We start from the raw sequence: 144,179 nt of genomic DNA, 5'->3' as shown, positions 1-144,179 counted from the left end.
TAGATAAACAAAGTAAACTAGCATGCTATGCTACGTGCAATGGACTGCCTTAGCTCTGTTCCGAATGATGAAGGATGTATGCATGCTCAAGCCACCTCGTCGGTAAATTCCATTGCGATGCCTCGCCTCACCCTTGTTTGCAATTGATCTCAGAAACTTGCACAAAGCTCCAGAAGGCTGAAACTCCACCTTGGGAAGGCCGCCGACCAGTTATTAGCATGGGAGACCACCTGCCGACCACCCTTTGTAGTGGAGACCAAAGAGGGTGGTCGGCCTGCCAGAAAATCTAGTCGGCCGACCAGTTTCCACCTCTGGTTTCTGGTTTTTCTGTAACAAAGGCAAGAGAGAGAAAAGGCAATGTATTTTCAACAAATGTGTGCATGACCACTCTCCCTGTCTTTGCACAAGCTCAAGGGAGTGTAGTCCTCGATCTTCATGCCACCAATCACGCATCTCGATGCATGATGGCCTAGAAGTCGAATTGCACGACTCAATGGGACGTGAATGCACATATAAGAAACTAAAGCCAACGACTCTATCATGAATAGTCAAGAGTGTCGGCGGTTGAGAATCGAGGCACGTTTCGTCACTTGTAGTACGAAACATCCCTTGTTTCCCGTGTTCGGACTAAACCCTACTCCAAACACAAAGCAATAAGATGGCATACACAATGCGACTAATATGTAACCTAGCATACACAATGCTATGGGCTAAAATGGCATACACAATGCACGTGACATAACATGGCATACACAATGCACTTACGAAGACTATCATGCGCACATGAACTAAATGGCATATACAAATGCAAGATGGACTTACACCAATATGAGTGGACCTCAGCCACACTCACATCAGTGGCCATATGATGAAAATGAGACAACCAAAATACATGCAAGCATGCACGAATGCAATGGACCGATCCTAAGGCACAACATGCAACTCTAACTAAGCATGGCAAAGGATGAAATATGGCATACAAGCATACATTTTCCAGCTTTGAAACATAATGTACAATGGTCCCGAATCATGCAAATATGTTACCCAATGCATGCTAGGTGGCCCGAATACCGAAACTAGTGAAGTGCGTTACACTATAGGTACACAAAGCAATGCACGAATGGCAAAACCAACCCCAAATAGACCCTAGGTAGGTCTGAAACAGTGGGAAAATGGCCCAAAATGATGGTTCAAAGTGCATGGAAATGAAACTCATTCAATGGTCCGAAAACAAGGCATTCATGCACAACTCTCAAGCACACTTAAAGAGAAGAAAATATGAGGATATGGCATTCACATAGGCTCTGAAATATGATGCAAAATGACCCCAAAGCATGAAAACAGCTCAATATATGCATGCAATAGACCTTAAATCTCAAAGCTAGGCAAGTGTATTGAACTACAAGCATGCAAAACAAGCATCATTCGACCATGAGACCCAAAAACAGAGCTAGGGCAGTCCAAAATACGCATAAAATCAGTTTAAGGCAAGGCCAAAAAGTGCTAAAATCAAGGGTCAACAAAGCATGCAAAATAAGCTAGTGAACCATGATTTGCATTACAACTATATGAAGCACATGAGAGCTCACCAAACAAGCCAAAAACAGAAGTATGCCATGCCAAATAATGCCCAAAAACCCACTGAAATTCAATCAATGCATGCAAGAATGATGTGTCCCTTTGAAAGGCCAATAAGAGGGTTGTTCTACACATGCAAGATAGACATACAAAATGGAAAAATCACCTCTAGACAGAGGTTATGATGGCCCTAAAACTCACTGAAAAGGGCTTGAAATTAGTCTAGGAAGCATGCAAGTGAAGGCCCCTTTGAAAGGCCTTTAAGAAGATTAATCTACACATGTATAATAGACATCTAATATGGCAAAACCACCTCTGGAAAGAGGTCATGCAGGTCACAAAACTCATCAAAAATGGCCTGGAGCATGGCTTTGAAACATGAAAATAGGGGCTCCTTTGGAAGGCCAAGAAAACTAGTAAAGAGAACAAAGGGTGAGAGGGTCACCCCTCTTTGATTTTGAGGCTCAAAGACACATGTTAGCCACTGAAAATCCACTGGATTTTAGTGGCTAAAAGGCCAAACCAAGGCCGACACAAATGCTCTAAAGCATAGCTCAAAACATGAGGAAATGAAGCATGCAAGGGGGTAGATGACCCCCAAAAGAAAAATGGTCTTAAACAAACATGTTTAGAAGATCAAAACAAAATGTTTTTCAGTTTATGAAAAAGCCTAAATATGCTTGCAAATAGAGCTAAACTATGAAGCAAAACAATGTCAAAAAGAGGGAAATGAAGTGTTCCCCTTGTAGCCAAAGGAACCAGCAACTTCTGGACCAAGATAGCAAGTCTTCAACCTCTGAAAATGAGCTCCAAGGTGCTTGGATGGATGATGGAGAGGTTAGGCTAAGAGGTGTAGTGCAATGGTGCAAGAACAAGGGACCTTTGGAGCTAAAATGGAGAGAAATAGGGAGGGAAGTGTATGTATGCCTTGAAGCAAAATTCTGAACCAAGGCCAAAGAGGGGAGGCCCTTCCTTTATAGAGGAGAAGGTCTAAAGCTTCTCACAGAAGCTTAAAAGCTAGGCCAAACATCCTCCATACACGTGTATGGAGGATGCACCAAATGCCTCCCAACTGACACAGCTGAAACACACTCAGAGAGAGGAAAAAGCAGATGGCTGGCCGACCAGTTCAGGTGGTCGGTCGAGCATGCCCCCTGGTCGGCCGACTAGGTTCAAAAGGGTCAAGCTCAAAAGGTGGTCGGCCAGCCCATATTGGTGGTCTCCCAGGTGAATACAACTCAGTGGTGGTATGGGAGACTAGAAATGTGGCTCAAAAGTGAGGGAGACCACCTACCTGTCAAGAAAACCGACTGACTGGGGAAAGGTGGTCTCCAAGAAGAAAAGGTGGTCTCCCACCCTACTACTACCTTCCTAACAATGAAACTAGGGTCCATGCCAAAAATGAACCCACACCGATGCCAAACGAAGGTTCGGGGGCCAAAACGCGTAGCCAGGGGCCCCGAAAATTGACTATTAAGCATCGAAAGTGGTGTGCGACCACAAAGGTGGTCTCCCGGGCCACAGTGTCCCTCTAAGGAGAGGAAACAAGGTGTGTGCCAAAAACTGGAGCAAACAGAGGTAGTTAAGCGGTCCCGAATCGAGGCACACGGCCGACGGCTCCGAAAATCGAAAACTGGTCTCCAAATAGGAAAAATGGTCTACGACCACGAAACGTAGCCTACGGCCACTGAGAGATGGTCTAAGAGACCTCTCCCTCCCTCCAAGAAGAGAAAATAGAGAAAACAGGACTTGGTTCGCAAACCGAGGCAAGGCACGAAAAGGTTCTGAAGCCCGGAGGCAAGGCTCTCAGTTGAGACTTTGCAACCTCAGAACGAGCACAATATGCAACATCACCGAGCGCTCAGTTGGTGACGTCTGAGTCTTAAGGTCGGTCAAAAATGGGGTGCCTACAGTTGCCCCTCTTTGACAGAACTCGAAAGTCATAAGTGACGGGAGTGAATGTCAAAGCCCAGAGACGACCCATTTTTTACAAGGCCGAAGACTTAGACAAACAGGCAAGATAAAAGAGATGCGCCCGCAGGTGGGGGGCAAAAATGCAAAATGATATGCACCAAGTCGAACGTAACTCATGATCATGCAAAGCAGCAAACTGTAATGAAGCAAATATTCACAATAGATGTAACAGTTTTAAGTAAGAATGCAAAGCAACAACTATATTTCATGCAGTAAGAATGTAAGAGAATCACAATTCTCGATACGTCTCACACGGAGAAGATACAATACCTGCGCGGTTCGTTTGGTCGCACCAGCTTCAAATGAACCGTACATACAATATCGTGCCTGCAAAGGAGAGAAACATAACAAGCACAACATAATGACTATTGTGACACACAAATTTTTTTTATAAACAAAAAATATAAATAAAAAAATTTAAAAGCAATCATTAAATTGTGACACACAAATTTTTTGGGCCCATATAATGACTATTGTGTATGAAGTCTTCCAAAAATTTATAATTTAAGATGACTATATCCTAATTTACTAGACTAGACCTATTTTCATATCTACTTTGACATGTATGAAAGTAACAATAATATTCACAAGACCAAAGAGAGATGAGAGATAGATGGAATTACATGAAATGTATTTGGAAAATGTTTCAGAAATTCCACACAGAACATACTATAAGAATAAAAATAATGTGATAATGGCATATTCATAAATTACTATTAAAATTATGACTATTATGTCTTTAAATAAAGAAGTTGCAATCTCTCCTATTATTTTATATATTTTTCAATTTGTATATCACTACTTGAAGCGTTTTTCAATTTAAATTCTTTAATAATAAGGCTTATTTTGGCAACTAGGAAAAAATACAGCTTATTGTCTTATTTGAATCAAATCATCTCTTAATTTTTTTGGCACATTAAAAAAAAAAAAAAAAAATTTCTCAAAATAGACCAAAATAAGAGATTTCATGGACAAGGCGTTGTTTATATTACAATGAAATTTATGTTGGGCCTGTCTGGCCCAACTCAAAGTAGTACAAGGCTGGATTTGGTTTATAACGAAATGTGTGTTGGGCTTGTCTGGCTTGGTACTAAGTAGGCTCGAGTCTGAGTCTTCAATTCTCTTGTTCAATTCTTTTCTTCCGGGGATTACATTTGAACTCAAATTATGTCTCAGTATACCTAATTTAAATTCTTATTATATTCTAATATGAATTTATTAATAAGGACAGCACATATTAAAGATTAAAATATTTTTTTTTCTCATGGTACACCCAATCAGTTATTCCTATTCAAATCTCTGTATCTTCTTCTTCAAGAGATCAACGTTATTTCTTCTTCTTCTCCTTCTTCCAAAACTCCAATCCACCATATCAAAACTCATCATCATCATTAACATCATTATTTTTTATTATTTTGAAACCCTAAATCCTAAAATAAAGTTTGAACAAAATCAAATACTTGATGAGAGTGATAATCAAAATAATTTTTTGAAGCAACCCATCAAAAATGAGGTAAGTATTCATATAAAGGAGTTTCACAATTTTTATAGAGCACCATCAATTATTTTCTATATCGTTTTTTTGACAAAAATTAAAGGACACAGTAGTTAGATTAATAATAACATATTATTAGAGTTGTTCTTATTTTGTCATTTAAATAGTACATTATTTGAGAACTACTCTCTCTTGTTAGTGCTTGATGTTTATGTGCTTATAAGTTTGGTTTTTACTTTTCCACTAGCATTCTTGTGGATAATTACAATGTAATTTTTTTTTTCTATATTGAAAAGTTTTATAATACTTATGTAAAAGTTTGGTTTTTCTTGTATTTATAATGCTTATAAATATTTTTTGTATTGAAATTTTTTTGAAATAATTTAGTTTTTTTAATTTGCTTATTATTTATTATTTGGGTTTGCCTTGAGGGTAATTTAGAAAAAATAATAGGGTGCAATGAGAGTAAAATAAAATTTTAAATAATTAAATAAGCTGTACTTAGAAATTGGGAGTACTTAATGATTTTTTTGGTGTAAATAGAATTCCCCCTTTCTTCCTCCCAATACAAAAAAAATCAAAATTAGCTCAGGCTGATGGGCAATTTGAGCATAACTCAGAGTTGACGTTATTAAGGCCTTGTTTGGGATAAACTAAAAAACTCAAAAAGTTAAAAAATTACTAAAAAAGCTAAAAAGTCTATACTATTCAAGGGTAGCCTGTGAGGGAAGCTACTAGGGTAAAATTATTATTTTGCCCTTGGAATTCAACTACTTAAAAAGTCAAAAAGTTAAAAGTCAAAAATTCAAAAGGGTAAAATTGTCATTTTTATTTTACTATAATATTTTATTACATATCGTTTTGTAAAAAGTCAAAAAATTATCCAAAACATACATTTTTTTTTCTTTATTTTTTTTAACCAAAAAATTAAAAAGTGTACTTATATAGCACATTTCAAACAACTACTAAGGCCTAGTTTGGGAAGACTAAATAAATGTACTTTTTGACTTTTTATGAAATATGGGTTGGGTTTGGGTTGGGTTTGAAGTGATGTGTTAGAGAGGTGATGTGACTTAAATAAGATGATATGACTTAAATAGGATAGTGACTTTTTGACTTTTTGTCTTTTTTCAATCATGCCAAACTTGGCCTAAATTTCAATAAAATTTGGACAAACAAACTTTGATAATTGAGTTTGGATAAGTCTGAACAACGTGACACACAATTTGGATCAGGTATAAATAATTCTTCAATCAAATTATAGCAGCCCAAGTAGATAGCCCACCTAATTTGGGTGCCCAATCTTCACCCAGCCACTCCCCCTTATTTAATTTGGTGGATCTAGGAATGAGGTCGATAGTATGTAGCCCAATTCGATGAGGGTCTCTAAGTACTGGACTGGATCTATGTCTCTCTCGCGAGACTTCATGGACCTCTCCCTCAAGAGGAAAGTTTCGCAAGAGGACCCTACTGCAGTCCGTTATTCTAAGCTATTGAAATGGGCAGGTCTTGAAGATTCAGTAGAAAAAGTGGGTCAGCCATTCTCTTTGGGTGCTCAGTCTAAGATTGTGGGTAAGGAAAAGAAGACCAGGTCTTATGGGCGAAAGATTGGGAGGCCTAAGAATGATCGATTGGTTGATGTGGTTATGGGCAATTCTGAGATTGACAAGGGGTAACTCGACTTTTTCGTGCCCTCTTTCGGAAGACGAAATAAGCCCTACAGTATCAGACTCCCGCGGTTCTAAATCTGATTTCACAAGTGCAATGTGAAATTGATAATCACCAAAGAGTCCAAATCCGACAAATCTTTTAGAAAATTGATTTTGAATCAAATTACCAAAAATTGACTGCTTTGCCAGATACAGAGTGGCCATCTAAATATTTTAGGAAATTTAGAAAATCTATGACTCGTGTCAAAGGCTGCGTGTCCGTCATCACCAAGATTGTCTTGGCTAGGGAAATTAGGTACGAGATGTGAAGGTCATGAATGAATTTGAGCACCCCTGCTCGCCCGATCAAAGATTGGCCTCTACTAATCATGATATGAATCTTATATACATTATATGCTCTTGTTCCAGTTTATTAGGCTAGGATTACTATGTGATGCGCGTACACAAGTATAGACTAATTTGCAAGAATTGGAACACTTAATTCATGTTTGTTTTGAAAATTATTTTGAAATATGTACCACTTGAAAAAGTGATTGCTGTAGACGTCCCTGAACGCCCCGGGAGGGAAATCCCGTTTTGTTTGTTGGGCTCACTACAGTTCGGACTCAAAATTCACGGTCTTGTATCTAATCTCGTAGAGTGCAATGCAAGACCGATGAATCATCAAAGAGTCCAAATCTGGCAAATCGTTTTGGAAAACTGATTTTTAGAAAGAAGTGCCAAATATGGACTGCTTTGCCAAATATAGAGTCGCCACCTAAATATTTTATTTTGGAGAATTTAGGAAACCCTGACTCGTGCCTAAGGCCACGTGTCCGTCATTACCAAAGTTGCCTCAGCTCAGGAACTTGGGTATGATTGGGGAAGGTCACTTCGTGAGCACCCCCGCTCGCCCGATCAAAGATCGGCCTCTACTGACCATGATATCGGGTTTTGAAAACATTATGCATTCTTATTCCGGTTATTAGCCTAGATTTACTATGTGATGCGCACAGCATACAAGTATAGACTGGATTGCCTAAGTTGGAACAAAGCATCGCATATCCGATTGTTTTGAAATGGATCGAAGTTTGCTACTCGCCAGTAGGCTAAAACACGGGTTTCGACGAATTATCCCAACTCAAGCAACCCAACATTCACCCACAAGCATTCAGGCAGGTATATCACATAAGCACATAGCCTCATGGTAAGCATGCTATCATGGCAGTCACTCACACACATGCAAGGATACTAAAACATAAACACTTACCGAGTACTCCGAGCCAAAGAAAGAAGCTAATTAGAAATCATGCATGAATCCTAACTATGTTAAGAATGCCTAATGCAACACATGCAAAAATGCAACTACAATAGGCACGGCTATTCTAAGATGGCATATGAGATGCAACAATCGATACATGTATTCAACTTGGAATTGAAATACAATGCAGTCAGCATGATGCACCGAGCCCGGTGCATGCAATACAGATGAATGAATGCAAACATACGAACATATAGATGCTAATTGAAACATGCCCTAATCTAATCATCATAAGTTGGTAATAAAAGGGAGAAAGACGTGGGGTTAGAAGACATACATCACACACACGCACACTTATTACAACAATTGGCCCTCTTTCGGAGGGTCTGAAAGAATATTACACAACCAAAATAAATAACGAATTATTACACAATACTAATTACTTAACAAATGAATTAGATAAGCAAAGTAAACTAGCATGCTATGTTACGTGCAATGGACTGCCTCAGCTCTGTTCCGAATGATGAAGGATGCATGCATGCTCAAGCCGCCTCGTCGGTAAATTCCATTGCGATGCCTCACCTCACCCTTGTTTGCAATTGATCTCAGAAACTTGCACAAAGCTCCAGAAGGCTAAAACTCCACCTTGGGAAGGCCACTGACCAATTATTAGCATGGGAGACCACCTGCCGACCACCTTTTGTGGTGGAGACCAAAGAGGGTGGTCGGCCTGCCAGAAAATCTGGTCGGCCGACCAGTTTCCACCTCTGGTTTCTAGTTTTTCTGCAACAAAGGCAAGAGAGAGAAAAGGCAATGCATTTTCAACAAATGTGTGCATGACCACTCTCCCTGTCCTTGCATAAGCTCAAGGGAGTGTAGTCCTCGATCCTCATGCCACTAATCACGCATCTCGATGCATGATGGCCGAGAAGTCGAATTGCACAATGCAATGGGACGTGAATGCACATATAAGCAACTAAAGCCAACGACTCTATCATGGATAGTCATGAGTGTCGGCGACCGAGAATCGAGGCACGTTTCGTCACTTGTAGTACGAAACGTCCCTTATTTTTCGTGTTCGGACTAAACCCTACTCCAAACACAAAGCAATGAGATGACATATACAATGCGACTAACATGCAACCTAGCATACGCAATGCTATGGGCTAAAATGGCATACACAATGCACGTGACATAACATGGCATACACAATGCACTTACGAAGACTATCATGCGCACATGAACTAAGTGGCATATACAAATGCAAGATGGACTTACACCAATATGAGTGGACCTCAGCCACACTCATATCAGTGGCCATATGATGAAAATGAAACAACCGAAATACATGCAAGCATGCACGAATGCAATGGACCGATCCTAAGGCACAACATGCAACTCTAACTAAGCATGGCAAAGGATGAAATATGGCATACAAGCATACATTTTCCAGCTCTGAAACATGATGTACAATGGTCCCGAATCATGCAAATATGTTACCCAATGCATGTTATATGGCCCGAATACCGAAACTAGTGAAGTGCGTTACACTATAGGTACACAAAGCAATGCACGAATGGCAAAACCAACCCTAAAAAGACCCTAGGTAGGTCTAAAACAGTGGGAAAATGGGTTAAAATGATGGTTCAAAGTGCATGGAAATGAAGGTCATTCAATGGTCCGAAAACAAGACATTCATGCACAACTCTCAAGCACACTTAAAGAGGAGAAAACATGAGGATATGGAATTCACATAGGCTCTGAAATATGATGCAAAATGACCCCAAAGCATGAAAACACCTCAGTATATGCATGCAATAGACCTCAAATCTCAAAGCTAGGCAAGTGTATTGAACTACAAGCATGCAAAACAAGCATCATTCGACCATGAGACCCAAAAATAGAGCTAGGGCAGTCCAAAATATGCACAAAATCAGTTTAAGGCAAGGCCAAAAAGTGCTAAAATCAAGGGTCAACAAAGCATGCAAAATAAGCTAGTGAACAATGATTTGCATTACAACTATATGAAGCACATGAGAGCTCACCAAACAAGCCAAAAATAGAAGTATGCCATGCCAAATAATGCCCAAAAACCCACTGAAATTCAATCAATGCATGCAAGAATGATGTGTCCCTTTGAAAGGCCAATAAGAGGGTTGTTCTACACATGCAAGATAGACATACAAAATGGAAAAATCACCTCTAGACAGAGGTTATGATGGCCCTAAAACTCACTGAAAAGGGCTTGAAATTAGTCTAGGAAGCATGCAAGTGAAGGCCCCTTTGAAAGGCCTTCAAGAAGATTAATCTACACATGTATAATAGACATCTAATATGGCAAAACCACCTCTGGAAAGAGGTCATGCAGGTCACAAAACTCATCAAAAATGGCCTGGAGCATGGCTTTGAAACATGAAAATAGGGGCTTTTTTGGAAGGCCAAGAAAGCTAGTAAAGAGAACAAAGGGTGAGAGGGTCACCCCTCTCTGATTTTGAGGCTCAAAGACACATGTTAGCCACTGAAAATCCACTAGATTTCGGTGGCTAAAAGGCAAAACCAAGGCCGACACAAATGCTCTAAAGCATAGCTCAAAACATGAGGAAATGAAGCATGCAAGGGGGTAGATGACCCCCAAAAGAAAAATGGTCTTAAACAAACATGTTTAGAAGATCAAAACAAGACCTTTTTTTAGCTTATGAAAAAGCCTAAATATGATTGCAAATAGAGCTAAACTATGAAACAAAACAATGTCAAAAAGAGGGAAATGAAGTGTTCCCCTTGTAGCCAAAGGAACCAGCAACTTCTGGACCAAGATAACAAGTCTTCAACCTCTGAAAATGAGCTCCAAGGTGCTTGGATGGATGATGGAGAGGTTCGGCTAAGAGGTGTAGTGCAATGGTGCAAGAACAAGGGACCTTTGGAGCTAAAATAGAGAGAAAGAGGGAGGGAAGTGTATGTATGCCTTGAAGCAAAATTCTGAACCAAGGCCAAGGAGGGGAGGCCCTTCCTTTATAGAGGAAAAGGTCTAAAGCTTCTTAAAGAAGCTTAAAATCTAGGCCAAACATCCTCCATACACGTTTATGGAGGATGCACCAAATGCCTCCCAGCTGGCACAGCTGAAACACACTTAGAGAGAGGAAAAAGCAGATGGCTGGCCGACCAGTTCAGGTGGTCGGCTAACCATGCCTCCTGGTTGGCCGACCAGGTTCAAAAGGGTCAAGCTCAGAAGGTGGTCGGCCAGCCCATATTGGTGGTCTCTCAGGTGAGTGCAACTCAGTGGTGGTATGGGAGACCAGAAAATGTGGCTCAAAAGTGAGAGAGACCACCTACCTGTCAAAAAAATCGGCCGACCGGGGAAAGGTGGTATCCAAGAAGAAAATGTGGTCTCCCACCCTACTACCACCTTCCTAACAATGAAACTAGGGTCCATGCCAAAAATGAACCCACACCGATGCCAAACGAAGGTTCGGGGGCCAAAACGCGCAGCTGGGAGCCCCGAAAACTGACTATTAAGCATCGAAAGTGGCGTGTGACCACGAAGGTGGTCTCCCGTGCCATAGTGTCCCTCTAAGGAGAGGAAACAAGGTGTGTGCCAAAAACCGGAGCAAACAGAGGTAGTTAAGCGGTCCCGAACCGAGGCACACGGCCGACGGCTCCGAAAATCGAAAACTGGTCTCCAAACAGGAAAAATGGCCTACGACTACGAAACGTAGCCTATGGCCACTGAGAGATGGTCTAAGAGACTTTTCCCTCCCTCTAGGAAGAGAAAACAAAGAAAACAGGACTTGGTTTGCAAATCGAGGCAAGGCACGAAAAGGTTCCGAAGCTCGGAGGCAAGGCTCTCAACCGAGACTTTACAACCTCAGAACGAGCACAATATGCAACATCACCGAGCGCTCAATTGGTGATGTCTGAGTCTTAAGGTCGGTCAAAAATGGGGTGTCTGCAGTTGCCCCTCTTTGACAGAACTCGAAAGTCATAAGTGACGGGAGTGAATGTCAAAGCCCAGAGGCGACCCATTTTTTACATGGCCGAAGACTTAGACAAACAGGCAAGATAAAAGAGATACGCCCGCAGGCGGGGGGCAAAATGCAAAATGATATGCACCAAGTCAAACGTAACTCATGATCATGCAAAACAGCTAACTGTAATGAAGCAAATATTCACAATAGATGCAACAGTTTTAAGCAAGAATGCAGAGCAATAACTATATTTCATGCAGTAAGAATGTAAGAGAATCACAATTCTCGATATGTCTCACACGGAGAAGATACAATACCTGCGCAGTTCGTCTGGTCACACCAGCTTCAAATGAACCGTACATACAATATCGTGCCTACAAAAGAGAGAAACTTAACAAGCACAACATAGTTAGCAACACATGTTCAACACTACATCGAATACAGACAAACATGGTGCCGATGGGAAAGTGCATCGCAATGCGAGAGAAGCGTGCGTGACAACGCAAGTTAAGCATGGAGGTATGACAATACCAGTGAAACGTGCACCACAATGTAAGCGATGTTCATAACAATGCGAGTGGCATGCATAACAATGCTGGATAAGTGCGACTTTACGAGCATGTTTAAAATAAAACACTGAGTAAAGAAATTCAAGCTTTGACGAGGACAACTCAATCGCGACCTCCGGTTTACCTCCCGGAGGGATCGCAATGTACTTAAAAAGGATACACCTTGCTTTTGACGAATGACGACGAAACACGCATCGAAAGTTGGAGTTGAAGTTCCCGCGGAGGGATTTCGCGCCGGAAAGTCCACTTTCCTTGTACTTTCTCGAGAGCCGGGGACTCCGATCACCACCAAAATTTGCAGGGAGCTCAAAGAGGCATGGGAGACCACTCAGGAGGGCCACCGACCACCTTAGAGGGCCACCGACCACCTAAGAGGGCCACCGACCAGGTTTGGTGAGAGGGGGTGGTCCGCCTACCAGAAAAGGTGGTCGGCCGACCATCTAGCCAAAAACAGGGGCAGTTTGGTACTTTTGCATTCGGATCTTTAAATGCACTAGGCCAAAACACTTTTCCTCACAACTTCAGGTCCGAAATTAGCTCCTCCTCCTTCCTAGATCATTTTTCCTCTCAGATATGCGCTCTATACGCGTTTTCCAACGCCCCATGCAAAGTTGTTTCGCGAAATCTTTCAGTTTTCTTCACTTTGGACTGATTAAAATTTGATTTCGGAGCTTCTTTCCCCATTTTCACCACTTGAGGTAAGTTTGTCTCAATATTTGGAACATTCTCTCGGGAGTTGACTTTTGTTGACTTTTTTATTTCCCGAGAGTTGACTTTTGTTGACTTTTTCCAATTTTGGCTCATTTTGCTCATTTTTGCTCCTTTTTGTAGATTTTTCGAAATGGCAGGTCATTTTCCTCAGGACGGAGGTCCTCTAGGTGCCGAGGGTGAGACAGACATTATGTCTTTACGCCCGAGGATTTGGCCATTTATTCTCGAGAGGTATGACCCTCCGACGCACATCCTTCCTTGGGCCGTTTTCTACCACTTCACCGACTTTGATGAGCGAGCACCTGTAGATCTATTACTGCGGGAGCCAGAGTCCCACCTCTTTTATCAGGCACGAGAGGTATGTACTTCGCTTTTACGTTTTCTGCAATGTATTCTGCATTTTTCGTGCATTTCATGCTTTTGCTATGTATTTTTTATCTGCTCATTCTGAACGCGTTCACGTACCATACTTCTGCTTATTCTAGTACATAGCTCACAGCACAGTATTTTGTTAAGTCGACACGCAACTCAAGCACTCGAATTTCTGAACACACAGCTCACACTTTGATGATGAACACACAGCCCACTATTTGACGGCGAACACACAGTCCACTATTTTTTGTAATCTGAACACACAGCCCAAACTTGTTGATTACGAACACGCAGCCCACTATTTTTGAAGTCTGAACACACAGCTCAAACACTTGATGTTGAACACACAGCTCGAACTTTGAGATGAACACACAGCCCACTATTTTGAAATTTGAACACGCAGCCTAAACTTCGATGTTGAACACACAGCTCACACTTTGATGACGAACACACAGCCCATTGTTTTTGAAGCCTGAACACACAGCTCAAACACTTGACTTTCTGAACACGCAGCCCAAATTTTGAGGTGAACACACAACACACACTGGTTGAGAGTTGAACACGCAGTCCAAACTGTTGAATTTCTGAACACGCAGCCCAAATTTTGAGGTGAACACACAGCACACACTGGTTGAGAGTTGAACACGCAACTCACTGTCTTTGAAGTTTGAACATGCAGCCCGAATTTTGAGATGAACACACAGCACACACTGGTTGAGAGTTGAACACGCAGCCCAAACTATTGAATTTCTGAACACGCAGCCCGCATTTTCAGGTGAACACACAGCACACACTGGTTGAGAGTTGAACACGCAGCCCAAACTTTTGAATTTCTGAACACGCAGCCCACACACTTCAATTCTGAACACACAGCTCATGGCATTGTATCTAATTTAATTTGCACACAGCTCATATACTTTATTTTGAAATTGAATACATGTGTTCATTTTGAATGCAGGTATCTTCCCGTATTACACGAGGATATGGATCGATCATCGCCAGGGAGTGGTACGCGGAGCTCCCAGAGGCCGTTTGCGATCTGGTTGACCAGGTAAGGTTTGGACCCTTCTGCACGGGGATATCACGTTATCCAGCGAGCAGGACCTTGATAGGCGCCCTCGTAGAGAGATGGTGGGACACCACCAACTCCTTTCATTTCTCAGCTATCGGGGACATGACGATGACCCCGTTCGACTTTGCCGTACTGACAGGCCTTGACGTAGGAGGCTGGCCAATCCCCTATGACGAGGATATGGGTGAGTGGGAGGCTGCCTGAATTTATTTGTTAGGAGCTCACCCACCGGTTGACAGATCTTCAGGCCGAGTCCGGTACACTTGGTTTTCCACACAGTTCAGGGAGGCTGTGCCCAAGACTCCCGAGGAGATAGCACAGTACACTCGGGGATTTTTGATGTTCCTTTTTGGGACCACTCTGTTCTCTGATAGGGGGAACATCGTTGGACTTTATTTGCTGAGTGCTCTGGTAAACCTATCACAGGTCAACCAGTATGACTGGGGTGGCGCCGGCCTGGCTACCCTCTACTGCTACATGAGTGCGACCTCCCGCGGACGGGGGAACATAGTTGGCGGCTATTGGAGAGCCTGAGAGGTACTTTCTACCCTCTTGATTTACATTTCTGCTTTTCATGATCTGTACACTGCACACACAGTACACTTTACATTCTGTACTTTGCATTCCGTTCTCAGCATTCTACATTCTCTGTACATTCTGCACACGGCATTCTGTATTTTGATGGATATTGCCCTGTTTTCCACAGCTATGGGTTTTCACGTACTTTCCGATGCTAGCCCCGGAGCTTGAGGTGGAGGTGCCTCTCACGATTCCTTACTCGCTCGTATTCGAGGGCCAGTACCGGTCGAGGGCCCGAGAGACTTTGCCCTACCTGCGGTAGTTTTTTGACACAGTGCGGACTACCGAGGTAATTCAGAACTCTCAGTTCTCCATGTTTTCATCTTTGATTCATCTTGCACATTTATGATTTCTAATCGGCTTATGCATTGGTTATCCGCATATCACATGGTAGTCCTGGGCGCCCTTGGATGGAGATACTCGATTTCAGTTTGTTGGAGGATGGGCCGCTTCTCGGTACAGGATCCTATTTGAGGGGCCTGGTTTCTGGGGGACCACTTCATGTGCCAGACTATGGGCTACCCCGAGCAGAGTGTCCCCGCAGCACCTCCGGACGATATGCGGTCTACTAAGGGGCTCACTCCTCAGGATGTCGATAGCGCCATGTTGGGCACCGACGTACTTCTACATTTGGAGGAGGGGGAGTACGCGACTTACCGTCATACATACTTGATGCCTCCATTGATAGGTGTCCATACTCCCATGAGGAGGTCTGCTGGCATGCCATCATCGAGTCAGGCTCGGGCTACAGATATTCCTTTGACCAGCAGGGTCGGCACATCGAGAGGTGGGGCTGGACTGGTCCCCCGGATTCCCCTGACTTATCATCACGCCGGATGGCCAGATATCCCGACTGAGTTGACAGGATGGCGATACGGGACTTTCTACCCGATTCCGATAGAGCCCCCTATGCCCGATCACCGATACGTCAGTGATCCTGGCTCACTATCAATATGTTCTACTGCTTTTCATTTACCACTCAGATACCTAGGCATTTATTTACTCATTGATGACTTGAGCTTGTACCTGTAGCCTCCCAGGGAGTATATGGAGGGATTACTCGGGTTAGTAGCCTCACTCGAGGGCATGGTCCTGCGGAGAGAGACGTAGTTGTCCATCGTCGGTGTCCCGGTACTCTTTAATTTTCTTGCATTTATCATACTTCTGATGACATACTGAACTTGAATATTTCACTGCATTGGTTGACTGTATGTGTAGAGCGCATCTGACACACACCACATTCATGTACTGTATCTACATACACCCACTCTATGTAGTTTTCTTGCTTCTACATCTGATATACATACTTTGGCTGATGTATTCAAATTGTGCTCTTTCTTTTCAGATGCCTCCACTACATACTGGGCCACAGGCCGGGCCATCCAGGCTTTCTCGGAGGGCTGGGAGAGGGGGTTCAACTCGCGGCCGAGGCGGACGCAGAGCGCCTGTCATAAAGGAGGAGTCCAGCGAGGAGGAAGAGTCTGCACATCCCCAGTCAGAGACATCCGCTGGCAGAGAGGATGACTCTGGTTCTGGTTCCGGTAATGGAGATGATGTCGAGGAGGATCCTGAGGGCGGTGACTCTGATTCAGATGATGATGATGGTGCAGAGGTTGTTCCGCAGAAGAGGACGAAGAGGGCCTCTTATTCCTGTGCTTGATAGCTGTTCCTGCTTTATTTGATATTTTTACTAGTAGTTGTAGCACATTGTACATTATTAGGCAGTTTTATTTTATGTAAAACTTGTACCCTTGTTGTAAAATGTTGTAACAAAGGAAGCATGATGGAATGAAACAACTTTTGTTCAAAAAGTGTTGTATTTTATGTTCTTGCATCGCATCACATCATTTCGCACAAAAATGAGATGGAATGAAAATTGAATAACGAATATTGCCAAGTCAGGTAGTGACCCGACACAACAAACTAAACAACTCAACTTACTAAGAAACAACAAAACCTAGCAAGTTTACAACTCGATAAGCAAAGCTCGACAACGTTGGGTAAACAAAGAGTAACAACTCGATATACAAAACTCGACAACTCGACAAAACCTAACGACTCGATAAGCAAAACAACTCGGTAAGCCAAACAACAACTCGATAAGAAAAAACAACAACTCGATAAGCAGGACTTAACAACAACTCGATAAACAAATGCATTTCGGATGATCTGGGTGACGGAACGTATCCGAAACTGAGGTAAACTTGAATCTTCAACACTCCCGACGCATTGAAATGCTAGGAACTCTCTTCTAGAAGCTAGGACAAGACCAAAGCCCTGTTTCTCTCTATGGCCGACCACCTAAGGAAGCTGGGTGACCAGTTTTTTTTTTCATTGGAGACCAAGGGGTGGTCGGCCTACCAGAAAAGGTGGTCAGCCGACCACCTGGTTTGGCAACCACCAGTTTTTCGACACGTGTCCCCCGAACAGTGCCTTACCCTCTTTAAAAGTTCCAGCCTCGTGGTTCATTCATTTCATCTCACTTTTGCATCGAAATGGAGGCGTTCCTCATCCAAAATCTCACAGCTTGGATTGCTTCTCTAGATGGCTTGGAAAAGTTGAACTTCCGGGGCTTCGGCTTGAATGCACTATTCACGCTGGGCTGTGCCCCGCTGCATCTTTCTTGCCTCCATGCCGCGGCAAGGTTTTGGAATCCGATAACACACGTTTTTAGCTTTAGCGGGCAAGAGATGTGTCCTACTTTTGAAGATTTCCAAGCTCTGATGGAATCCGAGCGCAATGAGGAAATCTTGCCTCAACTCCGATTTGGCCACGTCCAAGCCCTAAGACGAATGTGCAGCCTCACTTTGCATGACGCTCGATCATTGATTCATGACGGGGAGCTGGACATCCCAAGCTTGGATCGCTAGTTTTCTGATGCTGGTGACCGCGGTGACCATCATTAGCAGGGCTATCGGCGACATGCGCTTTGCCTATGCTTGCTATCTCATTTCTTGCTTGCCCCGGGCTTCGGTGGATTCAGTGTCTGATTGATCGAGGTTGCCCAAGGTTTGAAGGAGGGCAAGAGCTACATTGCCATGACATTGGCTGAGACATTGATGGGCTTAGACGCTTTTTATCGCCGGAAGACGACTAGGCTTGCGGGGAGCCCACTACTATTGCAGGTAATGTTTCCCACCCAATCTCACATATGTATAGTTCACATCACTCGGCCCTCAGGCTCAGTTTTTCTCACAAAACCCTTTTCTCATTTTTCTCTCATCGTACATCTCTCTATTCTTTATTCTCTCATTTTTCATCCCGTCCCAGGTGTGGTTGATGGACAAGTTACAGATTGTGGAGTCTTGCCCAGCATACTCAGCTCGCGGCTACTTTTTTCAACAACACCTGGTCGATGCCCTGGATGAGGGGTGGTGCTACAACTGGATGTGCAGTTTGTTTGCAAACTGCATCACTTGGCGCTGCCCTTGGCTCAATTTGCCGGCAATGAGTTATAACATGACCCGTCAACCTGGGATTCAATTGATTGGCATGACACACTGTGTCTTCTATTTTCCGTTCCAGTTCCGACGCCAGTTCGGACATGATCAGACTTGCCCGCCAGAGGGGATAGAGTACCCTGCTGCATTCCTAGCCCGAGGCGCACAGCTTGCTCGGTATGCCACAGCATGGAGGACTAGAGAGCTCTTGGCCCCCGCTCCCACTTTCAGTTGTACTTTGTCTGATGAGTGCTTGGATTGGGTCAATGAAGAGGCACAAAAAGGGCCCACTTTGGCATCAGAGGCTTCGACCAGCTCTGGGAGGGGGCGTAGGAACACCCGACTTATCTATGCCTCGGATTTATTGCTTTATTAGTACTTTCAAGTTTTCTTTATGAATGTAATAAAAAGCAACTTCAATTTGTATGCAAGAGCAGGAGAACTCTGTATTGAAATCAATGAAATTGAAGGTTGTGGGTACTAAAAATTTTCCATTTTGGTTCAAAAATGGTCTAAGTTGTAAAAAGATTAATTTTGAACAAAGTCAACTTTTATTAAAACTTTTCAAAACCATTTTCGATATGAATCAGAACTGGACACACCTGAAATCTGTCACTGAGATGCACAACCTCGGATCCTAGCAACTGGAAAGTTGCCCCTAGTTTGAATAGTACCACGGCACTACACAGCAATGGAAAGTTGTCCCTTGTCTGAAAAGCGCTGCACCGGAGATCATAACCGAACTCTTGAATGCTGAATAGACAAAGATGGCCGAGATGATCAAATGGACAAAGTTGATCGGGGAAAATTAACATCGTCTTCTAATTTTGCGTACCAGATAGCGGCCACACCCGACAGGGTCCGGCCGAATAATGAAAGCTTCTGCGGTTTGGTGACGCCCATTGGCCGTAGTATATCTGAGAACAGCCGGAGATGCACCATGGGATCCCCAGATCCGTCAAAGCGGTCGATTTGTGGCATTTTGAACCTATCTGGCAGCGTCACAGCCACGTCAGTGTACCTGTTTTCAATGTCTGGGATGGACTTTACCCCTTGGGATTTCTTGAACAACTTCTCAAGCTTGCTCAATTTCAATGCTGTAGGGTCGACCTCGAATTCGAAGGGAGAGTCTGGTAGGTTGGTAGGTGTTTTGAACAGCTGGGGTAAGATTAGGGGCGGAGCCGGCCCTATCAGAATGTCCGTACCCTCTTGGACATTTGGTGTTTCCCCGGGTGTCTGAACCCCTGGTGGTGGAGGAGCTTGATGCGAAGCAGATGCTTTGTTTTGCTGTTGCAACCTGGTGATTAGCTCGGCCTGCTGGGCAATGATCGCAGCCTGCTGCTTGGCAAATTTCGCTTGGCGGACGGCACCCTGCTGCATAAGTTTCATACTTTCTTGGAGTTGACGCATCATTGCCTCCATCCCTGATGTGTTCTGCTGATCCATTTGACCGACTGGTATATCTATTTCTATGGCAACAATTGAGACCTCAGGCCAACTGTCCACTGATGGGGTAGACCACTGCTTTGGCAACCTCTGCTCAGATACACTGCATTTTCTCAGCCTCCGTCTGATAATCAGGGGTAGAGAGTGGAATACTGGTTGTCCGTCAACCAGATCCTCAGATCGATTAAGTCGGCGACCTCTTGTCCAGAGTGCTTGGGGAATATCTGCCTGGTCTGAAGTAATTGTGCTAAACTACCTAGCAAAAAGATAAATAAAGCAATAATAAGGAAATAAACAACCAGACAAACGGACAGCATAACGACTTTAAATAAATACACAACACAAAGTTGGGCATCACAACACACAGTCGGTAAGCTGAAAATACTGTTCTCAAACACTGATCATTATCCCCAAATCACTGCCCCCAAAAACTGAATTTGATACCCGCAGATAACTGATTCCCAAAATACTGAACTGGTGCCTGCAGGCCTGATGCCCAAACTTGCAAACTGATACATGCATTCCTATAAAGACGCACTCTAAAAGCACATAACAAGCAAGTGAGAGCCAAAACACCCCTATGTTAGGGTGGGGTTTCCCTGTCCTATTTTGTCAGGAGCTAAGGTTTCACTATGCACGTAGCGATTTCAAACAACCTATAATCCGGTAAGTAACCTATCCTAGCTTGGAATGGTCACTATGGATTCCGAATATGCACTAGGTCGAATGGTCAAAAAGGGTGCCCCGGTAAAACCGGGGTTTGTGTTCTCGTCGTGGCAGAACCCGCAACCGGTCAACCTTATGGCACGCTTCTCGAAGCGAGCCTTCGGCAAACTGTTCAGGAATAGCATACGGCAAACACGGTGTCCTAGGTGCACCAATGCAAATGCAATACAAAGAAACACACAAGTGTAGTCAAAACCAGATATCACGAGTTCGAGTCAAGTTCTCTAACTCCCCAGCAGAGTCGCCAGAAACTGTAGACGTCCCCGAATGTCCCGGGAGAGAAATCCCGTTTTGTTCGTTGGGCTCACTACAGTTCGGACTCAAAAGTCACGGTCCTGTATCTAATCTCATAGAGTGCAATGCAAGACCGATGAATCATCAAAGAGTTCAAATCTGGCAAATCGTTTTGGAAAACTGATTTTTAGAAAGAAGTGCCAAACATGGACTGCTTTGCCAGATACAGAGTCGCCACCTATATATTTTATTTTAGAGAATTTAGGAACCCTGACTCGTGCCTAAGGCCACGTGTTCGTCATCACCAAAGTTGTCTCGGCTCGGGAACTTGGGTACGATTGGGGAAGGTCACTTCGTGAGCACCCCCGCTCGCCCGATCAAAGATCTCTACTAACCATGATATCGGGTTTTGAAAACATTATGCATTCTTGTTCCAGTTATTAGCCTAGATTTACTATGTGATGCGCACAGCATACAAGTATAGACTGGATTGCCTAAGTTAGAACAAAGCATCCCACATCCGATTATTTTGAAAATGGATCGAAGTTTGCTACTCGCCAGTAGGCTAAAACACGGGTTTCAACGAATTATCCCAACTCAAGCAACCCAACCTTCACCCACAAGTATTCAGGCAGGTATATCACATAAGCACAGAGCCTCATGGTAAGCATGCTATCATGGTAGTCACTCACACACATGCAAGGATGCTAAACATAAACACTTACCGAGTACTCCGAGCCAAGAAAGAAGCTAATTAGAAATCATGCATGAATCCTAACTATGTTAAGAATGCCTAATGTAACACATGCAAAAATGCAACTACAATAGGCTCGGCTATTCTAAGATGGCATATGAGATGCAACAATCGATACATGTATTCAACTTGGAATTGAAATACAATGCAGTTAGCATGATGCGCCGAGCCCGGTGCATGCAATACAGATGAATGAATACAAACATACGAACATATAGATGCTAATTGAAACATGCCCTAATCTAACCATCATAAGCTGGTAAATAAAAGGGAGAAAGACGTGGGGTTAGAAGACATACATCACACACACCCACACTTATTACAACAATTGGCCCCTCTCTCGGAGGGTCTGAAAGAATATTACACAACAAAAATAAATAACGAATTATTACACAATACTAATTACTTAACAAATAAATTAGATAAGCAAAGTAAACTAGCATGCTATGCTATGTGCAATGGACTGCCTCAGCTCTGTTCTGAATGATGAAGGATGCATGCATGCTCGAGCCGCCTCGTCGGTAAATTCCATCACGATGCCTCGCCTCACCCTTATTTGCAATTGATCTCAGAAACTTGCACAAAGCTCCAGAAGGCTGAAACTCCACCTTGGGAAGGTCACTGACCAGTTATTAGCATGGGAGACCACCTGCTGACCACCCTTTGTGGTGGAGACCAAAGAGGGTGGTCGGCTTGCCAGAAAATCTAGTCGGCCGACCAATTTCCACCTCTGGTTTCTAGTTTTTCTGCAACAAAGGCAAGAGAGAGAAAAGGCAACGTATTTTCAACAAATGCGTGCATGACCACTCTCCCTGTCCTTGTACAAGCTCAAGGGAGTGTAGTCCTCGATCCTCGTGCCACCAATCACGCATCTCGATGCATGATGGCTGAGAAGTCAAATTGCACGACTCAATGGGATGTGAATGCACATATAAACAACTAAAGCCAACGACTCTATCATGGATAGTCAAGAGTGTTGGCGACCGAGAATCGAGGCGCGTTTCGTCGCTTGTAGTACGAAACGTCCCTTGTTTCCCGTGTTCGGACTAAACCCTACTCCAAACACAAAGCAATGAGATGGCATACACAATGCGACTAACATACAACCTAGCATACGCAATGTTATGGGCTAAAATGGCATACACAATGCACGTGACATAACATGGCATACACAATGCACTTACGAAGACTATCATGGACACATGAACTAAATGGCATATACAAATTGAAGATGGACTTACACCAATATGAGTGAACCTTAGCCACACTCACATCAGTGGCCATATGATGAAAATGAGACAACCGAAACACATGCAAGCATGCACGAATGCAATGGACCAATCCTAAGGCACAACATGCAACTCTAACTAAGCATGGCAAAGGATGAAATATGGCATACAAGCATACATTTTCCAGCTTTGAAACATGATGTACAATGGTCCCGAATCATGCAAATATGTTACCCAATGCATGCTAGATGGCCCGAATACCGAAACTAGTGAAGTGCATTATACTATAGGTACACAAAGCAATGCACGAATGGCAAAACCAACCCCAAACAGACCCTAGGCAGGTCTGAAACAGTGGGAAAATGGCCCAAAATGATGGTTCAAAGTGCATGGAAATGAAGCTCATTCAATGGTCCGAAAACAAGACATTCATGCACAACTCTCAAGCACACTTAAAGAGGAGAAAACATGAGGATATGGCATTTACATAGGCTCTGAAATATGATGCAAAATGACCCTAAAGCATGAAAACACCTCAGTATATGCATGCAATAGACCTCAAATCCCAAAGTTAGGCAAGTGTATTGAACTACAAGCATGCAAAACAAGCATCATTCGACCATGAGACCCAAAAATAGAGCTAGGGCAGTCCAAAATATGCACAAAATCAGTTTAAGGCTAGGCCAAAAAGTGCTAAAATCAAGGGTCAACAAAGTATGCAAAATAAGCTAGTGAACCATGATTTGCACTACAACTATATGAAGTACATGAGAGCTCACCAAAACAGCCAAAAACAGAAGTATGCCATGCCAAATAATGCCCAAAAACCCACTGAAACTCAGTCAATGCATGCAAGAATGATGTGTCCCTTTGAAAGGCCAATAAGAGGGTTGTTCTACACATGCAAGATAGACATACCAAATGAAAAAACCACCTCTAGATAGAGGTTATGATGGCCCTAAAACTCACTAAAAAGGGCTTGAAATTAGTCTAGGAAGCATGCAAGTGAAGGCCCCTTTGAAAGGCCTTCAAGAAGATTACTCTACACATGCATAATAGACATCTAATATGGCAAAACCACCTCTGGAAAGAGGTCATACAGGTCACAAAACTCATCAAGAATGGCCTGGAGCATGGCTTTGAAACATGAAAATAGGGGCTCCTTTGGAAGGCCAAGAAAGCTAGTAAAGAGAACAAAGGGTGAGAGGGTCACCCCTCTCTGATTTTGAGGCTCAAAGACACATGTTAGCCACTGAAAATCCACTGGATTTTAGTGGCTAAAAGGCCAAACCAAGGCTGACACAAATGCTCTAAAGCATAACTCAAAACATGAGGAAATGAAGCATGCAAGGGGTAGATGACCCCCAAAAGCAAAATGGTCTTAAACAAACATGTTTAGAAGATCAAAACAAGCCTTTTTTCAGTTTATGACAGCCTAAATATGCTTGCAAATAGAGCTAAACTATGAAGCAAAACAATGTCAAAATGAGGGAAATGGAGCGTTACCCTTGTAGCCAAAGGAACCAGCAACTTCTGGACCAAGATAGCAAGTCTTCAACCTCTGAAAATGAGCTCCAAGGTGCTTGGATGGATGATGGAGAGGTTAGTCTAAGAGGTGTAGTGCAATGGTGCAAGAACAAGGGACCTTTGGAGCTAAAATGGAGAAAAATAGGGAGAGAAGTGTATGTATGCCTTGAAGCAAAATTCTAAACCAAGGCCAAGGAGGGGAGGCCCTTCCTTTATAGAGGAGAAGGTCTAAAGCTTCTCAAAGAAGCTTAAAAGCTAGGCCAAACATCCTCCATACACGTGTATGGAGGATGCACCAAATGCCTCCCAGCTGGCACAGCTAAAACACACTCAGAGAGAGGAAAAAGCAGATGGCTGGCCGACCAGTTCAGGTGGTCGGCCGACCATGCCCCCTGGTCGGCCGACCAGGTTCAAAAGGGTCAAGCTCAAAAGGTGGTTGGCCAGCCCATATTGGTGGTCTCCTAGGTGAATGCAACTTAGTGGTGGTATGGGAGACCAGAAAATGTGGCTCAAAAGTGAGGGAGACCACCTACCTGTCAAGAAAATCGGCCGACCAGGGAAAGGTGGTCTCCAAGAAGAAAAGGTGGTCTCCCACCTTACTACCACCTTCCTAACAATGAAACTTGGGTCCATGCCAAAAATGAACCCACACCGATGCCAAACGAAGGTTCGGGGGCCAAAACGCGTAGCTAGGGCCCCGAAAACTGGCTGTTAAGCATCGAAAGTGGTGTGCGACCACGAAGGTGGTCTCTCGGGCCACAATGTCCCTATAAGGAGAGGAAACAAGGTGTGTGCCAAAAATCGGAGCAAACGGAGGTAGTTAAGCGGTCCCGAACCGAGGCACACGGCCGACGGCTCCGAAAACCGAAAACTGGTCTTCAAACGGGAAAAATGGCCTATGACCATGAAACGTAGCCTATGGCCACTGAGAGATGGTCTAAGAAACCTCTCCCTCCCTCCACGATGAGAAAATAGAGAAAACAGGACTTGGTTCGCAAACCGAGGCAAGGCACAAAAAGGTTTTGAAGCCCGGAGGCAAGGCTCTCAGCCGAGACTTTGCAACCTCAAAATGAGCACAATATGCAACATCATCGAGCGCTCAGTTGGTGACGTCTGAGTCTTAAGGTCGGTTAAAAATGGGGTGTCTACAGTTGCATATGAACATTACTCAAATTATTCCAATTCAAGTGATAAGCCTTCATCCACAGACAATCAAGCAATTATAACACTTAAGCAATTAGCCTCATGGCAAACATGATAGACATGGCAACATTTACATACATACGATATGCTAAAGCGAGTAAAGGCTCACCTAGTACTCTAAGTCAAGAAGAAGATAAAGTTAGAAAGATGCATGATCCTAACTTATGCAATTATGACTAATGCAACACATGCGATATGCAATCTAAATAGGCTCGACTACTAATATGGCATATGAATCAATTAAATAGCATGCGGTCTAAGCATGTATTCAAAGAAATATTTAACTAACAATGCAGTTAGACTGATGAACCGAGCCTCGGTGCATGCAATACAAATGGATACAAAACATGAAGTATGCTAAACAAAACGTGATGTCCCTAAACTAACCATCATGAGCTAGTAAATAAAAGGGAGAAATACGTGGAGTTGGAAGACATACGCATTATTACATTGCGCTCTATAGACACCCCATTTTTGACCGACCTTAAGACTCAGACGTCATCGATTTAGTGCTCAGTGATGGTGTATGTTGTGCTCGTTCTGAGATTTCGGAGTTTCGGCTAAGAGCTTTACCTCCGGACCTCGGGACCCTTTTGTGTTTTGCCTCGATTTACGAACCAGGTCTTGTTTTCTCTTTCCGAAGGGAGGGAGAGATCTCGAAGACCATCTCTCAGTGGCCATAGGCTACTTTTCATGGTCGTAGGTCATTTTTCCTGTTTGGAGACTAGTTTTCGGTTTTCGGAGCCATCGGCCGCGCGCCTCAGTTCGGGACTGCTTAACTTTCTTCGTTTGGCACGGTTTTTGGCACACACCTTGCTTCTTCTCTCTAGAGGGACACTATGGCCCGGGAGACCACTTTTGTGGTCGCACGCCAATTCCGATGCTTAACAGCCTATTTTCGCGGCACTCGGCTGCGAGTTTTGACCCCCGAACCCTCGTTTTGCATCCGTCTTGGTTCATTTTTGGCATGGACCTTGTTTTCATTGTTTGGGAGGTGGTACAAGGGTGAGAGACCACATTTTCTCCTTGGAGACCACTTTTCTCCCGCTAGCCGATTTTCTTGTTAGGAAGTTGGTCTCCTTGGTTTTTGAGCCACATTTACTAGTCTCTCACTGTACCACTAGCTTGCATTTAGTTGGGAGACCATCAAATGGGCTGGCCGACCAACTTTTTTTGAGTTGAACCTTTTGAACTGGTCGGCCGACCAGGGGAAGTGGTCGGCCTACCTTCCCTAGTCTTGTCTGTTTGAGTGTGTGCCAGCTGGAAGGCACAGACTGTATCCTCCATACTATGGAGGATCTTGAGCCTTGGTTTTTAGCTTCTTGAAGAAGCTTTGGCCTTTTTTATCTATAAGAGAGGCTCTCCTCTTCCTTGGCACCGGTTCAGAACTTCTTAGACGGAAAAAGACATATCTCTATCTATATCTCTATATATTGGGTTCAAAAGGGTCTTGTTCTTGACCTATTACACCACACCTCATAGCCACACACCTCCACCATTGTTCGAAGGTTCTTGGAGGGTCTTGAGAGGTCTCAAAGAGTTGGTTTTGGGCTGGAGAAGTTGCTGGTTTTGCTGAGCTGCAAGGGTAACACACTTTTTCCCTCTTTTAAGCTTTGTTTTGATCCATCTCTTAGCCTTATTTGCATGCATATTTGCCTTATTTGCATGCATATTTGAGCTTTGTTGTCAACTGAAGTCTTGTTTTGAGGTCCTTTTGATGTTTGTTTAAGGTCATTTTGTTGTTGGAGGTCATCTACCCCCTTGCATGCTTCATTTTGCCTTATTTTGAGCCATGCCCTAAGGCCTTTGTGTTGACCTTTGCCTGGCCTTTTAACCACTGAAATCCAGTGGATTTTCAGTGGTTAAAATGTGTTTTTGAGAGCCAAAATCAGAGAGGGGCGACCCTTTCCCTCCTTGTCTTGTTCACTAGCATTTTTTGCCTTACAAAGGAGCCTTCATTTGCACACCTCCAAGCCTTGTTTTAGGCCCTTTTCAGTGACTTTTAGGGCTTGCCTAGGCTCTGTCCAAAGTGGGTTTTGTCACCTTGGGTGTGACTCTTGCATGTGTAGAATAACCCCTCTGATAGCCTATCAAAGGAGCATGACATTCTTGCATGCATTGATCATGTTTCAGTAGGTTTTTGGGCTTTATTTGGCATGTCATGTCTCTAAATTTTGCTGGTTTAATGGCCTCTTGAATGCTTCATATGCTTGTAGTGTAATCCATGTTCACTAGCTCACATTGCATGTTGTTTTGGCCCTTGATTCTAGCATATTTTGGCCATGTTCTAAACTGATTTTATTCATGATTTGGGCTACCTTAGCTCTGTTTTGAGGTCCCATGGTCGAATGATGCTTGCCATGCATGCTTGTAGTGTAATACCCTTGCTTAACTTCGAGTTTTGAAGCCTCTTGCATGCTTAACTTGAGTTGTTTTCATGTTTTGGCATCATTGAACATTTTATTTCAGAGCTTATACTTGTGCCATATTCCCATGTTTTCCACTCTTTAAATGCGTTTGAGAGTTGCGCTTGTATGCCTCATTTTTGGGCTATTGCATGAGCTTCATTTTTGTGCATTGCAAGCCATCATTTTAGTTCACTTTACCACTGTTTTGGGTCTGTATAGGGACTGTTTGGGGTTGGTTTGGTCATTTGGGCATCGCTTTGCATACCTCTAGTGTAATGCACTTCACTAGTTTCGGTGATTGTTCCATCCAACATGCATCGGTTGAGTTGTTTGCATGATTCGGGACCATCTTGTATGTCATTTCAGAGCTGGAACATGTGTCATTGTATGCCATATTTCATCCTTGTCATGCTTTGGTAGAGTTGCACTTTGTTCCTTAAGTTTGGTCTCTTGCATTTGTGCATGTTTGCAATTACCTTGTTGCCTCATTTTCATCATATTGGCTACTGATTTGGGTGTGGCTGAGGCCCATCCATCTTGGTTTAAGTCCATCTTGTATTGTGTATGCCCTATAATCCATGTTATCGCATGTTTGATCATTGCATTGCGTATGTCTCGTTCATAACATCGCGTATGTTAGTGCATTGTGTGTGCATGCCATATAATCCATGTGCATTGTGTATGCCATTGATTAGTTCATAGCATTGTGTATTCCATTTGCATGCTTGCATGTCATTCCGTGCATCTTCGTACCACTTAGTTGCATTGCATTTAGATCGCATACTAGAGTTGCATTTGTACATGCCATGCCATTCTACTTGTTGCATTGTGTTTGGAATAGTAGTTAGTCCAAACATGGGAAACGAGGAACATTTCATACTCCAAGTGATGAAATGTGCCTCGATTCCCGGTCGCCGACACTCTTGACCATCCATGATGGAGTTGTTGGTTTTAGTTGCTTATATGTGCATTCATGTCCCATTAAGTCGTGCAATTTGACTCCTCGGCCATCATGCATCGGGATGCGTGATTGGTGGCCCGAGGATCGATGACTATGCTCCCTAGAGCTTATGCAATGATGGGGGGGAGTGGTCATGCACATATATGTTGAAAATACCTTGCCTTCTCTCTCTCTTGCCTTTGTTGCAGAAAAACCAGAAACCAGGGATAGAAACTGGTCAGCCGACCAGCTTTTCTGGCAGGCCTATCACCCTTTTGGGTTTCTCCCACAAAAGGTGGTCGGTAGGTGGTCTCTAAAGCCATGAGTTAGTCGGCAGCCTTCCCATGGGTTCCCAGGGTGTAGTTTCAGCCTTCTGGAGCTTTGTGCAAGTTTCTGAAATCAATTGCAAACAAAGGCGAGTTGAGACATCGCGATGGATTTCCCGACAAGGCGACTCGAGCATGCATGCATCCTTTATCATTCGGAACAGAGCTGAGGCAGTCCATTTCATGTAGCTTGCATGCTAATTTATTTGCTTCCTTAGTTTAATTTGTTAATTAATTAATGTTGTGTAATATTTAGCTGTAATTCGTTATTCATTTCAGTTGTGTAATAACTAGTTTAGTTAGCTTAGATTAGCTAGTTGGTTCTGTATTATTTATTCGGACCCTCCGCAAGAGGGCGAACTTTGTAATAAGTGTGCGTGTGTGTGATGCATGTCTTTTAACCCCACGTCTTTCTCCCTTTCATTTACCAGCTTATAATGGTTAGTTTTAGGGCATGTTTCAATTAGCATCTATATGTTCGCATGCTTGCATTCATTCATCTGTGTTGCATGCACCGGGCTCGGCGCATCATGCTAACTGCATTGTATTTCAATTCCAAGTTGAATACATGTATCGATTGTTGCATCTCATATGCTATCTTAGAATAGCCGAGCCTATTGTAGTTGCATTTTTGCATGTGTTGCATTAGACATCTCAGCATAATTAAGATTCATGCATGTTTTCTAATTAGCTTTTTTCTTTGGCTCGGAGTACTCGGTAAGTGTTTATCCTTTAGCATCCTTGCATGTGTGTGAATGACTACCATGATAGCATGCTTACCATGAGGCTATGTGCTTATGTGATATAACTGCCTGAATGTCTGTGGGTGAAGGTTGGGTTGCCTGAGTTGGAATAATTCGTCGAAACCCGTGTTTTAGCCTACTTGCGAGTAGCAAACTTCAATCCATTTTCAAAACAAACGGATATGCGATGCTTTGTTCCAACTTAGTTAATCCAGTCTATACTTGTATGCTGTGTGCATCACATAGTAATTCTAGGCTAATAAACCGGAATAAGAGCACATGTATTTTTAAAAACTTGGTATCATGCTTAGTAGTGGCCGATCTTCGATCGGGCGAGCGAGGGTGCTCATGAAATGACCTTCCCCAATTGTACCCAAGTTCCCGAGCCGAGGCAACTTTAGTGATGATGGACACGTGGCCTTAGGCACGAGTCAGGGTTTCCTAAATTCCCCCAAAATAAAATATTTAGGTGGCGACTCTGTATCTGGCAAAGCAGTCCATGTTTGGCACTTCTTTCTAAAAATCTGTTTTTCAAAACAATTTACCGGATTTGGACTCTTTAGTGATTTATCGGTCTTGCATTGCACTTTGTGGGATTAGATTCAGAACCGTGACATTTGAGTCCGCACTGTAGCAAGCCCAATGAACAAAACGGGATTTTTTCCCGGGACGTTCAGGCGCGTCTACACGCTCTCACGAAGGAGAGTCTAAATGAACTAACTAGCTAACTAATTAAAGCTAAGCTAATTATTACAAAACGAATGAAATTAGCTAAACTACTTAATTAATTATTACAACACTTAGATTAACTATTCTAGTTAACTAAAATAATTACAAAATGAAATCAAATAACTAGTTAACTAACTAATTAATTACGACACATATCAAAATTAATTAACTACAATGAATAGCCAAGCTAAACATTTAAACTAAACATGCTCGGTGTGCGAAGAATTCTCATGCACGTGCTCGGTTTCCACCCGAAAAGCCACTATTTTGCTTCCGGAAGGTCTCTGTTGTGCAATAGAACACTAACACCTTTGCCTACTTCCAGAATATCTCTACTTTGCTCAAAGAACACACTGGTCGGCCATCAAAGGTGGCCTGCCGGCCACTGCTGCCTAATTCACCTTGCTGCAACAAAGAACAAACAAAGCATGTACAGGCTATTGTCAAGGGTTGTCTGCACAACTTACCCCGCATTTTCATGAACAAATCAAAGGAGTAGTAAACTTGGTCCACAAACCATCAACTCAAACAATTTCATTGCATGATGGCTTATGAACCAAAGTGTGCAAGTTCAATAAATGCAACAAAATAAGACTCAAACTTCCACTCTTTCATGAATTGATCAAGGGAAGTGGTGACCTTGGAAACTTGAATCATTTCATCACTAATGAGTATGAAATGGCTCAAGCTTCCATGTATTTAATTAACGTTCGATTGAACACAACACTTTTTATTATCTTGCACCATTTTAGCCTCAATTTTATTACTCCATTTTAATTATCAACCATTCTTTAATTCATTGAGTCCAATGGTGAGTTTAAGTCCTCTAATGGAAAGAGGGCTCAAACCAAGTGTTGTCTTGGGCATGAAAGAGACATCATATCGTTGGTAATGAATACCCAAAGGGATTAAATCATTAAACATGACATCTCAATCTCATGCTCAAACAAATAAAGGATTTGAAACCACTTTCAAAGAAAAACAAAAGCCAAGAATAGAGGGAGGTTGCAGAGGTGATTTAAGAGTGATCACAAATATGGAAAGTCATAAATAAATGCAATCAACTCAAATAAGATGGTGTCTAAGGCTTAGAACACCAAACTCATTAGGACAATTACACTACAAACATGTAAAACAAAGCTCAAATGCAACTATCAACCAAAAACAGTGCTAAAACAGTCTAAAATAGTCCTAAAACATGCTGGAATCAAGACAAAAATAGCTAGATTAATAAGTTAAAACATGGCACAAGCTAGGCTAGTAAGCAAAACACAAGGAGGGGAGGCTAACCCCTCCAAATTTGGACTTCAAAACATATTTTTAGCCACTGAAATAATTCTGAAAATCAGTGTTTAAAAGCTCAAAAAAAAAAAAAAAAAGATAATGCAAATGTGGGAAACACAAGGGAAAAGACCTTGAGAACAAGGTATAAAGAAGAGTGAACCACCCCTCAACTTTTAATAGCCTTTAACCACAAGTTTCAGCCTAAAAATACAGGTTTTAAAGAGCTTAAAAACAACAAGAAAAGATGGAAAACAAGTGGTGTAAAGATGATACAAAGGCAAGAGAAGGTATACCTCTTGAAGAGGAATGAACCCTTAAGTCATAAACCACTAATTTCACACTCTCAAGTGCTCCAAGAGCTCAAATTCAAGCTCAAATAGCCTTAGCAAGAAGCTCTCTAGGTTTAGTTTTGAGTGTTTGGGCAAAGGCTATGCAAATAGAAAGGGAGAGAGAGAATTGTAGAGAGAGGATTTTTCCAAAATTATTTCCTCACTCTTACATGTTTCTAACCTTGAAACCAATAAAGAAGGCCTTCTATATATAGAAAACATGAGCCTTAGGTCAAAAATATCAAAAAAGGGACAATTGGAGCTTTGTGGAAATAGCTTGCAAAAATATCTGGGTTTTACACTAGTGGCCGGCCGGCCAAAAGTGTGAATTGCCGGCCACCAATGGTGTCCGGCCGGCCACCAAAAATCTACTTTTAAACCCGATTTCAAATGGGCATATCTCCTTCATCTGGACTCGATTTTAGGTCATTCTTGAGTCTAAATTGAAACCCCAGAAGTCTACTTTCCAATGGTGGCAGCCTCACATTTAAATTCTAAGTGTGCTAAGAGATATGACTATTTTAGTGAAGATTTCTCATTTCTATCTTAATTGGATTGATGCCTAACTTCAAACAACCATATCTCCCTCATCCGGACTTGGCTTTAGGAGATTCTTGAGTCTAAAATGAAGCCCCCGAAGTCCAATTTCCAATGGTGGTGGCCTCATAACTAAAGTCCAAGTGTACAAAAGGATAGGTCTAATTTAGTGAGGTTGTCTAGTTCTCTCTCAACGGTTTCATGCCCAACTTCTTCCCCAACTAGTTTTCTTTCCTTTCCTCTAATTTTATTCAACTCCAAACCTCTAAATAAGAAGTTTTTAAAGATTCTTCAAAGATTTCACCTCTCTCCCTTTTATTTCCACTTTGTCGTTGCTCGGTTTACCGAAAAGTATAATTTTTACGAAATGTGAGCCTCAGAACATTGTAGAAACATTCGGAAAAATATTTTGAAAGAGAGGATCTTAAGGTCTAAAATAGTTTTCACCCAAAATGGGGTGTAAGGTTAGGATTTAGAAGCTCTTCTTGCTGAAGAATTCGAACGTTTGGACAACATAACTTTCATCATTGAGTGATCAATTAGTGGCACCCAAGTCTTGAGGGCTGTCAAAAATGGGGTGTCTACACAAGGTTGTGTTCTCGAGTGCGATTATCTTTGTAACTCTTGATTTTGACATTGATGATTGTTGTTCACAAGTTTTAAGTACTTTTCCTAGTAATGGTGGTGATGTTCAAAATGTAGAGGGTTTGGCTGGCCCTATCCAGCCATTCACCCCATGCTGATGATCAGTTGGAACTGTCAGAGGTTTGGGTGTCCCCTGACAGTCCAAATCTTATGAGGGTTATGTATAACCCATTGCCTTATTGTGGTTTTTCTGATGGAAACCAATAATAAAGCTACGAAGATAGATAGAATTCGACGTAGGCTTCAATTCTCTCATGGTTGTTATGTGGACCATGTTGGTCTTTCTGGTGGGCTGGCTCTCTGGTGGACAGATGAGGTTCAGTTGGATGTTCGTTTGAAGTCTAAGAACATTATCAGATGTGTTGTTTCTGGTAATGGGTATCCTCCTTGGGTTACGACATTTGTTTATGCTCATCCTCAACCTCTAGCGAGGAAGGAGTTGTGGAAACACATCATTAAAATGGCAAATGAAAATTAGTACCCCTAGCTTATGCTGGGGGATCTAAACCAAGTGGCTTCAATTTGGGAGAAACAAGGTGAAGATGAATGCAGTAGATCACATTTAGTGGATTTCCAAGAGATGATCTTTAAATGTGATTTGGTTGATTTGGAATTCAAAGGTAATGCTTGTACTTGGCCTAATAATCAGGTTAGTGTGGAAAATGTTCAGGAAAGATTAGATCGTGGTCTAGCTACGATGGACTGGCGGAATTTATTTCCCTTTGCTCAAGTATCTCATGACATTTGTATTAGCTCAGACCATTGCCCCTTGATTCACAATTGTTGTGTGCCCCCTAAAAGGATCCCTTGAATTTTTAAATTTGAGTCTATCTGGGTGACTAATTCTGGATGTGCTCACATAATTCAATCCATATTGCAACGCTTGGAATCGGGGTTTGCGATGTACCAGCTGGTGCAAATAATGAAAAGTTGTTGGCAGAAACCTCCAAGAGTGGAGTATAAAGGAGTTTCGCAACAATAAACTCTTGTTGGACTCTTTGTGCCATAAACTCTCTGTTTATCAAGGGCAACCAATGTTAGTCCCAAACTTGAGTAACCAAGACAAGGAATTCCAGGTTCTTTCATGTTACAATCAACCAGAGGCGTCAGCGGAATCAATTGGTTAAATTACAAATGGAGGTAGGGGTGTGGTTGACTGATGGTGAGATTGACAACTATTTATTTAGTTACTTTCGTCAACTTTTCAACAGTGAGGTGCCTAGTCGCATAGAGGAAGCCGTGGATGTGATGGACTCTGTGATTACTAATGCCATGAATTCCCGTTTGATTTGGGAGTTATCTGACTTGTAAATCAAGGAAGCTGCATTCCAACTTAGGTCCTTGAAGGCTCCTGGCTCTAACGGTTTCCCGGGTTATTTCTATCACCAATTTTGGGATGTAGTAGGCGTGATGTTTGTGTAGATGTGAGGAGTTTTTTTCAGAACGGGTTCTTACTTAAGGAAATGAATCGTACAAACTTGGTACTTATTTCTAAAGTCCATACACTTGAGAAACTATCACAGTTCAGGCCCATAAGTCTCTGTAATTTTCATGTCAAGATTATCACTAAGATTCTCGCAAATAGACTTAAAGAGGTGCTCGGCGTTATTTTTTCCCTACAACAATCTGCTTTCGTGCCTGGGCGGCTTATCCAAGATAACATCACTATTGCACATGAGGCTTTTCACGCTTTGAAACTTCGTAACGGCAAGGTGGCTGGCTTGGCTTTGAAGTTGGATTTTAATAAAGCATATGACAAGGTGCAATGGGGGTTTCTTTGAGCTGCGATGGTAAAATTGGGCTTCGGTCCAACTTGGGTTGATTGGGTTATGGAATGCATCACTACGGTGTCCTTTTCGATCTTTGTCAATGGGGCTCAACGAACCAGTTTCAAGCCTTCACAAGGTCTTCGTCAAGGGGATCCTTTGTTGCCATACCTATTTCTCCTTTTGATTGAAGAGTTGTCTCAGTTAATTAATAAAAGTGTTTTCGAGCATTGTTTATCTGACCTACAAATTAGGTGATCTTGCCCTATCTCGTCCCATCTTCTATTCGCCGATGATGCTATTCTTTTTTTTAAAGCAGATGTGGAGCAATGCAGAGAAGTTCTCAATGTTTTGAAGCTCTATGGGGATGCCTCGAGCCAAACAATCAACATTTACAAATCGGGTGTTCAGTTTTCAACCAACACACTCTTATTTCACAACACCAAATCTGTGGGGCTTTGGGCATCTCTTTTGTTAACATTGGTGCTAAATATCTAGGTCTACCGTCTTGTTGGGGCCGGTCCAAATCCGAGGCTTATGCATACTTATGTGAACGGGTGCTCTCAAAGCTTAGTGGCTGGGAAGCCTAATTTTTATCTCAAGCGGGTAGAGAGACCCTTATCAAAGTGGTTGCCCAAACCATTCCAACCTATGCTATGGCATGTTTTTTATTCCCTAAAAAATTGTGTGATAAGATCAATTCCTATATTCATAACTTTTGGTTGAAATGGGACCCGGGAGGTGGGGGTGTTCATTGGGCTAGCTGGGAAAATTGACCCTTCCTAAAACCAAAGGTGGCCTTGGCTTCTGGGATTTGACAGCTTTCAACAAAGCTTTGCTTGCGCGTTAAGGTTGAAGACTTCTAAATTCTCCATGTTCTTTCTTTGCTCAAGTTATGAAGGGTATTTATTACCCCACTTCAGACTTTATGCACGCTTCGTGGGGTGCTCAAGCATCATGGGATTGGTCTAGTATTCTTCAAGGTTGTGAGATCCTTTGTGACGGGTTACGGTGGCAAATGCATGATGGTGCTTCAATTAAATTTTGGGATGACAGGTGGATCCCCACTGTGGGTGAGTTCAAGATCAAGTCTCCTAAGCCAGCTGATACTTCGGTCTCCCTTGTCAGAGATGTCGTAAATCCCATCCTCAAGGATTGAGACCATCAGAAGATTAGCAACTTAGTCTACTGTGAAGAACACGAAGCCATTGCCTTGATTCCAATTTCAATAGAGGACAAAAAAGATGTTTTGGTCTAGCATCATAATTCTATAGGGTCTTATACAATCAAGTTTGGATATCAATGTGCATTACGTTTGACAGTAGATCCCCCAGCATATCTACCATCCTCTTCCACCCACTGGTGTGATTCAAACTAGAAATTTGTGCAGAGTCTCAACCTTCCCCCAAAGCTCAAGCATTTTGTTTGGAGAGTGTGCAATAATTTCTTAGCTACTAATGTAGGCCGAAAAGTACCACATTAAGGCCATTTAAGTTACATTTTTAGTCTTTCAATTTTGTTTATTTGATGGAGATGATGTGTTTGGTGCACTTGTACAGATTTGGTAGGAAATACACAAATTCAATAAAAAAGGGTGCGAAAGCAGATTCTCTGTGCGAGAAGCGAAAAAATCGAGCCAGCCACGTCATCGCACGTGCAGCCCACCACCACTCGAGCAGCCTATGTAAGGATGCATGCGCAGAATTTTGGGTTTGTTCTGCTGAGAATAAAAGGGAGAAAAATAGGCTAACCTAGGGTTCGAAAATTATTTGAAGGAAAATGGAGGCTAGGGTTTGAAAGGAATGATTTTTCCTCAAGCTTGAAGGACAACTTCCATAGGGGCTTCCACTTCTTCCATCTCTTCCACCTTTTCCCACTCCTCCATGAGTGGCTAGGCTCTTCTTTTCTAGGGTTTTGATGAAACCCTAGCCATGTAAAAGGATTTTTCTTAAGCTTTGATTGTGAAACGGTTTGAATAAATCTATGGACGTTTTAGAAGTTTATAATAATTGTTCTTTTCATCTCTTCAAGTATTTTACTCTCTGTGATTATTTAATGTTTTCCATACATTAGTTTTCTTTGTGTTTATGTTCAAAGTACGAGAGGAGTCATGCTATGAGAGACGGGTCGTGTTTCTCCCATAGTTTAGATCAAATGCCTCGTGCTACAAGAATGATTCGTGCCTGTATATTGAATGCAACAACCCTCTTGATCAATATTTCAAACTTGAAGTTGTGAAATATTGGGTATTTCAAACCGGATTGCAATTGATGGCCGATGTTAAATCTCATTTATGTGGTTAGTGGTAAATTCTTTGCCTTAGTATTTTTCCCAAAAATTAATATCTCAAACCCTAATTTTAATTGTCAATTTAATTATTCAATTTCATTTAATTCATGTTTAGTTATAATATCCTTCAATCTTTTTAATCAAAATTAATTTAGGAATTTAACAATTAAATTAGTTTAATTTCTCGTTTGTCCCTGTGGATTGATACTTGGACTTGCCATTATTCTAAAAGAATTTGGTATAGTTTAGTGTTTATATTTGTTGTGTGCAATGACCTACCAAATTTTGGCGCCATTGCCGGGAATTTTTGGAGAAATTAATTAATTTAAAGTTACATTATTATTTTAATTTTTAGTTTATAATTTTTTTAGTGTTGCTAAGTGTGCAGAGCATTTGAAAGTGGAGCCTATCACCGTAGTGCAAGAGGAGCGCAACCGAGCTTTAAAAAAACAAACCGCAGCACTAAAGTGTTATAAAAAAAAATAAAAAATAAAAAAACAAACACTTGCAAGCAAAGCACCAAAGTGCTAAAAAGATAGTTAGAGCTCAATTAGAGGTTGAAGACAACGGTCTACACGTCAAGCACCCGCAAGACGAGTAAAGCACTTTCATTAAATCGCTGTGAGTATTTCTCTCTTTGGTATTTTGCTTTCATAACTTAGTGCACAGAGTCGGAACTTAGTGTGTGTGTGTGTGTGTGATTAGTGTATGCACGAGTGTCATTCTTGTCGCCCTGAATTGTGGAGTTTGGACCTTGAACTAGAAAGGACTCTTAGGAAACTTAGAGCCTCTGCCCGTGTTCCTAGGCTTGAATATTCATATCCATACTACGGGCCATTAGAGATGGCGAACCCGAATGGCCTAAATGGGCCCAATCGGACCCTTAAGGATTACTTCACACCCACTGCATATACATCACCATCATGCATCCAGTTACCCGACACCACTGCTACTCATTATAAGATTAAGCCCAGTACCATACAAATGCTCCCACCATTCCATGGACTTGCTCATGATGACCCTTATAAATATTTCATGAATTTCTAGAAATTTGCTCTACAGTGAGGATCTAGAACTTCACCAATCAGGCCCTAACGTTGCATTTGTTTCCATTTTCATTAAAGGACAAAGCCAAATACTGGCTGAACTCCTTACCTGTTAATTCTATCACAACTTGGGACCAATTACAGCAAAAGTTTTTAGAGAAGTATTTTCCCATTGGTCAGACCAACCAACTCAGGCGAGCCATCACCAGTTTTGCTCAAATTGATGGCGAGCAATTTCACGAGACCTGGGAAAGGCTTCGTGACCTTCTCCAACAGTGTCCCTCCCACTAAGTTCCTGATTGACAACTTGTTCAGACATTTTACTATGGCTTAACTAAGCCTCACCGCCAAATGGTGGATACCTCTTGTGGTGGGACATTCATGTCCAAAAATGACGCCAAGGCATGACAACTATTTGAGAACTTAAGTGATAATTCCCTTCACCAAGCCTCCGCAGCCCGGCAAGTCCAGCAATAGGGCACCATATGCTATATACTATGCTAGTCGCACTCTCTTGGATGCACAATTGAATTACACTACTACCGAGAAAGAGTTGTTAGCTGTGGTCTTTGCATTAGATAAATTTCGGTCCTATCTCCTAAGCTCCAAGGTCATAGTCTTCACTGATCATGCCGCTTTGCGGTATTTACTATCAAAGAAAGAGACTAAACTTAGGTTAATTAGATGGATATTGTTGCTTCAAGAATTTGACTTAGAGATCCGAGATAAGAAAGGATCTGAGAATGTGGTGGTGGATCACCTCTCCTGAGTCCTTGTTGAGTATAATAGTGACATTTTAACTTTACATGATTCATTTCCGGATGAACAACTTCTTGCGGTGTCACGAGCGAGCCCCCCGTGGTTTGCACATATTGTGAATGACTTAACCATTGGGCAAATTCCTCAAAATTGGTCCAAGCAAGACAAAGACTGATTCTTTTCATAGGTCAGGTATTATTTTTGGGAGGATTCAGAGTTATTTAAATATTGCTCCGACCAAGTGATCCGACGGTGTGTGCTGGGGAGTGAGGTGCATAGCATTCTTACATTTTGTCATTCTTCTGCATGTGGAGGCCATTTTAGTGGGCATAAAACGACCGTCAAGGTTTTACAAAGCGGGTTTTATTGGTCCACCATTTTCAAAGATGCCCATCAATTTTGTAGAACTTGTTTGCGCTGTCAGCAAATGGGTTCGATATCTCATCGTGATATGATGCCAATGTCTTATATTCTTGTAGTAGAGATCTTTGATGTTTGGGAGATTGATTTTATGGGCCCTTTCCCGTCATTGTTCGGGTTTAAGTATATTCTCTTGGCAGTGGATTATGTGTCTAAGTGGGTGGAGGCGATAGATACCTGAACAAACGATCATAAAGTAGTAATCAAATTCTTGCATGAAAACATCTTTAGTTGTTTTGGGTTTCCTAGGGCCATAATAAGTGATCAGGGTACGCATTTTTGTAATCGGTTCTTTGAGTCGGTAGTTAAGAAATACTCTATCACTCATAAAGTTGGCACTCCATACCACCTTCAAACTAGTGGCCAAGTGGAAGTCTCTAATAGGGAGGTGAAGCACATAATACAGAAAATGGTGAGGCCAGATAGGTAATATTGGTCAAAATGTTTGATTGATACATTATAGGCCTACCGCACTACTTATAAGACACCCATTGGGATGTCACCATATAGGGTGGTATTTGGCAAAGCTTGCCACCTCCCGATTGAACTTGAGCACTAAGCATTGTGGGCCATAAAGAAGTTTAACTTCGATATAGCGGCAGCTGGGCTCAACCGAAAATTACAACTCAATGAGTTGGAGGAAATTCGAAATGATGCATATGAGAGTTCGAAATTTTTTAAAACTCGGACTAAGAAATTCTATGATAAGTACATTAATAGAAAATCCTTTGAACCCGGCCAAAAAGTAAGGCTTTTTAACTCAAAATTGAGACTCTTTCCAGATAAGCTTAGATCAAGATGGGATGGTCCCTTTGTGGTTGTAGAGGCATTTATTCATGGCACCGTTGAGGTGTAAGATCCAAGGAATGACCACACTTTTAAAGTGAACAGCCAAAGACTGAGGCCGTATATAGAGGGGATTGGGAATGGGGATATGATTGAGTCCATTACTTTGATGGACCCTTTTTACTTTGATTAAGAGATTGATGTCTTGTTCTCTTTTCTTTTTTTTTTCTTTTCTTTCTATTCTATTCTATTTTTCTTTATTCTTGCTGTGCTTTATTTGACGTCTAGGAGACTTTAAATCCTCTAAAGGTGTAATTCCATTGGTGTTAGCTGTGCCCGAATGGCATCTGACGGTCTGGTATAACCACCTAACTATGTTTGTAGTGAGTTCCTAGGAGACCAACTTAGACGGTGGAAACTAGAGTTCTAATGGCAAAGCCTAGAACGCAAAGGTTTGGAATTTCCGAGACTAGAGTCTCGTTTAAATACCTAGGGGTGTGGAGATTGCTTCAAAACCACCCCAACTTGAACTCTGTATGGCAGCCCCATAGGTCGAGTTAGCTTTATGCACCTCGATTCTGGATATCGAATCAACCAAGTCTGTCACCCTGTTGGAGAATAGGGAAAGTTACAAATATTATTTGAGAGAAAAGCAGTACCCGTGGTTGTCGCGCGAAGATTATACCTTAAGCATTCCGATATTTTCAAAGTGCTATATTTATTTCAGATGTGAAACGAAGATAGAAATGGTTTGAATTATTCTGGGTTTTTCTTGTTTTGGGTTGTACATGAGTTAAAAAAAAAATAAAAAAATATTGCAACAGACTGCATGTGCGGCCCATACGGGCACACGAGCAGAAGTCCCACTCAGGGCGCACGAGCGGAAGGGCAAGCCGCACGAGCAGAAGGGCAAGCCGCACGAGCAGCCCAGGCCCAAAAGTATTCTGCGTGAATACCACTGGAGCAGCCAAAAATTAGCGCTTGTGCAACCTTAAAAAAAAAAAAAAAAAGACCTGCAGATTTTATTTTAATTGATTAATTTATTTTTATTTACTTATTTTTTTATTTCTTAAAAAAAAAGTTGTGTAGTTTCTTTATTTACTTTTTATTTATTTATTTATTTTTTACTTACTTTATTTCTCTTAAAAAAATAATAGTAATAAATAAATAAATAAAAGAAAAATAAAAACCTACAGATTTTATGTTTTTTTTAAAAAAAAATTATCTATTTAATTTTTTTTATTTCTTCACCCAAAAAAAAAAAAAAAATCGTTGAGAAAACCCTAGACCCACTTGTTGACCATCACTTTCCCAGCTACACTCTCTCTCTACCTCTCATCATGTTCATGTTCTTCTTCTTCTTCTTCTTCTTCTTCTCTCTCTCTCTCTCTCTCTCTCTCTCTCTCTCTCTCTCTTAACCCACAAACCCACAAACTCCATCCAACCTACTATCACCAACTTTTTCTTCCTTCTTCCTTCAACTTTAACTCATCAGCACCCTCTCTTCAGCGACCATTTTTTTTCCAGCGGATCTACATCATCTTCTTCATATATTTTTTTTAAGGTAATCACTCTATTTTTGTTTAGATTTCTTAGTTTTCACTTATAATATAGTAGTTTAATGGTTGTTTTTGAGGTTTATTCATCATCATGTTCATCCTCACATACAACAATAAATAAATAAAAAAATGCTGTTGGGCGTGCACCAATAGACCCACCACACGTGCAGCTATCTCTAGCGCACGTGTGGCCCAAACATAAAAAAAAAAAAATCAATAATAATGATAGTAATAATTTAGCTTATTGTAGCCTATTTTTATATACTGTAGTTGTTTATTTAGTAGTTCTTGTTAGTTTAATTGGTTAGTGGATTGTCTTTATTTTTGTTTTAATTGTTCAGTTAGTGATTTAGTTTTATTTTTACTTAGTGATTTAATTGTTAGTTTAATTGCTTAGTGGTTTAGTTTTTATTTTTATTTTCTGAATTTTTATTTTGTTTTCTTCTACTAACTTAGGTTAGATTATTTTATTTTATTTTATTTTCTTACTTATTTATTCCTTGTATTTCATATTTGGGTTTGTCAATTTGTCTCATGCTAACTTGGTGTAAGCTAATTTTTTGTAGTATATATATATATATATATATAAAATAAAAAAATAAAAATTAAATGCTCTTGGGGCTTCGTCACCAGTGTACATGTTCTGATAAAAGACTCGCACAATATGAGGATATGCCGGTTCAGTGATGGTGCAGATGCCCAAGAGGCCTCGGTCTTCAAGTTGTCGGACACTCCACGCAGTGGGTTGATGGCACCGGAAGAAATCCACATCAAATGATGCGTCACAGGCAATTGGTTTGTTGGCCTAAGTGTCGGTTGGCACATCCCTAGTGGCGATGTTAGCATTGCGAGGCCGTTTGGGTGCTCGGCAGGATGATGTAGACATATTTGCATAAAATAACACAACCAACATAACCAAAAACATGGAACTATTATATCAACGCTCATCAAATAGCGCATGCATACACGAATCACTCAAAACCCCATTGCCATCACACCACCAGTGTTTTTTTTTTTTGGTTTGTTCTGCTGAGAATAAAAGGAGGAAAAATAGGCTAACTTAGGGTTTGAAAATTATTTGAAGGAAAAAAGAGGCTAGGGTTTGAAAGGAGTGATTTTTCCTCAAGCTTGAAGGACAACTTCCATATGGGCTTCCACCTCTTCCATCTCTTTCACCTCTTCTCACTTCTCTATGAGTGGCCAGGCTCTTCTTTTCTAGGGTTTTGATGAAACCCTAGCCATGTAAAGGGATTTTTCTTAAGCTTTGATTGTGAAACGGCTTGAATAAATGTATGGACGTTTTAGAAGTTTATAATAATTGTTCTTTTCATCTTTTCAAGTATTTTACTCTCTGTGGTTGTTTAATATTTCCATACATTAGTTTTCTTTGTGTTTGTGTTCAAAGTACGAGACGAGTCATGCTACGAGAGACGAGTCGTATTGCTACCATAGTTTAGAGCAAACGCCTCGTGCTACTCGGGGATGATTTGTGCCTGTAGTTTGAATGAAACAACCCTCTTGATCAATATTTCAAACTTGTAGTTGTAAAATATTAGGTATTTCAAACCGGATTTCAATTGATGACTGATGTTAAATCTTATTTATGTGGTTAGTGGTTGTAATAACCCCGACCTCTGATTAATGTTAATTCACACTTAATTATGCCTAACAGTAGATTAAGAGGAATTTGGAATTTATTTACATGTGTGTTGTTCAATTTTTGTGTTCTATCTGTTCGGTGTAGAACGATCTGTTCATGTTTTGACTTTGAACTGCGAATTGAAAGCCTTATCGGCGCCCGATTTCGAAATTGATTAGTGTTATGCGTTAATTAGAATTTATGTGATTTTATGGTAGATTTAATTTAAATTTGATTTGATATGATTAAATAAAGTTAAATTACATCAACTTGAATTAATTGCATCTTTGCCACTAGTGGGCACTTTAGGCCATTAATAGATTTTATATCTTTTTGCATCATTCCTTCATTCTTTCTTAGACCAATTCAGGAGAGAGAGGGAGAGTAGGAGAATTTGAGTTCATCAGGAGATTTAGCTTGGAGACTTAGAAGAAATTAAAGAAGAATTGCATATTTGAGCTCCTATACCTAGAATTCAAGTCCTAAGTTAGAGATTTCATCCCCTTGAACTTGAATTTGAATTGTTTCTTTCATGGTTCATGGCTAATTATTGTCTAAAGCTAGGAATTGGGTTAAAATTAGGGCTGAGCAAGGAATCCGTGAAATCCGTAATCCGATCCAGTCCAGTCCAATCCGATAGGTTTGGATTGGTTTTTTGAATCTGTGGTTCGGTTCCGGATTGAAAAATTAAAAATCCGTAGTACACGGATTGGTTCCGGTTTGAACCCCACAGTTCCGGATTGGAACCGATCCGGACCGTATACAAATAGTATATATTTTTATTATACATCCTCCCCCATAGTATCTTCTCTTATTCTATATAAAATCTAAACTCAAACCTAAAATCGTATAATATCTTCTTTTATTACTTTTATTTGTTAGTTTTTAGTTTTAATTTGTAATGGTCTAAATACTTATGGTGAAACCAGTTTTCTTATGGTTGTTTAAATTCTAGCACAGTATGTCGCTATTATAGAAATAGATGTTGCTATTGTGGAACTAATATAGCGCTATGTTTATATTTTTATGAAATTAAAGTGTTATATATATTTTTTTGTTATTTAATTATGTGAATCCGTGGTCCTAAACCGATCCAATCCGTATTGAAATGGATTGGTTCGGATTGGTTCCATGATTTAAACGGATTGGATTGGTTCCAATTTTTCAGGAACCGTAGATAACGGATTGGTCCTGGTTTTACTCAAATCCGATCCAATCCGAACCATGCTCACCCCTAGTTAAAATGTTGAATTGAGGATTTATTCATGCATGCATGCATGTTTCATGGCATTTTAAAGGAAGAGTTTCAAAAATTTCCTCATGCATGTGTTGATTTCATTCTAATTTTGGAAACAAAATGAGTTTCATGTTGTTTGATAGCATTTGATTATGTTTTAGAGAGCCTTAGCTCAAAAATGCACATGCATGTCATGTTTTGGATCATCTATAAAGTTTAAGTTGAGTTTGTGCATAATTGGTTTGCTCTTGGGCCATGATTTCTTGAAATGATGCTTTTAACATGTTATTTTACGGGTTACCAAGTGTTTTCCAAAGTTTTGGCCCAGAAAAATGAGTTTTGGATGGTTGAATGTTGAATTTCATGTTTGGAGGTCAATCTGGATTTTCCAGAAATTTGACCCACGCTCGAGCGGGGACTTTCACGCTCGAGCGTGAACCCTGAGTACATGCATTTCGCTCGAGCGGCGAGAGTTACGCTCGAGCGTGAAATGCGTATACGCAGAAGTTTGTGTGTTTTGCAGTCTGCTCGAGCGGGGGAACCCACGCTCGAGCGAGACTCTGAGTCTCACGCTCGAGCGTAGGTCGAGCGCTCGTCGAGCGTGAAAATCTTGCATCCAGCACTTTTGTCAAATTTTACAGCCCGCTCGAGCGGGGAAGTCCATGCTCGAGCGGAGCTTCAACATCTGCATGTCCGCTCGAGCGGGGAAAGCCACGCTCGAGCGTGGACCTTATTTCAGCAAATTTTATGAAATGTTTTCCAATGCATTCTTGCATCCTCATTCCATCCTAGGCATTCCTAGGCCATGTTTAAGACTCCATAATGAGGATTGAAGGTTAGAAACACACTAAGAGCAAACGAAACAGGTTGTGTTCAATTCGAAAGTATGTTTCAAGTGTGTATCTGTTATGTGTTCTGTAGGTCACGCGCCATACACTGTTAACCGATCTGCTCTGTCTATCTGTCTCAAGGCCAACTGTGAGTAATAACTTAGTAAAGTTATGTTTCACTGTATTTATTTTCTGTGTGATAAAATGAGATCTGGTTTCTGAAATGATATGTTCTGTACAATGAATGATTGTCCAATTTCTGATATGTATTCGTGACATCCTTAGCATCATGTGATATCTGTTGGCTGTTACCCGGTATCGGAGGTTTCTTTATGGAACTTAATCTATTAGCACTCTGTTACCCATACCGGAGGCCCCATCACGGGGGCTCAGCATATTTCTGTTATGTTCTGTTACCCAGATTCGGAGGTTCCTTTACGGAATTGGTTATTTGTAACCTCACGTGTATACATTTTGTTTTGTTTTGTTCTATTCTGTTCTGTTAATGCTAATGGATGTATCACGTATGCTTGCGCATGACTTATGATTTCTGTCTGTATATGATCTGGACAAATTATGATTTTAATATGAAACTGAATTATGATTTCTGAATCTTTTCAGACTCATTCATTGAAACCCCTTTACTCTGTTATTGTTCACTGGGCTTTCGCTCACAGTTTATATTATATATGTAGGTGAGCCGGCGTGTGACCAGGGCTAGAATTGACGACTTTCGTTTCTGTTTTTGTCAGCCAACCGTTTTGCCTCCCGAGGAGGTCTCGATTGAAGTCTATTTCCATGGTTATTTTTGTGCTTATGCTAGTCTCTGTGACTACTTTGTAAAGTCAAGTCTTGGGAAGTTCACTTCTGTAAATATTTTATAAATATTGGTGTCCTTGACTGGCATGCTTATGTATATATATAAGTTTTGAAATGTTCTATTCCATGTATGTTATCATAGCTCATTGGACCTTATCTATTTTGTATAATTGCTTCCTCAGCCCCTTACTATTTGTTAATCTGTTCAGAAGCCTTCGGTAATCCACGAATTACTGGCCGGTTACGATGCTAAACCTACAGGGGCGGGTTTGGGTTGTGACAGTGGTGAATTCTTTGCCCTAGGATTTTCCTCAAAAATTAATATCTCAAACCCTAATTTAATTATTCAATTTCATTTAATTTTTATTTAGTTATAATATCCTTCAATCTTTTTAATCAAAATTAATTTAGGAATTTAGCAATTAAATTAGTTTAATCTCTCGTTTGTCCCTGTGAATCGATATTTGGACTTGCCATCATTCTAAAAGAATTTGGTATAGTTTAGTGTTTATATTTGGTGTGTGCAACAACCCACCAAATTTTGGCGCCGTTGCCGTGGACTTCTGGCAAAATTAATTAATTTAAAGTTATATTTTTATTTTAATTTTTAGTTTAGGATTTTATGCTTTCGTGTTGTGAAGTGTGCAAAGTTTTTGCAAGTGGAGCTATCATTGAAGTGCAGCAAAGCGTAATCGAGCTTCAAAAACAAACCACAACACTAAAGTATTAAAAAAAAGAAGAAGCAAATACTTGCAAGCAAAGCACCAAAGTGCTAAACATAGAGAGCTCAAGTGGAGGTTAGAGACAATGGTCTACACGTCAAGCACTTGCAAGACGAGTAAAGCGTTTTCGTTAAATTGCTGTGAGTATTTTCTCCTTTGGTATTTTGCTTTCATAACTTAGCGTACAAGAGTTGGAACCTAGTGCGTGTGTGTGAGTGGTGTATGCACGGGCGCCGTTCTTGCCTCCTTGAATTGGATAAATACGTTGGCTTATTTTAAATGGAAAGAATCATAATCTCCATCTGATCTCACTCTTCTCAAAAGAAAAATATTAAATTTTACTCAGGAAGTAGATGAGTTACTTTGTCATTGTTGGAAACGATACAAGAGTTATGTAGATGCTTGTCCACAACATGGCTACAAAATGACTCAACTCATTGTTTTCTTTTACAATGGGTTGAATTCTCAAACAAGTCAATTTGTAGACACAATGTGGTCAACTGAAAATTTTGAGATGCTCCCAGCTGAGGTGTGGATTTCTTTTGACCAACTCGTTCAAAACTTTCATAAGAGTGCATGCCGTGAGATTTTTAAAAAGTTTCAAATTGAACCTAGTGAAGCCACAACACATCTCTCCAGTGATCCAACAACTGATATGGAGTTAGTATTTTTGTCACTTGAGCCTACCGTTGTACCCAAAGATATGACAAAAACTCTTCCCATAGTTTTGGCCTCTCATGTGGAGGAAATTGATAGGGATTTAATTATAGAAAATTATAGTGATAAAGTAAATCAGAATGGGTGGGATTTTATTCTTGGTTTTGATCTTATTGTTTCCACCCATGAGATTTCTTTACTATACTTTTCACACACATATTTCTCCACTTCGTTAATCATCCTCCCACAAGTCATTTACAACCTAGTCCCACACTATTGGACTGGTTGATTTATTTTCATTATAGGGACCCATATCTCATAAATTGGAAGAAAAGGAAAAAATAAGTTTGTGTTGATATTTGGCTAAAGACAATATATTTAGCTCTTCTCAGGAGGAAACCTGAGCATTTTAGTTTTAGTTCTTTATTTATTATTTTGTATGTTTTTAGTGTGGTGTGTCAGGACCAAATAGATAAATACACCTTTGAATGGAACTGCTGAGTATGACCTAACAAATTTGGTTTGAGGTAGATTACTTAAAGGAAGATCAACATGAAGCCTTGAATCCCTAAAAAAAAAAAAAAAAACAAAAAAAAAAAAAAACAAAAATAAATAAATAAATAAATAAATAAAAATTTGTTGTGTTTATTTTCTAACCTTTTTGCAGGTATAGTTTCCTTCCAGTTGGGGGCATCTTTCTCTACATTATTTCAGGGATGTATATTTTATTGTGTTTTAATTCCCTTTCCTTTTATTGTTCTTGTCGGTCTTTTTTAGTATATGCCATTGAGGCCATTGTCATATAAGTTGGGGGGAAAGGCTTTTGTTTTTGGTTTAACAAATATTTAGATATATTGCATGCTATTGTATTTCTCTTTAAAAAAAACACAAAAAAACAAAAAAAAAAATTTAATTAATTAATAAAATGAAATAAAAAAAACAAAAATAGTGTTTTTTGTAGTGTGCGTGATTGTGTTTCATGTCTAGGAGACTTTAAATCCTCTAAAGGTGTAATTCCTTTGATGTTAGCCGTGCCCGAACGGCATCTAACGGTCTGGTATAGCCATCTAACTGTATTTGTAGTGGGTTCCTAGGAGACCAATTGAGACGGTGGAAACTAGAGTTCGAATGGCAAAGCCTAGAACACAAAGGTTTGGAATTTCCTATACTAATGTCTGGTTTAAATACCTAGGTGTGTGGAGATTGCTTCAAAACCACCTCGGCTTGAACTCTATATGGTAACCCCATAAGTCGAGTTAGCTTTAGGCGCCTCGATTGTAGATACTAAATCAACCTAGTCTATCACCCTGTTGGAGAATAGGAAAAGTTACAAACATAGTTAGGAAAAAAAGTAGTACCCATGGTTTTTGCATGAAGATTATACCTTTGTTGAGCATTTAGATATTTTCGAAATGCTATATTTATTTTAGATGGGCAATGAAGATAAAAATGGTTTGAAGTTTTTGGGTTGTAATTGGGTTTTAAAAATAAAAATAAAAATAATAATTTCGTACGTGCGGCACAACTCACCGCACGTGTGGCACAAATCCTAGTCCCTTTGTTCGTTATTGTTTCATTTTTTTAATGTATGTTATTTATTTTATTTCTTTTTATTATTGCTCAAAAGCAATATATATATATATATATATATATATTTGTGTTCATATTTTCCTAGCTGGAGGTGCACCTACAATATCTGGTAATATTTTCTCTCTCTTTCCTATTTTCTTCGCATTTGTTTCCATTGAGGACAATGTCATATCCAAGTTGGGAGGTGAGGGTATTTTCTGTTGTGTACTTCTACTTGGCTGCTAATTCATAATTCATGTTTATACTTGCTTCACTTAATTGCGCTATTTCACTTGATGTTGACTTGTTACTAATAAGGTGGTGATATAAACATATGTTAATTGGCAAACATAGTAAACTTGTATGAAAAGGTTTATTGGGTAAAAATTTGCATGTGATGTTAGCACTAGGATAGTTGCTTGTGGTTGTGATATTAATACACTTATCATGAGTATGCCTTGATTCACATGAACACACTATCATAGCGGTGACTTCTATATTATAATCCCTAGTGTACATCATTGATAATAGCTAGGGTTGGAAAAAAGAATAAATGTGTGCCCAATACTTGCTATATGGGTTAATTAGAAAGCTTAAGAAACCTAGATATTACACAGTTAAGCAAAAATAAGGAAAATGACTTATTCAGATTCGTAGCCTTTTCAATTCCAGTTATTAAGTCCGTAGGGGTGTCTTCACACCTAGTGCCCTAAAATTGTTTGGTTTGGGAGTCATTGGCACAATGCTTGTTATATGGGTTGATTAGAAAGCTTAATGGATCAGGACATTGCACAGTCTTTTAAATTTTTTTTTTTTTGAGAATCTTGGTTGCAACAGTTTAATCTTGTCTGTATATATTGGGGGTTATTATGAGTTATATTGGGCTATAATAGTGGACAGTTAACTAGTATGGAGATTGCACTTTACACCAAGGGTACTGATGATATATCTACTAGCATTCACAAGTATAGGGGACTTTACTTTTGTATTAACTGAATTGTGGTTTTGGCTCAATAGATTCCTTCATGCTTGTCCACTGTGCCTTTAATGAATCATCATGTCTTAATATCACACTGTAGTGGCACATAAATTGATTGTTAGGTGGAGTAGTATAGTTAATTGTTGTTAAGCAGATATGAATATGTTGATGTTTGTAGGTATCATTTCACGAAACCCTCACGAGACTATACTCGTCCACTTGGGGTAACCTTGTGGTTTAAAAGTATGTTGCACATGCTAAATGCAATCGTGATCCCTACGAAAGTGGCTTAGAGTTATTTTACTTTTCTTATTTCTTTTGTTTTGCTTGAGGACTAGCAAAATGTAAGTTGGGGGATGTAATATAGGCTGAAAGGTACCACATTGAGGTCACTTAAGTTACATTTTTAGTCTTTCAATTTTGTTTATTTGATGGAGATGATGTGTTTGGTGCACTTGTACAGATTTGGCAGGAAATACGCAAATTCAATCAAAAAGGGTGCGAAAGTAGATTCTCCATGTGAGAAGTGAAAAAACTGAGCCAACCACCTCACCGCACGTGCGGCCCACCACCGCTCGAGCGACCCACATAGGGATACGTGCGCAGAATTTTGTGTCTGTTCTGTTGAGAATAAAAGGGAGAAGAATAGGCTAACCTAGGGTTCAAAAATTATTTGAAGGAAAATGGAGGCTAGGGTTTGAAAGGAGTGATTTTTCCTCAAGCTTGAAGGATAACTTCCATGGGGACTCCCACCTCTTCCATCTTTTCCACCTTTTCCCACTCCTCCATGAGTGGCTAGGCTCTTCTTTTCTAGGGTTTTGATGAAACCCTAGCCATGTAAAGGGATTTTCTTAAGCTTTGATAGTGAAACGGTTTGAATAAATGTATAGACGTTTTAGAAGTTTATAATAATTGTTCTTTTCATCTCTTCAAGTATTTTTACTCTCTGTGATTGTTTAATACTTTCCATACATTAGTTTTCTTTGTGTTTGTGTTCAAAGTACGAGACGAGTCATGCTATGAGAGACGAGTCGTGTTGCTACCATAGTTTAGAGCAAACACCTCGTGCTACTCGGGGATGATTCGTGCCTGTACATTGAATGCAACAACTCTCTTGATCAATATTTCAAACTTGTAGTTGTGAAATATTGGGTATTTCAAACCGGATTGCAATTGATGGCCGATGTTAAATTTCATTTATGTGGTTAGTGGTGAATTCTTTGTCCTAGGATTTTTTTCAAAAATTAATATCTCAAACCCTAATTTTAATTGTCAATTTAATTATTCAATTTCATTTAAGTCTTGGTCAATCATAATATCCTTCAATCTTTTTAATCAAAATTAACTTAGAAATTTAACAATTAAATTAGTTTAATTTCTCGTTTGTGCGGAGCCTCAACCTTCCCCTAAAGCTCAAGCATTTTGTTTGGAGAATGTGTAATAATTTCTTAGCTACCAAATAGAATCTTCACCATAGGAGATGTTCAATTTCAGATATGTGCCAGGTTTGCACTCAATCCTCAGAATCTATTGAACACGTGTTTTTTAGTTATGCTTGGACTAAGGCAGTATGGTTTAGGAGTGGTTTGGGCATCCAAGTTGAGCTTCACTCTATTCTCTCCTTCCCATAATGGCTTGGTGATATCAGAACATAGCTGATTGAGGTAGAGAGCTGCAAGCAATTGCTTGGTTATGTTGTTTGACTTTGTTGGAATATTGGGAAAGCCCAGAATGAATGCACTTTTAACTATGTGCCGGTTGATTCTTTCCTTGTCCTTGCAAAAGCAACCTGGGAGGAAGCTGAATTTCTTGTAGCTCGAGAATCTTTACCTCTGCAAAATGGTGTAAGTGTTGGGGCTAGGGGTGGCACGGTACCTATATGGATACCTCCTGCTCGTGGATTTTTGAAGGTAAACTGTGATGCAGCTTTTCACCCAATGTCATCTAAAGGGGCCATTGCAGTTATGATTCATGATGACCGGGGTTGACTTGTGGACGGTTTGGCTCGTGAGGTTGTTCTTTCTTTAGCAACACAGGGAGAAGGGCTAGCTATTCGACTTGCATGTCTCATGGTTAGTTCCCTGGGCCTGTCCTCGGTGGATGTTGAAGGTGATAACAGGAAAGTTATTTACTTGTGTGTCAAAAGATGCCCCTTCTTAGGAGTTTTGCACTATTATAGATGATATTAGGTGTTTTGCTAGCCAGTGTAATCTAAGTTTTTCTTGGTGTGCTAGGAATGCCAATGAGGTGGCACATTGGATAGCCCAAGCTTGCCTTGGTGGCAACCTCCCTTGTAATTGGATTTCCTATCCCTTTGCTGCATTACTAGCAGTCTTGACTCGTTAATATACTGATTTCCTTTGCTCAAAAAAAAAAAAAAAATCATATCAATTGAAGGATTCATTTTATTTTTTACTCATAAAGTATTGGATTTTTCCTATTTCATATATTCAACCATTAAAATTATAATTTTAATTAATGTGATGATCGTAGATTAATTATAATTTTTTAAATTAGTAATCTTTAAAACCTAATTTGGTTTGTAAAATATTATATCAAATTTTTAACAAATATACTTTTTTTTGAACACGAATTTTAACAACTTAAATCAAAGAACTTCTATATTCACACGCCAATTTATTCATTCTGTATATATACTTCTTCAATGTACATATACGTACAAGAGATTAAAAATAAAAAATAATAAAAATTTCAATATGGTATATATTTTCATCATAATAAAATTCTCATATTCAAATTTTTATTTTATTTTTATTAAACTCCTCTCCGGTCCTTAATCTAATTTGAGAAGTGCTATTCAGTCAATTAGGCCCACTTTTGAGCCATGTTTCAATAATTCGAACAGTTTATATTTTAAGATTTGTTGAGTACATCATCTTTGTAAAAAATTATGTTGATCGGATAAAGAAAGGAAAAGTTAGTTTAAGGTCCCTCGCCCATTTTTAATAATGAAAGAAATCCACAATATTATTTTTTGATGTCTAAGGTTCGTAAACCCACACCCATATATCAGATAAATTTGACTCTCTCTCTCTCACTCTTTCCGATCTTCATTCTATCCAAACCAAACCCTCTCTCTTTGTGTACATTTCTCTCTCTTTGCTCCTTTCTCCTCTCTCGGTCTTCATCTCCGACGCCGTAGGCTTCACCTTCGCCTCTCTCTCTACCACGCTGTCGCCAGAATGTCGCGATTTGAGCCAGACCACCGCGATCTAAGCCGCAAACCACCATGATCTAAGTGAGAGGTGTTCTTCAGAGATTAATGATCAGAAGACGAATCTCTTCACCTTCTTCACTGCCCTCCAATGTCGCCAAAGAGAATCTCTTGTCCACTATGACTGCGAAGGTGACCATACCATCTCTCCTTTAACCTCGAGTCATTGTTTATGATGGAGTCTGTCATCTCTGCCACACAGGTATTTCACTGTCAGTTATCATTTTTGGGGTTTAAGTTAATTAGGATGATTTGATTCTATGGAATTAGGATACCTATCTCTCATATCCTCTCTCTTTCTTCGCTCGACCTTTTTGCTCTCCTCTTTTATCTTTTTGTCTTTGATCAGCTAAGAGAACTTCAGGAATCTTGAGCTTATGAAACTTTGGATTGAGGTTCACAAGAAATTCCCAGAATTTATCTGGAGAATTTCTCTAGGCAAAGAATTTCTCTGGGAATTTGATCATTGAATTAAGTTATTTTGGATTGGGTCTAGGAGATGGCTTGGTTCGGTGGGAAAGTCTCATTGGAGAATTTCGTTGATCTCTCTGGGGCTGTGAATAAGATCAGTGAGAGCGTCAAGAACATTGAGAAGAATTTTGATAGTGCTGTTGGTTTTGAGGAGAAATTTGATTCCAACACAAGTGAAGGTATATTCTTTTGTGTATCTATAAATTTCTCTTTGTGTAGCTCTTTTTTGTGTGTAAACAACAATGGTGTTGGAGGGTTAGTAGTATTTAGTTTTAAAATGCTTTGGTTGTAACTTAGTGCTTTTAAGCTGTTTTTCTGTTGATAAATTTGATGTTCAATTTTCTCTGGATTGTTGTCTGAATGTCTTATAGTCCAGAGAAAATTGGTCAAAATAAAAATGGTGGTTGTTCAATTTTCTTTGGTTTGATAAAAAATACAGAGAAAATTATGCGCAAACTAGAGAAAATTGGTCAAAAATGCAGAGAAATTCTTTGGGAAGTTCAGAGAATTTCTTTGGAGAGAAAATCTCTGGGAGGTCCAGAGAAAATCTCTGAGAAGTGCAGAGAAATTTCTAGAGAGAATTTCTCTGGAAAGAAAATCTTTGGGAAGTCCCAAGAAATTCTCTAGGTTGAATTTTCTCTGGATCGATGTTGAGACCTTAGACATTTTGAAAATATTGGGTGTTATTGATGCTATAAAATCTTAATACTAGGGACCTTAAAAAAAATCCCCAAGGAAAAATTAGTCTAAGGTCCCTTTCCCATTTTTAATAATGAAATAAATCCACAATATTATTTTTTGAGGTCTAAGGTCCCTAAACCCACACGCATATATTTGATAAATTTGACTCTCTCTCTCTCTCCGATTTTCATTCTATCCAAACAAAACCCTCTCTCTTTGTGCACATTCCTCTCTCTTTCTCTGCTCCTTTGTCCTCTCTCGGTCTTCATCTCCGACGCCGCTGGCTTCACCTTCGCCTCTATCTTTACCACGCCGTCACTAGAATGCAGCGATCTGAGCCAGAGAAAATCTCTGGGAAGTGCAGAGGTGGAGAGAATTTCTCTGGAGAGAAAATCTCTAGGAGGTTCAGAGAAATTCTCTAGGAAGTGCGGAGAAATACCTGAATTTCTCTAGAGAGAAAATCTTTGGGAAGTCTATAGAAATTCTCTTGGTTGAATTTTCTTTGGATTGTTATTGAGGGACCTTAGATATTATGAAAATATTAGGTGTCCTTTATGTTATAAAATCTTAATACCAGGGACCTAAAAAAAAATCCCCATAAAGAAAATCACATATTTGGATCAATTTTGTATAAAAAAATAAATGATAAAAAAACAAACAGTTTATATAAGATTAATCCAAATATATAATTACTGTGATTCGATTGATTTAATTTTTTACAAAATAATTTATTCAAAAAATCTTAAAATATAAACAATTTAAATCTTAAAAATGAAATTTAAAAGTGACTAATGGACCCAACAATCCATTTCAAATCCAATGATGGAAAAGAGATAAGCTTTTTATTTTTGTTTTTTATTTATTTTTGTTTACCCACCAATGAAAAAATGTGCTTTCTACAGGATCACCCTATTGGTTTGAGACATCCCTTGTTTGGCTTGTTTTTCAAAAAAAAATTTTAGGAAAAACTTCCTATAAACAAATTTTTAAGAGTAATCAAATCAAACAAATTTTTTCAAAAAAAATCTCAAAATTTTGTTTGATTAACTATTTTTCAAAATCACTTTTTCTCTTATACACATCAAATCAATCAATTTTTTTAAAACTCTCTCTCCAAAATAATTTTTCAAAACTATTTCTGAAAAAAGTCAAATCAAATAAGTTTTCGTACTTTTTATCTAAAAAATTACTCTACAAATACAAATCAAACGCACCAAATACTTGCTCCCAAAGTAGACAGACAGCCAAAAGCCAGCTCAAGCTTGCATTCTTCTTTCTCAGAGCTTCTCAATGGCAATCTCACAAACGACAATCGCTACAAATTTGAAACCCTGTGATTGGTTGGGATTTAAGAAGAGATTTGAAAAAAAAAAAAAAAAAAGATAAAATATAAATAAAATATACATACATTTGTTCACAAATTCTTTCTTTGTCTCTTTCAATTTCCTAAATTCCTTCTCAAATCTCTCAATCAAACACAACGTAAGTCACTTCCTCTTGTTCTTTCTTCTCGTTTTATATTTCATTATTTGTCATTGTTTTTCATGTTTCTGTTTTTATGCGAAGACATCCCATCTGTGATTTTTTTGTTTTTTTTCTCCTAATATTTATATTCTTGTTTGTTAGAAAGTTGTGCTCTTCTATGACGTAACATTGCTGTTCGGTATTATCTGCTTTGTTTGATTGCATAGAAAATTGATGGATTGAAAACGACTCTTGTTTCTTGTTTCTTTTTCTGTTTTTTTTTTTTAAAAATTTAAAATTATTTTTTATAGTTATTGTGTTTCATCATTAATTTTTGATCAAATTGTAACCCGGCATTAATTGCCAATTGGTTCTATACCCAATCGGGGCTAAAACTCTGGAAATTTTAAAAAAATGCCAAACAGGAATAAGGATTGATAATGTTGGAAATGCCCAAAAAATATCATAATGCACTCCTATGAATGTGGAAAATATACTGGATTAGTTGATTTTGAATTATAATTGTCAAGTCATCGTATATATTGATAAAAATATTAGCGAACCATTTTGAGTTGTGAGAGCCAGCTAGCTGGTTTATTTAAAAACCTATCAAACTGGGTGGTTTAGATATATACAAAAAATTTTAAAATTGATTATAAACTGTAATCAAAATATAATCAAATTCAAAAGTTTAGTTTTATACAAAAATGCCTAAAATGAAATGAAGGATTAATCTGGGTTCTGGGTTTTGTGCATAAGACAGATGGAATAATATATGATGGATTGCCCGTTATAAACTGACTACAATTTATAAACTAGTTTTCGAATAAGATGTTCCATTTAGTTATGATGGATTCCTTTACAAAATTCTTTTGATCTTACTAATATATTTTTATTACTATGACCAGTCTATTGTTTGTTTTATTGACCTAATAAGTGTAGTTTACATTTTCTAATCGTATTTTTATATTCTTTAATATGTAAATTTTAATTTTCCAGTTTTAATTACGCAGCTAGTTGAATCGGTTGACTCGTGAAGCGACTAAATTGGCTTGATCAATAATTTGGTTTTGATAACTATGGTTGAAAGTTCGGATTCTTATTGTTGGATAAATCAAACTAAACAAGCCCGGTGTCCAAATCAAATGAGGCCGGCGTTTAATGACTCAGTTATCTTCCAAACTCATTGGTTGGCCTCATGACGTCAAATTTCAAAAACCAGGGAGTTTTGCTGTAGAACAATGAAACATACAGTCCAAAGCCACACAAATATCATATATGTTGCCTTCTCGAAACTTCTCAAAGACAATGTCACAAACAACAACCACTTCGTATTCGAAACACCCAGATGACTTCCTATTGGCATATCTTCTTTTATATAGCTTTATTATTTTTCTATCATTGTCTTCTCATCTATCTGGCTTTCTCTAAATCTTTCTTCTTATTTTATATACATTATCATGTTGTTACATGTCTCTGCTCATATGAGACGTAACCTTTCTTTGTTCATTTCTTAAATTGCCTTGAAATTTCAAGGATAAGAGAAGAAAATAGAATTTTTATATTTTGTGTTTCCACAATTCATGTTGTTAATATGGTTTTCAAGTAATGGGAAAAAAAAATCTTACTTATATTAAATGATTGTATTTGGCTCAGCTGATTCGAGGTTTATGTTACTTTATTGCTTCCAATCAACAAATTTTTTTTTTTTTTTTTTTTATTTATTTTCTATTTTTAGTTTCAAAACAATGCATGAATTTTGTCTATTTCCTCCTGGCTGAATTTCTTAGGACATTTTGATTGAAAACTTCTCCAGAAAATTTATATTTGATCACGGTCATTCAACAGCAGGTTGGATTCCATTACTTCGATGTATATTAGAAAGATCTACATAAGAAAATTTTAATATTATTGTTTTGTGGCTATCAAATTCAAATGATTTCACATAGTTCCAGTTGTTACTTGCCAACGTGCAGGCCCCAACAATGACATCTAACACATCGACATCAAAGTAACTATTAGTGATGTTCTTGATTAATTAGGTGATAGACTATGCCAATCTATATTATTTTATGAATAAAGCTTTGGACCCCCAGTGGGGGTGCTGGGGTCCCTTCCCATTGGTCCAAAAAACAGTTTTTTTTTTTTTTTTTTTGGTTTTTAGCCAACTCCAAGCCGACACGTGGCATTGGGTCACTGGGGGTCTGTAGCATTGCACTTCTGCAAAAATCTGGAGTTGCCATATCTATGTGACTGATACCCTTTAGAATGAGAAACCAAATTATGATAATTTTGCATAGTTTCAATTTGGAGGCAATGAGTGAAATGTTCTCTTTGAAGCAATTCAATTTTGGTGGGGTTCCAGATGACTATAGTTCTTCTAATGTCTTTGAGAGTGAGGAAGGAAGGAATGTGGGAGAACATGCTCAATTGTATGGAAAAGAAGACTGGGGAGAGAACATGCTCCTTATAGGGCATTGTTTGATAGTTTTCCAATTAGGTCCATATTATTTGCCAAACTCACCATGCTACTTTTGTTATGAGACTAGAATTACGTGGGAGCTGTTGTTATAATTGGAGGTCTTTCATACTTGATTGGACACTTAATCTAAAACGTATTCTTGTTAGTGTTGGAACAATCTTCTGTGTAAATAAAATAAACTGAAATTAAATCAAACAAAATAAAATAAATCTTACAGAATTTATTACGTTGCACCGAATAAATAATTCAAGACCAAGTCGAGTGTGTGACACTCTGTCCTTAAGACAGATTCGCCCCGCTACGGTGCTTACGGTTGAGTGGTGTCTATCTCCCAGGATACAATGATCTTCACAAATTTGTAGAAGCACTTCAAACAAATTTGTTCGGCGAACTAAACCTGCGATTTATACTCTCTTTAAATTATTCTAAAACTAAATATGAAGAATAAATGCACTAGAGAAAAAATTAGACAGCAATGAGACAAAATAATAGACTGAATTTTTTCCGACCCCTAGACTGCTGGAATCAAATTGTATTTATAGACAAATTTCCAAAGCCTCGAACAGGTACCAAACCCTGAAGTCAACAGGTGCAAAACTATTCACAATTTGAATATATGAATTGACCGTTGGTCAGAACAAAATTTCAAACAAATGAAAAAAGTGAGCCGTTAGTGGAACAGATTCCTTCCACCTGTTTGGAAAATTTATTATTAAACTATTTGGTATATATATACTAAACAATTAGAATATATGTATATATATATATATATTAAAAGATTTGTATAGTTTAATAAATAAAGGAAGAGGTACAAATTTTAGGAAATCACTTAAGAACTCAAAAATTTGAATTTAGAATTAAATTAAATTTCCATAATTACAAACTTTAGGAAACCACTTAGGAATCCAAAATTTGAATTTATAATTAAATTAAATTCCCATAATAATTTTTATTGAAAAAATTCAAATGAATTTTATCTAAAAAATTAATGTTAGACTCGAAAAACGACGTCAACTTCCCATTCACCCATAAATAGTTTTGACGTTCTGTCTTCACCTCTTCAGACCCACTCCAAACAACGTTTGGGGCCCACTCAAATTTGGTCTAAAAAATATGCCTATATTAAACCATTTTCCAACAATCCCCCACATGAATGGAATTTGACGGAGAGAAAATGCAACAACATGATCTAATTACAGAGAGTACAGAAATTGAAAATATTTTGTTAAGGATAGGTAGCTTTTGGCTTTGAACCTTCCATTGTGAGACACTATCGGATTTACTAGCTAACCAGTGAACAAGATGTCTTGAACTGTTCAGCCGTTTGTGTAAACCAAGACAATAGAACTCACACAATATATTCTCAGACACAGTTTAGTTCTCACTATTGTGTTCATTTTGGCCCTGAACAACCTGGTCTTTCATGAGTGCTCTAGAGAATTGTAGCCCTTCACAAATCTCATAGAACCGGCCCAATTCACACTCACATAGGTGATTCTTATGAAGAGTATCCTGCCATACTCCACTAGGTTTACCTAGTTATAAGAATCATTAAAATTTTACTTAACCTCAAACGTTGCAGACATCACTATTCCGTCAAAGAAATGGGTAGGAGTAAGACTTCCCAGTGATCCTTCTGAGTCATACATAACTCAGTTGTCCCTTTGAACCTAGATCTTGGGATCTCCAATCAACTAGTTGGGTTGCCGTTATGGTAACTTTTATTTAATAGGCTTAAGTCCCATTCCCCTCGATGAATTCTTAACTAGCTCTCTTGCTAACCCTTTGGTTAGTGGATCCGCTATGTTGTCTTTAGACTTAACATATTCTATGGAAATAATTCCATTAGAGAGTAGTTGTCTCACGGTGTTATGTCGATGACGAATGTGTCGTGACTTACCATTATACATATGACTCCATGCTCTACCTATAGCTGATTGACTATCACAATGTATGCATATAGCAGGCACCGGTTTTGGCCATATTGGAATATCTTCAAGGAAATGGCGAAGCTATTCTGCTTCTTCCCCAGCTTTGTCTAAAGTTATGAATTCTGATTCCATAGTAGACCTAGCAATGCAAGTTTGTTTGGAAGATTTCTAAGATACAGCCGCCTCACCAAGAGTAAAGACATACCCACTGGTAGACTTTGAGTCTCTAGTATCCGATATCCAATTTGCATCACAGTATCCTTCAAGTACTGCTGGATATCTAGTATAATTCAGCCTAATATGACGAGTAAATCGGAGATACCTTAGAACCCTTATTATAGCTTTTCAGTGTTCTACTCCCGGATTACTCGTATATTTATTTAATTTACTTACTGCATAAGCTATATCCGGGCGAGTGCAGTTCATCAAGTACATTAAGCTTCTAATAATTTGGGCATACTCTAATTAAGAAATACTTTCCTGTACATTCTTAGAAAGATGCATATTAACATCTACAGGTGTTCTAGCAAGATGATCATCATCTTTGCTGAATTTGTCAAGTATTTTCTCAATGTAATGAGATTGTGACAAAGCATATCCTTCTGATATTTTGGTAATTTTCATACCAAGAATTACATCAGCAATGCCCATGTCCTTCATGTCAAAATGTTTATTCAACATTTTCTTGGTAGATTTAATCATATCATTATTACTACCTATGATGAGCATATCATCTACATAAAGACATACAATGACATAACCTTTGTTTGTGTTTTTAATATAAACACTTTTGTCATACTTATTAATTTTAAATCCATTTGACATCATTGCTTTGTCAAATTTCTCATGCCATTGCTTTGGCGCTTGTTTTAAACCATATAATGATTTAACCAATTTACACACTTTCTTTTCTTTTCCTGGAATAGAAAAACCATCTGGTTGTTCCATGTAAATTTCTTCATTTAACTCACCATTTAAGAAAGCGATTTTTACATCCATTTGATGAATTTCTAGATTGTATAGAAATGCAATGGCAATTAGCATTTTAATAGATGTTATTCTAGTAACTGGTGAGTATGTGTCAAAGTAATCAAGACCTACTTTTTGTCTAAATCCTTTGACCACAAGTCTTGCCTTGTATTTGTCAATTGATCCACTGCTTTCATTTTCCTTTTGAAAATCCACTTGTACCCAAGAGGTTTACAACCTGGTGGCAAGTCCACTAATTCCCAAATGTGATTTTGCAAGATGGATTCAACTTCACTGTTGACAACTTCTTTCCATAAAGGAGCTTCAGGACTAGACATAGCCTCTTTAAAAGTTAAAGGCTCATTTTCTAACAAAAATGTTAGAAAATTTGGACAAAAAGATTTTGAGGTTCTAGCACGTTTACTACGCTTAGGTTCCTCTTCCTCATTTTGATCTAACTCTTGTTCTTGATCATTACTAGTAATAGCATCGAAAGATCTTTTCTTATTACTAGTCTCTTGTCCAGTCTTATTTGGAAATACATGTTCAAAGAAAGATGCATTCCGAGATTCAATAATAGTATTTACATGCATTTCGGAATGTTCTGATTTATGAATCAAAAACCGATATGCACTACTATTCTTGGCATAACCAATGAAAATGCAATCAGTGGTCTTAGGACCTATCTTAGTCTTTTTAGGACTAGGAATAGCCACTTTAGTCAAACACCTCCACACTTTTAAGTATTTATAGGATGGTACTCTTCCATGCCACAATTCATAAGGTGTTTGATTCACTTTCTTTCGGGGTACTTTATTAAGTATATAATTAGCAGAAAGTATTGCTTCCCCCCACAAGTTCTGAGGTAATCCAGAACTGATTAACATGGCATTCATCATTTCTTTTAAAGTTCTATTTTTCCTTTCAGCAATTCCATTTTGCTGAGGTGAGTAAGGAGCGGTGGTTTGATGAATTATTCCATATTCTTTACAAAATTCACCAAAAGTTGATTCATATTCACCACCTCTATCACTTCTAAACTTCTTGATTTTCTTACCAAGTTGATTTTCAACTTCATTCTTATATTGAATGAAAGTTTCCAAAGTTTCATCATTGGTTCAAATTAAATAAACATAACTATATCTAGTATAGTCATTTATAAAAGTGATAAAATACTTTTTCCCAGCTCTGGTTTGAATTGATTTAAAATCACAAATGTCACTATGAATTAGTTCAAGTGGTTCCGTACTTCTTTCAATTGAATGAAAATGAGTTTTAGATAATTTTGCCTCAATACAAATTTCACATTGATGATTTGAATCAATGTCAAATTTAGGTAAACATTCCATATTAATTAATCTACGTAAAAATTCATAATTAACATGTCCTAGTCTACCATGCCATAAATTTGAAGACTCAAGCAAGTAAGAAGAAGATGTATTATTATTAATAACTGAGGGTACAACGGTCATTACATTTAACTTGAAAAAGCCATCAGACATGTAACCTTTTCCTACATACATCTCATTCTTAGTAAGTACAAATTTATCACTCTCAAATACTAGGCTAAACCCATTCTTACTCAACAAAGATCCGGAAACAAGATTCTTATGAATGTCCGGTACATGTAGCACATTGTTGAGAGTGAGTTCCTTTCCAGATATCATCTTGAGTACAATCTTTCCTTGTCCTTCAACTTTGGAAGTAGAAGAGTTGCCCATAAACAGTTGTTCACCATTTTCCACTGTAGAATAAGATGTGAACATCTTTTTATCGGCACAAATATGGCGAGTAGCACCAGTGTCCACCCACCATTCTTTAGGATTTCTGACAAGATTTGCCTCAGAAACAACTGTAGAAAGATTGATGTCATCTACACCATTGGAAATCTTGTCCACTTCAGTCATATGGGCTTGAGCAGGCTTCTTGCTTGTTCTTCTTTTGCTTTTGCCTTTGCTACGACAATCTTTGGCCCGATGTCCTTCTTTGTCACAGATGTAACATTTTCCATTAAACTTGTACTTTTTATTTTTTCCCCCTTTAGAGCCTTGTGATGAACTTTCTCCAAAAGACTTTCGTTTCTTGGTTTTTGAAGCATGTTCCACCACATTTGCCTTAGACACCATAGGATGCTTACCAGTCCGCTTTTCAGAATTGCGGTTGTCCTCCTCAATTCTTAAACGCACAATTAACTCGTCCATAGAAATTTATTTACGCTTGTGTTTGAGGTAGTTCTTGAATTCCTTCCAGCCTTTTGGTAATTTTTCAATTAAGGCTTCAACTTGGAAGGATTCACTAAGAGACATGCCTTCTGCGTGAATGTCATGCAGAATGAGTTGGAAATCTTGAACTTGGCTGATCACAGTTTTTGAATAAACCATTACAAAATCCAAGAATCTGCCAACCACAAATTTCTTTAAGCCGGCATCTTCCGTTTTGTACTTTTTCTCCAACGATTCCCAAAGTTCCTTTGCTGTCTTGATTGGACTGTAGACGTTGTATAATGTGTTGTCAAGTCCGTTCAAGATGTAATTCCGGCAAAGGAAATCGGCATGTTTCCAAGCATCAACCGCAGCAACCACTTGCCGGTTGGTTTCATCCTCTTTCAGGATAGGAGCATCTTCACAGAGGAAACGAGCCAGGTTCAGAGTTGTAAGATAGAACAACATTTTTTGTTGCCATCTTTTAAAGTCAGTTCCTGAGAACTTCTCTGGCTTCTCTCCATGATTTACCGGTACTGTTACAACAGCAGAGGGGGTTGGCGTCATTGTAGCCACTACAGTAGTACTTGTTTGGGCATTAGTTTCAGTAGCCATCATCAATTAGAATTTACACTACACAAAAAATTAAACCAAATTCACAGAATTAAATTCTGTAAAAATAAAAGAAACAAGAATGTAACTTTTATTTTCCAATTAATTTGGAAATAAAATAAAATTTTATTCAACCAAATTAATTCCACACAGGAAATTAAATTCTGTAAAATAAAAGAAATAAGAAAATAACTTTTATTTTTCAATTAATTTGGAAATAAAATAAAATTTTATTCAACCAAATTAATTCCACGCAAAAAATTAATTTCTGTAACACTTCAATAATTAAAATACTAAAACAGAATTTTAATTAATGAAAACTTAGAAAATAATTTCTAAAAACCAAAATTAATTTTCTGACAAAATTTCACAAAAATATATTCTGAGTTGTTAATGACACTAGTATCATACTACTAGTTGTCAAAGAAAATAGACAGCATATTACTACTAACTGTCAAATAGCATATAATCACTATTTGTTTTTCCAACTAGAATATTATTTTGTAAATCCACAGAAAATAAATTTTTTTTTCCCGAAATTATCTATGAAGAATGAAAAAGGGAAACAAACGAAAAATTCTGTAAACAAAATAATTCGAATATGTCTTAAGATTGTTGGAACTATCTTCTGTGTAAATAAAATAAACTGAAATTAAATCAAACAAAATAAAATAAATCTTACAGAATTTATTACGTTGAACTGAATAAATAATTCAAGACCAAGTCGAGTGTGTGACACTCTGTCCTTAAGACAGATTCGCCCCGCTACGGTACTTACGGTTGAGTGGCGTCTATCTCCTAGGATACAATGATCTTCACAAATTTGTAGAAGCACTTCAAACAAATTTATTCGGCGAACTAAACCTGCGATCTATACTTTCTTTAAATTATTCTAAAACTAAATATGAAGAATAAATGCACTAGAGACAAAATTAGACAGCAATGAGACAAAATAACAGACTGAATTTTTTCTGACCCCTAGACTACTGGAATCAGATTGTATTTATAGACAAATTTCCAAAGCCCCGAAGAGGTACCAAACCCCGAAGTCAACAGGTGCAAAACTATTCACAATTTGAATATGTGAATTGACTGTTGGTCAAAACAAAATTTCAAACAAATGAAAAAAGTGAGCCGTTAGTGGAACAAATTCCTTCCACCTGTTTGGAAAATTTATTATTAAACTATTTGGTATATATATACTAAACAATTAGAATATATATATATATATATATTAAAAGATTTGAATAGTTTAATAAATAAAGGAAGAGGAATAAACTTTAGGAAATCACTTAGAAACTCAAAAATTTGAATTTAGAATTAAATTAAATTCCCACAATTACAAACTTTAGGAAACCACTTAGGAATCCAAAATTTAAATTTAGAATTAAATTAAATTCCCCCAATAATTTTTATTGAAAAAATTCAAATGAATTTTATCTAAAAAATTAATGTTAGACTCGAAAAACGACGTCAACTTCCCATTCACTCATAAATGGTTTTGACGTTCTGTCTTCACCTTTTCGGATCCACCCCAAACAACGTTTGGGGCCCACTCAAATTTGGGCTAAAAAATATGCCTATATTAAACCATTTTCCAACAGTTAGACTTAAACACCCCTTTTGCATGCCATTTGTTGTATCGTGTTGGAAAAAAAGAAAGGTTTTATGGTGACTTTAATGTGAAATTAAAGTAAGTCTCAACCATTGGTTGAGGTGGGATTAAATGAGTTTAGATTCTTTGTAACAAAGTTTTTACACCACAAAAAGAATGACAAAAAACCATTGAGAATTAAATGAGAAATTGTCTTATAAAGATGGCCTCATGAATGAGGTATTGGGAATTGTGTATAACTACCAATGCCACATTGATTGTAGAGAAAAGCTTTGATGGGTATTTAAATCTCAAGATTATGAGAAGGGCATGAGCCTTTTGGGGTATCTAAATTTTCCGAAGGAAGGGAGACATGGATGCTTCAAGGATGGGCTTGGGCCAAGACTATGGTCCAAGTTGGTTATAGCCAAATTGCCATACGTACGCGCACCAACCGGACGGGGTCCGGGTCCATGACCCTTGGGACTTGGGCTTGGGCTTGGGCCTAAGCCTTAAGGCGTGCTAGAATGGGTTAGGTTTGGGCTGTGTCGATTTGGTGGTTCACCAACCTAATTTTTTTTGGGCCAAATCTGCTGTAGATATGCACACTTGTGTATACAGAAAATAAATACCAAATATTTTTTCCCATCAGTTTTGGTCTATTACTCCAGCAGTTTTGCAGGAGTAATGGCCATTAGTTGCTAGCCTTCATGGGCATTAGTGGCTAGCTTTCATGGTTGGAGGCTCCTCCTCTCTCTCCCATGGTGTATAAAAAGAGACCCATCTCCCTTGGTTTTACACAACCTTTTGCCGTCTAGAATTATACAGTCAGTCTGTTTGTGTCTATAATTTTCTTTCTATGTTGAGAGAGTGCTTCTATTGTTGGTTCGCGAAAGCTGACAGAAGGTGCTTCTGCGTTAGCCGGTCTAAACCATCTTATCCTGGGAGATAGAAGTCGATGTTTGTCTAGCACCCACGGTGAGATAGCTAATCTGTTTTAAGGACACTGTGGTATCACACATAATTTGGTTTGATTCCTTGTTTTCAATATTTCTGTTAATCATGTTTCATGCTCTAGAATGTAATTTATCAAATATGGATTTATTGGATGTATTTTAATTTAATTTATCAAATCATGAATCTATTTATCTTGTTTAATTATACAATTTGTACAATAATCTTAAAACAGATTAATATATTTCCCATGAAATTGTACATATAGAATTCATGAAATTGAACCAATAGATTCATCTGGCATATTAGAATTAGCTACTGTTTTGCTTGTGTGAATAAATTACCTCTAACTAACCCACTGTGTCAGCATGTTGTTGTTCTTATATAATAATGAGATTATACGTATGTATGTATATAGGCATGCTGTTGTTCTGGATCATCTTTAGGAATTGGCCACTGCTTTGCTTATATTTGTTTAATTTAAAAGCCACTGGTTTCTTGTAAAAATCAATATGATATGCATGGTAATGGTTATAGTTTTTTTTTTTTTTTGGTCCCATGGACTTGCTACGCTACTGTTACAGTTATAAAGGTCATGATTAGAATTTAAATAAATAAATATCTTCTTCATGGTTTATTAAATTAAATAATAGAACATCAAATAAAAAGGATTGTACTGTTAATTTGGAAACAATTTCAGAACATGTTGACTGTTTCACCTGCATAGGATTCATCTTATTTTCTTTACTGATTTTAATTCACTTTTACTGCTAGTACTTGGACAATGGAACACATTCATAGAAAAGTGAATTGCATAATAGTTATTGGTCACTGTTAATAGCATGCTCTGTCTTAATTTGTCAAAGACCTTCCCTGATAGTGATGATTAGATTAATATATATGCATGTTATTGTTTTGTTTGTTCTAGCCTACATGTTTTGAATTCCTGATTAGAAAGTCATAGCTTATTAACTTCATAATTGTAATGGAATGGTTTAATTTAGTCAAAATGCTTTTCTATCTTGCATTATTTTTATGCTTATTTGTTTAGTATAAATTTAATTTGATGAGCATGATTCATGGTTCCTACCATGTGGTTTGCTTTTAAGATAATTTGCATGGTCTTTAATTTTTTAAAATTTTTGTTTAATAGAACAATTTACATGTTTATTACATGTTCATTACTTTGGAGAAATTTTCATATAATTCTTGCCTATTAAATTCATTTATAACCCATGACAATCAATTTTAATTTATTTTGGAGTTATAAAATTTGTGTAACTTGTCTATATTTATTTGCATGTTATTTATTTTCTAGATTTTAATTTGTTACATGCTTATTATTTTCTTGAATATTTGCATGATTTTAATTGGTAGAATTATTTACATGTTTGTTGTGAATTAAAATCTTATATAATTCATGATAATTAATTTTTAATTTAATTTTTAGAGTTAAGTTTTGTAATTTATTTAGGAGTTATAAGGCTTTGTAACTTGTATAGTATCTTAATTCATTATTTATTTTGATATTCTATGATTTGCTAGAAGGTTAAATAATATTTGATTGTATGTACAATTTCTTTAAATTAGTTGCTTTGTATTATATTGTCGTTTGCTACTAACTTTCTTTGTAGGGATACCTAAGCGTGGAAAAGAATTTTATGGACTACTTATAATTCTCAATTGGATTGGTTTACTTTTGTTTATATTTGAAGCAATTTTTGCTTGAGATTTGCTTGCCAAGTTGTAAAAGCAAGTTTTATTTGCTTATATTGTTGCAACAATTTTTTATATTTCTTGTAATTTAGTTAGCAATTTTTAAATTGCTTGTAAGTGTTGAACCTTGGTTTGTTTTAACCTAGTCCATTCCTTGGAAAACTTAATTCTAAAAATTGTTTCTCACAGACTAGGAGTCAACATGCTTTTGAAAGTTTTGTCTAAAGGTTAATTGGATTTTAAGTGGGACCGATGTGACCCCTCCAATCTTCCTGAGAACATTCTTGACCATGTTCAATTCTAGGTTTAGTGGTGAGACCAATTTTGAAATAACTTTTCATCTATGGGATTTTCTAGGGTTAAGTTTAATTTCTGTAAACACAGAAAGTGATATTCTGGTGTATTTTTCAGAAATGGCAATTGTCACTGATGTTGTTACTACTACTAATGTTGGTGGGGATTTGAACCCCAGGGCAACTGGCTTGCCAACCCCTATTGCTGTGACCTCTGTGGTCAATCCTAGTGTTACTCTGGCTGTTCCGGGAGGACTGTTCAGTCACCATGAGCGCCTAGATAAATTTGCTGGGGTGAACTTCAAGAGATGACAGTCAAAGATACTGTTCTACTTGACCATGTTGAACCTTGCAAAGGTTTTGAGTGAGGATCCTCCGCTGTGGCAGAGAATGAGGCAGACAGACAGAAAGTCATGGCACTTGACACATGAAATCAGACAGACTATCTTTGCCAAAACTATGTGTTCAACAGCTTGGCAGATTCACTCTACAATGTGTTTTGTGCCAAGCGCGTAGCAAAGGAGTTGTGGGAATCTCTGGACAAGAAATACAGGACTAAGGATGTCGGGGCAAAAAAATTTGTCATTGGTAGGTTCTTAGACTTTAAAATGATAGATTTAAAAACTATGATGAGCCAAGTCCAGGAGTTCCAAGTGATCTTGCATAAAATTCATCCTGAGGGAATGCGAGTCATTCCAAGTTGCTGTGATCATTGAGAAACTTCTCAATGGTTGGAAGGACTTCAAGAACTTCTTGAAGCACAAGCGCAAGGAAATGTCAGTTGAAGAGTTGATTGTCTGACTCCGAATTGAGGAGGATAATAGAAAGAAATAAGGGAGTACCTCCTCTGTGAAGGCTAATGTCATTGAGCATGGAAAATCTTCTGAGGTGAGGAAGAAGCCCTCTGTGAACAAGGGCTCAAAGCTGGGGCCAAGGGGTTGTGTTGCAAAGAAGCCGACATACAAGCTGCAGGAACCTGTTTATCGGTTCTTAGAAAAGTGTTACAACTGTGGTGACGAGGGGCATCGGGCTAGTGATTGCTGCAAGCAGAATAAGCCATACAAAACCAAACCCCGTGCTCACATGGTAAACATGCAAGATCACTCCTATGATGAGGATGACATGCACTTTTCTGCCGTTGTCTCTGAGGTAAATATGGTGGGTTCAAACCCAAGAAAATGATGGATTGATACTGGGGCTACACGCCACGTTTGCTCTGAGAAGAAGCTGTTTACAACTTTCGAGCTGATTACAAATGGCGAGAAGTTGTTTATGAGGAATTTTGCTACCTCAATTGTTAAAGGGAAAGGAAAAATGGTCCTGAAGTTGACCTCAGGAAAGGAGCTGACCTTGAACGAAGTCCTGTATGTTTTTGACATTCGTAAAAATCTTGTCTAGGGGTCTTTTCTCAACAAACATGGTTTTCACATGGTCTTCGAGTTCAACAAGGTTGTTCTGACCAAGAGCGAAGTGTATGTGGGTAAAGGTTATATATTGGGGGTATGTTTAAACTCAATGTAATGACTGTTATCTCAAAGATGAATAAAGATGCATCTTCTTCTACTTACATGCTTGAGTCTTCCAATTTGTGGCATGGAAGACTAGGACATGTGAACTTTGAACCTGTACGTAGATTAATCAAGTTAGATCAAATATCATGTTTTAAGATTAATCCGAAATACAAGTGTGAAACTTGTGTTGAAGCGAAGTTGACAAGATCTTCATTTCAGTCTATTAAAAGAAGTTCAGAGCCGTAGGATTTAGTGCATAGTGATGTGTGTGACTTAAAGTTTATACAATCACATGGTGGCAATAAATACTTCATCACTTTTGTTGATGATTGCACTAAGTATTGTTATGTGTATTTGCTCAAAAGTAAACATGAGGCTATTGACAAGTTTGTTCTTTATAAGAATAGAGTTGAGAATCAATTAGACCGCAAGATTAAGGCTTTAAGAAGTGATCATGATGGTGAGTATGAATCACCGTTTATTGAGATTTGTGCTCAATCTGGGATTGCCCACCAAACCACGGCGCCTTATTCTCTTCAGTCAAATGGAACTGCTGAGCAGAAGAATATGACGATAAATGAGATGATGAATGCAATTTTGATAAGTTATGGATTGCCATAGAACTTGTGGGGGGAAGTAATTCTCTTTGCGAATTACATCTAAATAGAATCCCATGGAAGAAAATAGACAAGACTCCATATGAATTATGGAAAGGCCATAAGCCTTCTTATAATTTCCTACGAATGTGGGGGTGTCTTACAAAAGTGGCGGTACCTACACCCAAGCGGATTAGGATAGGTCCAAAAAACGTGGATTGTATATTCATTGGTTATGCACATAATAGTAGTGCATATAGGTTTCATGTCACAAGTTTGATATTTCAGATATCCACAAGAGTACTATAATGGAGTCAAGGAATGCATCCTTCTTTGAAGACGTATTTCTTTGCCAAACCCGAAGAGAGCATCAAAGTTCTGAGAAGGAACTTGAAGATGATCAAGTAGATGATCAAGATGAGAACGTAGATGAACCAAGGAGTAAGAGGGCTAGGACTGCCAAGTCCTTTGGTTCCGACTTCTTGACTTATATGTTATGGAACTTGAAGATGATCAAGTAGATTATCAAGATGAGGACGTAGATGAGCCAAGGAGTAAGAGGGCTAGGACTGCCAAGTCCTTTGGTTCGGACTTCTTGACTTATATGTTAGAAAGAGAATCTCAAACTTTCCATGAAGTTGTGACTTCACCTGAAAGTCCCTTATGGAAAGAAACAATTAAGAGTGAAATTAACTCCATCTTACAGAACCATACTTGGGAGTTCGTTAATCTACCCCCAGGTAGTAAGCGAATCTTTAGAGGAAAGATGAAAACGGACGGGTCAATTGATAAGTATAAAGATAGGCTAGTTATCAAAGGATACAGACAGAGAGAAGGCTTGGATTACTTTGATATGTATTCACCTGTGACAAGGATTACATCCATTCACATGGTGATTGCGATAGCCGTTTTACGTAGTCTAGAGATACATCAGATGGATGTAAAGACAACTTTCTTAAATGGAGATTTAGATGGAGAAATCTACATGGAACAATCCGAGGGGTTTTCAGCTCCAAGAAAAAATTAGAAAGTCTATAAGCTTGTCAAATCATTATATGGTTTGAAACAAGCGCCTAAGCAATGACATGAAAAATTTGACAACGCTATGTTGTCAAATGGGTTTAGAATCAATGAGTGTGACAAGTTCATACATGTTAAAGACACTGACAGGGGTTATGTCATTTTGTGTGTGACGCCCCAAATTTTTTTGAACATCAAGGGAAATTAAATAAACAAAATGACTTAATAAACTAAAAAGTTGACATCTTAATAGGGTAATCCAATTCTCGTACATAACCAAATGCCCAAATAACAATAGATAAAAACTTAAAATTATCCAAATACAACATCAAATGAAATTACAAAGTCCTTAATATCTATTATATAACATAATATAATTTACTCGGCTCTACTCGGGGTTTCAGGTCAGCCAAGGCTCTACGTTAGCGTCGACTCCATTTCAGCTTCAATTATTTTCTCGCCAAGACCTGGCATAAAACGCCAGGGCAACAAAAATATATGCCATGAGTTTTGCAACACAGTAAGAAAACATAACCAACCTACCATTCCTTTTAAGAGAAAAAATTAATGAGATTATAAACATGAGATGACAATATAATTGTAAGCATAAATTACAACCATTAAAATAATTTCAATAATTTTAATAAATTAAGTGACACTCGAAATCTCACCAAAGAGATTTAACTTACCAACCACTAAGCATGGCAACGGTTAATTTGAAACCCTCCCTTGGTCAAATATTCAAGTGTTACCAACCGTAACTACCAGGGATGCCCACGTCCGGAGTTATATACCCAAGTAGTGGCATCCGTGGTCTGCCCCAAGGAAACGGTCTGCCAGGGGTACGTAACCTCCCTGTGTGCCACCAGCACATTCACCCTTATTCCAAAACCAAATACCGAAAAGGGTTCAAATAAGTCCCGTGCCATCTTAGAGTTTCGCAACACAATTTACGTGAGAATTCTCAAAACCAGGGCTCACCCTGAACAACCGGTATTAACCGTCAATCCCTTGATTTCATACACTCTTTAAAATCAGGACTCACCCTGAATAACCGGTATTTACCGTCAACCCTTAATTTCGTATACTCTTTAAAACCCAGACTCACTCTGAACAACTGGTATTAACCGTCAATTGTTAACTTTGTATATGCCGTTAATCATTTCAGTTAATTTTAATAGTACTCACAAATAATTTTAAATTTTAATCACAATTGATGTTATATCAACTCATTAAAATTCCCAACATAAAATATTGCACATGTCACACAATAATAAATAAATGTACAGCATTTAAATAAACAATTTATTTAAACCATGGTATGAAATAATAGTTTAGATACAGAGAAAGTAAACCAAAGTCACACACGTGCATGGATCTTTAATTTACAAGATTAGACTACCACAATATTAAATAAACCACAATACACCCATACATGGATTACTAATTTACTATATTTGATGAATTGGACCAACACAATAATTGATTTTTATCCGAATAAATAATTAAAGTCATGATCTTAAACCTGTCTGGAAATTTTCAGGTTATACCTTAGGTAATAAAAATTATAAATAAATTATTTATGCAGTTCTAAAATTCGTGGAAATGTACAGAATATTCAATAAATATGTTTGGGTCATTTTTCAGGAATAATTTTCCCAAAAATAAGTTATAATATAATTCTGTAAAATTCTAAGAAATTTTATGACACAGATTTATCACATTTTCTTAAATTAATTCCATACTTAAATTTATAAATCAAACCCACAATCTCAAAATTTAGTATGAAATTAGACTTCTCAAATTTCATATTTTAGTTAGAAATTTCCAGATTTGGATTAATATGGAATTTTTAATAAGCTTTTAAACATATACTAAAATATGTCTTACAGTAGCAGATTTAATTATAAATTTGTATAAATTCGTACCAAGCTCAATAATTGTTAAGAAAATTCCTGGGTGAACTAGACATCATTCTCAACAACTTTGTAGAAGAAATCATTTCAAAATTTTGAGCATAAAATTGTCTAAAAATTCGTACAAGTTTCTAGCAGATTGAAGAGTTATATAATCAAACCAAATAAAATCTTTAATCATCTCTTTAATGGCACAAATTACACATGCAAGTCTAAATCCAAGATTATATCATGATTTTAAGGCTACTAATAAAGAAATGACCTTCAAATATTTAACATACCAATCACAAATTCACATACAACTATAAACAAAATTTTATCTAAAGTTTTAGCTATGTTAACATATGAACACAAATCTAAATATTTAACAATTAAAAAGAATGAGACGGTTATGAGAGTTTTCTTACTATGTTAGGTTGTTAACGATTTATCGTCCGAATTTGATTTATGATTCTGATCATAAGATATGATTGTCCTGGCTCCATGATCGTCTTGCTAAAATTTCACATCAATCGGACGCGATCTCACCGTTGATCTGCCATTGGATTCTCTTAGAACTTTTAGTTGTTGATCATCATCTTAGACTCAGAATTTGCAAGATCTAACCCCAAAAATGGATTCTACACGTCGAAAAACCTAAGGGTGGTCATCCCCAAAGTCATAGGACCACTCGATTAACCTAAAGGTACTAGGGTGCACCGTAGCAGCATGGGCCGAGAAACACAGGATAAAATTTAAGCTCATCTTCTCCAAAGCCGTAGCATGCACGAACAGAAGAGACCCAGAAATTTGGTTTCAATGTCCCCAGTTCAAATACTTGTATCTTCTTCATCGTAACTCCGTTTTATCTTATTTTTCTGTCATTGGATTCACCTCACGGCCTAGTTTTTGGTTCACTACTCACACGCCTCGTTCAGTCTCTTTTTGCATGCCGTCGGACCTTCAAAATTTGACCAAAAATAAGATTATTTTCCTACCGTCTCGGACATTTCTTCGAACCATCTTTCGGACTCCATAACTTTCTTAATTCTTAACGGTTTTACTTCATTCTTTCGCCAATCTCTTCAACTTACTCCGTACTTCATCTTACATGATCCATTTTTCTCAATTCTTCCCGGAATGGATGGTTTTGGCATGCCGAAAGTAAGCCGAAAACCAACTTTTGAAATTCAAAATAAATTTCTCTAACTTTGCTTCTTTCTCCTCCATCTTCTTTCTTCTTCTCTTTCTTCACCTACAACCTCCTCCATCTTCTTTCTTCTTCTCTTTCTTCACCTACAACACTTTGTGGATGGTGGTTCTAGATGATAATAGAAATAGGTGATGGTGGTGGTGCCGGTCCGACGGTGCGCCAATGGTGGTGAAATTCGCGGGTTGGCGATAGTGTGGGTTGAGGCCATGGCTATGGAGGTTGGGGAGGAGGAAAAACATAGATAAAGGAGAAAGAGAGTTTTGAGAATGAGAGGTAGAGGGAGAGAGAGAAATGAAACGGATAGAGAGAGAGGGCTATGCAATTGGAAGAGAAGCAAAATGAGGAAGAGTAAAAGAAGATAAAAGAAAATGAAAAGAAATAAATAAATAAAAAAAAAAAAAAAGAAATTGAACACTTGGTCAGCATGTTCACCACGTTGCAGGTGGAATGCAAGAAAACCTGGGGTAGCAACCCATGGTTTTTGATTGGGTTTTAGTACAGCAAATATATGGTTTCAGTGTAATTTGATTACCAAAAAAAATATAGAGAAAAATATAATAAAAATATCATACGGTTCAGAAATTAATATTGAGTAATAATATAAAGTCAAAAATATTTTATTTTATTTTATTTTGAATAAATTTTCAGTATAAAAATATACAGACTATTAAATTCAAAATATTGTGAATAATTATTTAAGAAAATTAAAAATATACATATTATTTTTATTATATAAAAATACGGGGTTTCACATTGTGTCTATACGTAAATGACATACTCATTGTTGGCAGTAATGATGAAATGGTTCGAACTACCAAGAGATTGTTAAACTCTAAGTTTGACATGAAAAATATGGGCCTTACAGATGTCATTCTAGGCATTAAGATTACCAAAACATCTAGTGGTATTGTATTTTCTCAATCTTACTACGTTGAGAAGATACTTGAGAAATTTGGTAAATCAGATACAAGTGTGTCTAGGACATTAGTAGACGTGAGTTTACATTTGACTAAGAATAATGGTGAGAGTGTCTCTTAGTTAGAATATTCTTAGGTCATTGGAAGTTTGATGTATCTGATGAGTTGTACAAGGCCGAATATAGCCTACTTTGTTAGCAGGCTTAGTAGATACATGAGTAATCCAAATGTCACTTATTGGAGAGGCATTATGTGGGTGTTAGGTTATCTACGCTACACCCGGGATTATGGGCTGCATTATACCAGATACCTGGCGGTACTAGAAGGGTATAGTGACGTTAATTGGATATTTGATATAAAGGACTCTAAATCCACTAGTGGTTATTTGTTTACCTTCGGAAGGGCAGCCGTGTCTTGGAAATCTTCCAAGCAAACGTGTATATCGAGATCAACGATGGAATCTAAGTTTATTGCTTTGGATAAAGCAACTGAAGAAGCTGAATGGCTTTACTAGTTCGTTGAGGATATTCCACGTTGGCCGAAACCTATGCCTGCTATCTGTATTCATTGTGATAGCCAATAGGCAATTGGACGGGCACAGAGTCATATGTATAATGGAAAGTCTAAACATATCCGTCGTAGACATAATCTCATACGACAACTGTTCTCTAATGGAGTTGTCTCTCTATACTATATAAAGTCTAAGGACAACATTGCAGATCCGCTAACCAAAGGGTTAACTCGAGAGTTAGTAGAAACGTCATCAAGAGGAATGGGGTTAAGGCCTTTAGTAATGTTACCGGAACGGAAAACCCAACCTAGCTGACTAGAGATCCTAAGATCTAGGTTCAAAGGGACAACCTAATTTCGTGTAACAGGTGAGTCATTGAAAAGGTAAATCCTCTTGCTCATTTCTTTGTACAGTGATACCCGGTGGGGGTGGAACGTTAAGCTAATACTTTTAATGACCTAAGTAATATGAACAGTCAACCGTGGTATAATGAGATACCTTATACAGGTCATCTATGTGAGTGCGGAGTGAGGCCGTTTCTTTAAGAATTGGTAAGGTCGAATTTTTTAAAGCCACTCACTGAACCAGGCTAGTGTTCTAGGGCCATACCGGACACGCAAGTGAGAACAAGAACAATGGTTAGACTAACTCTTTTGTGAGGTTTATTGTCTCGATTTACACAAACGGCAAAACAGTTCATGACAACACGTTCACTGGTCAGCTAGTAAATCCTTTAGACTTTCACTACGAAAGGTTTAAGGCCAACAGCTACCTTTTCTAATGCAGAGCTAGTCTATGTGTTTTCTCTCCGAGTCTTTGTTGTAAACGTTGTCCGTTTTCTTCATTCGGTCAATTTTTATTCACGTGGGGAATTGTTATAAAAAAAATTTTGATTTTATGGTGACTTTAATGTGAAATTAAAGTACGTCCCAACCATTGGTTGAGGTGGGATTAAATGGGTTTAGATTCTTTATAACAAGGTCTTTACATCACAAAAAGAATGACCAAAAACCATTGAGAATTGAATGAGAAATTGTCTCATAAATATGGCCTCATGAATGAGGTATTGGGAATTGTATATAACTACCAATCCCACGGTGATTGTAGAGGAAAGGTTTAATGGGTATTTAAACCTCAAGATTATGAGAAGGGCCTGAGCCTTTTGGGACATCCAAATTTTCTGAAGGAAGGGAGGCATGGATACTTTAAGGATGGGCTTGGGCCAAGACTATAGTTCAAGGTGGTTATGGCAAAATTGCCACATACCCACGCACGCCGCCCGCCGAGTCGAGGTCTGGGTCGGGGGGCGGGGGCTGGTCCGGGAGTGGGTGGGTCGGGTCTGGGTTCGAGGTCCGTGGGTCGTAGATCTTGGGGCTTGGGCTTGGGCTTGGGCTTGGGCCTAAGGCCTAAGGCTTGAGGCTTGAAGCTTGCTGGAATGGATTAGGTTTGGGCTGGGCCAGTTTAGTGGTCCACCAACCTAATTTTTTTGGGGCCAAGTCTGCTGCAGATATACACACTTGTGTATACAGCAAATAAATACCAAATATTTTTCCCCATCAGTTTTGATCCATTACTCCAGCAGTTTTGCAGGAGTAATGGTCATTAGTTGCCAGCCTTCATAGGCATTAGATATAATAGTGTATATAATTGTGTATATAATTGTAGTGTCAGAATATGACCAATAATGGTAGGTTTTTATTTATTATTGCAAGACTTTTTTGATCTTATATTTATTTTTTGTAAAACTTTTGTCCAAGCCTATGTCTAGGCTTATAGTCTTTGGTAGAAAGATGTAAAATTTTGGACGTATTGGTGTGCTAATTTTCTACAATGTAATAATGTTAGTAGACTAGGATGACTTTATGGTTTTGTTTGTATATGTGAGATGTATTCTATAAATTGGCTTTCAAACCAACATAATGAACAATGTAAATTCTCTCTATCTTTGTGTTTTCAACTTCGTCTCTAATTCCATAATCTCCATAACTCGATCATAATTCCATAATAAAAATAGTAGAAAGCTCATTTTCTTTTTTGAAAGGATTTGTCTGACCACTTTCCACCTAATAATGCAGGTTGCTCCACGTGTCCGGGATAAGGTTGGAGTCGATCAAGAGACAGCTGCATTTGATAGTGGGGTCCACTATGCTTCCATCATGTTGATGAGATTGTGATATTCTTCATCAGTCTCTAATGGAGGAGAATCCGGATTCTGGCTGTATTGCTCATTCCAAAAATGTTCTACATCATCCGCGGTCATGGCGAGTTCCAACAGAAGATCCAAATTTTTTATCTTTTTGAGATTTAATAACAAGTCAAGAGCCTCATTAATTTGTGTAGGAGACCTTTGATATGTTATAGGAAAATGGGTTACAAATAGTATTCTACCATCTGTGACCATGAATGGCAATTTTGCTGAGCCATGGATATTGGACGATGCTTGTGAAACAGACATTAGACTGTCTATCCAATATTCTGTCAAAGAAAGTTTTTGGATATTTTCCGATCGCTCTCTCCGACGATCTTCAACTAAATAATCATCTTCAAATTCAAAATCTTCAGTTTCTTTAAGATACCAAATTTGGTATGGTTGGAAAAAATGTTCTCGTTCCCGCCAACCAACAGTGCTGGAGATCCAGAAAGTAAAATATTTGCTCTATCAAAAGCCTTTTACTACCCATGAAAGCATTGCTTTGATAATCATTGGATATTCTATCTACTGGATTGGATCTAAAATTTAGAAAATAACTTGATTAATTATTCCCCAATCTATATCTTCAAAATACCACATGTCATGATTTGTCATGATGGTTATTTTGGGAATTCCATCTTTAAAATTTAATTTATCATAAGATCGTTCTAAGATTTGTCTAATCTTATCACGATGATCCTCAACTCTATTTTTGATTAACATAAAAATTTCTTTTGGAAGCAAAGTTCTTGCTTTTTAAAAAAAACAAAATCTTTTTATTTGTTCAAAAACTGGATCGGAAAACTCATCTGATATGAGGTCTGATAGCTGAAGAAAATTGTTTATTTTTTCAAAATTAAAATCTTCATTCCAATTCATTTGTTTAAGAATATTGAAACAAAGATTTTACAAATCTTTTAATTTAGCTGTTTGCTCTGCTAATTTGTTGGCCAGAATTCCCGTGTGTTTTCGAAATTTCACTTTGTTGTCTACAATGTGAGTTTTCCAAACTCCATTGAGTTTTGTATAAATTTCTCTGGATATACCAGGGTTGAAAAAATCTTTTATGTCAGATTCATCTGATCTAGATGTCTGAATATTAGTTGGAACTGGGCTAGTTCTCATTTGACAAAAATTCTTTTGATAAACAGGCATAGCTAGTGCACTGCAAAAAGCTTTTTTAGCTTTGTTCATGCTATCATATGATTTATGATTGGCTTTTGGAAATCCGCAAACTTGCTTATTGCATTCATTCCAGTCTGTGCAAATTCCAGGTTGTTTTCCTGCGAATACAACAAGAACCCTTTCTTGTTTGGGAATTGCTTTTTTAGCAATTGTCACCCAATCTCCTTGAGCAGGTTGTTTATCCTTGTTCATTGTTTCCTCCTGGTCTAAAGGTCTTCTGCAAAAATTAAAATTACTTGTTTAGTAATTTAATTTTTTGAAACAATTCCTACTAAGAAAATTTGTAAGAAAATTGTTAGTACCTTTAAGATGTTCAGCTTCAAAACTATATTCAGAAATTTTATTATACCAGACCAATCTTTTTCCTTACTCAATAGGTTTTTTATTGATCAAGAAATCTCTTACTGCTTTATTATCAATGCGTACAATAAAATTTACTAGGACTAAATAAATATGAAAACTTTTTATTGCCAATTTTATTGCAAGTAATTTTTTGTCAAAAATAATATATTTCTGTTCATGTGGTTTAAATGTTCCAGAATTATATCCACAAATTAATTCTTCTTTTTGTAATTTTATAGGTATTGGACTTTTTCTTGGTCTAATCCCATTTTCTGATAAAGGTAGGTATCTCTTTATCACGCCATAAATTACTTGGCATTACTTTAAGAACACATCCCAAGCATGCTTCTGAGGCATCTGTTTCTAAAATTAATTTATCACTTGTTTTAGGAAGATAAAGATCTGGTAAAGTTTTAACATTTTCTTTAATTTGTTTAATTAAAGCAACATCTTCTACTGTCCATTCAAAAATAACATTTTTCCTCAATTTGGTTAACCAGAGAACTTCTATTTTTGAAAAAATTTCATCCATAATTTAAAATGCTTAATAAACTCTGTAATTATGTTATATTTTCAAGAGTATCAAGAAAATCTCGTACTTTGGACAAAATATGTTCCTGTAATTTTAAACCTTTCTGGTCTAAAATTATTCCCAAAAATTCAATTGATTATTTCTCTAGTTCAATCTTTTTTGAAGACAAAATAATTCCATATTTTTGAAATTTTTCAAAAAGTAATTTAAAATGTTTCATATGTGTCATGACCCAAACCCGCCCCTATAGGTTTAGCATCATAACCGACCAGTAATCTTTGGACTACCGAAGGCCTCTGATTAAGGCCGAAATGTACGTCATTGAGGCCGTTAATTAGAATCTCTTAACTTCACTTGCTGGTCAAACTGTATATTTTATGTGTGTTGAGTGTCAATCAGGTTGTACATCGTTGGAGCATAAAATGAGCAAAAAGACAGAATTTGGGCAGAGTTGACTTTCTCGCATGTGCGTTGACTTTTCCCGCACGTGCGTTGACTTTACCGCACGTGCGTTGACTTTTTCTGGAAAAGTCAAACCGACGTTTTAAACCTGTTTGGACGAGATTGGAAGTATAAAAAGGCAAGTAAAAGGCTGGATTAGGGTTCAAAAATTTTCTTGACCTAAAGAGAGAGGCTAGGGTTTGAAAAAGAGGAAGGAACAAGAAGCTTCAAGATGTCTCCCATGGCGGTTCCTTCTCCATCTACCTCCTCCCACTCCTCCATGAGTGGCTAGTCTCCTTTTCTAGGGTTTTGAAGAAACCCCAGCCATGTAATAGGTTTTTCTTTGTTGATTTTATATTATGTAAAGGTTTGAACCATTGTATGGTGTTTTAGAAATTCTTTATATATAATTTTCATTATCTTTTCAAATATTTGACCTTCTGTGATTGTTGAATATTATCCATACATGAGTTTTCTATTCCTTCACATTCAAGGTATGGGACGAACCATGCTACGAGGAACGAGTCGTATCACTACCCTAGTTTAGAGTGAACGATTCGTATTACTTGAGATGGTTCGTGCTCATATATTGAATGTGATAATCTTCTTGTTAAATGCTTTGAGCTTGTAGTTGCGAAGCATTAATCCGTTCAAACCATAGCATAATTAATTTCAATTGGAAACCCTAATTATGTGGTTAGTGGTGAATTCTCTACCCTAGGATTTTTTCCAAATTCAGTAAACCCAATTTCATTTATTATTGATAATTTAATTCCTTAGTTTAATTTATTCGTTATTAAATTAGGTTATAAACAACCAATCTTTTTATCAAAATTAATTTAGGAATTTGACAATTAAATTAGTTTAATTTCACAATAGTCCCTGTGGATCGATACCTGGACTTGCCATTATTCTGATAGAATCTTTTGGTATAGTTTAGTATTTAATTTTGGTGTGTTCAACGACCCATCAAATTTTGGCGCCGTTGCCGGGGACTTCTAGCGAAATTAGTTAATTTAAAGTTACATTCTTATTTTAATTTTTAGTTTAGGATTTTATGCTTTTGGTGTTGCTAAGTGTGCAGAGCGTTTGAAATTGGCGCTATCACTGAAGTGCAAGCGGAGCTCAGCCGAGCTTTAAAAAAAAAAAAAAAAACCGCAGCGCTAAAGTGAGTAAACAGAAGCAAACACTCACAAGCAAAGCACCAGAGTGCTAAAACGGAAGTCAAAGCTCAAACAGAGGTTGGAGACAACGTCTACACGTCAACCATCCGTAAGACGAGTAAAGCGTTTTCGTTAAACCGCTGTGAGTATTTCTTCCTTTGGTATTTTTCTTTCATACTTAGTGCACAGAGTCGGAACTTGTTGTGTGTGTTTGGGTAGTGTATGCACCGGTGTCGTTCTTATCGCCCTGAATTGTGGAGTTTGGACCTTGAACTAGAAAGGACCCTTAGGAGACTTAGGACCTCAGCCCGTATTCCTAGGCTTGAATATTCATACATTGAGCCATTAGAGATGGCAGATCCTAATGTCCCGAATGAGCCTAATCGGACACTTAAGGATTATTTTACACCCACCGTATATACATCACCATCATGCATCCAATTACCCAACACCACTGCTGCTTATTATGAGATTAAGGCCTCGTTTGGGAAGGCTCTATTTTAGCCAAAAAAGTCAAAAAGTTACTAAATTAGCCAAAAAGCCAACAACTCATATCAAAAAGTCAAAGATTCTCTTTTCTCTCTACTTTTTGCACATCTTTTCGTAATTAGCCGAAAAGTCATCCCAAACATACAAGTTTTTTTTACCTACCTTTTTAGCCAAATAGCCAAAAAGTTACTAAATTAGCCTGTTCCCAAACGAGGCCTAAGTCCAGCACTATACAAATGCACCCATCATTCTATGGACTAACTCATGATGACCCTTATAAGCATTTGAATGAATTTTTGGAAATTTGCTCGACAGTGAGGATCCAGAATTTCACAAATGAGGCCTTAATGTTGCGATTGTTTCCGTTCTCGTTGAAGGATAAAGCCAAACACTGGCTAAATTCTTTACCTGCTAATTCAATCACAACTTGGGACCAATTACAGCAACGGTTCTTGGAGAAGTACTTTCCCATAGGTAAAACCAACCAGCTTAGGCGAGCCATCACAAACTTTGCTCAAATGGATGGCGAGCAATTCCATGAGACGTAGGAAAGACTTAGAGACCTTCTCCAACAGTGTCCTCACCAGCAAGTGCCTAATTGGCAACTTGTTCAAACATTTTATTATGGCTTAACTGAGCCGCACTGCCAAATGGTGGATTCATCCTGTGGTGGGACATTTATGTCTAAAAATGATGCCGAGGCATGTCAATTGTTTGAGAACCTAAGTGATAATTCCCTCACCATGCATCCGCAGCCCGGCAAGTCCGGCAACTCGTAGTTAGAGCCCCGAAAAGAGGGGGCATTTATGGGGTCGGGCAAAACCTAGAGTTAGCACAACAAGTAGAGGCACTGTCCCGCAAGATGGACCAATTATTAGCTACGGGACATGCCCCTACCCAGCAAGATCAGCCTCAATTTCACGAGGCATGTGTTATTTGCGCGAGCCCCGCTCATGATTTGAGTGAGTGCCCTTCGGCATCACAATTTCCGGAGTTAGTCCAAGAGTATGTGAATGCGGCTCAAGGATTCTCCAACCTAGGTAATGATCCATACTCCAACACATACAATCCGGGATGGAGAAATCACCCTAATTTCTCATGGAGACCCCTTTCACAAAGCACTTCTTACAATCCTCCACCACCAAGGCAGAATTTCAATAATTTTGCCAACCAATCATCCTACCGACCACCGCAACCTTATCGACCTCCACAACCGTACCGACAACCACAACCCCCGCCTGTTCCTCAGGGCAACTCTGCCTTTGAGACTCAGGTTTTGGAAGTTCTCGCAGAACTTAAGGGGTTAGCACCAGTAGTTCACTCCCATACTCACTCTATTGCCAAGCTAGAGGCCCAATTGGGTCAAATGGCTAATAACATGAATCGAAGAGAGGAGGGAAAATTACCAAGTCAAACTGTGGCCAACCCTAAGGGACAATATGGGGCAGAGAGTTCGGGTGGGAATGGTAAGCAACATGAGCAAGTGCAGGCGGTGGTTGCTTTAAGAAGTGGTAGGGAGTTAGAGCCTCAGTCAGTTGCGTCTGATGCAACTAGAGTTAGGAAGGGTGACCACGGTGGTTCACCTAGAGAGAATAAGGGTGAGGGGAAAACACTTAAGAGGGATGACTTAGTCTCTAACACTTCATTTGAGCCCAAGGCACCATATGTGCCTAAGGCACCCTTTCCCCAGTGCCTTGATACATCATCTCCTTTTAATAAGAAGGCGACATCTATGGAGGCAATAATGGAGGTCTTTAAACAGGTAAAAATCAACCTCCCCCTGTTGGAGGCGATTAAGCAAGTACCATCATATGCTAAATTTTTGAAGGACCTTTGTACGCAAAAGCGTAAATCTAGGACACATGTATCCCAAAAAGTCCTACTCACGGAGCAAGTAAGCTCCATCTTGTTGAATGACACGCCTCCTAAGCTTAAGGACCTAGGTGCCCCAACCATTGCATGCATTATAGGGGGCCATTTCATTGATAGGGCCTTATTGGATTTAAGGGCTAGTGTTAATTTGTTGTCGTACTCTGTGTACGAGGAATTTGGGCTTGGCGAGTTGAAGCCTACTACTGTTACTCTTCAGTTGGCTGACCGGTCCCTCAAAGTGCCACGAGGCATGATTGAGGATGTGCTAGTTAAGGTTGATAGGTTCTACTTCCCTGTTGACTTTTTGGTTTTAGATATGGAACCGGTAGCCAGTTCAAGGAAACAAATCCCGGTGATTTTGGGTCGACCATTCTTGGCTACGGCCAATGCATGCATTAATTGTCGGACCGGGGTTATGGAGGTTTCATTTGGTAACATGCAAGTGAAACTTAATGTTTTCCAAGCATCACAACAACCTCATGAGAGAGATGAGTGCTTATTAGTAGATGTTGTGGATGAGATTGTTGAGGAGGCTTTGCCCTCCATTCTTGTAGAGGACCCTTTGGAGGCTTGTCTAGCTCATTTTGGGTTTGAAAATTTTGATATAGATGGATCAGTTGAGGAGGTGAATGTCTTGCTTAATTCTTCTTCTACACCGGATTTTCCTCCATGGAAAGCCCGGTTTGAGTCACTTCCTCCTCTGTCGAGAGAGCCTGCCACACCATCTTTGGTCACACCATCTACACTTGAGTTGAAGCCACTTCCGGCCACACTCAAGTATGCATTTTTAGGGCCACAAGATACTTTACCGGTCATCATTGCATCTGACTTGACTGCAGCGCAGGAGAGTCAGTTAATGAGTGTTCTCGTGGCACATCGGAGTGCTATAGGGTGGTCAGTGGCTGATTTGAAAGGGATAGATCCCTCCGTGTGCATGCATTATATACACCTAGAGGAGGACTCCAAACCTTCTCGCGAAATGCAACGGAGATTGAATCCTAATATGAAAGAAGTGGTAAAGAAGGAGGTTTTGAAATTGTTGGATGCGGGTATTATATACCCCATCTTAGATAGCAAGTGGGTGAGTCCCACACAAGTAATGCCTAAGAAATCGGGCATCACTGTTGTTGAGAATGAAGGAGGAGAGTTAGTCCCCACACGAACCACTACTGGGTGGCGAGTGTGCATTGATTATAGGAGACTAAATTCCTCGACTAGGAAGGACCATTTTCCCTTACCTTTCATTGACCAAATCCTAGAGTGGTTAGCGGGGCAGGGTTTCTATTGTTTTCTTGATGGCTATTCGGGGTATAATCAAGTCCCGGTGTACCCCGCTGACCAGGAAAAGACCACATTCACATGCCCTTTTGGCACTTTTGCTTACAGGCGCATGCCCTTTGGGCTGTGTAATGCACCGGCGACCTTTCAACGGTGTATGATGGCCATTTTCTCCGACATGGTGGAGAGATTCTTAGAGGTTTTTATGGATGACTTTTCGGTGTTTGGACCGTCTTTTAAGGAATGCCTTAGGAACTTGACTAGAGTGTTAGAACGATGTACTGAGGCAAACCTAATCTTGAGTCGGGAAAAGAGCCATTTTATGGTTCGTGAGGGTATAGTGTTGGGACACATTGTGTCCCCTCGAGGTATAGAAGTTGACAAGGCTAAGGTCGACCTCATTGCAGGCCTTCCTCCACCCAATTCCGTGCGTCAAATTAGGTCTTTCCTAGGGCATGCAGGTTTTTACTGTAGGTTCATCAAAGACTTTAGTAAGATATCACGTCCTTTGTGTAGTTTACTAGTTAAAGACGCGCCTTTTGTCTTTGATGAAGCATACTTAAAGGCATTCGAAACACTAAGAATGGCCTTGACCACCGCCCCAATCATGAAATCACCAGATTGGTCTCTTCCCTTTGAAATCATGTGTGATGCCTCCGATTATGCTGTCGGGGCTGTGTTGGGCCAAAGGGTCAATAAGGCACCATTTGCTATATATTATGCTAGTCACACTCTCTCGGATGCTCAATTGAACTACACTACTACCGAGAAAGAGTTGCTAGCTGTGGTCTTTGCCTTAGACAAATTCCGGTCTTATCTCCTAGGTTCCAAGGTCATAGTCTTCACTGATCATGCCGCTTTGCGGCATTTACTATCTAAGAAAGAGACCAAACCTAGGTTGATTAGATGGATTTTGTTGCTTCAGGAATTTGATTTAGAGATCCGTGATAAGAAAGGATCTGAGAATGTGGTGGCGGATCATCTCTCCCGAATCCTCGTTGAGTATAATAGCGACCCTCTTATTTTGCATGATTCGTTTCCGGACGAACAACTTTTTGAGCTGTCACAAGCGAGCCCCCCGTGGTTTGCACATATTGTGAATTACTTGGCCATTGGGCAAACTCCGTAGAATTGGTCTAAGCAAGACAAAGACCGATTCTTTTCACAGGTCAGGTATTACTTTTGGGAGGATCCGGAGTTGTTTAAATATTGCTCCGACCAAGTGATCCGACGGTGTGTGCCGGAGAGTGAGGTGCATAGCATTCTTACATTTTGTCATTCTTCTACATGTGGCGGTCATTTTAGTGGGCATAAAATGACCTCCAAGATTTTACAAAGCGGGTTTTATTGGCCCACAATTTTTAAAGATGCCCATCAATTTTGTAGAACTTGTTTGCACTGTCAGCAAATGGGTTCGATGTCTCGGCGTGACATGATGCCAATGTCCCCTATTCTTGTGGTAGAAATATTTGATGTTTGGGGGATTGATTTTATGGGCCCTTTCCCACCGTCGTTCGGGTTTGAGTACATTCTCTTGGCAGTAGATTATGTGTCTAAGTGGGTGGAGGCAATAGCTACCCGAACAAACGATCATAGAGTGGTAATCAAATTTTTGCATGAAAATATCTTTAGTCGTTTTGGGTTTCCTAGAGCCATAATAAGTGATCAGGGTACACATTTTTGTAACCGATTTTTTGAGTCGGTAGTTAAGAAATACTCTATCACCCATAAAGTTGGCGCTCCATACCACCCTCAAACTAGTGGCCAAGTAGAAGTCTCAAATAGGGAGGTAAAGCACATAATTGAGAAAATAGTGAGACCGGATAGGAAAGATTGGTCACAACGGTTAATTGATGCATTATGGGCTTACCGCACTGCTTATAAGACACCCATTGGGATGTCACCATATAGGGCGGTGTTTGGCAAAGCTTGTCATCTCCCGGTTGAACTTGAGAATCGAGTATTGTGGGCCATAAAGAAGTTTAACTTCGATATGGCCGCGGCTGGGCTCAACCAGAAATTGCAACTCAATGAGCTGGAGGAAATCCGGAATGATGCATATGAGAGTTCGAGAGTTTTTAAAGCTCGGACTAAGGAATTCCATGACAAGCACATTAATAGAAAATCTTTTGAACTCGACCAAAAAGTGTGGCTTTTTAATTCAAAATTGAGACTCTTTCTGGGTAAGCTAAGATCAAGATGGGATGGCCCCTTTGAGGTTGTTGAGGCATTTAGTCATGGTGCCGTTGAGGTGCGAGATCCAAAAACTGGCCATACTTTCAAAGTGAATGGCCAAAGATTGAAACCATATATAGAGGGGATTAGGAATGGGGATATGATTGAGTCCATTGCTTTGATGGACCCATTTTACTATGATTGATAAATTGATTTCTTGTTCTCTTTTCTTTCCCTTCTATGCTATTTTGTTTTTCTTTGTTCTCATTATGCTTTACTTGCGTCTAGGAGACTTTAAATCCTCTAAAGGTATAATTCCTTTGGTGTTTGCCGTGCCCGAACGGCATCTGACGGTCTGGTATGGCCACCTAACCGTGTTTGTAGTGAGTTCCTAGGAGACCAACTGAGATGGTGGAAACTAGAGTTCGAATGGCAAAGCCTAGAACACAAAGGTTTGGGATTTCCGAGACTAAAGTCTGGTTTAAATACCCAGGGGTGTGGAGATTGCTTCAAAACTACCTCGGCTTGAACTTTGTATAGCAGCTCCATAGATTGAGGTAGCTTTATGCGCCTCGATTCTGGATGCCAAATCAACCTAGTCTGTCACCCTGTTGGAGAATAGGGAAAGTTACAAATACAGTTAGGGAGAAAAGTAGTACCCGTAATTTTCGCGTGAAGATTATACCTTTAATGGGCATTCCGTATGTTCTTTTGTGCTATATTTATTTCGGATGTCAATTAAAGGTAGAAATGTTTATTCTCAGTGTTTAAAAGCATGCTTTCATGTTTATTTTCTGTGTTTATACTTGATCAATTTTAAATAAATAATACATAAAAAAAATGAAATCACCGCACGTGCGGGAAAATTTGGCAAAATCACGGTTGCACTCTGCTAAATAAGCAGGTGCGGAGGGGCGTGCGTTGACCAGCCGCACGTGCGACTTGACTCCCGCACATGCGGGACGCCGATTTTCCAAAAAAAAAAAAAATGCGCGGAGTTGAAATCGCCGCACGTGCGGCCTAGGCCCCGCACGTGCGGGAAAATTTGGTAAAATCACGGTTGCACTCTGCTAAATAAGCAGGTGCGAAGGGGCGTGCGTTGACCAGCCACACGTGCGGTTTGACTCCCGCACATGCGGGACGAAGAAAATTAAAAAAGAAAAAAGAAAAAAGAAAAAAAAAACCCTTATCTAACACAACTCACTCTCTCCCAATCACTCTCACTCTCAGATTTCTCTCTATCTCTATCTCTTTCTCTCTCTCTCTCTCTCTCTCAACCCCACAAACCCACCTTCTTCTTCTTCTTTTTCTTCTTCTTCTTCTTCTTTTTCTTCTTCTTCCCTTTTCTTTTTCTCTCTTCTTCCTCACTACCATCGTCTCACCGCCGGCATCACTTCCCTCTCCGTCCGGCGAAACTCCGGTGATCACCATTTTTTCCGGCGAACCTCTATTCTTTTTCTCTCTTTCTCCACTTTTTTGAGGTAATTTTTTCTTTTTCTTCTTTTCTTTCTTTTACGTAGATTTGTGAAGGTAGGAATCAATTTGTAGAGTTTTTGATTTATTTATTTATTTATTTTTTATCTTGATCTAGTGTTCATCTAAAAAAAAAAAATTGTTTAGCCATGACTGATCTACTTTTTTTTAGTATTTTTAGTGGTCATTATGATTTAATTTTCTTTTCTTTTATTTTTTTATTATTATTTTTATTTTTATTTTATTTGTGCTCTTTTAGTTGTAGAATGCATGTTTGTTAGTTTCTTTCAAAAAAAAAAAAAAAAGGAAGAAGACAACCAAACCCAAACTCGGCATATGAGAAAGATGCAGACTGCATGTGCGGCCCTTTTTGGCGCACGTGCGAAAAAAAAAAAAAAAACAATGGTACTAACACTAATCCTAATTTAGTTTTTTTTTATTTGGTATATTTGTTTAGTTTAAATTGCTTCGTAGTGATTCTGGGTTAGTTTAATTAGTTAGTGAAATTTGGTTTTATTTTTATTTTTCTTATAATTGTGTAGTTAATGATTTTATTTTTATCTTATTCTATGATGTCATTGTTCATATGATTACTAAGTAATTTAGTTTTTATTTTATTTTGTTTTCTGAAGTTTTATTTAATTTTCTTCTCTTCAATTAAAAAAAATAATACTAATAAAATAAAAAATTAAATAAATAAAAAATAAAATAAATAAATAAATAAATAAATATGTTTAGTTTTGGTTGTTTGATTCTATACTTTAGTCTATTTTGTAGTTTAGTTATTTTATAGTCTAGTTTAGTTTATTTTATTTTATAGTTTAGTTTAATGACATTTTACTTCATTTATTTAATTAATTTCGTTTTTACATAAAAAATAAAAAAATAAAAAAAAAAACCAAACAAACAGTGGGAATTGCATGTGGTACGTTAATGGGCAAATTTGTTCTTTCATATTTTATTTGATTCTCATGCTGGTTTCACGGGTATCTATATTTATTGTTGGTGTGTGCAGGATATGAGTCGCCGTATTTCTGCTCGGGCCTCCAAAAAGGCCAAGGGTGCATCCTCTTCGGCACTACCACCACCACCATCACCACCATCCTCGCCACCACCACCAGGTGACATGCCACGGCCGGAGTGGGCTTCACGCCCTCTTCACAAGCTCATGCAGTTCAATCTGCCATTTTTCCAGCGTGACGAGGACACTACTTGGGCTATTGAGCAGCTCCGACTCCGGCAACAGTTGGGCATTTGCGCTGTGACCGCGCCCACTTATCCTCGTCTGGTACGACTATTCTACCAGAACCTGCATGAGACACCCACCACGGTTGGACTGCTCTCTAACATTGATGGTCATGTTGTCCATATCACCTCAGCCATGATTGCCACAGTGTTAGAGTTTTTCGCCAAACCAGAAGATCAGCCTTTCCCGGAAGTTGAGGATTGACAACCCATCCATTGCCTCATCCAGCAATACTTCTCGGGAGCCCACGGTGACAACAGTTTCACATGCTTGCGGCAGAGCAAGCTACCTAGCCGCTTGTTTTTCCTTGATTCCGTGGTCCATAAGAATGCCCTTCCACTTGGGCATCGAGCTGAGTGCCGTTTGGAGTTTGTGCGGGTTTTACACGGGTATCAGCTTGGCTATCAGGTCCCGCTTGAGGATTTCATTTTGCTGCATTTGCAGAAATTTCTACGTGAGGCAGTTCGACCTACTCCTATGCAGAACCTGACTTGGCCACTACCATTCGCCAATTTGTTGACACTTGTGTTTGAGCTGAACCACCTCCCCATTGCTGAGGATGAGGAGATTGATAGAGGGTATCCGACATTCGGCCAGCGGGAATGGCAGCACAGCATATCTCGCATCCCGCAGCCGGTAGGTGCCCCAGTTGATGAGGCCCAGGACCCCGTACATGACCAGCCAGCTCATCCTGTTCCCCCCGTGCCTCCCCAAGGGGACCCACTCTACATGACTCGCGAGGAGTACTTACAGCTTCAGCACTCTGTCGATCAGGTCCACCGTACTCTTCGTGATCACCACCAGAGTCTCATGGAGTTGCGCACGGATTTTCAGGCTCATCGCGACTATTCTTAGGCGCGCTTCAATCAGCTACACGCCAACAACCTCGCCATCCGGCAACAGGGTCAGGATGACGCCTTCGAGACGCGCGCTTTGATGCAAGCCTTGTTTGCCCAGCATTTCCCACCACCACCACCACCACCGACTTCTCTGTAGTACCCGCCTATATACTACTTTGTCTCTTTTATTTTTATTTTTATTTTCCTTTTTCTTTTTCGTTTTTTCTTTTCTTCCCAAAAAAAAAAAAAGTGTGTATATGTTACTCTCTGCCTACCTGGATGTGCACCTACAATTCTGGTAATTTTCTCTCATTTCTCTTTACTTTTCCATTGAGGACAATGTCATATTCAAGTTGGGGGATGAGGGTTATATTTTATTTTGTGCATTCCTATTTGGCTCATAATTCATGCTTATACCTATTTCACTTGACTGCATTACTTCACCTTATGTGACTTTTTGCTAGTAGGGTGATGATATTTGCATATGTTATTTGGAGATCATAGTAGACTTGTATGAAAAGGATTTATTGGGTAGATACTTGCATGCCATGTTTGCACGAGGAGAGTTGTCTATGTTTGTGGTATTAGTACACTTGTCATGAGTATGCCTTAATTCACATGAGCACACTATCATAGCAGTGATCTTTTTATTATAATCCCTGGTGTACATCATTGATAATAGCTAGAGTTGCAGAAAAGAATAAATGAGGAGCCAAGATTCTTAAAAAAAAAAAAAAAAAAAAAAAAAAAAAAAAAAAAAAAAAACCACTTGACTAGTTTGGGTCCGTAGCCTTTTTAACTCGAGTTATTAAGCCCGTAGGAGTGTCTCTACACCTAATGCCCTAAAACCATCTGGTTTGGGAGTCATTGGCCCAATGCTTGTTACATGGGTTAATTAGAAAGCTTAAGGGACATGGACATTGCACAGTTAAGAAAAAATAAGAAGAATGACTTGTTCGGATTCGTAGCCTTTTCAACTTGAGTTATTAAGCCCGTAGGGGTGTCTTTACACCTAGTGCCCTAAAACTGTCTGGTTTGGGAGTCATTGGCCCAATGCTTGTTGCATGGGTTGATTAGAAAGCTTAATGGATCAGGACATTGCACAGTCATTTAAAAAAAAAAAAAAAACAACTTTTGAAAATCTTGGCTGCAACAGGTTAGTTTTTCTGTATATGATGGGTGATATTATGAGTTACACTGGGCTATTATAGTGGATAGTTAACTAATATGGAGATTGCACTTTACACCGAGGGTACTCATGACTTGTCTACTAGCATGTACAAGTATAGGGAACTTTACTTTTGTATTAACTGAATTGTGGTTTTGACTCAATAGGTTCCTTCATGCTTGTCCACTGTGCCTTTAATGACTCATGATGTCTAAATATCATACTGTAGTGGCACATAAGTTGATTGCTAGGTGGAGTAGTGTGGTCATTTGTTGTTGAGTATATATGAATATGTTAATGTTTGTGGGTATCATTTCTGGAAACCCTCACGAGACTTTACTCGTCCACTTGGGGTAACCTTGTAGTTTAAAGGCTTGTTGCATATGCTAAATGCAACCGTTTTCCCACGAAAGAGGAAATAGATAGATTTTGTTTTATTTTATTTTATTTTACTTGCTTGAGGACTAGCAAGTAGTAAGTTGGGGGATGTGATTAAGGCCGAAATGTACGTCATTGAGGCTGTTAATTAGAATCTCTTAACTTCACTTGCTGGTCAAACTGTATATTTTATGTGTGTTGAGTGTCAATCAGGTTGTACATCGTTGGAGCATAAAATGAGCAAAAAGACAGAATTTGGGCAGAGTTGACTTTTCCGCACGTGCGTTGACTTTTTCTAGGAAAGTCAAACCGACGTTTTAAACCTGTTTGGACGAGATTGAAAGTATAAAAAGGCAAGTAAAAGGCTGGATTAGGGTTCAAAAATTTTGTTGACCTAAAGAGAGAGGCTAGGGTTTGAAAAAGAGGAAGGAACAAGAAGCTTCAAGATGTCTCCCATGGCGGTTCCTTCTCCATCTACCTCCTCCCACTCCTCCATGAGTGGCTAGTCTCCTTTTCTAGGGTTTTGAAGAAACCCTAGCCATGTAATAGGTTTTTCTTTTTTGATTTTATATTATGTAAAGGTTTGAACCATTGTATGGTGTTTTAGAAATTCTTTATATATAATTTTCATTATCTTTTCAAATATTTGACCTTCTGTGATTGTTGAATATTATCCATACATGAGTTTTTTATTCCTTCACATTCAAGGTATGCGACGAACCATGCTACGAGGAACGAGTCGTATCACTACCCTAGTTTAGAGTGAACGATTCGTATTACTTGAGATGGTTCGTGCTCGTACATTGAATGTGATAATCTTCTTGTTAAATGCTTTGAGCTTGTAGTTGCGAAGCATTAATCCGTTCAAACCATAGCATAATTAATTTCAATTGGAAACCCTAATTATGTGGTTAGTGGTGAATTCTCTACCATAGGATTTTTTTCAAATTCAGTAAACCCAATTTCATTTATTATTGATAATTTAATTCCTTAGTTTAATTTACTCGTTATTAAATTAGGTTATAAACAACCAATCTTTTTATCAAAATTAATTTAGGAATTTGACAATTAAATTAGTTTAATTTCACAATAGTCCCTGTGGATCGATACCTGGACTTGCCATTATTCTGATAGAATCTTTTGGTATAGTTTAGTATTTAATTTTGGTGTGTTCAACGACCCATCAAATTTTGGAATTTAGCCAGTGTTTGAACAAATTAACAAGATTAAGGGGCTAGCGGAAGCAAATACATAAATGTAATTGTCCAATGAGTTGTGCTGACTTATATGAAACGGAATATTTAAAAACTTTATATACATAATCAAAAGTCAATCATACATTATACCCACACACAATATAGTATCTTAAGCCCAGCCAACAAAATTAAATCAAGTCATACATATACACATAACCAACAGAACTTGAACACATGACACTTCGAGAACCTCTACGTGAGGCACAATGGTTGGCTGACAACAGAACTCAGATCCAGATAAAAGCCTTCAGGCTCGGGCTCCAGAATGCTCACCTATACATATATATACACATAATGAGTTAAAGCCCAATGAATAACATTAAGGTAAAGCGGTTAGTGAACGAAATCCGAATATATCATAAGCGGAAAACAGATCATAACATAATCATCGTCATATCAGAACATAATAATGGTACATCTCATAGAACACATCACAGAACATCTTCCGACTAAAGTAATCGGTTCCGGATACCGATTAAACACATATCACCACAATGAAGTGGCTAACGAGATCTCGTAATTACTTGTATGTCATGGACCCGCATTTTCATGTCGTCCCCCATGACTTGGGATTATCTATGGATGCCATAATAGATTTCAAACTTGGGATGTTCATTTACGTAAACAGATATCATTTCAGAAATCATAGCTTATCACATTTCATTTAGAACATAATTCATATCAACATATCTTTACAGAAATGTTACTCACAGTGGTTCCCATAAATGGTCAATCAATCCTTGAGTCTTGATCTACAATCACAAAATACATAACACATTCATGTCTTATTATTACATATTCATGTGGCTAACACGGCTTAGCTTTCATTACGTTGGTTCTTGTTCTTTCTTATCACATTGTCTAACACCCACACACACTTGCAATCTCGGAACTTAGTACATTCTTTCCTTAGTCAGTTTCTAATCCATAACCTCATTATTATGGCTTAATTAAGGCTTAGGAATGCCTAAGATGTAATAAGGATACCAAAACATGCCTTGGAACAGTTAGGAAAATTTCTGAAAATAAGGTCCACGCTCGAGCGTAGATTTCCTCGCTCGAGCGGACATGCAAAATGTGAATGGTCGCTCGAGTGCATATTCCTTCGCTCAAGCAATCTGTAAAAGACATGAAACTTCTGGAAGCTTGCAATTCACGCTCGAGCAGACTTTTAGTCGCTTGAGCGGAGTGCACGCACTCAGACTGGTTGCTTGAGCGTGAACTCCCACGCTCGAGCGTAGATGCAAATTCTGAAATTTCTAGATTGCACTTTCAAGCTCAAAACTCGAATTCCAACCTTCAAAACACATCTCTTAGGCTCCAAAACTTGAGATAACATAGTAAACTTGTAAAACATGAAGAATTTAGGATCATTTCATAAAATCATGGCCCAAGGGTTTGTTAAAAACTCACAATTTCAACTTAAAACATGATGAATGTTCATGAACACAACATGCATGTAAAATCTTTTCTTCAAACCTCATGAAACTAGCAAATTGAGCTCATAAGCTCCATGCATGTAAGAAATTCTTCCCAAAACATGATTTTAATTGAATGAACATGATAATTCAAACATGGATGATATGAATCATGTTCAAAATGATGAAATTAAACTAAACTAAGCATGCATGTATGAATTAACTCTAAATTCATCATCTTTGGTCCAATTCTTGTACATAATCACAAATTCTTCTTGAAATGATCTACTTAATGGTTAAAAGTCATAATTAAGTCTTAAATCCTTACCTAGAGTCTTCAATTAGCTAGGTACTTGCATAATCTTTGATCAATTCAAGCTATAGCCTTCAATTCTTCTTCAATCTCTTCCTTTCTCTCTCTAGAATTGTGTTCCCTCTCTCTCTAAAATGTTTCACCAGATTTTAGCACTAAGGGGCAAAAGGATTGAGCTCAAAAATGAGCTTAAGGCTCACATATAAAGCTATGATGTTAAAATACACTAATTAGAACATAAGGCTTGCCAAACGCGACTTAACGAATCATACTGAATCAATTTTTAATAAAACTTGTCATATGGTTCTAAAAATTCCAAATAACATATTGGTGGAGTCAATTTCGGTTTCGGATGCCGATAAGGCTTTCAATTTATATATTAAAGCGGAATTCCAGACAGATATTTCTACAAGTAACAGATAGTAAGCCAAATATCATGCAAATCACATAATAAACCCATAATTTATTTTATTTACTTAATTAACAACCTTAACTACTGATTAGTGGCTAATTGTGGATCGGGGTTATTACAATATGCTTCTCCTTGGTTTTAGAGAAGATAAGTATATCATCAATATAAACTACACAATAATCTTTAAGATCTTTAAAAATTGTGTCTATCCATCGTTCAATACTTGTGGTGCTATATTTAACACAAAAGGCATAACATTCCAGTGGTAATGTCCTCTAGGTGTACTGAAAGCTGTCAATTTTTTTGACTCTTTAGTTAATTGAATTTGCCAAAATCCACTCTTACAATCAAATTTGCTAAAGATTTTTGATCCTTTGGTTAAGTTAATCAAAACATCTTTTCTTGGAATAAAATATCCATCAAATTCTAAATTTTCATTTAGCCTTTTATAGTTGACTACCATTCGGGCTTTTCCTCTTTTAATTTCAGCATGGTTTCTTACCATAAAAGCTAAACTAGAGTGAGGGTTTCTAGTTTCTTCAATTAACTTTTTGTCTAAAAGTTCTTGAAGTTGAATATCAAATATATCTTGTATAGTATAGATCATTGGTCTTACTTTAATGATAACATTAGGGTCTTTTAGTTTCAAACTACAATAACGCGAACTACGTTGCCATAGTTTTAATGGATGTTCACTAAAATTTTCTTCAAAAATTTTATAAATCCAATGTGATTCATCAATAATTTTGATGATGGGAGTTAAATCACCATGTGGAACGGGCGCAAACTCTTTATCACAAATGTATTTATGTTGTTCTAATAAGGGAATATGAATTAAGATATTGTTTATGCTTAATGAAATAGCTTTTTCCTATATTTGCATTGGAATGTATTTATATATAAAATTATTGCTAAGAAGGAAATCTCCATGCATATAAGGAAAACATAGAATTTTTGGTATAATGAATTTGCTATCATTTAACCAAATAGCTATATTTTTAGCCTTGAATTGTATGGAAGTATGGTTGCCATCAATTCTAGTAACCAAAATTGGATGTTTCATTAATGTCCATTTTTCTTTTGGTATGGCATTCCATTTACATGAGCTAATTGTAGTTCCTGTGTCTATGAGAACACTGAGGCTATAGGGTTTATAACCTGCAAAATTAAATGTTCCCAATACATATGTATATCTTCTTTTTCCTTGACTAGGAGAAAAAATAATATCATCATTTTTTGTTTGAAAATAATACAAATATGCAGACTTAATATGTTCAAATTGTCTTCTTGTTCTTGGAAAAATAGGAATCTGAACATTGTTTGAAATAATAGATTCTTGATTAAAATTATTACTCGATTCTCCAATGCTTAATTTTGAAAATGATTTGTTAGAAAAATCTTTTTCAAATACAGAAGTTGATCTTTTAATTTTTGGAACTGTATTTTCAATATATAAATTTTTTCCTGATGCTTGCATTTGTAATTGTGCATGATTTTTTGTTTTAGAAGATTCTCCTTGTCCCACTAGGTCTTGGATTAACCATTGTCGAGGGACTTCTAAATCACTCCAATTCATTAGACGAGATTGGATTACTGTGTCAAATGGTCTAGGTTCAAAGATTGCAACGATTTTATTATCGTTTGATCTTGTTTTTGTTTCAGGAAATTTGGTTAATTCGTGAATTGTTTTCCAACGAATAGCCAAATCATGAGAATTTGATTTCATTCATAATTCTTGTGTTTTAAATCTTATTTTAACTGTGTCTTTAAGATTATGATCATTTATGGAAATAAAGAAATTTGGTCTAACATTAAACCAAACTATTCCATTAGCCAAATTAGATTGAATTCCTCCAATAATTGCTTTCATTGGGTCAGAAAATCTTTTATCAAAAATTATTGCCAAAATAGGAGTATCTATCTCTTGGCGAAATAAGGCTGTTATGGTTACTTGAAGTAATCCAATATGAATATATTGAATTTCAGGATATTTCTTTTTCCATCTTGCAACCTTTTTCTTATCAAAAAAAGGAATATCAATATTTCCTTCTTCTGACCATTTTGCTTGAGTGTTACCACTGTATTGTTCAAACACTCTTACTAAAAAGAAGTTAAATTTTGAAAGTTTATAAATTTGTGAAACAGTAATTTCTTGCATTTTTTCAAATTTTTCTAATTCTTTGTCGGTAAAAGTTTTTTCTTCTCCAATTACATCTCCAAGTCGAATTGCCTATAATTCTTCTTGAGATATACTATCTGCTTCTTGAGATATTTCTTGATTATTAATATTAATCATCATGAAGATTAGTTCTTCACCTGAACTTTCTTCTTCATCAAAAATTTCTTCGCCATATATTATTTCAAAATCTTGTTCTTCAAGAACTTTGATCATTTTCTTTGCACTTTTTTTCCCTTTTTGGGCATTCGGATGCATAGTGACCTTCTTCGTTGCAAATGTAACATTTACAAGTTTTCTTTTTTGAAACACCTGTTGGTTTCTTTTTTCGAATATACTTTTTCTTTTTTGAAAAAGTTTTGTTCTTTTTCCAAGGTTTCCATTTATATTTTCTGCGTTTTTTGGAAAATCCTTTTCGTTTAGGAAATGTATTAAAACCAAATTTTCAAATTTTTTTTTTAAATTTTATCACAACATTTTTGACCGTATTATGAGTTGGAAATTTGATTTTTTATTTATTTTTTCGCCCTTGCTTCTAGACACCGATCTGCTATTAGTCTTAAAACATAATTAATGCGAAAACCAAGATTATCATATTTCTTCCTTCCCCTATTTTTTTGAGAAATTCAGGATATTTAATACATAATTCATCCCATGGATTAGGGAGTTTATGGAAAAATTGATCTAATCAGGGTTGATTTGCTAGTAGATCAATAAGATAACAATATTTTTTAAAAGTTTGAACATAGTCTTCAAAAAGAAAAATATTACATAGTTCTAATTTTGTCAAAATATAATTTGCATCGGCTTGCAAATTAGTATCTCCTGCAACATCACATAAATTTTCTTTTATGATTTTTGTGAATTCAGCTAAGATGGTGTCAAATGTGAGAAAATTTGCCAACAAAGCCGTTTTTTGACTTTTTCAGTTTCAGATTTTTTCTATTATCTTAACCATTGCAACATATCTCTATGGAGAGTTGCTGTAATATAATCAAGAAATTTTTTCTTTGACCAACTATTTTAATAATTTGTAATAATTATGGACAATGATTATGCCCAATCATCAATTACGTGTGGTTGATCCTTAAATGGAACATGAGACAAATCTAAATAAGTACCATTTTGAGCTATTATATACTTATGATTATTATCTTTTCTAGATATTACTGGCTCAGGTGTAGGATTGAAGGTACGTTTAGTGTTAGTATCATTTTTAACTTCATTTGTTTGAATAAAGTCAAAATTTTCTCCATCTCCCCATGTGCCAAATAATTCTGGATCAATTGGCTCTTCTGCCTTTATTTTCCCTTTATTTTCTAGTGAAATATCTTGATCTAATGTTTCTTCAGATGAGGATGATTGGCTGTCATCATCATTGGTTGACATATTAATATCATAACTAAAGTGCTGTAAAAGGGTTTTATGTTCTAGATAAGTTATCTGGGTCTTTCTATAATTTTCTCCAATAATCCAATATTTTAACAATATTTTCATATTCAGTCATGTTATAGATGTTGGTTTGAAGTACCATAATGTCTTTTGTACCATAAAATAACTTAGGAATGAAATTATCTCTTGGACTATTTATTCCATCATTGTTTATGAAGGATATAGTTTATAATTTTGTCACTAAATTGTTTATTTGGTTTTTTGCTTCTTTGTTTTAGTCAATATTTATTATAGAACCCAAATTTTCTATTTTAGATTCTAGACTCAACTTTGGTTTCTAAATAATTTTGATTTTTATCTAATTTAGAAAACCAAGAACACATAATATTCGTAATATTATTTAAACTGGAACACACAATATTTATATTTGCAGACTCTTTAGTAATATGCAAATTATGGTCATATTTATTATTAACATATTTTTTGTATTTCCAAAACATATTATATCTTTAGGGTTAATTGCCATCATAGATTGCTGTCGGTACCTAAGACTCTCCTAGTGTATTTATCTAGTGCCTAAAACCTCTCTTTATGATCTTAAAGACTTAATTATGGCTAATAGTTAAAAGATCTTAATGAGTATATGGGTTTTGACATACACTAAGTATATAGGTTTTACAACAAGTATAAATCAAACAAATAATTATGAAGATATAAAATACAAAGGATGCACAATTAAATACTAAACTTGACTAAGAATTTTTTTTGTTTTAATTTTTTTATAGCATAAAGCAAACCATACACACTTATATATATTAAAAATTTAGACGTAGAGAGAAATACTTACATAGCTTGATCTGACTTTCTAAAACTCTTCACTAAGCTTTGATATCACTTACAAAACAAAAAAAGAAATGAGTTTTCTACTATTTTTATTATGGAATTATGATGGAGTTATGGAGATTATGGAATTAGAGACGAAGTTGGAAACACAAAGATGGAGAGAATTTACATTGTTTATTATGTTGGCTAGAAAGCCAATTTATAGAATACATCTTACATATACAAACAAATCCATAAAGTCATCCTAGTCTATTAACATTATTACATTGTAGAAAATTAGCGCACCAATACGTCCAAAATTTTGCACCTTTCCACCAAAGGCTATAAGCGTAGACATAGGCTTGGACAAAAGTTCTACAAAAAATAAATAAAAGATCAAAAAAGTCTTGACAATAATAAATAAAAACTTACCATTATTGGTTATATTCTAACACTACAATTATATACACTATTATATATACTGTCTACCCTCCTCGGTTTTCAAAGGGATAGACTGAAACAGATAAGATTGGGCTAATCTTTTATGTTTTGTAGCGTCGACTGAAAGGATTTGTTTGACCACTTTTCGCCTGGAGGCTTCTCCTCTCTCCTCCGTGGTGTATAAAAGGAGACCCATTTCCCTTGGTTTTACACAGATTTTTGCCTTTCAGGACTATACAGTCAGTCTGTTTTGTTTATAATTTTCTTCCTGTGTTGAGAGAGTGCTGCCATTGTCAATTCGCGAAAGCTAACAGAAGGTGTTTGTACGTTAGCCAGTCTAAACTATCTTATCCTGGGAGACAAAAGTCGACGTTCCTTCAATACTCAAGGTGAGGCGGCTAATCGGTTTTAAAGATACTGTGGTATCACACAGAATCTGGTTTGATTCTTTGTTTTCAATATTTCTGTTAATCATGTTTCATGCTCTAAAATGTAATTTATTAAATATGAATTTATTGGATGTATTTTAATTTAATTTATCAAATCATGAATCTATTTATCTTGTTTAATTATACAATTTGTACAACATATCATTAGTTGCTTGTGAATGTAGTCCTACACATTCACATAATTTCTTCCTTGAATTAGTTTGAGTTTTAGGACTTGCACAATTCATAAGCTACACAACAGTATAATTTAAACTTCTTGTATGACTGAGGTAGCTTAGTCGTCGTTCACCATGAGTTATGATTGATTCATGTACAATATTATTTTGATCTAAACACTAATATAAAATTGTGGAGGTGGATCTGTTTGTGCCTAGAAAGGGGTGACTGCCAAATTCTAAGAAAAATTACCAATTAAAAATTTGAAGTTTTTTTTTTTTTATCAACAACAAAGAAATTTATTAATGAACAAAAAGAAATAGGGAAAATTAGTCTAAGGTCCTTTTTCCATTTTGAGTAATGGAAGAAATCCATAATATTATTTTATGATGTCTAAGCTCTCTCAATTCTACACCTTATATCACAGAGAAATTTGTGTTTTCCAAATCAAATCTCATTTCTCTCTCACACCCTAAACTCTCTTTTTCCTCACCGTCGAACACCTGCTTCATTAATTTTGTATTTTGTGTTTCATTAAGTATTTTGCCACATCGATCATATATAATCTTGATCACTGAATCACAATGAAAATTAGCCTTGGACTTTTAAGCAATCCAATATTAAGGCACAAATAATGTTAAAACCACAACAGTTTCACACAAAAGCATATATATGTACATGCAAACACATATATGTATAGAAATATATATGAAGAGTGAATGAATGCGTACCAGAACTGAATCGAGCAAGTGGCTGGTGGGAAGGGTAGAGAAAGAATCATCCATGGATGGGTGTGTAAAAAGAGATCAAGAGAGAGAGAAACTGATATTCATTCAAAGTATCATCGCATGTGATTACATTGATTGAGATTGAGACTCTGAAGATCGTCGAGAACTAGTTCCGAGATCAGCCTCCTTACCTCGTTTTTTTTTTTTTTTTTTTCTCTTTGAATTTTACAATTTTATTTGGATTTGGTAATTTTTTCTAGATTTGACAATTTTCTCTGCATTACTCTTGAATTTTCTCTGAATTTTGACAATTTTCTCTGGATTATCGTTGAATTTTCTCTGGACTGAATTTTGACAATTTTCTCTGGATTATCGTTGAATTTTCTCTGGATTTGACAGTTTTCTCTAGATTATCATTGAATTTTCTCTGGATTACCCTTGAATTTTTGCTAGATTTGGTAATTTTCTTTCAATCGAATTTTCTCTGAATCGATGTTGAGGGACTTTAAATATTATGAAAATATTAAATATCCTTTATACTATAAAACCTTAATATTAGGGACCTTAAAAAAAATCTCTCACAAAAATAAGAATGAGGCATCTTCTGCAATGAAAATTAAAAAAAGAGAGAAGATACAAAATCCAGACAAGACTAAGGGTTGGTTTGGGATATTCTAAAAAAGTGCACTTTTTGATTTATTGGCTTATATGGGTTGGGTTTGGGTTGTGTTTGATGTGATGTGTTAGAGAGGTGATGTGATTTAAATAAGATGATGTGACTTAAATAAGATAGTGACTTTTTGACTTTTTGTATTATTTAGGCCTAGTTTGGGAAGACTAAATAAGTGCACTTTTTGACTTTTTTTGTATTATGTGTAGAAAAAGTAGAGAGGAGATGTTGATTGATGTGACCCAAAAAAGATAAAAAGATGAAATAAGTGCATTTTTTTGACAGTAGCCAAACTAGGCCTTAGTAGATGCCAAACTTGGCCTAAATCAAAATCCATTACACATACGCTAACATAAAATGAAATCCTTTTAAAAAATGAAATCCTTTTAAAAAGAAGATTCACCGAAGCGAAAAGAGGTTCCGTGACAAATTTTATCCCCCAAAAATTCCACATCCGGAATTTATCTCCTAACGCGCATTCCTTGCCCGAAATTTACCTTCGAAAACCTACCAACTCGACGTTCATTCTCCACTCCTCATGACTCTGAAAACTTGATCTGATAGCACTACGATTCTAGTTGCTAGTTGCTCTGATTCTACTCCTCACGGCTCCGTTACTCCAAAGACCAAGGATAGGTATGCAGTGCAACTATGTGTGGGTTTTTATTCAAAACACTCTGTTATGAAACAATTTATGTGATTAAAAAAATCTTAAGGTTTATCTCAATTGATTGAAAACAATGGGTTCGATAAAACTGTTAGAACTTTTATAGCTCTAGATTTCTTTCTCTCAATGTATGTAGAAGTTCTTTCAAGAGAAAACAAGTTGGTATTTATAAAAAGCACAAAGGTTAAAACCTAATTGAACTGGCATCCGTAGGTGCGCTCGAGCGGGGCTCACATGATCTTAACCTTTTATTGCCGACACCATTATGCTCGAGTGGGCTTCAAGAGTGTGCTTAGAGTAGAACTCTTAGGATCTATGCGGAATACAAAACTTTGCTTTTATTGAGAAAGCTTCAAGCGAGTTTCAAGCAGGGCTTGCAGGATACATTGCTTCTGTTGAGTGAGCTTAAGGCGACTTTCAAGCAGAGCTTGCAGGCGGGCTTTGAGTCCTTTGGAGTTGGGTTTTCTGGCCTGATTTTCAAAACTTTTAAGACTAAAAGTCATCAGGATCAAATTAGGGTTAAATATGTCAAGTTTGTGTAATGTAAAACACATGTCCTAATTCTGATGCAACATACTCAAAGAAGTAGATTTGTGCGAGTAACAAAGTAATGCTGTCATTAATGATGCCTGTCTTCAAGCCGCAACACTCTTGGACACTCACCTAACCTATCAACCCATTACAAGCAAACCCAAGTTCTATGAAGCTTTCTCTGAGCACGTCCCATCTTCTTATTTTTTTGTACATTATTTTCTTATTACATATCTGTGCTCGTCTGTGACAACCTTTTTTGTTCATTTATGGAATTTCCTTTAAAATTAAACTATAAGAGAAGATAATAGAACCTTCAAATCTTGTGCTTCCACCATTCCTGTTGTTCATTTAGTTTTTATGTAATGACAAAAGGATCTTAATCCTTATATTAAATTATTGTATTTGGCTCAGCTGATTGGAGCTGAGATTTTAATGCTTCAAATGAATGAAAATTATCTATATATTTTTAATTTTAATTTTCTATTTTTACATTATTGGTGACAAAAAAAATGCATGAATTTTGTCTATTGTAGCTGGGTGACTTTTTTTAGAAGTTTTGATTAAAAATTTGGGTCATACTAACGACAGACAGCCTGTAGACTGTGCCAATAAGAAGAAAATGCCAAAGAAGTTAGAATCTCAATACAATTTTTACATATCCCAAAACAAATTTACATATTTTTATACATTTTGTACACATCTACCAACGTTATTGACAGCTGCTGTCATTAGCATTTTCCTAAAACCTCACACGCACAAAATTTCAACTTGACCTTGCTCCTTCAACATTGGATTTGATTCCTATACTTGGTTATAACATTAAAAAAATCTACCTAGGAAAATTTAACATGCTTGTTTTGTGGCTAGCAAATCAATACAACATTCATTTAGTCATTGTTCTTTGAATCCAAGTGTTGGTCCAGCAATGACATTGAACACATCAACATCAAAGCAACTGTCAGTGATGTTCTTAACTAGGTGGGAGACTATGTCAATCCATGTTAATTCATTGGAAAATGGTCTTTATCAAGGAGTCCTTTGCAAGATAAGTAAAAAACCTTGTATTTTTGTAAAAGATCTGGAATTTCTATATCTGTAGGACTGCTAGAAATACACTTATGATTTGAGAAACCAAATACTGAAAATTTTGCATTATTTTCGACTTTATGGAATGAATAAAATTCTCTTTTGAGCATTTCAATGTTGGTGGGGTTTCAGGTAACTATAGTTTTTCTAAGGGCTTTGAGACTAAGGAAGGAATGAACATGGGTGAACATACTCATTTTTATGGGAAAGCAGATGGGGGAGAATCATGGGAGATTGATTCATTTTCTTCGAACTTTGGGTTCTATGCAGGGAACACAGTCCAGGATGGACATGGATGGTCCAAATATCAACAAGAACACCAGTCACAGCTGTTTTCAAATATTGGGATTCTGGATGATTTATATTGTGATATCCTCACCCCACCATTTCAATCATGTCCTGTAGAGATTACAAAGCTTGCCAGCGTCCGCACTGAAAATTTGCTGCTTGATGAATCCAAAAAGGAAAAGCCATGTCCAATTCCTTTGGCCTCGCTTGGTATACTAAGCAACTCTGGCGTGGGTTTAGACGATTGAATAGGGAAAAGATAGAACTGCAAAGCTATGGAACCACAAGCACTAACCCTGTGCCTAAGATGGGTGGCCAAAAATTACCAACTGAAGATATTTTACGTCTGGCTGGAGAAATTTTCATCCTATTCTCTTCCCAAAGGGTTAATGATCTCTCCATGCTAAATCATCCCTTTCCTAGTTCATGCCTTGATCTGTCTAATGATGAGAGTGAGGATGTGGAACTTGTCCAGAATCTTCTAGCATCAGCTGAGAAAGTAGGCCAGCAACAATATGACCGTGCAAGCAAACTCCTCAGCCTATGTGACTTGTCTTCTAATACTGGAAATCCTGTACAAAGAGTAGTTTACTATTTTTCTGAAGCTCTTCGAGAGAAGATTGATCGGGAAACAGGAAGAATCGCGTCAAAGGGTTGGGGAAAGAAGTAGTTGTTAGATCTTGATGAGGCAATGATGAGCCTCAACCCTGTCATCTTTGCATTTTTCAAGTTGTGCCCTTCTTTCAGGTTTTCCTATTCCCTGGAATGCAAGCTATCATAGAAAGTGTAGCAGAAGCAAGCAAGGTCCATTTAATTGACCTTGAAAGGAACGGGGTACAATGTGCAGTCTGGATGCAAGCTCTTGCAGGTCGATCCGAATGCCCCCTTGAGCTTCTCAAGATAACCACTGTTGGAACCAAGTCAAAATCAACAATTGAGGAGACAGGTAAGCAGTTGATGAGTTTTGCCCAGTCCAAAAACTTACCCTTCTCTTTCAATGTCGTTATGGTTTCAGACATGCTAGATCTCAAGGAAGATCTGTTTGACCTAGAGCCAGAGGAAACAGTTGCTATCATTGCAAGATATTCATTAAGGTCCATGCTTGCAAGGCCAGATTGGCTGGAATCTTTGATGAGAGTGATTAGAAATATTAATCCATGTTTATTGGTGGTCACTGAAGTCGAGGCAAACCATAATTCTCCTGTCTTTGTTAATCGTTTCATTGAAGCTCTTTTCTTCTATGGTGCTTTTTTTGACTGTCTGGAAGATTGTATGGACCAGAACGATCCAAACAGGAAGGTGTCAGAATCAATGTACTTTAGTCAGGGATTACAAAATATATTTTCGGCTGAGGGAGAGGAAAGGACAATTCGACATGTGAATATCAGTGTCTGGAGAGCCTTCTTTGCCCGGTTTGGGATGATGGAGGAAGAACTAAGCACGTCATCATTATATCAAGCGAGTATGGTGGTTAAGAATTTTGCTTGTGGGAGTTCTTGCACGTTTGGTATGGATGGGAAATGCCTTATAATTGGTTGGAAGGGAACACCTATTTATTCTCTTTCTGCTTGGAAATTCGTATGAGAGGGATTGAATGAAAGTTTGCTAGTTTTTTGTTTTTTTAATTCTATATGAAGTTCTCAATTGACCTCTACACATCCTGGTTCTAGATATCAGGTCACGTAATGCTAGACAAATAGCAATACTTGGTGTTGATTTGTCATTTTAGATGCCTTCACAACTTTGTTTTTGTACAGAGTACAGTTGCTGTGTGGGTCACTCCTGGGCTGTCTCACATGTGGTGCCCTTGATCCAAATTGTACTTTCACAAAGAAGAATGTGAAGGTCTATATGATAACAATCATAAATCTCTGTTGACAAACAAGTTTTTCAGGTTTATGAGTATTTCTTTTAATTTAATTTCTGTAAAAGGTGGTTTATTGTTTTTCTATTTGCATTATTCCTTTGTCTCTCAGTTACACCATCTACCGTACTAATGGACATGCATACTTCAGAAATGTTTGTGTTTCTTTTTTCTATGCGACACATATTCCAAGATGTGGTTACTATCCAAAGGCAAATTTTTTTTACTGAGGCCAAACAATAAATTAATCTATAAATGTTAAATTGTCACTTTGGATATGGTTTCAATATTCTATTTGTAGCAGGGAAAATATATATTTCTGATTGAGTGGTTTGTTTGTCTGTTTTTTTTAGCTAGTAAAATGAGCGAGAAGTTAGGCTTATTCTAATGCATAAATCTTGAGGTTTAGAACTTGTGACTTTGTTTTGTTGACAAAGCTATATACTCTTGACTATTGGGCATTTCTTGTCACTTTTCCGATTAGGTCCACATTATTGGAGGTCTTTCATACTTGATTGGACGCTTGGCACTTAAAAAGGGTGTGCTTGTTAGACTTAAAGCACCCCCTTTTGCATGCCATTTGTTGTATAATTATTTGCTTGAGATAGTATTCTCTACTGCAGTGGATTTTTTACATCCTTTCTTCCTCAAGTCAGTTTGAGTTTTGGGACTTATACAGTTTATGAGCTGAACAACAGTATAAATAGGACTACTTGTATGACAAAGGCAGCTTAGTTGTCGTTCCATCTGATGTTTGTTCTGGTATATCAATCGGTCTAGTTTTATTTTATTTTATTTATGATATCTAATGTAATCCAGTGGATCGATAATTAAACATTTATTAACAAGAAAGTTATGAGTTTATCATTTAATACAGTAGGTGTTTCCTCAGCCAAGGTTACTGTAAAATGGAAGAAAATGAAGTGCATTTGGTACCTTATTGTTGTTTGCATTTTTATATTCCTTGTCATGCCTGGAGGGAAGGATATGCATATGAGTTTTCTGTAACAACTCTAGTCCTTGGTCTGCTTCCCACTGTTATCAATTGTGATGTGGCATTTAAACTAATTGCATTTTGAGTAATGCTATACATACAGATCTTACAAACTATTCAGACAGTTGAGTTGCTCCTATCATGTTAATTTAGTTGGTCTCACTTCAAATACCAAAATTTTATTATTGCATGTCACATCTACAAGCAAGTCTTGTTTGTGAGATTTGTATGATTGTAACTTTGTATATCATTTTCCTTGCATTTTTCTTTCTTTCTGGTCAGTGGTAATTAAAGAAAGAAAAAAGAAGTGAAAAAAAAAAAAATACAGAAATTTATTTCTTAGTAATCAAATTACTTCCTCTGTATCTATGTTTGTTGTTGTGTGAATATTTTTTTGTAAGTTCACCGTTAATTGTTTGATAATTCCAATGGGTATTTACCCAAATGGGTCCATTGGGAATAACAGTTTATCTAAGGCTGAAGGTTGGTTCTTTGATGTACTTTTCTCTTATAGATTCTGTCTTCAGGTCAATATTCTTGATAACTCTTTCCCCATTTGTTACCTATTTTAATATGTGCAATTTTGAGTAGTTATGGAATTTCTTTTCAAAATTGACCACAAAAATTATAGGTGGAGCAATGTGAGTGGAGTAGTCTCTTTAGTGGTGGGCTCTACCATCTGATGTATATGGTCATCATTATTTTCTGTAGTTGGTCTTGTGTCCGTAGAATTATTGTTCCAAAAGTATGTCAGCTTGTTTGGGGACTTGAACATCATTATGTATTGGGTTAATACACCAAGACCATCTCAACTATGAACAAATATTACTTTATTCTCCTTGTCAATTCCCTAGTGTTTTTTACTTTATTCTTCCAAATTCACTGGCCGTCGACTCACCTTCATGACATCATACCCAAGTGGGTTTGTTGTGGAATAACAAAACAGACAGTCCAAAGCCAGCTCATTTGTGCCTCTTCTTAGAGCTTCTCAAAGGCAATATCACAAACAACAAACACTACATATTTAAATCCCCTGGTCACTTCCTCTTGTTTTATCTTCTTGTGTATTTAGTCTATCAACGTTTTTTCATTTCTCAGTCCTATCTGTTTTTCATTCTCTTGTTGATTACTTGATAATAGTATTCTGTATGAACCAGTTTGTTTGGTTGCCTAGAAATTGAAGGATAAGAAATCATAATAGAGTTTTTAATTCTTGTAATTCATCATTCATTTGATTTAATGTGCATAGAGTAAAAAAATATCTTACTCCAAAGTCCGTATGTTAAATAATTTTTTTGGGTAAAAGAATAGGATTCAAAACATTTTATGACGGCTCAAGAACGACCAAATTATAGGAGTGTCATAGGTACAAAAGCACATTTGTGGAGGCATCCAAAGAGACAAATCATCTCATAGTCTAATTCCATCACTCTAATATGAATTTCCAAGAAGCAAGAGAAGTAACCGGTGTTCCCTTGCACCCAATAATTAAGCATTTCTCATCCATATCAAACGTGTTAGAACTCCGCCCAGTAAAATCTTTAACCACTAGCTCTAACTTCACTTGATGTAAGGCTGACGTGCTCAGTTCTTGCTCCATCATCCCAAAATGTGCAAAGATTGCCCTCCAGACACTAATACTCGCAGGGTCCTTTGGGCCCACCCTAGGAACGCAAACCCGAAAAACAAGTGACACCCCCTAATCGCATGATCCAGACAAACGGGAGGTGCCTACAAGAGTCAAACCTGGGTTGAGCATGTGGGGAGCAAACCCACCACGTGCTGAGGTGATGGACATGCAGACTTCTGAAATGTGTACTTTTCTTAAGAATAAAGTGACTTACAACATTCCAAGAGAGTTCCATCTAAAAAATGCAAAACTTTCCCAATTTGAAACAATTAGTTTGTCTCTTTCCTCTGTGCTTCGAGTGCATTGCACTTGCATCACTGAATCTTTAGTCAAGATTGGATAAGAAAATTTTAGTGTGAGGCAAAGATTTTCACATTGTAGCAGGCTGAAATGAAGTTTTTGAAAGATGAATTGGTATTCTGCATACCAAATGACCTATGCATTGATAGAGATGACAGCAGTGGTAGGTGATCTAGATGCAACTGGACACTCCAAGGGAAGGTAAAGATCCACTCCACCATGGGTTGCTAGCCAACTGGTGCCGAATTTTTTGATCAACTACAAAATTAAAGTACCTATTAGATTTTAGTGTGCGCCTTCTTTTTGATGTTTGCAAAATAGTTGTAATGTCTGGAGGAAGGGTGAAATTTGGGGCAGTGTTATCCGAACTGAATTGAGTCGGATAGTTGAATCATTGAACTTGGAACTAGCCCATTAGATCTGTCTGGTCGCATTCTTACATCATAATTTAAGAACCAACTCATCAAACTGGATGGTTCACATTAAATTGGGTGGTTAATGATTAAATTGTCAAAATGATATAGTTGCCCAGAATATGACTATTATTAGCCAAGATTGGCATTTTTTTGTCTTTCATGACAACATAGAATCAAAAGTTCAGAAATTTTGAAGAATCCCTGAAATTGAAATGAAGGATTATCTTGATTAGGACTAGAAGCTTATTATAGTCTTGCATGAAGCCGCCTTCCAATTCCTTTCTCAGACATATAGACAGCATATATGTTCAAGAGATGAATAGTTTTTGATGGGTATAAAAAATTGCTACATATTGATTACAGATTAGTTCTCAAAATGAGATTTTTCATTAGCTATATATATAAACAGGCCTGGAGTTACTAACCATCACAATTAAAACCACAGTTATCTTCCAAATTCATTGGTCCCCTTCATGCATCAAAACCTAGGTGGGTTTGCTGTAGAACAATGTTTCATATGTCGCCTTCTCAAACAAAAATCACAAGCAACAAACCCTAGGTATTTGAAACCCCTAGGTCACTTCACCTTATCTTTTCTTCTATTATTTAGTTATATTATTCTCAGTCACTTTCTCTGAGCACATACCTTTCTTCTTCTTCTTGTTTGTTTGTTTGTTTGTTTGTTTTTGGTTGAGTTTTATGTACAATATGCTGTTACATGTCTGTGCTCATCTGTGACATGACCTTTCTTGTTCATTTCTTGAATACAAGAAGATAATATAATTTTCAAATCTTGTGCTTCAATCATTCATGATATTGTTATTATTTTTTTTGGTAGGTAAAATAAATGTATAGCCATGCTATTAAGTATTTTGATTTAAGTTCTTTTATTTCAAGAGGTGGAATAGCATAACCTGGTTGAAGCATAATGATCATACGTCTGTAATGCATTGTATGCCCCATAATAAGTCCCATTTGTATTTTGTCCACCCTTTCCTGGAAGTGGATGACTATTTATAGCTATTATTACCTTGACACCAAAGAAGAGTTTGACAAATAGGCCCTTTTGACTCAGTGGTAGAGTAACGCCATGGTAAGGTGCAAGTATAATTTCATTGAACAAAGGGAAAACAAGAATTTACAAAATATACTTGGTCAGACCCAAGAAACTATCCCAACACAGCAACATCCACCCCCGAAAACAACTATCCAAGCACTAAGGAAAAGCCAAAACAGAGATCAAAAAGATGACTAAGAGTGATAACTTGTGCATTGCATTCCTGAAATTAGTATTTATGCAATTATAGACCACCCAATGCAGATCATTCCCACACTGCTGAGGATTCCTAGTACCATTTCTATCCAAAATAACTTTCCAGACAAAGGTTGGGTAGGGACACTTAAAAAATAGGTGCTCGTGAGACGCATCCTATTGGCTGCATAGCACACAGAAAGTATCAACCCCTGTACCCCATTCATTTACTCTTTATTTTATAGCCAATTTTAGCATAATAATAGCCTTAGTATAAAAGCACACTTCGGAATATTTCAAGGGAACCACATAACATTCCAAACCACCAATTCCTGCTTCTTCCTTACACACTCCCATGCTGATTTAGCAGTGAAACTTCCATTAGGAGAAGGAAGGCAAATAACTTAATCACGTCTACTCAGACTTGGCTTATCCATTTCTAATCAACTCTTGTTTTAAGAGAGTTGCCAATATTCTGACCTTTCATGATGTTAATTTAAATTTAATGTAATGAGAAAATGACTCTCATTCCTCATATTAAATAATTTGTATTTGGATCAGCTGATTGGAGGTTAGTCTAACTTCATTGTTTCGATGAATGAAAGTTATTTGTTTATTTTATTTTATTTTTCTATTTTTGCATTTTCAATTGACAAAAACAATGCATGTATTTTGTCTATTTCTGCTGGCTGATTTTCTTAGGAGATTTTAATTGAAAACTTCTCCGGAAAATTTCTACTTGACCATGGTCCTTCAACATCAGATTGGATTCCTGTTCTTGGTTTTATCATTAAAAAAAAATCTCCAGGCAAATTCAATATTCTTGTTTTGTAGCTAGAAAATCCAAATAATATTCATGCAAGTCATTGAGTGCAGGCCCACAGAAGAGAAATCATCTCTTGCTCCCATCATCCAAAACACTCGCCAAAACCAACAATACCCATAACTACATCGACCTCATCTCTGTCAAGAGGGTGCACCTATTTCTTCTTTGCATGTTGCGCGTTTAGTATCAAGGAGGAGTCCTTCTCAAGAACTGCTAGAGCCTAGAAGTACTCTTTAGAATTGAGAAACCATATTCTGAAATTTCGCATGAGTTTCTACTTTTGAGGCAATGAGTGAAATGTTCTCTCTGGAGCAATTCAATTTTGGTAGGGTTTCAGATAACCATAGTTCTTCTATGGGCTTTGAGAGAGATGAAGGAATGAATGCTGAGGAACATACACATTTGTATGGAGAAGAAGAATGGGGAGGGAAGATGGCCATTGATTCATTTTCTTCTGACCTTGGGTTCTTTGTAGAGAATGCAGCCGAGGATGGACTTCTATTGTCCAGATATCAACAAGAACGTCAACAACAATTGCTTCCATATTTTGGGATTCTCGATGATTTATATCTTGATATTGTCTCCCCGCCGTTTCAATCATGTCATGAAGAGACTGCGAAGCATGCCATTGTCGACACTGAAAACTCGCTGCTTGATGAACCCAAGAAGGAAAAGCCATGTGCAATTCCTTTTGCCTCGCTGGGGATCCTAAAGAACTATTGGAGTGGCTTTAAACGATTGAATCGGGAAAAGGTAGAAGTGCCAAGCTATGGTATTGCATGCACTAAGCCTGAGTCTAAGCTGAGTGGTCGAAAGTTATCAACTATGGATATTTTACGCCTGGCTGGAGAAAAATTCGTCCATTCCTCTTCCCAAACAGTTGATGATCACTCCATGCTAAGCCATCCATTTGGTAATTCTTTCCGTAGTCTCTCTGATGATGAGATTAAAGATATGGAACTTGTCCAGAATCTTCTAGCTTCAGCTGAGAAAGTAGGTCAGCAACAATACGAGCGTGCAGGCAAACTCCTCAGCCAATGTCATGATTTGTCTTCTGATACTGGAAATCCTGTGCAAAGAGCTGTTTACTATTTTTCTGAAGCACTTAGAGAAAGGATTGATCGGGAAACAGGAAGAATCACGTCAAAGGGTTCAGGAAAGAAATTGATGTTAGATCTCAATGAGGCATTGATTTGCCCTAACCTTGCTGCCATTATTGCATTTCACCAAGAGATGCCCTTCTATCAGGTTTGCCAATTCTCTGGAATGCAAGCCATCATAGAACATGTAGGAGAATCAAAAAAGGTCCATTTAATTGACCTTGAAATCAGGAACGGGATACAATGTATAGGCTTGATTCAAGCTCTTGCAGGTCGATCTGAGAGCCCCCTTGAACGTCTAAAGATAACTGCTGTTGGAACAAATTCAAAATCAACAATTGAAGACACAGGTGAGCGGTTGATGAGTTTTGCCCAATCCATGAACTTAACTTTCTCTTTCAATGTAGTTTTGGTTTCTGATATGCTAGATCTCAATGAAGACCTTTTTGACCTAGAGGCTGAGGAAACAGTTGCTGTCAATTCAACATGTTCATTAAGGGCCATGCTTACTAGGCCAGATCGGTTGGAATCTTTGATGAGAGTGCTCAAGAATATTAATCCATGTTTAATGGTGGTCACAGAAGTTGAGGCAAACCATAATTCGCCAATCTTTGTTAACCGTTTCATTGAAGCTCTTTTCTTCTATGGTGCTTTTTTCGATTGCCTGGAAGATTGTATGGATCGGTACAATCCAAATAGAAATATTTCAGAATCAATGTACTTAAGTCAGGCAATACAGAATATAGTTGCAACTGAGGGAGAGGAAAGAATAATCCGGCATGTGAATATCAATGTGTGGAGGGCATTCTTTGCACGGTTTGGGATGGTGGAGGAAGAAATGAGCACATCATCTTTGTATCAAGCGAGTCTGGTGACTAAAAAATTCGCTTGTGGAAGCTCTTGCATGATTGACATGGATGGGAAATGCCTTATCATTGGGTGGAAGGGAACACCGCTTCATTCTCTTTCTGCTTGGAAATTTGTATGAGAGGCATTGAATAAAAGTCTGATAGCTGTTTTTCTTTTTATTTTTTAATTCTGTATGAAGTTCTCGATAGACCTCTTCAGATCCAGATTCTCTATATCTAGTCAAATAATCTAAGAGAAATCCCATTTTTTGGTGTTGATTTGTCATTTTAGATGTCTTCACAACATTTTTTTCTACAGTAGGTTTGAACTTACTTATATTCAAATTTCATACTAGAATGAATGTAATGCGAGGACTTTATACTTCTCCAATTTAGTATATGTTGACTAGTTCATCAACAATTAGAAAGAGACGACTCACGTAGTACAAAAGATTCTGTCAATTGTCTTACTGAAATTCTCTTCATCATGTAACATTTTCGATTACATTGAAAGTTATTTGGATAATGTTTCAGGAACTGAAGGATAGGAGAAGACAATTGAACATGTGAACTCTTCTTTATTCACGCGCGCACACACGGAGATCATAAACTACTAGCATTGTCAGCTGTGTGATTGTTAGGCAATGAAGGCACCAGCAATCCATATATCTTCATGTTCCAGCATTAAGCATATCTTAAAATTACCATATTGATCTTTTGATTATTACTTTTTAACTAATTGCAGCTCCAATGGATCAATGATTGGCTGTGTTTCTTGTGAGAAAAAGGTTGCATTGATGTAATCTATGAAAGGCCATTTTTTTTTTTTTTTGGTAAACTATCAATAGGTCTTAATAGTTAGGTTTAATTCTCATAAAGTCATATTGAAAATAAGTCTTGGTAAAATTGTCGCTAAAAATAATTTTTTTGTGACAATTTTTTATATACGTGCTAAAAATTGATAATTAGTGACTTTTTTTGTCATGATTTTTATAAATTGTCAAGATTTTTTTATGAATTTTTTTTTCTCCATAGAACCTATTAGACAATAAGTCCATTTATTAAAACCTACATGTAAGTATCCGTTTTTTTCCTCCTCTCTTTTTAAGCTTCTTCAGATAAATTGACTAAATAGTTGACCTTATCATGCTTCCATTTGTCTTCCCTGTAACAAATGTTGCTCTGTAAAATTTCTTTGTTATTATCGTCAAGTGAATATATCTATTGCTCGTAATTTCTTTGTTATATCATATATTTCTTCTTTATTGCTTTCCTTAAACTTTAGTGCTTTAACTGTATATATCGTAGAATTCCGATGTAGTTTCCCAAAATTTTTATATTTGGTTGTCTTTCACATCTGTTTGCACTTTGCGTTGACTTAATTGAGGCACAAATAGAAGACTTTAAAATTTTGGCCCCTTCTTGCATGGCATGACCGCCTTATCTTCATTTCACGGTTGGACTCTTTTGTTCATTTGCTATACGCTTAGTTTGGTTTAATTTGGTTATAAATTTTCATTTGACTAGGTGGTTCTTCCAAAGGTGGTAGACTAACCGAGCAGGCATAGCAGCAAGAGAACCAGAGGAACAGCTCCGGTTATCTCTGAGCAGACAATTAGAGATCAAATATGGATTCTCGTCTTTCAGAGACCACAAAGCAATGCAAAGTCCCAACCAGAGACTCAGACCTTGTCGAAGAGGAAGAGAAAAGCCCAAATCAATTGTCTTTGGCATCATTACACCTCTTAAACAAGTATGGAAGGGGAACGAAGCGTTTGAATCGGGAAAAGCCACATGAACTAGGCTGTGGTGCAACACATGTTACAACCAGTGGCCAACAATTGTCAACTATAGAAGTCATGAAGCTAGCAAGAGAACACCTCCCAAAATTTATCCGCTACAGCTCCCAAAGCTCCTTTCAATCTCTCTGATGAGGATACAAAAAATTTGGAACTTCTCCAATTTTTTCTAGCTTCTGCTGAGAAAGTTGGAAACCAGAAGTTTGATTGGGCAGCGAAATTGCTCAGCATGTGCAATGGTTACCGGTAATCCAGTTGAGAGAATTGTTTGTTATTTTGCTGAAGCTCTTCGAGAGAGGATCAACCATGAAACAGGGAAAACTTCAAGAGATGGACAGGAAGGCTGCAAAACCGAGCGGCAATTGTGTGTCGAAGAGGCTGCAAAGGACCTCCAACCTGCTGTATTGGCATGGCAACAGGAACTTCCCTTTGTTCAAGTTGCCGAATTCACTGGAATCCAAGCCATCCTGGACAGTGTGGCGTCTGCAAAAAGGGTCCATTTCATTCATTTTGGAATCAGGAGTGGGATTAATGACACACTCTTGATGCAAGCTCTTGCTGTTCGACATGAATGCCCGCTTGAGCTTCTTAAGATAACCGCTGTTGCAACAACCTCAGAACAGGCACTTGAGTAGACAGGTAAGAGGTTGTTGTCTTTTGCCGACACAATTGACTTACCCTTTTCATTCAAAGCAGTCATGGTGTCAAACATTGACGATCTCAAGGAAGATGTGTTTGAGGTAGAGGCCGGCGAAGCCATTGCTGTCTACTGCCCATGGTTCTTGAGGACCATGACGTCACAGCCTCATCGCTTGGAAGCTCTAATGAGAGTGATTAGAAACCGCTTTCCATGTGTAATGGTGGTCACTGAAATAGAGGCAAATTCAGATGCACCGACATTCATGGACCGGATTATGGAAGCTCCCTTCTTTTATGGTTCAGTGTTTGATTGTTTTGAGGCTTGCATTGACCCGTGCAATCCAAATAGGATTACAATTGAAGCAATGTATATGAGGTATGCGATTCGTAGCATTGTCATTAGTGAGGGTGAGGAGAGGACAACCAGGCACATGAAGGTTGACGCTTGGACAGACTTATTTGCCAGGTTTAAAATGGTTGAAACAGAGCTGAGCAGTTCATGTTTGTATCAGGCAAAACTGATGGCTAGGAAGTTTGGTTGTGAAAGTTGCTGCACAATTGATATGAATGGGAAGTGCCTACTTATTGGGTGGAAGGGAACACCAATTTCTTCTGTCTCTGCTTGGTATTTCCTCCAAGAGCTATGAAGAAACATTATGGTTGCCTTTGGTTTAGTTTTGGAATTATAAGTTGAGCGTGGAATTGTGAGTTAAGGTTTGAAAATACAAAATTTGGTGGTTATGAATTTTGAAAAGTGTTTTGAAAGAAGTTTTGAATTTTGAATTTTGAAAAGATCGGATTAGGTCTATCCGGTCGTCTGTCCAACATCCTCCCAGACGTCTGCCGGTTGACCAGAACAGTACTATTTTTATTTTATTTTATTTTATTTGTAATTGCAACCTGTTATTTGAAAAAAAAAAAAAAAAATTATATATTTTTTTAATATAGAAATTATTTTTTTTAGATTTTTTATAAAAATAATTTAACAATCTCATCATTAACCATCTTCAGTACTATATCATCAAAACAAACATCGTTTCACCTAATCTTCTCACTAACAATTCACATATTAATAATCTCTTCACTAACCATCCCATCACTAACAATTTCATCCAATCTAATCTGTCAAACAAACATGGCCATAACTCAAAACTCAATTCAAAAATTATTTTCAAAACCCATAACCAAACACATAATTCGAAACTCTACACTACTTTCAAAACTTTATACTCAAATCGTAACTAAACACATAAAAAAAATTAAAATATTTAAAAATATTTTTATAAAATAAAATAAAATATTTAAAATAAAAATTATATATTTAAAATAAAAAATATTTTTTTTTCAATTTTTTAATATTTAAAAAAATACAACACAAAATGTATGAAATATAGTACACATTAAAATAAATAAATAAATATTTAAAGTATAAAATATTTATCCTAAAAATATTTCAACAAAGAACCTAACATAAAGGAGGACAACTGCAACAAAGAACCTCGAGATAAGAATCCCGGAGAGAAAGACGTTGGCTAAGAAGGAGACGTATTGAAGAAAGCATGTCAGGGCGAGTATTACAACGAAATTGACCTCCAAGTATGGAAAGATAGATGCCTAAGGAGGGACGGCGAGATGAAGGAAATGACAAACAAATTGGCAGACCTACAATCGATCGTCAATTTCATGATGCAAAACAACGTCATGCAGCCACCATTCCCATTGGAGGACACGTCAATTCCAGCGGCCAAGAACGATGCCCAGAAAGGGAGACAAAAAGCAATCCCCACAGTCTTCCAGCATGACAGGGCGAGAGAGCATTCCCATTGGCCTTCACGGGTGGTCGGGCAAGGGGAATCGATTAGAGGAGATTCTCAGAGGACACATTGTGCCAAAGAACCCTATACCAAAGAACATCGGTATGTTTAAGGAAAGAAGATTTGCTTTGACACAACAAATGGAGGGAGGTCCAAGAGGACTCATAATGACACCGGGAGCAACACACCAAAAAGGCTGAAATTCGTTGATAGCCGAGCTCCTAGACGGACTAAGGAGGATTTAAGGGACTACCTCCAGAGAAAGCGACAGGATGCCGAGGTAACATCTTCAGTCAAGCCGAGAATACCGTTCTCAATGGAATTTGACAAGTTTGAGGCCCCGAAAAGGTTCCACATGCCGAGATTCTAGATATATGACGGTAAGTCTGATCCTAATTTTCACTTCGGCTTGTATTTAAACTCAATGGCACTGTATACCGAGAACGAGCCGTTGATGTTTGTGGCCAGGTTTGTCACAAACAACTGCAGCCGTTAAAGGTAGACTCCCTGATGGCTTTGAGAATTGGTGAGGATGAAAGCCTCAGGGCTTATGCCAAGAGGTATTATGAGGTGTTTAACCGAATCCCAGGATACAACCAAGAGGTGGCGGTCGTATCTTTCAAGAACGGCCTGAACGATAACTGACTGCTTTAAAAGTCATTCGCAAAGACATTGCCAAAAAGTATAGAAGAACTTATGGCCAGGATCGAGAAATAGGTGAGAGCAGAGGAAGACACGCCAGGGACAAAGGCGTCAAAGCAAGAGAAGATGAACGGCTCGCTGAAGCGAGGTCGAGGTAACACAAATTTTAATAGACAAGAAACGGAACTGAGGGCTGCACAGACAGTTACCACAGTGTTCCGGATCCCGATTTACAAAGTCCTGGAGATAATCAGGAATCAGCCTTACTATAGAGCACCAGAGAAGATCCCTGGCGAATTTATGAAAAAAAAAATCTAGGGAAGCATTGTGCCTACCACAATGAGGATAGGCACTTGACTCAGGGCTACAAAGCCTTAAAGACATATTTGGAAGACCTTGTGAGACAAGGTCACTTAAGGGACCTAGTAGATGAGGCCAGAACGAGGGAAGAACATGTAAGGCTGCCTCAGGCACTAGCAACACTAACTCCACCAGCACCATAACCACCTGTAGACGGACCTCGAGTGATCAATGCAATTCACTCAAAGGTCAATAAGAACGAGGTACGTGGGGAGACTCAGAGGGTGAGACACTTACAACATGTGTATCAGGTCCAGCAAAAAAGGCCTAGGGTAGGCAAGTGCCAGGGACCAATGGTGTCCTTTACTGAAGCCGACCTAGACATGGTGCAGCATCCACACAACGATGCTCTGGTGATATCCTTGAAAATTAGAGAATGCCAGGTGAAGCGCATTCTAGTTGATCAAGTGTAATAACCCCGATCCACAATTAGACACTAATCGGTAATTAAGGATGTTAATGAGAGGATTAAAATAAATTATGTGATTATTATGTATTTTGCTTGATATTTGGCTTTCTATCTGTTACTTGTAGAAATATCTGTTTGGAATTCCTCTTTAATGTGTAAATTGAAAGTCTTATCGGCATCTGAATTCGGAATTAGTTACGTTAATGTGTTATTTAGAATTTTTAGAACCTTTTGGCAAGTTTTATTAAAAATTGGTTTAGAACGATTCATTAAGTTGCATTTGGCAAGCCTTATGTTTTAATTAATGTATTTTAGCCTCATAACTATATATGCATCGCATTTAGCTCATTTGAGCTCATTTCTTTTATTTCCCCCTTAGTGTAAAAATCTGAGAGTTTGTTTTAGAGAGAGAGAGAGTGCAATTCTAGAGAGAGAAAAGTAGAGATTAAAGAGAAATTGAAAGCTATAGCTTGAATTGATCAAAGATTGTGCAAATATCTAGCTATTGAAGACTCTAGGTAAGATTACAACCTCTAGATTGTGTAACTAAGTCATTTAACATGAAATTTATTCAAGATTATGAGTTTGAATGTGTACATTGAGCTTAGAATAAAGATTTGAGTTGCAATTCATGCATGCATGTGCATTTTCTCACAAATTAAGCATGAACTCTAAGAATTCTCTCATGCATGTTTGAAATTCATCTTAATTACGGGAAATCTTCAAGTTTCAAGTTGTTTTGTGGTGTTTGATCATGTTTTGAGAAGTTTGATACAAGAAAAAAAATCCATGCATATTGTGTTCATAAACATTCTTGAAGTTTAAGTTGAAATTGGGAACTTTTGGCAAACCCTTGGGCCATGATTTTATGAAATGATCCTAAATTCTTCATGTTTTACAAGTTTACTTTGTCATCTCAAGTTTTGGGGCCCAAGATATTTGTTTTGGATGGTGGAATTCGAGTTTTGAACTTGGGAGGTCAATTTGGATTTTCCAGAAATTTGACCCACACTCGAGCGGGGACTTTCACGCTCGAGCGTGAACCCTGAATATATGCACCACGCTCGAGCGTGGGTTGAGCGCCCATTAAGCATGAAAACCTTGCGTCCAGTACTTTTTGAGTTTACAGTCCGCTCGAGCGGGAAAAGCCACGCTCGAGCGGAGCCTTCATTGTCTGCATGTCCGCTCGAGCGGGGAAAGCCACGCTCGAGCGTAGACCTCATTTTCAGAAAATTTACTAAGTGTTCCAATTTATGTTTTGGCATCCTCATTGCATCTTAGGCATTCCTAAGACCTAATTAAGCTTTGATAATGAGGTTATGGATTAGAAACACACTAAGTGAAGAATGTACTAAGTTATGAGATTCAAGAGTGTGTTTTGAGCAATGTGTTAAGCAAGAAACCTATGTAATAAGAAAGTTAAGCTGTGTTGGCCATGTGAATGTGTAATAATGAGATATGTTGTATTATGTACCTTTGTGTTTGTAGGTCAACGTCTGAAAATTGATTAACCGTTTACGAGAACCACTGTGAGTAACGTTATCGTAAAGATACGTTCATATGAATTATGTTCCAAATGAAATATGCTAAGCTATGATTTCTGAAATGTTATCTGTTTACGTGAACGAACATTCCAAGTTTGAAATCTATTGTGGCATCCATAGATAGTCCCAAGTCATGGGGGACGGCATGAAAATGCGGGTCCATGACATACAAGTAATTACGAGATCTCGTTAGCCACTTCATTGTGGTGATATGTGTTTAATCGGTATCCGGAACCGATTACTCTAGTCGGAAGACGTTCTGTGATGTGTTCTATGGGATGTACTATTATTATGTTCTGATATGAGAATGATTATGCTATGATCTGTTTCCGCTTATGATATGTTCGGATTTCGTTCACTAACCCTTCACCTTAATGTTATTCATTGGGCTTTAGCTCACTGTTTGTATTTATATATATATAGGTGAGCATTATGGAGTTCGAGTCTGAAGGTTATTGTCTGGATCTGTGTTCTGTTGTCAGCCAACCATTGTGCCTCACGTGGAGGTTCTCGAAGCGTCTTGTGTTTAAGTTTTGTGGTTTCTGTTTATATAAGACTTGATTTGATGTCGTTGGCTGTACTTAAAATACTGTAATGTGTGTGGGTATAATGTATGGTTGACTACCAGTTATGTATATAAAGTTTTAAATATTCTGTTTCATATAAGTCAGCACAGCTCATTAGACAACTATATTTATGTATTTGTTTCCGCTAGCCCCTTAATCTTGTTAATCTGTTCAGAGGCCTTCGGTAATCCAAGGATTACTGGCCGGTTACGATGCTAAACCTATAGGGGCGGGTTTGGGTCGTGACACCAAGGCAGCTCTTGTGACATCATGTATGTAAGGAGCTGGGCCTTCACCAAGATGATCTGGAGCAGTCCAACAGTCCAATGGTCAGGTTCAATGGAACGCCGACATGGCCCTTAGGGGCAATAAATTTAAAGGTGCAGGCAGTCACTAGGAAAGTAAGCACAGAGTTTACAGTCATTGACACCCTCCTCATCTTACAACGTTATCTTGGGAAAGCCGTGGTTGCACACAATGAGGGCTGTTCCCTCAACATTGCACCAACTATTGCGGTTCCCAACGGAACAGGGAATTGAAGAGATCAGATGAGATCAGGTACAGGTGAAGAATTGCTTCATGGCAGTAATGAAATCCACCTACAACGTACGAGAAGTAGAGACAGTCGAGATTGAGGACGAGGACATGGAGGTCCTGGATGACGTCGACAAAAAATCGGTCGAGAAAAATAAGGAAGCCCTCAAGAAGATTCTAGTCTAACAGGGGGATGAAGAGCGTTTCTTCCTTCTCGGCTCAGGATTGGCCGAGAAGGAAAAAATGGAGTTAGAAGTCTTCTTACGAGCAAACATTGAGGTGTTTGCTTGGATCCTATACAAGATGCCTGGTATTGACCCCGAGATCACTTGCCATAGACTGATTGTGGATAGGTCAACTAAACCTGTTATCCAACGAGTCAGGAGGCCAACATTGATGCATGTTGAGGCAGTAGAAAAGAATGTGGGAAAACTGCTGGAGGCCAGAGCCATTCGAGAGATAAACTACCCAACTTGGTTGTCAAACATAGTTGTTGTGAAGAAGGAGAATGGGAAGTGGAGGGTCTGCGTGGACTTCACTAGCCTAAATAAGGCTTGTTCCGAGGACAGTTTCCTACTCCCAAAAATCGATTTATTGGTGGATGCCACTTCAGGGCATAGAAGTATGAGCTTCCTGAACGCATACAGAGGGTATCATCAGATTGCAATATACCCCCTGATGAAGAGAAGACTGCATTTATCACCCTAAAAAGGCTGTATTGTACAACGTGATGCCTTTCGGGTTGAAAAATGTAGGAGCAACGTACCAGAGATTGGTGACCAAGATGTTTAGACAACAGATCGGCAAAACAGTGGAGGTATACATCGACGACATGGTCGTAAAGATCAAGGAACCTGAGGATCATTTGGCTGACTTGAAGGAAATCTTTGACATCCTAAAAACATATCGGCTCCGACTCAATGCTTCAAAATGTGCATTTACAGTTGGGTCTGGTAAGTTCTTGGGGTACTTGGTTACCAGAAAGGTCATTGAGGCAAGCCTAGACCAAATCAAGGCCATCCTAGATTTGAAAAGCCTAGAGTCAACAAAACAAGTGCAGATGTTGACTGGAAGGTTCGCAGCCCTGAACAGATTCATAAATAGAATTTCAGATAAATGAAAACTGTTTTTCAGCCTTTTGAAAAAGGCCAATGACTTCTTATGGACAGAGGAATGTGACGTCACTTTGGCTAACTTAAAAAGATGTTTCACCACAGCTCCAGTTCTCTCAAATCATGTACATGGAGAGGAACTCTTCTTATACTTGGCAGTTTCGGAGCATACAGTGAGTATAGTGGTAATTAGAGAGGAGAAGGGGGAACAGAGGGCAGTTTACTATGTAAGTAAAACTCTAGCAAGCACAGAGACCAGGTACCTACTCTTGGAGAAATTGACACTAGCTTTGCTAATAGCCTCCAAGAAGTTGAACCACTATTTCCAAACCCACAAGATTGTGGTATTGACTGAACACCCCTTGAAGTCCCTATTACAGCAAGGAGATCTAACAAGCAGAGTGACCAGATGGGCAGTAGTATTGGGCCAATACGATTTGGAGTTCAGACCCAGAATAGCAATCAAAGGCTAGGTTTTGGTCGAGTTCAGATTTGGAGCTATCTCGCGTCGGGCTCCGGTGAACCGCGGCTTAGGATGTCCAGGTGAACAAGAAGAAACCCAGTTAGGAATGAGAAACCCCACATTAACGAAGCAAAAGAAAAAAAAGAAACTCAAACCTTGCGATATTTACATCAGCGACTCATTCTTCCTGTTCGTTAATGGGAGTTCAAATCGTCAAGGAATGAGGCAGGAGTAGTGCTAGTGTCACCAGATGGGCGGATGTTAGAATAGTCTATTCGATTGGGGTTTAAGGCTTCAAACAATGAAGCAGAATATGAAGCACTGATCGCAGGACTAAAGTTGGCAGCAGCAGCAATGGAAGCCGACGAAGTGGTAGTCTTCTGTGACTCCCAGCTTATTGTGAACCAGGCAACAGGTGAATATGCAGCCCGAGATGAAAGAATGATAGCCTATGTAAAAGAGGTTGTTAGACTACTGGCCTTATTTCAAGACTGACGACTGCAGCAGGTTAGCTGAGATGACAACAGTCATGTCAATGCTTTGACTAACCTGGCTAGTGCAATAAAATCAGGGGAGACAGGAACAATACTGGTCGACTATTTGTCAAGCCAAGTGTGGAACCACTATCACAGAGTATGAAGTAATGTGTGTAGAGATGGGACCAAGTTTGATGGATGCAATAGTAGTGTTCCTTAGAGATGTGAAGCTACCAGAGGACAGAAAAGAGGCACACAAGACCAGACTGAAGTCGGCGAGGTTCAATCTGACAGCAGAAGAACATCTCTACAGAAGACCTTTTACTGGTTCCCTTTTGAGATGTGTGCATCCCTCACAAGTTGAAGACTTCTTGTATGAAATACATGAAGGAGTATGTGGAAGCTATACTGGGGGCAGATCACTCACGCATAAGACCATTACGCAGGGATATTAGTAGCCCTATATGCAGAAAGATGTTGAAGCCTATGTTAGAAAGTACAAGAAATGTCAAAAGTTCACGCCTTTGAGACATCAACCAGCAGCAGATTTGAATCCAGTGTCCAAACCTTAGTCGTTTGCCCTGTGGGGCATAGACTTGGTTGGGCAATTACCCCAAGCAACCGAACAGAGAAAATTCCTGCTGGTAGCAACAGATTACTTCACCAAGTAGGTAGAAGCTGAACACCTTATAAAGATTCGAGATCTTGACGTGAAAAACTTCATGTGGAAAAACATCATTACCAAGTTTGGGATCCCAATGCCAATAATAGCAGACAATGGCATGCGGTTTGACATCAAGCAATCAAGAGCTTTTATGCAAAGTACAAAATTAAAAACTACTATTCCACTCCAAGCTTCCCCCAAAGCAATGGTCAGGCAGGAGCATCCAACAAAACTATCTTGGATGGGATCAAGAAAAGGCTGGAAGCAGCCAAGGGAAAGTGGGTAGATGAATTGTCTAATGTACTCTGAGCATATCGGACTACGCCGGGAAGATCAACTGGGGAATCTCTATTTGCTATGGCCTATGGCACTGAAGCAGTTATCCCACTAGAAGTAGGCATCCCAAGGATCAGAACCCAGGAAGTAGAGAATGGGACTAATGAGGCATTCCTGGCCCGAGATCTAGACCTATTAGAAGAAAAAAAAGGAGAGAGCAGTAATTCGACTGGGGGCATACCAGCAACAACTTGCTAGGGCTTACAACAAGAAAGTTAACCCAAGAGAATTCAAAGTTGGGGACCTTGTGTTGAGGAAAATGGTCGGCAACAAGAAAGATCCTAGAGAGGGAAAGCTTGGCCCAAATTGGAAGAGACCTTACAGAATCATCTCAGTAGCTGGCAATGGTGCATATCGGCTTGAAGACAATGATGGCAAAGAGTTGCCAAGACCCTGAATTGCTTGCAACTTGAAGTTTTTTTATCATTAGATTTCTGTTTTTTAAAGTTTATGTTATTAGCCGAAGTAATAATAAAATTTTAGCTTGATTTTTAATTTCAAACTTGTGTAATACGACTAACTAGTCCTTTGGCGATGTTTCTAAATGAAACATGACGAATAATTTAGACTTATTATATGGCAGAGTTGAATTACACTTGCATATAATAGAGTTGAACTAAGTTGGCCATGTTTCTAAGTGAATCATGACGAATAATTTAGACTTATTATATGGCAGAGTTGAATTATACTTGCATTTAATAGAGTTGAACTAAGTTGGTGATGTTTCTAAGTGAAACATGACGAATAACTGAGACTCATTATATGGCAGAGTTAAAATGATACTTGCATATAATGGAGTTGAACTAAGTTAGATTAAACTAGATTTGCCATGTCGGAGGGATCAAACTCAAATTGGAACTAAGTGCCTTTTAGTAAGATTAACAGGGAAACCAAGGTTAAGAACCTCGGCTAGTCATTGTTTGAATCTAACTTCGGCAACAAGATCATAGGTGTGACGACCCTGACCTCCAAACTAGTACATTATATAATTTAAATAAGTTTAATTGCATGATTATGTGCTTGGTTGTGTGATTATGTGTTTAATTCTATAATTTCTGTTGACATATGGAATATCTGTTTAAATCGATAACTTAGAGTCGAAAATTCAAAGCTTAGATGACCTTAGAAGCTGAAATTGACTAGCCCAATAGGCTAATTGAAATATTTAGAATTTTATGGTGACTTCAATTGAAATTTGAATTGGATCAAAATAATTAGAGTAAACTGATTGAATTAGTTAGAGTTAAGCCTAATTCACTAATCCTAACCACATTTAATTAGGCTAACTTAATCACATCTTATATAAGGCTCAATTTAAGCTTTGAACTCATTATATACACTCTTGGGCTGAGATTTGAGAGAGAGATGAGAGTTGAACTCAACACTTAGAGAGAGGAAGAAGAAATTGTAGAGAATTGTGGAAGATTGAAGGGTTGGAGCTATAACACACTTAGATTCACACAACAGGTATGAGATTCATCCTAGATTCTTAGAATTGAACCATGTAGAAACTAAGTTCATGGAGTTATAGGATCATTAGATTGAATTTGAAAAGGGTAAGCATGCGTTGTTATGAATGGGATGAATTGGAGTTGAATTATACACATGCATGCATAATTTGAGTTTGAATTCATGAAAATCCTACATACATGGCACAATTACACCTTATTTTGGAGAATCATTCATGTTTTCATGCTTCTCATCTCACTTGATCATATTTTGAACATGCTTTGAAGAAATATGCATCCAATTTGAATTAAACATTATTTTATAACTTGAAATTGAAATAAATGGTTGAGGATTGCCATGATTTTGAATAAATGGTTTTAATTGGAAGTGTTTTCATGTTACATAATGATTCTCCATGTTTTTGTACCAAAACCCCAAGATTTGAGACTTTGAATATCAAGTTTGAACTTCAAACACAATTCTAGAAATTCTAGAATTCGTGTTGTCTGCTTGAGCGAATGAGCCTACGCTCGAGTGTGGAATTCGAGCTCCCAGGAGTTTCTAAAATTTTACATTCCGCTCGAGCGACCAAAGTAGCGCTCAAGCGAGGACCCATTTTTCTCAATCTTCCGCTCAAGCGACCATCGAGCGGGAAGTTCATGTATCCAGTACTTTTGCAGACCGCTCGAGCGACAGAAGATACGCTCGAGCGACCACCCTTGTTTTGGACCCCCGCTTGAGCGAAGGAAGTCACGCTCGAGCGGAGACCCTGTTTTCAGCAAAATTTTACCAACTCTTCTAAGTGCATATTTGCATCCTCATGCCACTCTAAGCATTCTTAGGCACCAATTGGACTCCATTAATCATGAAATAAGTTAGAGACGCATAAAGAGAATTGAATTGAAATAAAATGGAATTTCATTTGTACTTTGTTATGTGCTTCGTTTAGGTGGACGTCGAGGCTAAGTGACACCGCAACCCGCTATGAGTAACAACCTTATAAAAATATGTTCAAATTATCATTACTTTCGAAAATGTTATTGTTATCAAAATGGATATCTGATTGATTAAAAGAATTCTTAAAATGATTTGATAATTGATAGCATGGCTTATTGAAATGTTATGTCCTCTAATGAATGAAGTTTTGTTTTGAAACAATATTGTGGCATCCATTGAATATAGGCCCTTGCATGTGGGTAACAATACCATGGCTATAGGCCCTTGCCTGGGGGTAATAGTACCATGGCTATAGGCCCTTGCCTGGGGGTAACAATACCGTGGCTATAGGCCTTTGCCTGGGGTTAATAGTACCGTGGCTATAGGCCTTTGCCTGGGGGTAATAGTACCATGGCTATAGGCCCTTGCTTGGGGGTAACAATACCATGGCTATAGGCCCTTGCCTGCGGGTGATAGTTCTATGGCTGGGCCCTTACTTGGGGGTAACAATACCATGGCTAGTTTGATACGTCATCATTGGAATGAAATTGTCACTTCATGGATGTACCACAGATAATAGTATTAATGGCTTTTGTTACTACAAAGAGATGCTTTTATGGCTAATCAAAATGTTTTATTGTGAATTCGATCTATTATAGTGAATACCTCCCCTGAAAATGATTTAAGATTCATTACGGAACTGTAAGACATGTTTTTGTACTATTGTTGAACTTCATTCATTTAACCTCTTTATTCTGTTATTACTCATTGGGCTTTAGCTCACTATTTATTTATATATGTAATTGTAGGTAGGCAAACGGAGCATCAGGGTTAGATAGCCTCGAGTTTACCTGGGTCAGCCTTTTGTGGAGCTTCCAAATGAAGTAGCCAGGCTTGTGTGGAGCCATGCTTGTCAAACCCTTTTTGTGTGGATTTATGATTTTGTATTTGTACATAGTTGGGGTTGTATTTCCGTAAGACATGAATTGTACTCTTGTTTGATGTAACTTGAAATGAAGCCTTGCTTGACATGTTTGTTCTCCTCATATATGCACGGCTCAATGGATGAATTTTATAAAATTTTAGACTTTCGCTAAGCCCCGTATTTTATTTTTAAAGGTTTAATTGTGTGGAGGTCGTAGGTAATCTATGATTACTGGCCAGTCATGACGCCAAAGCTATAGGGGCGTGTTCGGGTTCATGACAATAGGCACATGCTTAATGTGAACATAAGTGAAACTTAGGTTCACATTAGGGGGCAGAAAGCTGGAGAATGATGAATAAAGTTTAAAGTGCTTAGGACTTGGAATTCTATAGAAAAATTTACAAGCTACAGTTGGCTTAACACTTATTGAAATTTTCAGAAAAATTTACAAGTTGAAGGTAAGCCGAGGTAATATTGCAAGAAGCACGTACGTCTTTGCGAAGATGACCAGGTTGCCAAACTTGGGGAGTATTGAAGACAGAAGCCTTGATAAGAAAGAGTAAAGTGGCAAGTTTAAACCAACACTTGTGAAAATATTTTTGCAATGTTTTCAAGTGTTAAGCCAAGGCCGAGATAAACAATTAAGAAGTTATGTCCGAGGTATTGTATCCCGGAGTTATTATACAGTAAAGGTGTATACTTTGAAGACATACAAAAATTATTCTAAGTATGAAACTAGAAAACATACATAAGAGAAAAGAAGGCATTCAAACAATAAAAAGAGGAAGAGGCTTGCATTCAATAGACAACTTGTTCAGGGTACAAAGGGCACATCGGCCAAACAAAAGCTAAACATTGTTCAGAATGTAAAAAGTACTAAGCATAGAAATAAATGCTTCTAGTTAGACTACTCGCCGTTGGTGACAGGTTGTGTCTCAGTCTCATAAGACAACTGGAAAGTCTTCTCAGCAGCCTTCTCAGCCTCGAGCTCGGCGTCAATTTCTTGTAGAGTTTGATCGAGGCTCTTCTTGGCGATAGGCACCTCGGGCATAGTCTTCTTGGGGGAGGCACTTTTTAAGACTTTGTCATTCTCATCCTGAGTCAAGTCTAGGACTTGCTCATTTAGAGTTGGGGATTTGGCCCCAGCAGAACCCTCAGCATCGGCTGCTACATTGACCTCTTCGTCTTCTTCTTCCTCTTCATCTTCTTCTTCTAATTCTTTTCCCCCAGCCTTAGCCTCAGATTGGCTTGAAGCAAAAGGAAATGACACCGCAAGTCGGCCTTCGTCTTTGAAGGGAGAGTCATCTGGGATAGCCAGCTCTGGCAGAGCAGCCATCCAACCAAGGGTATAACCCTTGTTGCATGCCTGTCTGACTTGCTTTTTGTACTCCTCACGGACGTTGGCTGCCCCCTCAGTGTAGGCCTTCTCATCCAGCTCTTTAATTTCAGCAACCTTTGTAGACAGTGCCGTCTAGAGTTCGGTTTGGGCCTGGGCCTGGGCCTGGGCCTTTTTCTCTTTGGCCTCTTTTGCCTTGGCTTGTATGACCTCGGCAACATTCTCCGCAACCTCGGCACGGTCCTCGGCCACCTTTAGGGCCAACTCAGTAGCTCTAGCTTTATCTAGAAGACCTTAGATATAATCCTCGGCTTTGTTAAGAGAGGTGAGGAGCTTGGTTGCCTCCTTGGTCTTCTAGGTAAGCTCTTTTTTAAACGCATCGGTCTTGACTGCCAGGGAGTGACCCTGCTGGATAGCCTGCAGGAGTACAAAAGAAATTAATTAAGTATGGAAACCAGAGTTAAAGTTAGATAAAAAGTTACTAGTGTTTGAACTTACCAAGACGCAATGCTGCATCATCATCGTGTAATTTTCATACTCCGATAGCTCGGCCATACGGTTGATGTCGGCTGGGAGCAAAACGGTAGTAGAGATAGCAGCACCAACTTCCAAGTCGTCAAGTGCGCTGTCCCCGGCATGAAGTGGTCGGTCTCCAACCATAATTGATGGATTCCAGAGAGCATCGGCACGGAAACTAGAAGGGTCAGAGAAGCCACTGGACCTTGGCCTTTTTTATTGTGGTGGATTAGACGTCTTGGCCTCAACTGGCCTTTTTTTGGCTGAAGGAGTACTCCTCTCAGCGTCGGCTAACTTGGAAATCGGCAAAATGTCCTCAGAATCAATTTGAGTCACTGTTGCCTTAGCTTTGGCCTTCTTGACCCTCTTTGGCTTGGCCTTCGGTTGAGATTGTGATGGAGAGGATTGGACTGTTACAACGCTAGGGATATCGGCCAAAAGGTCTTCGACGACAACCTTGTTGCATCCCATCTCGTCGGCGGTGGAGGCAATAGTGATTTTAGTACCAAAGTGGATCGCTGGAAGTGTAGTCGGTGGGTTAGCTGGATCGTAAGCGGACGCCTTAGTACTTTCACGTTTTTGGCTACGAGTTCTGCCTGCAAGGGCGAGGAGTAGAGCTTGAAGTCGGCACTGGGTTAGAGGAATCAGTTGGGGAGCAGATGTCAATGGCTGCTCTGTTGGATCAAAGGTTGAGGCTTGGTCATGTCGTGGTAATGAAGTGGTAAGAGGAGTTGTTGCTGAAGGTGGAGACTTGCTTTTCTTGGGGACGTCGGGTAGGGCAGATTTGTAGGTTGGGATGTAGTTGAGCAACAGAGGGGTCTTGCGTTGATTAATTGGCAAGCCCAATAGCTTCTTGAAATCTTTACTGGGGTAGAAGGTTTTGCGGAAGTCTTTTGGTGGTTAAGGAAGAGCTACAAGTGCAAAAAAAACAGACATTAAGACATATGAAATGAACAAAGTAATAAAGACTTAAAAACAGGTAAAGTGACACATGGTTCTTACCATTACCCTCTTTAAAGACTGTTCAGCTCAAAGGGCAGAGGTGGAGGTCATCATCAGGTGGGAACTCCCAGTTGCCCGAGACGATGAAATAATCATCTCCAGCACCTTTGTTGGAGTCTGGGAGGTCGGCTATGAGTTTATACTCAGTGGATCTCGGCTTGAGGTAATAGATGTAGCCTTTTTCGGATTTCAGGCCACACATGGTATAACATTACTGGATGTCGGCTGGTGTTATCCTAGCATTTTCTCGGGTAGCTAGGGTAATTATACCGTTAATGACTCTGTAAGAGTTGATGGCCAGCTGCATTGGGTTAAGTTTGTAATAATGAAGGACTTTGCGGAAAAGGATGTTGAGAGGGAACCTAAATCCACACTCTATGAAGGCCACTACAGGGAAAGGCATAGAGTCCCCATCAGGCATGATGGAGTCCTCCTCCCCTATCAGCCTAAGGTGAACATCAGTTAGGATGGAGAACTCTGTCCTAAAGTACTCTAGTTTGGCCAGGATGTCTACCCTTCACCTGAACATACCCATGATGTCGGCTAGAGAGAGAAGGTGCAGGATTTCAGAAGAAAGTAGTTTGTGTGGTTTTAAAGGACCTTGGTTGAATCCTAGAGAACACTAGTGTAAAGGCTTCTGAGAATCTAAAGGAGTTTTTGGTTAGGTTTTCCTAAGGAACAAAGTTCTAAGATCAAAACCCAAACCTAAATCTACGTAGTCAAAGGCAAGAATCTGGAAATAAAGCAAGAAAAATAGAAAAGAACAATGATTCAGACTCAAGACAACCAATGGAAATTCAAGAACATTGTACAAATTGTGTGCAGATGTGCAAAGCCAAGTACAGTGGCAAAATAAACAGTGTGTGAGTAATATGTGTATACACACACCCAGAAAGAGATTGGACAGAAGCAAAGTCGCAAACAAATATGATGAAATTTAAAAATAGACGAAGATTCAAGAACGTAAGTGGATTCACAATGGAGGCATACAAGCGTAACAAAGTTTAAAGTAAAACAAAAAAATTGAAAAGAATGGGAACAGTGACTTACCAAAGCAAATAACGCCGGTGTGAGGAACGTTGAAGTCAGACGATGGTGGTGCGTGGAACAGAACGGTGAATTCCTTGTCGGAGGGGAAGAACGGAAACAGTTACAGAGCTTGAAAAACTTAAAACGATGGCAGTTTTTTGGGGGAGAAGTTTTAGAGAGAGAAAGCTTGAGAGAAATCAGAAAGCATGAAGTGAAAAGACAGAAAGAGGGAAGTGTTTTTGTTAAAACACGAAATGGTGACAAAATCACAATAAATGTGTCTTGGAATACGTGTCTATCAGGCGGCGCGGATAGAAGCGACGCGACCTGATGGCGCGTATCAGGTACGGATCAATTAGGAAAAAATGCGTGGTGAAAACAGTTAAGAAAATGTGCGTAACAACTCATGCACAGATAGAACTCTTGGAGTTCTTGATTTAATAGGGCAAGAACCTCGGCTAGAGGGATGATCTCGGTTAAAGCACTTGAAAAACTTGGCTCTTGGTTCTTAGGCATTGATAAAGCAGACTGTAGTCTTGGTCGTATGGGGCCGACGTATGATGACCTCGATAATGAAGGATAGAGCAAGTCTTAGCCGACGTGCTACGTGGACAAACGATATAGGTTCCATCACCTTAGGATGCTGAGGTAATAGAACCTAGGGGCAGTTCTAGGGGCATATTTTTGTGAATGAAAACACGTGTTCGAGGTGGCACTGAAGTGCTAGCCGAGGTGCCATGTGTCTTGGTCATGGCACCGAGGTGATCTCGGCTTGGCTGAGGTTATCCGCGAAAATGTCGGAATCCGAAATGAGCGGATAAAGGACAGAAGTCCTAGAATTGGGGAGGATCTCAGTCTGGATAAAGATAAGGCTCTTAGGGAGCTTATCTCTATCCGGTTGGGAGTCTAGGATGAGCATTAAGCCAGAGTCCATTGAAGCTAGGCTTCTATAGGGATCAAGTTAGTGCTGGCTATGAAAGTAAGGCACCCTCATGGGTCTAAGGTACGTTTTTTGTATTCTGGCTTATGAGTTAAGTACTGTTTGCTATCTTTGAGAGATAATTGAGAACTGACTTAATCGTCGAAGTGCTCCCAGGTAAACGAACCACCACCGGAGTCTTATTTTTCTGTGATAGGTTGTTCGGGCGAGATCTATTCTGTTGGTGCTCTCCAGCTGGGTACTTGTTTGACAGTGTGGTCAGAAATCAGCACACACAGATGATATTTTTGAAAACTGAAAGAAGTGTCAATCTTTCTTTTCCTCAGCTCTCTTCCCCTCGCAGTAACTATTCTTCAATTTTTGCAGAAATGAGCTTTATTTTCTTCTTTCTTGTATCAAGTTTACTGTCATGTTCCTAAAATTCCCTGAGTTGAATTATTAGAATTCCATTAGCTTGCTTCTGATGAGAGACTATTCTGAACACTCAAACAGTAATGGCATTCGTGAGTTCTTGGATGATAAGGCCAATTAAATCTCATTAACTATTAGTGGTTTCATTTATCTGTTAACACAGGTAAGAATTTTATACAAGATTTCTGGATTTTTTTTTTTTTTTTTGAACTTATTTGTATTCAAATTTCATAATAAAATGAATGTAATGCAAGGATTTTATACTTTAATTTAGTATATGTTGACTAGTTCATCGACAATTAGAAAGAGATGAGTCACATGAAAACTAGAACCATCAAGCATTGTCAGGGACCAACTGCCACCCTGCTATTTCCAACCAATTAATTTACTTTCCCAAGTAAACCAGTCGTATAAAAATATATAGCTAGATAGATAGATTTTGTAAAAATAAATTGTGGAAAATCAAATCAGTGGTTATTGGAAAAAAATAATTACAAATAAATGATATGAAATGGAATGTCACATGAAACTTTTCTACTACTCCAATTCATACATGTTTACTAGTTCATCAGCAACAAGAAAGAGTTGGCTCACATAATTCAAAAGATGGTGTCATATTGTCTTACTGAAATTCTCTTCATCAATCGTATAATTTTTTTTATTACATTGAAAGTTATCTGGATTAAGAGCTAAGAAAACAGGGTTGCAAGAACTGAAATCCATATCTTTATGTTTCAACAATAAGCATATTCTAATGCTCCAATGACCATATTGACTTTTTTTGGATTATTAGTTTTTATCTTGGGAGATTTGTTTATAGACTCTTAGTGTCTAACCTGTCCTTTAAAAGGACAAGAATTATATAAATCAGTTCAAAATTCCTTAATATTTTAAAACTTATTTATTTTACTATAATACTCTCATATATATATATATGTGTGTGTGTGTGTGTGTGTGTGTGTATTAGATTGCAATAACCCTCTCGCATCTCAATCTCTCTTCTCTCTGTCTCGCTCTTATTACTGTTGCCCTCCATCGGTGCTATCGATGCTCTACATCGGCGCCACCACCGTTCACCATGAAACCGTCTTCCTCACCACTGTCACTCGTCCATCCACAACCTCAGATCTGAAATCATTTACAATCGTCGTCACCGAAAAATGACAGTTCGCAACGGTTTGCAAATCTCAAATCTGAGATCCTTCACTCTCTCCCTCTCTCTAGTTCTGATGGTTCGTGCTCTGTGTGTGTGAGTGTGTGTGTCATTCACCATTTATGCTCTCTTTCTTTTCTTTTTCTTCTTCTTTCTTATGATTCTCTATTTTCGAACTCTGTCTCCCTATCTCTCTTTCTTCTTCTCATGATGCTCTGTGTTCCTAATAGTAAAATGTTACTCTGATTCATGACACAACACTCTCTTGTAAAGCTATCATCGTAGCTTGTTTGAAAGTAAAATTTTGTTTTGAATCATATTAAACTTTACTATGATTTTAAGAGTAAAATTTTACTCAGTAATAAAATATAAATGAATAAATAAAAGCAAAATTTTACTCTGTAATAAAAAAAAAAGTAATATTAAACTTTTTAATGATTCAAAAATTTTATTGTCGTTAAACAAATCAGCATGTTGTTAACCTTTATAAAATTTTATTATTACAAAAAATAGAGTACATACTAAATGAACGAACCATAGTCAAATTTTACTTTTAGATCTATAAACAACAAACAAAAAACTCCTGATTTTTTATTACAATATCTCGATTTTTCATTTTTCTGTCAAATCTAAGTTTTTTTTTTTTTAACATCTCAAATTTGAAGTTATTGATTTCAAATATGAGTTCGTAGGCATCAAATCTGAGATGGTGGTGGTTTGACGATAAAAATGATTGTTGTCTACCGATGATGACGAGATGAGCAACACCAATAAACAATGATGAACAATGACGGTAGAAATGATGAACAATCGTTGAGTTGGTGAATTAGTGAAGAGAGAGAGTGTGCGGTCAAAAAAAGAGAAGAAAGAGAGGGTATAATAGTCAAATAACAAATTTTATCCTTCATACAGTACTTCATAATTATGAGGGGTTTTGAAAGTATTAGAATTTTTTTGTCCTTTTAACAAGAAAAAAAAATAAAATAGGAGGGGTTTATAACCAAATTTCCCTTTTATCTAATTACAGCTCCAACGATCAATGTTTGGATGAGTTTCTTGTGAGAAAAAAGGAACGTCGTGGTAATTTATGTAAGGAAGTGTATTTTTGTTTTTTCAAAGCTTCTGCAAATAAATTGATCGAATATTTGGTTATCATACTTCCGTTTGTCTTCTTTGTAACAATTATAGCTTTGTTTGTGTTTCTTGGTTCTTATCGTCAAGTGAAAATATTTATTGCTCATAATTTAGTTATCCCTCTAGCTGTTATATCATATATTTTTTATTTATTGCTTTCCTTAACTTCAGTGCTTCAACTTGTATATATTGTTGCAGCCCAAGGTGTACTTTCCTAAAATTTTTGTATATTTTGATTGTCTTTCACTTTTGCATAGATTTTGCATTGACATGTTTGAGGCACACGTACAAGACTTTTAGAGCTTTTGCCCCTTCTTACGCGGCATGACCGCCTATTCTTCATTCCATGGTTGAACCATTTTGTTCATTTGCTTGAACACTTAATTTGGCTTAATTTGGTTATAAATATTCATTAGACTTTGTGATTATTCTTCAATAGATGTGGTAGACTCATCTCCTGAAAATTAGAGATCAAACATGGATTCTCATCGTTCAGAGATTACAAAGCAATCCGAAATTCCAACTAAAGGATCAGACCTTCTTGAAGTGGAAGAGGAAAGCTCGCATCAATTGTCATTGACATCATTACACCTCTTAAACAAGTATGGAAGTGGAATGAAGCGCTCGAATCGGGAAAAGCCACATGAACTAGGCTACGGTGCAACACGCGATACAACCGGTGGCCAGGAATTGTCATCCATAGAAGTCATGAAACTGGCAAGAGAGAGATTCATCCGTTACACCTCCCAAAGCTCCGGTGGTGTTGATCTTTCCATGCTTATTTATCCCTCAAGTGGAGCTCCTTCCGGTCTCTCTGACGAGGATACCAAAAACTTGGAACTTATCCTATTTCTTCTAGCTTCTGCTGAGAAAGTAGGAAACAAGAAGTTTGATCGTGCTGTGAAATTGCTCAGCATGTGTGATGACTTGTCTCCGGTTACCAGTAATCCAGTTGAGAGATTTGTTTTCTATTTCGCCGAAGCTCTTTGAGAGAGGATCAACCGAGAAATGGGGAAAACTTCAGCAGATCATGGACATGAAGGCTGTGAAACTGAGCAGCCATTGCATGCCGAAGAGGCTGTGAATGACGTCCAACCTGCTGTATTCGCGTGGCAACAAGAGCTTCCATTTGTTCAAGTAGCCCAATTCACCGGAATCCAAGCCGTCCTCGACAGCGTGGCTTCCGCAAAAAGGATTCATTTCATTGATTTTGGAATTAGAAGTGGAATGAACGCAACAGTCTTGATACAAGCTCTTGCTGTTCGACACAGGGCCGGCCCTGCCCTAAGACAGGTAAGGCTTGTGCCTTAGGCCCCATATTTTGGCCCAAAAATAGGGCTCCTAAATTTAAAAAATTGTTATAGGTTCAACTTTTTTTTTTTTTTTTGGTTTTAAGATCAATTTAAAGGGCCCCAAATGTATTATTGGACTCATGTATAATTTAGCCCATATTTATTTATAAATGTGTTTGGTCCATATTTATTAAAATGAAAATATATAAATAAATAAATAAAAAACAATAGGGCCCCTAAATTTGGTAAAACATATAAACATATATAACATAGGGCCCCTAAATTTGGCCCAAAAATAGGGCCCTTAAATTTGATAAAATATTATAGGCTCAATATATATTTTTTTTTTTGATTTTAGGATCAATTTAAAGGGCCCCAAAATATTTTTTTGGGTCCTTGTATGATTTACTCCATATTTATTTATAAGTGTAATTTGGTCCATATTTATTAAAATGAAAATATATATTAAAAAAAAAGTGTTTGGGCTCAAGAAAAATAATACATACAATATATGGGCCCTATTTTTTTATTTTTTATTTTTACCTTCTTTATCTATTAGATTTTAGTGGAATAAATAATTTTGCTCAATTTTTTTTACCTAGGTCTCTATCAATTTTAATTGAATAATTTTTTCCTAATTTTTTTGTTCTAATTTTGTTTTATTAAATTGTTTTATTTATAATTTTAATGATTATATGTGTAAGTAAATTTTTTTATGGTTACAAACAAATAAAAAAATTGTAACTTGTCGTTTTATTCATAAAAATTTTTCAATATAAAAGGGCCCCAATTTCAAAAATTCGCCTTAGGCCCCGACGAACTCAGGGCCAGCCCTGGTTCGACATGAATGCCCAGTTGAGCTTCTTAAGATAACTGATGTCGCAACAACCTCAGAACTGGCTGTGGAGGAGACGGGTAAGAGGCTTTTGTCTTTTGCAGACACAATTAACCTACCCTTTTTTTTTAAGGCAGTTTTGGTATCAGACATCAAAGATCTCAATGAAGATGTTTTTGAGGTTGAGGCCGGTGAAGCCATTGTTGTTTACTATCCATGGTTCTTGAGGACCATGACATCGAGGCCTCATCGCTTGGAAGCTCTAATAAGAGTGATTAGAAACCTATCTCCATGTGTGATGATGGTGACCGAAATAGATGCAAATACAGATGCACCGACATTCATGGACCGATTTGTGGAAGCACTGTTTTTTTATGGTTCACAGTTTGATTGCCTCGAGGCTTGTATCAATCGGCGCAACCCCATGAGGATTAAAAATGAAGCAATGTACATGCAGTATGGGATTCATAACACTGCGACAACTGAGGGTGAGGAGAGGACAACCAGGCACATGAAGGTTGATGCTTGGAGCGAATTCTTTGGGAGGTTTCAAATGGTTGAAAAAGAACTGAGCAGTGCATGTTTTTATCAGGCAAGACTGATAGTTAATAAGTTTGCTTGTGGAAGTGGTTGCACATTTGATATGAATGGGAATTGTTTGCTTATTGGGTGGAAAGGAACACCAATTTCTTCTCTTTCTGCTTGGAAGTTCCTCCAAGAGGAATGAAGAACATGAGAAATTAATCTGATTCCCATCCAATTTGGTGGTGGCGGCCTTTTTTTTTTCTCTCTTCTGTTTTAGAGTCATCATTTAGGAGTCTCAAAGTATTACTTAGTAAAAAGATAGTACTGCTTTTGGATAAATAAAAGCCAGCCTAACCTACTTCAGTTAGCTGGATAGAAGATAAAATCCACCAAGGATCCTCTAGAGTGAAATTTCTCTAAAGTTTCCTAGAGTGCTACATTGTATGGTTGAGATTTACTGGTAAGTCACATGAGAAAAATTGATGTGACTTGCCAGTAAATCTCAACCACACAATGTAGCACTCTAGGAAACTTTAGGAAAAAATCACTCTAGAGGATCCTTGCTCGATAAAATCGGGATCATTCATCCCTTTTGTACGACCTCTTCAAAGTCTATTTCTCACTTATTTTTTAGCACTTCAAATTTATTTATTATTATTATTATTATAATAATAGTGTATTTTTGTTTGTGGTTTAATTGGAAGTGTTTCTTGAATTTTGACAAATTTTAGGGATTGTTTGGGGTGTCCTAAATAAGTGTACTTTTTGTCTTTTTAAACTAAAAAATTGAGAAAGAAAATATAGATGTTTGGATTAACTTTTTGATATTTTATGAAAAAATGTGTAATAAAAAATTGTAAAAATTGATTTGTAAGAGAAAATTAGGATTGGGAGTTGTGCCGCTGTAATTATTGACTTTTGGTAAATAGTGTTAACTTTTTAACTTTTTGAATAACTTTTTGACTTTTCAACTTTTTTACAATATCCCAAACTTGGCCTTAGTCAGTGGTTTTCTTAGTTGAAGTATCAAATGGATGTCTCTGTTTTCAGCTATACTAATATGTATTTTATGCATTAGCTTAAGTTTGAATCACGGGAATTTAGACGGAATGATAATGTGATCTAGGTGCTATTCAAAGTTTTTTTTATGGACAATGCCTGGTAGCTCGAAGTTACCAAGCTCGAAATGGCTCGAGAGGAAGAGAGGGAGAGGGAGAGGGAGAGGGAGAGAAAGAGAAAGAGAGGGAGAGGAGAAAGAGAAGGGAGGGAGAGGAAGAAGGTCGGCGTCGCAGCTCCCCGCCCCGCCCCGCCCCGCCCCGCCGTCGTTGCAGCTCCCGCCGCCGCCTCTGCTTCCTCCTCCGTCGCAGCCCAGCCTCCCCTCCTCCTCAAACCGGTTTTTATGGCCCCTTCCTCCTCCTCCTCCTCCTCCTCCTCCTCCTCCTCCTCCTCCTCCTCCCTTCTCTTCTTCTCCCTTCTTCTTCTTCTTCTTCTTCTTCTTCGTTCTGCAAAACCAGGGAAAAAAAAAAAAACAGAAAAAAAAACAAAATCGACACCAAAACGACGTCGTTTTGGTGTCGAGCCGCGACATTCGAGCTACGTAGCATGATCGTTTTTTTATAGAGGTAACATGATTTCAATCTTTGAAATAAATTAGAATAAAAAAGCGATTCTTAATTAGTATATAATATTAGTCATTTAATGTAAAAAAATATTGATTTTTTTGAATTCTAATGCATAAATTATTAATGAAAAATTAAATTAATGCCATGTACGATTTTAAAAAGATATCGGGTTTTTTTTTAAAGTGGAAAATTTATAAAAAAAATCTCAAAATTTGACTTGATTAACAAATTAAATCCTAACTTTTTCATTATTTCAATTTAAATTTTCAACTTTTAAAACGGTATAAATTTTACCCATTTGATTGTATCTAGAGAAGGATCAATCTAGACAATTTAACTATTTTCTTCTTTGATACTGTTGATTGATATTTTTTACCATTATCGTCGTTCATCACCATTCCTCTTCTTCCCTAACCCACTATCACAGCTCAATCTCATAGTTACTACTGTCATTTAACACCACTGACAAAAAAATAATTAAATTATTTGAATTACTCCTGTTTCGTTAATTATAATTAACAAATGATTAATTTTGATATTATTTAAAAATTTAAGAATTTAAATTGAAATAATTAAAATTTTAATATTTAATTTATTACGCTCTGTTTGTTTCGGCAAAAAAAGTTTTTTAAAAAATATTTTCCGTATTTTCTGATATTTAGTATGATGGAAAACAAAAGTAAAATGAAAAATATTTTACATGACCAACAAAAAAAAAAAAAAAAAAACAAAAATATTTTTTGAATTAAATTTTTACCAATATCACCATCACCATCATCTCAACCACTACACCACACCAACACCACCACCACTACTGCCCCCGCCACTACCACCCCCAACACTTTTGCCTCCAGCTCCACCGCTACCCCCACATGCACGAACTTGGGATGGGATCACTGTTGTGTCTCAATTTGAGGTGCATTATAGGTTTTTTTTTATGATCTGAACCGTTTATTTGTAAGGTTTGTTGAGTATTTCATGCCTATCAAAAATCATATTAATCTAATATTAATAACTATGTGATCAAATTGCATATTATGCTATTTCTCAAAATAAAAATTTATTTTTTATTTTTTTGATTATCGATCATATAATTATTGATATCCGATTAATATGATTTTTGGTAGGTACGAAATACTTAACAAATTTTATAAAATGAACGATTCAGATCATAAAAATAAATCTATAATACAACTCAAATTGAAGTATAACAATTATTATTGTGCTAAAAGCAAGTAGTGAGCCCAATTCCCCGTCCACCCTGGTACCACTACTACTACAATTAATGCTAGCACTGCGCATAGGGTTATCGACTCACCCACCCCGTCCAACCCGATCTTACCTCCGCAGGTATGGACGCGTCAGGATCCTCTAAATTGAAAAGCCTAGAGTGATCTCCTAAAGTTACCAATCCAATGGCTGAAATTAAAACTAACCAAAACGACGTCGTTTTGGTTAGTAAGTTGAAAAAAAAAAAAAAAAACAAAAAAACAAATTTCATTTCATATTCCCTCCGTATACGCAGGTATAGCAGAAGGTGGAATGAAGAAAAGGAAAACAGAGTGTGTGTGTGTGAGAGAGAGAGAGAGAGAGAAGAAGAGAGAGAGAGGCTGCTCCTCCCTGCCTTCCAGTCGCCCCGTCGTCCTACCACCATATAACTGTTACATTATTTTGGTCTTACAGTTATATGCAATTTACGAATTCACAAAATAGAAAACAATCTCCCAAAATATGCACAGTTAAGCTAAGCTAAGGTTCAAAAACAATTTGAATTGACTGATATATTAAGCTACATATAACTGTGCATATCTGTGTATATATGCAATTGATTGATAACTGTG

General features: G+C 38.1%; 3 protein-coding genes, 1 long non-coding RNA gene and 2 pseudogenes across 4 annotated transcripts; 5 read left to right on the top strand and 1 right to left on the bottom strand.

Moving 5' to 3' along the window:
• Positions 1–72,734: 72,734 nt before the first annotated feature.
• Positions 72,735–75,964, bottom strand: LOC145793160 (uncharacterized). Its single transcript, XR_014333811.1, has 3 exons — positions 75,728–75,964; positions 74,853–75,686; positions 72,735–72,996 (listed from the first exon to the last, which is right to left on the bottom strand). It is a non-coding gene; the product is annotated as an uncharacterized LOC145793160 (long non-coding RNA).
• A 9,176-nt stretch (positions 75,965–85,140) lies between these two features.
• LOC145793996 (uncharacterized) lies at positions 85,141–92,307 on the top strand (annotated as a pseudogene).
• Positions 92,308–106,691: 14,384 nt separating this feature from the next.
• LOC114264456 (DELLA protein RGL2-like) lies at positions 106,692–108,362 on the top strand (annotated as a pseudogene).
• A 1,909-nt stretch (positions 108,363–110,271) lies between these two features.
• LOC114264455 (DELLA protein RGL1) lies at positions 110,272–116,161 on the top strand. The gene has a single exon (XM_028205068.2). The coding sequence runs from the start codon at positions 114,216–114,218 to the stop codon at positions 116,013–116,015; it is 1,800 nt and encodes a 599-aa protein (XP_028060869.2). The 5' UTR covers positions 110,272–114,215; the 3' UTR covers positions 116,016–116,161.
• Positions 116,162–118,372: 2,211 nt separating this feature from the next.
• LOC114264593 (DELLA protein GAI1) lies at positions 118,373–118,960 on the top strand. Its single transcript, XM_028205276.2, has one exon. The coding sequence runs from the start codon at positions 118,373–118,375 to the stop codon at positions 118,958–118,960; it is 588 nt and encodes a 195-aa protein (XP_028061077.2).
• Positions 118,961–139,072: 20,112 nt separating this feature from the next.
• LOC114264592 (DELLA protein 1-like) lies at positions 139,073–140,918 on the top strand. Its single transcript, XM_082876915.1, has 2 exons — positions 139,073–139,357; positions 140,325–140,918. The coding sequence occupies exons 1-2, from the start codon at positions 139,073–139,075 to the stop codon at positions 140,916–140,918; spliced, it is 879 nt and encodes a 292-aa protein (XP_082733041.1).
• The last annotated feature ends 3,261 nt before the right edge of the window (positions 140,919–144,179 follow it).

The sequence above is a fragment of the Camellia sinensis genome, chromosome 6 (assembly GCF_055761805.1).
Source record: "Camellia sinensis isolate YWXY chromosome 6, ASM5576180v1, whole genome shotgun sequence".
Taxonomy (NCBI): domain Eukaryota; kingdom Viridiplantae; phylum Streptophyta; class Magnoliopsida; order Ericales; family Theaceae; genus Camellia; species Camellia sinensis.
The sequence above is the reverse complement of the archived record's forward strand: the minus strand, read 5'-3'. Positions and strand labels throughout refer to the sequence as shown.

What these genes read in the sequence shown, in the direction of transcription:
- LOC114264455 (XM_028205068.2), top strand. Translation starts at nt 114,216, where the DNA reads ATGAGTGAAATGTTCTCTCTGGAGCAATTCAATTTTGGTAGGGTTTCA.
- LOC114264593 (XM_028205276.2), top strand. Translation starts at nt 118,373, where the DNA reads ATGGTGTCAAACATTGACGATCTCAAGGAAGATGTGTTTGAGGTAGAG.
- LOC114264592 (XM_082876915.1), top strand. Translation starts at nt 139,073, where the DNA reads ATGGGGAAAACTTCAGCAGATCATGGACATGAAGGCTGTGAAACTGAG. An exon ending in CCGGCCCTGCCCTAAGACAG is followed by an intron (nt 139,358 to 140,324) that starts GTAAGGCTTGTG and finishes TTTTTTTTTAAG; the next exon opens with GCAGTTTTGGTATCAGACAT.